Source organism: Geotrypetes seraphini, chromosome 1, assembly GCF_902459505.1.
Source record: "Geotrypetes seraphini chromosome 1, aGeoSer1.1, whole genome shotgun sequence".
Classification (NCBI taxonomy): domain Eukaryota; kingdom Metazoa; phylum Chordata; class Amphibia; order Gymnophiona; family Dermophiidae; genus Geotrypetes; species Geotrypetes seraphini.
This window is the reverse complement of record NC_047084.1, coordinates 235,088,323-235,232,501: the sequence shown is the minus strand read 5'-3', so window position 1 is coordinate 235,232,501 and position 144,179 is coordinate 235,088,323.

Below are 144,179 nucleotides of genomic sequence, written 5' to 3'. Positions count from 1 at the left end.
ATGGCTGTAATCTGCTTAGTTTTTAGGCAGACTATAAGTATTTTAAATAAATAAATAACATACAGTAAATTTAATACCAATCATTGGCTATAACTGATATAACTGGTGGCAACAATTAAAAGTTATGCACTCAACAGCCCATAATCAGTATTGCATGTACACAAATTCCAGATTGTGCAACTGCAAGAGTGTGTGGACCTAAGGGGGGGGGGGGCATAGCTAGGTCTAGCTGTTGTGCATGTGGGTTATAGAATACCTGCATTTACATGACTAATTACCTACAATTAGATGTGAGCATTTATACCAGCCATTTGTTGTAAGGTTAGGTACGTAAATATAGACTTACACTTATATTCTGTAATATTTATTTATTTATTCATTTTTATAGTCCATCCTCCCCAGGAGCCCAGAACGGGTTACAAGGATACATACACAGAGTTTTCATGAACAGAGATACGTATGCTACAGAGTCAATAACATGCTACAGGATCAAGACACAAAGCTATAGAATCAATACTTACAACTTATAGAGAATGTGCCTAAGAAACACATGCTTTGCAGAGTCTAAGAAATGAAACCATAGAGTCATGAATGGGTATTAACATATCTGCAGTGAACGGTAGAAGAACTGGTTGGCAGGCAGGCTCAGGTGTTCTGAGGTAAGGTAAGTTGAAGCAAGGCCTGTTAAAGTTTGAGACCAGAATTGATTCAGTCCATGAAAAGAAGCATCTTTACTGCTTTCCGGAAGGGCAATAGGTTATCAATTGCTCTAATGGCAGAAGGGAGTTGATTCCATAATTTAGGTATGCTATAGGAATATGATCGCTTTCAGGCTGTCTCATGGTGGAGGTTGTTTGCTGGAGGGTTGGAAAGTCTGAATTCCTGTTTAATAGTGATTCTGTGTGCAATTGCTATTACAGAATCTACACTCAGCGTACAGCATCCCAGTGCTTAACTGTAGACAGCCTTTTGAGAATCAGCCCCATAGTTTATACACTTATCGGTGAATCATGTTTCAAATGACAGCTCATCTTTATTAATTAGTGCTGTTGAGAATGAATCTGGAAGAAAGGAAGCAAGTTACTAGAATAAGTTAGCAGAGTGTTATTGAGCGAGATGGTTATTGTGAGCATCGGTGGTAGAAATAAAAATTGCCAGTTTTACTAAATGCTTCTAGTCTCCACTCTGAAGCTTAATCTCAATTGTTTCTACAAAAATCATTATTCCTGCGGTAACTATTTGATCACTAGTTTGCAGCTCAACCTGGCAGCATCCTCAGGGTTTATTGTCATACTGAGATCCCAGCACATAGATCCCTAAGAGAGCAAAATTAAAATCATAGAGTGAATGTGTAGTACTTCACAGTGCAAATGTGTTCTGTTGTAATGCTCTCCATTTATTTCCTCATAAAATAAGAAATGCACTGAAAACAATTTGTAAAAGTTATCCTCAGTCATAATTTCAAGTTGTGCAATATTGTTCATGCTCATTGTCAAAAATACAGTCAATACGCTGCCGTAAAGTAGAGGAAAATTAATTGCATACCATACAGTCACACATTTGAAACCTGTTATTTCAATAATAACATGCTGGGACGCTTCATCACAGAACAGAAATAACTCATTTTGACAATTTCTTATAGTAGGGGTTCTTGCTGAGTGCTAAGATGCTGACAACAAACAGAAAAAAGAGTAAACAAAACTGGATATTTTCCAACAGAAGACATCCATCAAAACAGTGTATTACCAGGGCAGTTTATTATATCTTCCTCATCAGCAAGTTCAAGGTAGCATCTCAGTGCCAGAAAGAGTTTCAGAGCAATTTCTCCCAATTGGCAGCACGGCTCCTCTCCTGGACTTGCAATAAATCTACTCTATTTTAAGAACATTTCTTTCCAACACTGCAGGGCAGCCTTAGTATTCTAGGAGTTGCTAGAACTCTGTCAAACTACCCAACTGCTACAGTCCTGATGAAAGAAGTAATTCTTTATTAGATATGCTCTCGTTGCTGTATCTGGTAAAATATATCAGTTCTGTTCAAAGGATGGGGCATTAATCCCTCACCAGCAGCTTGAGAAAATGCATCTTTTTTTTTTTCCTTTGAGTAGTAGCAATCTTGAATAACAAGGCGATTGCAAATATGGTAGATTCCACTTTTACTGAACCCTATATTTTATCATCAGTCCTACTAGAAGATAAAATGAAGAGTTTTTTTTCAAATTTGTTCAGACTGTCGCTCATTTTGTTGCTTAAAAATCCATAAAGTGTAATGTTTTATGACCTAAAGTTATGGAATTGGTCAATTTATTGACTATTGTTTATAAATTCGGCAGAATTACATAGTCATAATTATCATCTATAGAAATGTCCTCCTAAAAGAACAACAAATAATAAACAAGTGCCCTGCAATTGTGTCAGAACCTATTACACCAGTCCATTCCACCCCATCTATCCTTCTAAGGGCAGTAAATTCCACTGAATATTTTAACATTATATAACACCCTCCCCCTATCACAATAGACAACCTTTCAGTCATCCAAACCACTCCTGACTAATCTTCATCCATCAGGCAAGCTATTTATTCCTCCTCCTCAGTTTCACCCAGGTTAGGGGCAAATCTATGTAAGCCTGCATGCCAAATATGTCAACTATGGAAAGATAAGTGAATAAATGTCTATAAATTTATAAGATGCATTAAATTTATAATACAATGAATGGAAATTTGAACAGACCAGATTGATGAAGAAACAGGCTGTATTTGTGCATGAATTATTAACTCATCAAAGCCATTTGCTGGGAAGTACAGCATTGAACTTCATAACAGCTTTTGTCGTTTTTATAAATTCAAGCGAGCTGTTTATGAAAGTGTCTCAATATCCCAGGTAACGCTCTAAATTCAGGTTCTGGAAGGTTAAGAATTTAAGAATAGCCTTACTGGATCAGAAATATGGTCCATCTAGTCCAGTAACGGAGGCCAATCCAAGACACAAGTACCTGGCAAAATCTGAATAGTTATCTACTTTGATGCTGACTCTAGCTAAGAAGAATGAGGAATCATTAGAGACTCACAATACAAAAAAAAAAAAAAAAATAGAAACACGAGAGAAAATAGTGAGAGAAGTGAAGGAATGCAGACATACTTATTAAAGATAAAAAATACAAGCCCAGTATATTCAGTGCTATTTAACTGTCCAGGAACAGCTCCTGACTGGTTAAATTGTGCTAAGCCAGCTAAACGCTAATGTTCAGCATGTGATGACTGCTCAATATTAGCACTTAGACCCTGATTCTAATAATGGCGCCACAAGTTAGACGGCCATACGCTCCCCTACCACCGCCAACTTAATTTTTTTAATTGGTTCAATCAGCGCAGTAATTGACTGCTCCAATTAAAATGCCATTTAAAAAATGGAGGCACCCAAAGGGTATATTTAATCTTAGCATATCACAGTGTACCTTTTATATACGATGCTGTCAGAGGCGGCCGCCTTAAAAGCAGCTGCCAATCAAGTGTCAATCATGTGATGGTGCCATTTATAGAAAGCCTTTGAGAAAGGTAGGTGCTGGAAATGGAGGCCAGGGTTTTCAAGGCCTACATTTCCAACACTTACAATTCCCGTGAATTATACCTAAGGAGGTGCTTTATGATGCCTAATGCCAATTCTGGGGTTAGCCACAGTGACATTAGGCATCATAAAGCACCTCTGTAGGCATGATTCTTCTGCCCTTTTGTGCCTACATTTCTTTTAACCACTTTTAATCAGTTTTCAATTGCATTTTCAACTTCTGTTAGGCACCGGCATGGGCATATAACGGCACCTAACTTAAGGCGTCATTTATAGAATCCGGGCCACACTGTTCACATGAGGGGACACCATAGTTGAGGCCCCTAATAAGCCCACACGTACCTTCTCTACTTAGGGCTCCTTTTATTAAGGTGCGCTATGCTTTTTAGCCAGTGCTAAATATTAGTGTGTGCTAACCACGCGCTAAACGCTAACGCATGCATGTTAGTCTATGGATACGTTAGCGGTGAGCGCGTGCATAGATTTGGCGTGTGCTAAAATGCTTAGCACAACTTAGTAAAACAGGGGATTGGTCTTTGACCTACATAGTTTCTGTTACGGCCCCTGCCATCTGGAATTCAGCCCCAAATTACATAAGAGAAATTACATCCCTGGATAAATTTAAAAGTAACTTGAAGGCCTTTCTTTTTAAAGATGCTTTCGGTGTATAATGGTCCTTCTAAGGACGGTAATGGAAATCTATTCCTTGCCATATTTTAATCATGTTAGCTTATCTTACATTATTCTAGACTATTTATATTTTTGTTCCCCTTCTTTTTGTTTTGGTCCTTTTCCCCTCTTTTTCTTTATTAAAATTGTATTTCTGCCCTTCTCCATCCTGTATCGGTAAATTTCAAACCGTTCTTTAGATATGTTAAAGGGAAACAGCCGGCTAGGGAGGAGGTGGGACCGCTGGATGAAGGAGACAGGAAGGGAGCGGTGAAGGGAGAGAAAGAGGTCACAGAAAGGCTTAACATGTTCTTTTCGTCTGTATTTACAAGCGAAGACACAACCAACATACCGGAACCTGAGCAAATCTTCAATGGAAATCAAACACAAAAGTTAACATCCATGGAAGTGAGCCTTGATGATGTGCGCAGGCACATAGAAAAACTAAAAACTGACAAATCAACGGGTCCGGATGGAATCCATCCAAGGGTTCTGAAGGAACTAAAGGAGGAAATAGCGGAACTACTACAGCAAATTTGCAACCTATCTCTGAAAACAGGTGTTATCCCGGAGGATTGGAAGATAGCCAACGTTACGCCCATCTTTAAAAAGGGATCAAGAGGTGACACGGGAAACTACAGACTGGTGAGTCAGACCTCGGTTCCCGGGAAAATGGTGGAAGCACTGATAAAAGAAAACATCGATGAACATTTTGAAAAAAACAAACTTCTGATAACCAGCCAACATGGTTTCTGCAGGGGGAGATTGTGCCTGACTAACTTATTGCACTTCTTCGAGGGAATTAACAAACAGATGGACAGAGGAGACCCCATAGACATCATATACCTAGATTTCCAGAAAGCCTTTGACAAGGTGCCTCGTGAACGTCTACTCCGGAAACTGAAGAACCATGGGGTGGACGGAGACGTGCATAGATGGATTAGAAACTAGTTAGAGGGTAGGAAACAGAGGATAGGGGTGAAGGGCCACTACTCAGACTGGAGGAAGGTCACAAGTGGTGTTCCACAGGGCTTGGTGCTTGGGCCATTGCTTTTTAATATATTCATAAATGATCTAGAAACAGGAACGAAGTGTGAGATAATAAAATTTGAGGACGACACCAAACTATTTAGTGGGGCGAGGACAAAGGAGGACTGCGAAAAATTGCAAAGGGACTTGGACAAACTAGGGGAATGGGCAGAGAGATGGCAGATGAAGTTCAATGTTGAGAAGTGTAAAGTATTGCATGTGGGAAGCAGAAACCCGAGGTACAATTATAAGATGGGAGGGATGTTATTAAATGAGAGTACCCAAGAAAGGGACTTGGGGGTAATGGTGGACATGACAATGAAGCCAACGGCACAGTGCGCAGCGGTCGCTAAGAGAGCGAATAGAATGCTAGGTATAATCAAGAAGGGTATTACAACCAGAACGAAATAAGTTATCCTGCCGCTGTATCGGACAATGGTGCGTCCGCATCTAGAGTACTGCATCCAATATTGGTCACCGTACCTTAAGAAGGATATGGCGTTACTCGAGAGGGTTCAGAGGAGAGCGACACATCTGATTAAGGGGATGGAAAACCTTTCATATGCTGAGAGATTGGAAAAACTGGGTCTCTTTTCCCTGGAGAAGAGGAGACTTGGAGGGGATATGATAGAGACTTATAAGATCATGAAGGGCATAGAGAGAGTAGAGAAGGATAGATTCTTCAAACTTTCAGAAAATAAAAAAACAAGAGGGCATTCGGAAAAGTTGAAAGGGGACAGATTTAAAACGAATGCTAGGAAGTTCTTCTTTACCCAACGTGTGGTGGACACCTGGAATGCACTTCCAGAGGACGTTATAGGGCAGAGTACGGTACTGGGGTTTAAGAAAGGATTGGACAATTTCCTGCTGGAAAAGGGGATAGAGGGGTATAGATAGAGGATTACTGCACAGGTCCTGGACCTGTTGGGCCGCCGCGTGAGCGGGCTGCTGGGTGTGATGGACCTCAGGTCTGACCCAGCGGAGGCATTTCTTATGTTCTTAAGTTAATGTTTGTTAGTGCGTTTGATTGTTTGTAGCATTATTTGTAATTTGTTTTTAACGTAAGTTCTTTTTATACTTTGGTTTTATATTATGTAAAACCACTTTGAATTTTAATAAGGCGGTATATCAAATTTTTAAACAAACCTGAAACCTTGTGGTTTCTACTTTGCTAAGCAATGACAAGTAATTCACATTTTTCATATTTTTAGTTTACTTATGAGATCTTGACAGAACATAAGAGTTGCCATACTGGGACAGACTGAAGGTTGATCAAGCCCAGTATCCTGTTTCCAATGGTGGCTAATCCAAGTTAGTGAGCATTGTTGTACTGTTTAAAAATATTAAGCCATGACGTAAGCAGCTTCTAACTGGGGAACTTTAGGCGAGATTCTTTTTTTTTTTTTTTCTAACTGCTGACTTGAAATAAGGTGTGCTGCCTCATTAGCGTGGCACTTTCAAGGCTTCAGTGTGGTGCAGCACATTGTAAAGTTTATGAGTCGTTCCAAACAGACATATGCATTTTGTAACCTATACAGAAGTTGTTATGTTTAAAGCCAGCTTTTGGCATTTTACAGGAGGTATGCTTTACATTGAGTTGTTTGACGTTTTAATTTGCAAGGGTTCTTTTTTTTTTCTGTGCTTAGAATTATGCCACTGGTTCCTTGCTGAAAGCCAAAATATGCAATTTATTTACTTTTTAATGGGTAGCAATGGTAACAGGTACTACAACCGTTCACCAAGCTGAGAGGGAGGATGAATGAATATTGCTATCTTTTGGATTTCAGCCAGGTACTTGTGACCTGGTTTGAGCACTGTGGAAACAGGATTGCTGACCTATAAGTGTGTTCATTCTGCTGCTCCTCAATATCTCTCCTTGCTTCTCTCTCCTTATACACCTCCCAGAGAACTCCGTTCCTCAGATAAGTCACTCTTAGCATTACCTTTCTCCTCCACTGCCAACTCCAGTCTTTGTTCCTTTCATCTAGCTGCCCCTATGCCTGAAATAAATTACCTGAGTTTGTCCACCAAACCCCTTCCCTTGTTTAAAAGCAGACTGAAAACCCACCTTTTTAATATAGCTTTCAATCCTTAACACACTCCTCTGCCCTCCAACTCAGCCTGCTCATTAACTGTTCTCCGTAACGGTATCCATGACATCCTGTTTGTCTTTGGGAGGCAGAGCTGAGATTGTGATGTCATAATGCCTTATTCCACCAATGAGAGCAAATCTCATCAGTGATATCACAATGGCTTCATTGTCCTGTACTCCCCTCTGCTCTCCAACCCAGCCTGCTGATTCACCATTCCCCTTAACTGTATCCATGACATCTTGTTTGTCTATCTTGTATGTTTAGATTGTAAGCTCTTTCGAGCAGGGACTGTTTTCTTACTCTTTGTGACTCTGTGCAGCACTGCGTGCGTCTGGTAGCGCTACAGAAATATTTAATAGTAGTAGTAGTAGTATACTGGGCTAGATTGACTATTGGTCTGACTTGGTTACAATCAATGTGTTTATGTATTATTACAGGACAAATGGGGCAACAGAGGCTTAAATGACTTACACAGATTCACAAAGAGCTTCAGTGGAAATTGTACCTAACTCTCCTGGTTCTCAGGCTACTGTACTAACCGTTAGGCTCCACTCCCAAAACTTTTTAAGTTACAAAAAAACATATAACACAAGAAACCTTGAATTCTTTATATTCCTTTTCATGTCTTTTATATGTCTCCACTAAATCCTTCCATTAATGCAGTCAGCAAGGTATGTGGCTGATTCTGATTCACAGGGAGGATGTAGGGAACTACTTGTTAACCTACAATCTGAATTTTAATTTGGATATTTTCCAACTCAATTTCTTCCAGTAGCTCAAAGCTATTTTTACATAACAGCATTGTGTCAACATGTTTTCAGGGGGGAAAAAAATTAATAACTTATATGGCACATGATAGCTAGCCTTGCAGAGTCTAAATAGGATTTGCCTCTAGGTCTCCACAACAACAATCAGCGAGAGTGCCACTGTATGATAAAACTAGTTCCCAAAACAAATTCGGTTTTGACGTGTTTAGTTTTGTGTCTAGATCTAGCACTTTTCCAGATTACTTTTGAATAACTTGAAACACATCTTTACAAGCATCCATTTGCTAACCTTCACTAGATACTTCTGTTTCTGTAAGCATATTTTATTGTATTTAATTGGAAGAAATGTTGTAAACTAAGGGCCTCTTCTATCAAACCGCATTGAATGGCCTGCGCCTCTCCCGACTCTCATAGAGTTCCTATAAGCGTCGGGAGCAGTGCGGTGAATGGCCATGTCCCTGCAGTTAAGGGAGGGAACACGCGCGGTCACCTATCACGCTCCCCTCCCTACTGCCGCCGCTGAGTTGAAACAGCTCCCTTTCTCCCTCCCTGCCCCTTACCTTCGTGGCCGTGAGTCTAAATTGCCTTCTTACAGCAGCCGGAGCGTTGAAGCTGCGTGTGGCTGCCGTAAAGGTAATCTCTGATGCAACCAGAAGTTGCATCAGAGACGACCTTTACGGCAGCCATATGCAACTACAACACTCCAGCTACTGTAAGAAGGAAGTTTAGACATCGCCAGCCACAGGTCAGGGACAGGGAGGTTTGTTGCACCGGGCCTGTTGACCGGGGGAGTGGCGCGGGGGGGGGGAGGGAGGGGTGTGACAGCGCCACGAAGGTAAGGGGCAGGGAGGAGGAAATGTGGGGTGGAGAAGAAAAGACCCTGAAGGGAAATGGGTAAAACAGAGTGGGGATAAGGACACTGAAAGCACTTGGGGAAGACAAAGGGGGGAGAAGGACGTTGAAAGCACATGAGGATGACGGGGGAGAAAGATGCTGAAAGGATATGGGGAAAACAGGGGGGGGAGAAGGACGCTGATAGGACATAGGGAAGATAGAGGGAGGAGAAGGACATTAAAAGCACATGAGGATGACAGGGGAGGGAGAAGGATGCTGAAAGGACATGGGGAAGACAGAGTGGGGAGAAGATGCTGAATGGAAATGGGGAACAGAGAGTGGGGAGAAGATGCTGGCAGGGAAGAAGACAGAGATGCCAGACTATGGGGGGAGTGGAGGGAAGAAGGGTGCCAGACCAATTTGAAATGGGGGGAGAAAGGGAGAGGCACAGTAACAGAAATGGAAGACGCAGAGAGAAGAGAGACAGTGGATGGAAGGAACTGAATGAGAAGATGAGGAAAGCAGAAACCAGACAACAAAGGTAGAAAAAAAAAATTATATTTCTTTTTTTGCTTCAGGATAAAGTAGTATATTAGTTGTGTTGATAAAAATTTATAAACAAAGCCCTGTCAGCTGAACATCTCTTTCTGCAGTTCTGCAGCCAAAACTTTGATTTATAAGGAAGGAATAAGCTAAATATTGCAGTACTGAGGCTTGTATGGATGCTGCAGGGACGGTGACAGGGCGGTGAATGGGATGGCAGTGATGGTGACGGGGCAGTGAAGGGGATGGTGGGCCAGGGATGGTGCAATGACGGGGACAGATTTTTTCCCCGTGTCATTCTCTATCCGGAACCTCCCGTGCTGCTCCAGACAGCACCTCAGCACGGCTGCCGTACTTAAAACAGAGCAGAGTCGGCAGCCACGCTGAAGTGAACGAAGGTCCCACGATGACTGCGCCATCTACCGCCTTTTTTCCGGAAGAGGTAAGTGATGTCGGGTCAGGGTGTTATGGAAGGGTGTGGAGGGTGAGAAAAGGGAGTCGGGGTGGTATGGAATCATGGTGAAGTGTGAGAAAGGGGGTCAGGGTGGTAGGGAAACATGGTGAAGGGTGATAAAGGGGGTCAGGGTGTTATGGAAGGGTGTGGAGGGTGAGAAAGGGGGGGTCAGGGTGGTATGGAATCATGGTGAAGGGTGAGAAAGGGGATCAGGGTGGTATGGAAGGGTGTATAGGGTGAGAAAGGGAGTCAGGGTGGTATGGAATCATGGTGAAGGGTGAGAAAGGGGGTCAGGGTGGTATGGAAACATGGCAAAGGGTGAGAAAGGGGGTCAGAGTGTTATGGAAGGGTGTGGAGGGTGAGAAAAGGGAGTCGGGGTGGTATGGAATCATGGTGAAGCGTGAGAAAGGGGGTCAGGGTGGTAGGGAAACATGGTGAAGGGTGATAAAGGGGGTCAGGGTGTTATGGAAGGGTGTGGAGGGTGAGAAAGGGGGGGTCAGGGTGGTATGGAATCATGGTGAAGGGTGAGAAAGGGGATCAGGGTGGTATGGAAGGGTGTATAGGGTGAGAAAGGGAGTCAGGGTGGTAGGGAATCATGGTGAAGGGTAAGAAAGGGGGTCAGGGTGGTATGGAAGGGTGTGGAGGGTGAGAAAAGGGGTAGGGTGGTATGGAAGCATGGTGGAGGGAGAGAGGGTTAGATGCTGATGGAAATGGGGGGATGGGAGAGGAGAGAGTGAAATGCCAGACCATGGGGGTGTGGGAGAGGGAAGAAGAGGAGAGGAGAGAGATGCCAGACCACTGGAAGAGGGAAGGGAAGAAGATGGATGCCAGGTCAATGGGGGTGAAGGGAGAAATGGAAGGGGGAGGCATAAAATTTCTGGAAGGGGAATAGAAAGAGAGAAGATGCCATATAGAAGGGGCAGTTGATGAAAGGAAGAGAGTGACAAAAAGATGAGGAAAGCAGAAACCAGAGAAGATAAGGTAGAAAAAAATTATATTTATTTATTTTTTGCTTTAGGTGAGGTGCATCGCTGTTTCTGTGATGTTGCATTGTATGCAGAGTCCAGCTTCTTGGTGCTTCAATTTAACCTTTGTCTACGTATTTTTATTCTATCTCCCCATTTACAAAACTGTAGAGCGTCTTTTAGCATTGGCATCTGACCTGTTACCACCGTGGCTAAAAACCATACTACAGTTTTGTAAAAGGGGGAGGGGTTATTTTGTGATTACATACTAGGCGAAGGTGTTTTCTGTTTTCTGTGTGTTCAAAAAGACATGGTTTTCTGTTAGGATTGACTGTGTAGGATTGATCTGTACTAGTCTGGCTTGTTTAGTTTTACAATGGGTTTATTGATGTACTGCTCACTGCAGTATGTAAGATGCTGCCTTTTCCTAGGTATTCATGTATGACGTGTGGATTGTTACTAAAAATCATGTTTTTCATACAGATGGGGGTGTCAAAAAATGATAGTTGTCATATATGCTAGGTACGCTACTGGTGTACCTTTGGTTATTTCTGATCTGAAGAAGAAGGGTTACATTTGAAAGCTCATCATACAATGCATTTAGTCCAATAAAAAGCACTGAAGACATATTTATTTCAGAAATTTACTAATGATCTTTCTTTTTCAAATAATCAATCATAAAAGAAAATTTTGGCCTAAAAGATATAGGGCTCCTTTTACTAAGGTGCGCTAGTGGTTTTAGCGCACACTTAGCACGCACTACAATGCCATGCACGCTAAACGCTAACGCCTCCATAGAGCTTGCATTAGTATTTTCCATTTAGAGAAGGGTTTGCGTGTGCTAATCTTCAGTGTGCGCTATAAACGCTAGCGTAACTTAGTAAAAGAAGCCCATAGTTTCTGCTCTAATCTCCTGCATAATTTTATTAATATTTTGTTAACTGCGTCGAGCCCTCCTGTTGGGATGAATCGATACATAAAATCTAAGATTAGATTAGATTAGATTTCCTTTGGGTTTTATTTTTGTTTATTTTTATATATTACCTTGAAAAGTAGACTAATAGGGCTTCAACACCATTTTACTCAATTTGAATTGAAAGCAGTGATACTAGCTAATTTTTCCAAAATATAAGTTAATAGGTTTACCAGATGTTTTGCTTCTACTAGCATTCAAATTGCTGGGTTTTTTATGTTCTCTGTTTTAGAATCTTCCCGAGGATAAACTCCCTTGAACTTCATCTGTATGCAACACTCTACAGCAGTGTTCTTCTTCAATACAAGGCCCAGGAGCCAATGGCAGCATTCGGGATGGCCCCCATTGTCTTTCTTTTCCCTCTGTCACTCTGCCTCTCTATCCAGGCTTTGAATAGAAGGGGAAAAGTGGATTGAGGAAGAGCTGCATGCTTGAAAACAAGGCATTTCTCAGTAGACAAAAGAAGATGCATTTGGAAATACTCACAACATTGAGAATATTCCCCCCCCCCCCATGAAGTTTGAAGGTGGGTTGGTGGGGCCAATGTCATTGGCACACACTGGTCAGGAGTATTATGGCCCCATATGGGAGTGGAGTAAGAGGTTAGGTTAGTTGAGGAGGGATATAGATAGAGGAATTATATTTGATATGCTGGAGATTTGGTATCTCTTCTTGGTTAAAGCTTATGAGATTGATATGTTGTACTTTGAATGATATATAAGCTCAATAAAGAGATGCAAGTTTTAAAAAACAATATAAGAGAATGTATACAATGAAGCAAAACTTTGATGATTGAGAACCATCTGTAAGACTTTTCTCCCATTCTCTGCCTGTGAGAAAATCAGTTTAATGATTCTCAGCTTAAATAAAAACCTTAGGGGTCCTTTTGTAGGGTGTGCTAATGGACTTAACACATGCTAAATACTAAGAAGCTCATTATATAACTATGGATTGCTTAGCATTTAATCAATGCTAATCATTACCTCGTTCTAAATCCATTGGTGCATCTTAGTGAAAGGACCCCACAGTGATTCAGGTCCTAGTACTTAGGTAATTATATACATCTCATTATGGTAAACTAGGAAGACACCAGATAAGGTCAATTTTGGTTGGTTATTTTCAATTCTTATATGCAAAGTATGCTGCAACCACACTGCTATGGACCTGCTCTCTCTCCAGATGAAGATCCCAAAGTGCACACCTTCAGAAACATACTGGAACAATTAAACTTCATCACTTACCCACAGGTTCCAACTCATAAAGGCACACAAAGTCTAGATTTCATTTCTCACTCAGTGAGTTGATCTAATTTCCCTGGTCAGATCACTATCTTTAGAATTTCTACTTAAAACTACCTAAGATAATTGTACTTGTACCTAAAGAATAGGCAAATATTAAAAAATGCTGTAAAATCCGAAAAATAATTTTAGAAAGAGATTATGGACCATCTAGAGTCAATGAGCAATAATATAGAAGAGGTCTTTACCACCTGGCAGGATCTTACAAGTTCAGTCCTAGACAAAATTGCCTCAGTAAAGGCTCAAAAACTGAAGCTGAAACATAACCCATAGTTCTTTGCTTGTCTTGAGAGCAGAGTTAAGAAAGTTAGAAAAGGACTTGAGGAAAGATCAGAAGCTAGAACATTATATCAACTGGAGGAGGAAAACAAAATGTTATAGAAAGGTAGTAGCAGAAACAAAGAAACTATACTATGACTACCTAATCAGTCAATCCAGAAATTTCTCCAAGTGTCTTTTTACCATCTTCAACTCCTTAGTAGCCACCAGAGAAATAATAGGGGACTCTGCTTTGCAACAGCCTAATGTAGATAGTCTGGCACAATACATGACCTAGAAGATAGTGCTGAATTAACCAAGATCAAGGATAATGAGAAGGGAAGAATACCAGCTGACCAGTTGGTCAAAATTCTTTCCACATACCATAACATAACAACTCACTTGTATACTGCAAATACCATTAAGTTCTAAGCAGTTCACAGAGATTAGCAATACAAATGAATAAACATCCTGAGAAGCGGTCTCAGGTTGGCTGAGTTTTTCAAAAAAAGTTATGTTATGTAAATATACTGTATGCCCAGCTAACATGTTGACCCATATCCCTTCTGAATTCCTGCAGTGGTTGACAATGGTTGGAATATCATGGTAAGCAAAACTAGTGGAATTCTGTATTTAGTACACAATTATCTCAATATCTATACCTAGTAGACAGATTCCATAGTACACAACACAACTTAGGGAAATGCATATTATAGAATCCCTCTTACTGAAATTAAAATCTAAGGTACAATTTTATCTAAGTAAAAGCAAAAAAGTCAGTTCTACTACAATTTGACATTTTCGCAGCATTTGATGCTGTGGACCACTCATTTCTACTTTTGATGTTAAGTGAACTGAGCTTCCATGGAGTGGTTCTACATTGGTTCAAACAATTCTTGAAGAATAGAACATATGAGGTGTGGAAAGATGGCAGGAAATCTAAACATTGGAAGGTCTTTTTTCAGTGTTTCATAAGGCTCCCTACTGTCTCCCACCTTATTCAATGTCTAGCTGAGCATCTTGGGTAAGAGTATGAGCTTCCCACAGATTCATATCCTCTCCTATGCAGACAATATCATGTTTATTGTTTATTTAAAGCTTCTATTTTGATAATTAATGACTATAAGTCAATTCAGAGCGGTTTACATGAACAGTTTTGATAGAAATATGAACATTTTTCTGATTTTTTTATGTTACTACTCCATTGTACTTTATTATATTTTTTTTAACTATTACCCTTGTGTTTTTTCCCTGAATGTCTCTTATTTACTTTAATGAATTGTATTTCACCCCTCCTTACCTAATGTCAAGAGTATGTTAAACAGTGTAATTTATTTATTTATTTATTTTTTTTAAATATTCGTATGTATTGTACTGTTACCTAACAAATGTAAATTTTAATGTGTACATCGCTTTGAAGTTTGATTAAGCGATTCATCAAGATACCTAATAAACTTGAAACTTGAAACATTAAGTTCAGCAATGATGGTACAATACACAAGCTACAATATATGAACTATAGTCAAGGAGTAAAGCAACCCTGCAAAAAGCATTATTGAAGATATGAGTGTATGGACATGGAGGAACTTTCTCAAACTAAACAAATCTAAGACTAGGTTACTATGGTTTGGCGACTAGGAACAAGGAACTGGAGCTGTCAACTGATAAGAAACTCAAGCTAGAGAAATCCTACAAAGTACTAGGTGTCATGCTAGACTCCAATCTAACCTTTAACGGCTAAATCACTTCCTTAGTCAGATTTTTTTTTTTTTTAAAGACTGAGACAATTAAGAACAACAACCCAGTTCTAACCCAGGCGAGTCTTAGTTTCAAGTTTCAAGTTTATAAGGTTTTGATAAACTGCTTATCTAAGAAAATCTAGGTGGTATACAATAAATATAAAGGGAAAGAAAATAAAACATAAACAAACATAATTACATAAGAAATAAAACATTTGGTGGTGCACAGCATCAGGCAAGAGGAGTAGAAGCAGCAAGGGAGAAAAGCAGTTTTAGAAGCAAAAACGAGCAGAGGAGGGAGACAGAGGAGAGCAGGAGGCTAGGGGCAGGGCGAGAGTTAGCTCCGCCCACCCCCACCACGTCGGAAGAGTCAGCACCCGAACCCCCCATAAAAGGGGGTGGAGCCAACGACGAACGTGGTGCACAGCATCAGGCAAGAGGAGTAGAAGCAGCAAGGGAGAAAAGCAGTTTTAGAAGCAAAAACGAGCAGAGGAGGGAGACAGAGGAGAGCAGGAGGCTAGGGGCAGGGTGAGAGTTAGCTCCGCCCACCCCCACCGCGTCAGAAGAGTCAGCACCCGAACCCCCCATAAAAGGGGGCGGAACCAACGACGAACGTGGTGCACAGCATCAGGCAAGAGGAATAGAAGCAGCAAGGGAGAAAAACAGTTTTAGAAGCAAAAACGAGCAGAGGAGGGAGACAGAGGAAAGCAGGAGGCTAGGGGCAGGGCGAGAGTTAGCTCCGCCCACCCCCACCGTGTCGGAAGAGTCAGCACCCAAACCCCCCATAAAAGGGGGCGGAGCCAACGGCGCACAGCCGTTAGGCGCGCGGCGAAGGCGAGCAGCAAAGGCGCTCGCCTTAGCGAGAGCGCCTTTTGCGAAGGGCCAAGTCACTACACCCAAGAGCACAGGGAAGGACTGAAAGGTAAGGAAGCGGCAAGCAGCGCAGAAGAGACGAACACACAAGCAGCAGTAAGGTAAGGAAGAGAAAAGACAGCACACACAAGAAAGCAGCAAGGCAAGAAGCAGATACAGAAGGAACAACCACACACAAGCAAAAGTTAGGCAAGGTTGTGCAAAGGCACCAGGCACAGAAAGAACAATCACACAAACAAAAGTAAGGAAAGGTAGAGCGTAGGCAGTCCATACAAAGGCAGAAGGCAGTAAGGCAAGAAGCAGGTGCAGAAGGAAGCAGGCACCGAAGGAACACGTAAACTTATCTGTTTTCTTAAAGTAGTAATCCCGATGGAAGCAGAAGGTAACCAGAAGATGAGCTTTCCAGTGTTCTGCGCGGACTGTCATATGTATGACTACCTCCCCTCGGGGAGACAGTCATATGTATGCAGTCGGTGTCAGGAGCTGAAAAGCTTGAGGAAAGAAGATACAGCGACTTGAGGACAAGATACAGGAGCTAGAAGGACTTTACACCACGGAGCACCCTACCAGGGCATTTGAAGACTTCAGGAGTGAGAAACATCAAGAAGGAAGTCAGGGAACTCGAGGAATTCATTGAGGAAGCATACAGGAGGAGGGTGGAAGAGAACGAACTCCAGATGAGAGATGATGCAACACCAACATGGAAGGGGGAGCAAGAAGCAGATGACCTCAAAGAAGACACCCACAGAAGAATACCACATGAGGGGGAAGAATTGGCTAGTCGATGCCCAGAAGAAGAGAGAGCGAAGCACACCGAGGACATTGACCTGAGACCGATAGGAAAATTGAAGAAGGGAAAGTCAGCGATCCTGGTGGGAGACTCGATATTGAGGCATGTGGACAGCCACATAGCAGGAGGAAGAGAGGATCGACTGGTGACCTGCCTCCCAGGAGCGAGAACCAAGGACATCGTGGACAAAATTGGGAAGGTCCTGGAAGGAGCGGAGACGGAAGAGACCGCAGTAATGATCCACATCGGGACGAATGATGTCAGCAGGAGAGACTACAGAAGAGGCACGCTGATAGAACAGTTCAAGATTCTGGGAAGGAAACTGAAGATGAGGATCCAGAAGATAGCATTCTCAGAGATCCTACCGGTACCAAGGGCAGATGTGAAAAGGCAGGAAGAACTACAATCAATAAATGCGTGGATGAGGAGATGGTGTGAGGAAGAAGGGTTCCACTTCGTGAGGAAATGGACAATGTTCTGGGGCAAGAGCAAGCTCTACAGGAGAGATGGACTGCACCTGAGCGCGGCGGGAACAAGACTTCTAGCAAACAACGTCAAGAGAGGAATAGAACAGGCTTTAAACTAAGAGGAAGGGGAAAGCTGACAGTCGACCTAGGGTCGACGATTCGGAAGACGGTATCCCATGAAGATACTAAGGGGAAAAAAGGCTGGGAAGAAACAAGGGACAAATTACAGGAGTCGACTAACCCAGAAGTGGAGGTTAGAAAGATTGTAGCAAAAGAGAGGACACCAAAGACCGAAGCACAGGGAAAGGAAATGAGAAGGACGAAATGCCAGGATCTAATTTGCATATATGCTAATGCAAGGAGCCTAAGAAACAAAATGGAGGAACTAGAAGCCATGGCCAATGCAGAGGACATAGACATCATTGGAATCTCTGAAACGTGGTGGAATGAGGAAAACAAATGGGATACAGCACTGCCGGGATACAAGCTCTATCGCCAGGACAGGTCAGGACAGAAAGGAGGAGGAATAGCCCTATACGTAAAAGAAAGCATACAATCGACAAGAATGGACACAGCGGAGACGACCAACAAACTGGAATCGCTATGGGTTAAAATACCGGGTAGGAAAGGGCATGAAATAAAGATGGGCTTATACTATCGTCCACCCAGGCAAACCAGAGATATTGATAAAGAAATGGATGCCGAGATGAAGCGAGAATGCAAAAGAGGTTACACGGTTGTTATGGGAGACTTCAACTACCCAGGGATAGACTGGAGTCTTGGAAGCTCAAGATGCGCCAGGGAGACAGAATTCCTGGAGGCTATACAAGATTGCTTCATGGAGCAGCTTGTTAGAGAACCGACGAGAGGAAATGCAACTTTGGATCTAATCCTAAATGGGCTAATGGGACCTGCAAAGGAAGTGGAAGTAGTGGGACCATTGGGAAATAGCGATCATAATATGATCAAGTTCAAGGTTGAAGTAGGAATACCGAACGGAAAGAGAACCATAGCGACAACTTTCAACTTCAGGAAAGGAAACTATGAAACAATGAGGGAAATGGTAAGGAAGAAAATTAGGAACACTTCCAAGAAATGGCAAACGGTAGAACATGCCTGGTCTTTTTTCAAGGACACGGTGAGCGAGGCGCAAAATCTGTACATCCCCAGATTCAGAAAGGGGTGCAAAAAGAGTCGAACAAAAGTCCCGGTATGGATGACTAAAATAGTGAAGGAAGCGATAGCCAATAAGAAAAATTCATTCAGGAAATGGAAGAAGGACAAAACTGAGGAGAACTGGAAAGAGTATAGGAAGTATCAAAAAGAATGTCACAGTGTGGTTCGAAAAGCCAAAAGAGAGTACGAAGAGAGGCTAGCCAGGGAGGCACAAAATTTCAAACCGTTCTTCAGATATGTTAAAGGGAAACAGCCAGCTAGGGAGGAGGTGGGACCGCTGGACGAAGGAGACAGGAAGGGAGCGGTGAAGGAGGAGAAAGAAGTCGCGGAAAGACTTAACATGTTCTTTTCGTCTGTATTTACAAACGAAGACACAACCAACATACCGGAACCTGAGCAAATCTTCAATGGAAATCAAGCAGAAAAATTAACATCCATGGAAGTGAGCCTTGATGATGTACACAGGCAGATAGAAAAACTTAAAACTGACAAATCCCCTGGTCCGGATGGAATCCATCCAAGGGTTTTGAAAGAATAAAAGGAGGAGATAGCTGAACTACTGCAGCAAATTTGCAACCTATCCTTGAAAACAGGCATGATCCTGGAGGATTGGAAGATAGCCAACGTCACGCCCATACTTAAAAAGGGATCAAGAGGTGACCCGGGAAACTACAGACTGGTGAGTCTGATCTCGGTTCCGGGGAAAATGGCGGAAGCACTGATAAAAGAAAACATCGATGAACATTTGGATAGAAACAAACTTCTGAAAACAAGCCAACATGGTTTCTGCAGGGGAAGATCGTGCCTAACTAACTTATTGCACTTCTTCGAAGGAATTAACAAAAGGATGAACAGGGGAGACCCCATAGACATCATATACCTTGATTTCCAAAAAGCCTTTGACAAGGTGCCTCACGAACGTCTACTCCGGAAACTGAAGAATCATGGGGTGGATGGAGACGTACATAGATGGATCAGAAACTGGTTGGCAGGTAGGAAACAGAGGGTAGGAGTGAAGGGCCACTACTCGGACTGGATGAGGGTCACGAGTGGTGTTCCGCAGGGCTCGGTGCTTGGGCCGCTGCTATTTAATATATTCATAAATGATCTAGAAACAGGGACGAAGTGTGAGATAATAAAATTTGCGGACGATATAAAAATATTTAGTGGAGCTGGAACTAAAGAGGAATGCGAAGAATTGCAAAGGGACTTGAACAAACTGGGGGAATGGGTGGCGAGATGGCAGATGAAGTTCAACGTTGAGAAATGTAAAGTATTGCATGTGGGAAGCAGAAACCCAAGGTACAACTATACGATGGGAGGGATGTTATTGAATGAGAGTACCCAAGAAAGGGACTTGGGGGTAATGGTGGACATGACAATGAAGCCGACGGCACAGTGCGCAGCAGCCGCTAAGAAAGCAAATAGAATGCTAGGTATAATCAAGAAGGGTATTACAACCAGGACAAAAGAAGTTATCCTGCCATTGTATCGGGCGATGGTGCGCCCGCATCTGGAATACTGCGTCCAATATTGGTCGCCGTACCTTAAGAAGGATATGGCGTTACTCGAGAGGGTTCAGAGGAGAGCGACACATCTGATAAAAGGGATGGAAAACCTTTCATGCGCTGAGAGATTGGAGAAACTGGGTCTCTTTTCCCTGGAGAAGAGGAGACTTAGAGGGGTTATGATAGAGACTTATAAGATCATGAAGGGCATAGACAGAGTAGAGAGGGACAGATTCTTCAAACTTTCTAAAAATAAAAGAACAAGAGGGCACTCGGAAAAGTTGAAAGGGGACAGATTCAAAATGAATGCTAGGAAGTTCTTCTTTACCCAACGAGTGGTGGACAACTGGAATGCGCTTCCAGAGGGCGTAATAGGGCAGAGTACAGTACTGGAGTTTAAGAAAGGATTGGACAATTTCCTGCTGGAAAAGGGGATAGAAGGGTATAAATAGAGGATTACTGCACAGGTCCTGGACCTGTTGGGCCGCCGCGTGAGCGGACTTCTGGGTATGATGGATCTCAGGTCTGACCCAGGAGAGGCATTGCTTATGTTCTTATGTTCTTATTGCATGTAAGACAAGAAGGAAAGAAGGGGAGGAAATGCAATGTATGTACAGTATATAAAAAAGAAGGGGATAGGAAAACACAAAAGGAGGGGAAGATGTAATATGCCATATAAAGTAGTTCATCATAGGATAGTTGCACAGGCTGTTCTGCTACCATATTTTGACTACTGCAACTGCCTGTCTTGCGGCATTGCAGAGAAAGAGATCAAGAGACCGCAATTACTCCAAAATAAAGCAGCAAGACTAATTTTTCACTCCAGTTAAGAGACTTAGCCCCCTATTGGCAGAACTGCGCTGGCTCCTGATGAAAAAAATTATTCAATTCAAAACTCCGATGGACAAGTTGCCAATATTAAAGTCTCAAATTCCTTCTTAATTCAAGAACAATGTAACATTTTAAATTACCTTTCCCATCTCCTCAACAGGTTCGCTGGAAGAAGATTTAGAAACCTTCAAATTCCTCAGATCTTATACTTGGAACAGACTACCAACAAATTTCAGACAGACAGCTACCTACTACCACTTCAGGAAGATGCTAAAAGACATATTTATTTTCCTCATAACCTCTGACTAATGTCTTGTCAGTTGTGTCACTGGCTCTCTCAATCCCTCTAAACATTTAAAATATCTAGAGACACGTACTGTAACTGCATGACCTGGTTTAACTCTTATTGTAAATTACATAGATTCCTTCTAGAAATTTGTGAGATATAAGAAACTATATGGTATGGTATGATATTTTCCTGCTTATTATTATCAGGAGTTCAAAATATTCAATACCAGTGTATGAGTGAGTTGGGAGATCTTTCTTATGTTTGCCTCCTCACTGAACACATTCCTGTTACCGCCTTACAATATGTATATTCCAATACACACATTCGTATTATTCAGCTATGAAGGTTGTCATTATTTATTTGCTTAAATAATAGTGGTATATGATTTTTTTTTTTCTCACAGCAGTGACACCTTGTAATTTGCATATTCTACACCTGCTGTCCCTCTAATCTGAGTTCAACAATTACCTGCCCACCGATGTCTCATGATAGCTTGTATTTTCTGTTCTCCTGTGCTGACAGTGTATTCCATCTTCAAGTAGTAGCCCTTTCCTTTGCCTCCTCAAAACAGATTACTCCAGCAAAATAATTATGGGCCTGTTTTACGAAGCCATGCTAGTGGCTGTGCTGTGGTAATGGCCCCGAAGCTCTTAGAGATTTAAAAGGCTTCGGGGCCGTTGTTGTGTGGCTTCGTAAAACAGGAGTTATAACTCCAAACCAACTATTGAGGAGGAAGGTGGTGGTGGTGGTGGGGGGGGGGGGGTTTAAAGGTATTTCTGGTTCGAAAACATGATTTTTGAAAAATAAAAAAAGATGTTTGACTGGGCAATACAATTTTGGATCGGTTTGATCTAAACAGGAGTTCTTTAACAAAGGCTAAACACTCTTTTAAACATGATAATAAAAACCACTCAGACAATAACTTTAATTATAAATGTTACTGAGTCACCTTGAAATGCACATATTTAGAAACAGAAAAAGAGTAAGGGTTCAATGGACTGGTAGCATTCCGCAGTCAAAGAACTAAATGCTTGACTTCATCTGCCATCACTGCAGTAAAACTATCCCAATTAACTTCTAAAACCCCAGAGTACCTAATAGCCTCAGCAGCAGGAAACGAGACATTAATGCTGTTAATTTCTTCAGAAAAAAGTGTTCACAAAATGTTGACACTTGATAGGTGCAGTCAGTGCCATTAGAATAATTGGAGCAAGTCAGTTTTCTAACAGCTGTAAAAAGATCATTAGAATGATGTGCAGCCACCTGAATTTGTGAATTAAAATAGCTCTGTTTTGCAGATGTTAAAGAATTATAATGAACTAGACATCAAAATATTCAGACATGGTAAAGACATCTGGACAATTCTGCAAGGTTTTTTTTTTTTCTTTCTGTTGCAATTCCTTCACTTTCTTTAATTTCAAGGTAATGAAACAGCGTGACAAGGCAATAGCTAGAACCCATAAGAATGTTAAAATATATAGGGGGAAGCACAAGAAATAGGAAAACAAAGTGATGATTGCATTTTTTTCAGCAAAACAATAAAATGATTGTGGAACAGAAGATCAGATGTGCCAGTTTGTGGTTTAATAAGCGTCCAAATAGCTTGAAAACAATAATCATAAAAACAATCCACAAAGGATGTGTATAGTGTCAAAGGGACATGATCGAAACATTCAAGGTAATGATGGGAATAGGCTTAGTAGATAAAGACAGGTTGTTCACCCTCTCCAAGGTAGAGAGAATGAGAGGGAACTCTCTAAAGTTAAAAGGGATAGATTCCATACAAACGTAAAGAAGTTCTTCTTCACCCAGAGAGTGGTAGAAATCTGGAATGCTCTTCTGGAGGCTGTTATAGGGGAAAACACCCTTCAGGGATTCAAGACAAAGTTAGACAAGTTCCTGCTGAACCAGAACATACTAGTCTCAGTTAGGACAACGGTCTTTGACCTAAGGGCTGCCAGTGAGCGGACTGATGGGCATGATGGGCCACTGGTCTGACCCAGCAGTGGCAATTCTTATGTTCTTATGAATCAAACAGGTTTACTCCTCCACAGAAGAGCTAGCCAATCAGGAGGCAGAGCACACCTGCAGATAGCCTTATGAATTCCATGTTACAGAGGCAAAAGGGGTATGGTGGAGAACAGAGCAAACACAGGCAGCAGAAGCTAAGCCAAGAAAGCAAGTCACCCTGGCTTATGAGGCAGAATCCAGCCAGCAAAAGGGAGTCATACAGACCTGATATAGAGCCTAAGGTAAAGTACTCTGGCTTAGAGTTTATAGAAGAGGCTATGTCAGTAGGTTCTGAGGAGGCATTAATGCTAGAATCTGAAGAAGCAATGGACATTGGGGAAAGCCCTTGTGAATATAATGATGTTGAAAATACGCTGGTAGATTAAAAAAGGTTTTTGAAAATACTTCAGAGTCTAACTCTATGAAGTGCTGCCTTGCCAGTGTGTCTTTAATGACAAAGCTGGGTATTTGAAGATACAAACTTTGAGCTAATGATATTTGAAGAATACTGCTCAGATGAATAGCACTGTCAAGCTCAGACTGTGTTTGTAAGGAGAAGAAATATGGACTGTGAATCAAGGTTTCTGAAAGGACATATTTTTTTTTTCTTAGCAATGAAGCAATATTGGTTTTGAAAGCTTTGAAAGTCTGGGATTAAGTTGGATGGGATTTAACAGCATATCTATAGGACGACTTGATCCCAAGGTCACTGAGTACTGTTTAATCCAGGCTCTGTGATGTTTAGGCCTTTCTGCAAAGCTCTAGAGAAACCGATTAAAGCATACAAATAATTTGGCTGAATTTGCAATAAAATAAAGCCTTGATTAAAGAAGGGGATAGTTTAGGTCTAAGTGTACTGAGCCAGAAATCATATTCCCAGAGGCTGTAGAGTGCTTGCAGCAATAAGAAAGACTTCTGTTTTTAGGAGGATTTTTTTCTTTCTTATTCTTCTTTCATGCACTGCATTATTATGTGAGCTGTGAAAGCAAAACAGTGGTGCCTATCTAGGAGGTTTTGAACTCAAACCTTAAGGTAGTACATTGGAACTGCTTGATGAACACTCTCTGATAAAATAAAAGTTTTTCCTATTTCTGATGAACTGTTTGGTAAACTTTATTTTTAGCATCTTGTGCTCCTCTAACTATAATTAATCGCTCAGTCAGGTGTGTGCTGGGCACACGGGCTTGTCCACACTCTCAGGCCTACGCCCAACCACAACAGTCACAAGTAACCCACAGGATATTAAAAAAACCCCAAATACAAGATACTGTATTTGATGGACCATCGGTCTATCCCAGTATGGCAATTCTTATGTTCTTATTTTCTCTTATAATGGTAGCTTGGCCCCGAAGAAGACAGCTGAAACGTGAATTTATGTCAGGAGAAGTGGCCCTCACAGTGATTTCATTTTGAAAGATAAATCTATAAATTTGTAAGATGTATTACATTTATAATACAATGAATGGAAACTTGAACAAACCAGATTGATGAAGAAACTGACTGTATTTGTGAATTATTAACTCATTGAAGCCATTTGCTGGGAAGTGCAGCATTGAACTTGATAACAGCTTTTGCCATTTTTATAAATACAAGCGAGCTGTTTATGAAAGTATCTGAATATCCCAGGTAACGCTCCAGATTCAGGTGCTGGAAGGTTAAGAACATAAGAGTAATAATAATAATAATAACTTTATTTTTGTATACCGCAATACCATAAAATAGTAGCCTTACTGGATCAGACCAATGGTCCATCTAGCCCAGTATCCCATCTTCATGGAGGCCAATCCAAGTCACAAGTACCTGGCAAAAAACCAAATAGTAGCAGCATTCCATCCAGGTCAAGCAGTAGCTTCCCCCTTGCCTGTCTCTCAACAGCAGACTATGGGCTTTTCCTCCAGGTTGTTCTTTGCAGTGGACAGAAAATCAATGTCACCTTCAATAGTAATCTTTTCCTTGGAAGCTGACTGTAACTCCTGTGCAAATGAAAGTGGAACTACACCATTGGATCTAACTTCAGTCTCTACAGCAGCTGGAGCATGAATGAGCAGTGGTGTTTTCTCATACTGTTGTGTTCTATAAGATATATCAACTTGAACTGTGGAACAAGCGTTGTTGCAATATAGTAGTCATCTTCATATACAGCAGGGGTAGGGAACTCCAGTCCTCGAGAGCCGTATTCCAGTCGGGTTTTCAGGATTTCCCCAATGAATATGCATGAGATCTATTTGTATGCACTGCTTTCAATGCATATTCATTGGGGAAATCCTGAAAACCCGACTGGACTACGGCTCTCGAGGACCGGAGTTCCCTACCCCTGATATACAGGATCAAACCTTGAAGCAATTTCTTTTGTCAGAGCTGTAATTCATGACTGTATGTCTTATCCAAGTTGACATCACCATCAGTACCTGTAATTTTGACTGAATTCCCTCTGTCATGAGGATTACATATCCAATAAATAGTTATGCGCAGTTTGCAGAATATAATTTGCAGCCGACAATGGCTTCAAGACACTGACACACTTCCTCAGGAAAACATTTCAATACCAGTCATCATTTCTAGTCCCACTTTTCTTTTAGCATTCTCATATCTTCTCCACTCCAATTGTAACCAGACGACTGATAGCTAAGTAGTCTGAAACCCACCTTATGCAAGTGGGTTTGAGGAATGTGTAATCAGCCACCTCTTTGACAACATCTGCATGTTTGGTATTCCAATCAACTGCATTGCTAAGAAGCTGTACTTTAACCATGGTCCTTTCAAACATTCATTTGTAGCACTTTTTTTTTCTTTTATTTATGAAAGTCATATATTTCTTACAAGATTTATCTTGAGCAAGTAACATAGGGGGGAAAAAAAAATTTAAACAGAACATTATCCTCAATCTTTCTTAGACTACAAATAAATGTGAGGGGAAGAACCAGAATAATAAAGGAGATAATCAGGCAAAATTACAAATTAAAAGGCATTATTAATAAGCTGTACCACTCAGTATTAATTAAATAGCAGATAGACAAGAGATTCAATCATATTATCTTCAGGTGCAAAAATGCCCACAATTGCTCTGGTGAAAAAAACCAACAACATATTTAGTCTGTCCATGTCTAATTCTATATTTGCAAGGATAGGTGAGAAGAAAAGAAGCACCTAGATTCATGGAGGGGCATAATCGAAAGGAACGTCTAAGTTTGTTTTCGTCCAAGTCGTAAGTCGTCCAAAGTAAAAAATAGCTTAAGACACATTTTCGAAAAATAAGTCCAAATTTTTTTTCATTTCAAAAATTGTCTAACTATACGTCCTGCTGATCTGATCGTCCAAGCCACTAAATCATCTATCTTTATACCACATTTCGGTCCAACATTCCGTCCAAGTCCAAAATGCCTAGAACAAGCCCTGTTGGACGTGGGAGTGGCCTGCAAAGTGATGGACTGAACACCCAGACATGCCGCCTAAATAGTGGGGTACCTTACAGGGCACTGCTGTGAACTTCACAAAAAGGGTGCCATGTCTTCATCTCACTACAGCTCCCTTATAGGGCATGGTGAACCCCCCAAACCACCTCCAGAATCCCCTAGACCTACTTATCTACCACCCCAATAGCCCTCATGGCTGCAGGAGTCACTTATATGCTAGTAAAAAAGGGTATTGGGGATGTATAGGGGAGTGCACGTTTCAATATCAATGCAGTGATTACAGGGGCTTATGGGCATGGGTCCACCTCTTTTTGGGTCCCTAACCCACCCCCAAGACGGTTTAAGATGCCTCTGTGCAGCACGACTAGGCTTTCCTATGCCAGGCTGCCAGGTGATGATGTTCTGGAGGCACAATTTTCAAGTTGTGATTAATATTTTTATGGGCTAGGGGGTCGGGGTAGTGTGTGGAGGTCTGTATTATGTGTTTGCTGTGCTTATTTGGTCACTTTAGGTGTTTTTTTGTGACTTAGACCATGTTTTAAATGGTCTAAATCACAAAATCCAAGTTCTGTCAATCCTGTGCTGTTTTACTTTCGGTTATACATGCAGTACGACTAAGTCTAAGCCTGCCCACGTCCCACCCAAATCCCGCCCTCGACACTCCTCCTGAATCGCCCCATTTAGCTATGGTCATTCAGTGGCACTATGAAGGCTTAGGTCGTTTAGAAATACGTCCAAAACCCGGTTGATTATCAGCACTTGGGCGTCTTTTGTTTATGATCGTCCAAATGCCGACTTAGGCCAGTTTTTGGACGTTTTTCTCTTTCGATTATGAGCCCCTTAACCTCTTCATGCATAGCTAAAAAGTTCTTATTCTTTCCTGTGTGACTTTCGAAACGTGGCTAAATCCACTTTTGTCAGTAAAATAAATTCTGAGAATGTATAAAATATTGTCTTATTATTAAATTCAAATCATGTTCAAAAGCTAAACAAGAATTGTAGATCTTTCAGATAAATTGGTTACTGATTCTTCCAATATAGCAGAAACATTATCTACATCTAGAAATTGTCCTTGACCTTGACCCAAATCTCAAAACTCCTCCTGGTCATTTTTTAAAGAGACTGGCAGATAAGAAATCTTATTTATTGAAGGTCAACCTCCAGGGGAAATCTTTAATAATTCTACAATATATATATATATTTCTTTCTTTGTATTATACTTGTTTTTGTTATCATTTATTGAATGATTGATCTGTCCAGTTTATGAGAACATCTAATTAATATTTTATTTATCTATTATTTTTCCCTATGCTCTGATTCTCTTTCTGCACGTATTCTCCTTTCTTTCAATTTGAACTCAAGATTGTCTGCTCTTTTTTCTCTTATTTGTACAAAGTTCTCATTGTTATTATTATTATTTAATATAATTCAGAATATAAACCGCAGAGGTCGGTATTTGGTATAATTTAGAATATAAACTGCTGAAGTCTGTAATATGGTGATGTGGTATAACAAATGATAATAAACATATATATATTTTTAAAGATATCAACAGGTGGCGTATCAAGAGATTTAGAAAAAATTAAAATCCTAAGGTTCAGTTTCCTGTTATAATTTTCAAGTTGCTCAACTTGCCTATAAAGCACCAATCTACAGTATCTGTTTCAGTAGCATTCTTAAACTCCTGCAGTGTTTTAACCTCAGCCTATGCTTGTTCCACATGAGCAGTAAAATCAGATACGTTAAGAGCCTATTTGGAAAGCATTGCATTAAGTTCTTGTAGAATTTTCCAAATTAAATTCAGCATAGCTGGACAAGGTGATATGTTTGCTGCTGGGTTTAACAAAGATGTATTCAGCTCTAAAGGAATGGCCACTCCTTTATCCAGTGCCAATGCAGAACTCACCTCCCCAGAAGTTCCCAAATGTTTGACAACAAACTGTTTCATCCTCTGCGGACCCTGAGATACCACCAAGGCTGTGGAAGGAACAGCCTTAATGATCCCCTTCCTCTTCATACAGGGCATAACTTAAACAAGAAAAAGAACTACATCTTGGTCATTCTACTTCACCTTCTGTAGCACAAATCTTTCTATGCTTCATGACTGTGAACAGCTAATACAAGATTGAGTGAGTATATGCTTGTGAAACCAACTGGAGTCAATGTTTTCAGCACATGATTCATTTTTGACTACATCAAATACAGATCTGACATCAGCAACTTTGACCACCTCTGACTTGGAAAGTGATGACTGTTGGACACGGTTGAGCTTGAACTGCCATTCCCTTCATTGCCACCAGCACAAATGTCATTCAGAAGATGCAAGGCTGTTCTAATATTTGCTGCATTGTTACATAGTAACGCAGCAGATGATCTTCCATGAACAGTTCAGTCATTATTAGAGCAATCTTCTCTTCAGTGTGGAAATGTTTAAACCTTTGATTAGCCAAAGCATGGGAATGGTGTAATAGTGTCGCCTTGTTTATGTAATGAACAGTCATTCCAAAAAAATTTATTTTGTGGCTGCTCCAAAGATCTGCTGTTAAAGAAACAAATTCCACCTGTTATAATTCTATAATATACACGTTCTTGTGAATGTCATGTAGTTCATTTAAGTTTTATGTTAGACTAGCTGATGCCCCGGCGTTGCACGGGTATTTAATTATAGCAATAACACTGTAAATGGATTCAAATAAAGATACTTTATAGTGGTGAATGAAATTATTTTTTTACAGCTTAATAAAAAGTACAATATTCAAATTATAATGTGAAATATTTGACAAAATGAATACAATACAACTAACGCAAAACGTGATTATAAACAACAATTTTATTTTCACCTCCTGGAGCAAGAACATATAAATTTTTGGGTTAACCCACCCTTGAGCAAGCAACATAGAGTTGTGGGCCGCGAGATTCCCAGAACATATCACCCCAGGTAGTGAGGGATCTGCATACCAAGTTTCGTTCAAATCGGTCAAGCCGTTTTTGCGTGATCGCGGCACATACACACACACATACATACACACATACATACCTCCAATTTTATATATATAGATTGTGTCTCCTTGGAAGTTGGGCAGCAGGCATCCACTGTTGCAAGCTGCATCAACAAGACTTCATGACCAAACTGTTTCTGTGAAATATTTTCTTGTCTTGGAAGAAATTTGTTTGAGTGGAAATTAGATATATATATATTTTCATTGGTGACTCTTGTTACTTGGAAAGATCACCTCCTTCAGCATTCTGCTTCTTGCCGTTCTTTGTTGCCATTGTTGACTGCATGGCGTTGAACCTTGTATGATGATCAGCATGTTGTTCCTGTTTTAATGCAATGTTTTACACATAAGTTAGGTTATGGAAGTTTGACTCACACATCCTTAGTCTCAATGAAGAGGCACGCTAACCGATTTAGCGCTTGCTAAAGATTAGTGCATGTGAAATGCTAAGGCATCCATTATATTCTATAGCTGCCTTAGCATTTAGTGGGTGCTAATCTTTAGCGCAAGCTAAATTGGTTAGCACACCTTAATAAAAGGACCCCATAATGCATAAATGATGGAATGTAATTAAGTGAGAGATTAAGGGGGGAAGGCACTAAGTGAGTTAGCATGCATAATCGTGTTATTGAGCACTAACTGCTAAATATTCTCATAAGAATATAATGGACAACTTTAGTGGTTAGCATCCACCACCCTTTCCATAAAAAAATATTCCTTAGATTACTTCTGAGACTATAACCTCCTAATTTAATTTTATGCCCTCTCATTCTGGATTTTTTCTTCATTTGAAAAAGTCTCTCCTCCTATACATTAATGCCATGGTGATATTTAAATGTCTCTATCACATACCCTCTCTCCCACCTTTTTTTTTCCAGAGTATGCATATTGAGGTCTCTAAGTCTGTCCACATCAAGTCCTCTAAATCAGTGTTTCTCAACTCAGTCCTGGAGTACCCTCTTGCCAGGATGTCAGGATATCTACTTGCCAAAAATCTGTAAGATGCACCCTAAAGTGTTGAAAAAGCAAAATCTTTGTTGTCCAGTGTATATGAACCTAGTGCAAAACCACCCCCGAGGTTTATAAACTGTACAGTTACAGCAAGTGTATGACAATTTTGAAACAATCCTGAGCATTGGGATCTAATTGATGTGTATTTAAATAATCACCACTTCTCAAGGCTCATTCTTTTTTTTTATTACTATTCTCACAGCAAGAACAAGAAGTGATATATTCTACCCAGTTGCAACCTCCTCTTCCTAGAGGGATCACAAAGACTTATAAAATAACTAGCGTGAGCCATAACACTTAGAACATAAGAACTTAAGAATAGCCTTACTGGGTCAGACCAATGGTCCATCAAGCCCAGTAGTCCGTTCTCACGGTGATCAATCCAGGTCACTAGTACCTGGCCAAAACCCAAGGTATAGCAATATTCCATGCTACCGATACAGGGCAAGCAGTGGCTTCCCCTGTGTCTTTCTCAATAACAGACTATGGACTTTTCCTCCAGGAACTTGTCTTTCTTAACCTTTCTTAAAACCAGCTATGCTATCCGCTATCCTGAAATTACCCTCATCTAGTAGCATAGTAGCATGTAGAACTGCCTAAATGCAATAGGGCTAGTAAGAAATTTACTAATTGCCATTGTTTTGATGCCAGTGTTCAATCATAAAAGAGTTCAATACTCACAGTGAGGTCACTGTGGGTTTGGCCGCCTTGTTGGGCAGAATGGATAGACCATGTAGGTCTTTACCTGCCATTATTTATCGTGTTACTGTGTAAAGAAAGGCTTTCATCAGGCCTGGTAGCCTATGTAGGTAGGAGGATGGGCCTCAAGGGGAGAACAGAAAATTAGAAGACCTCTGGTAGAACAGGATAGGGAGGCTCCGAGGCAAGAGGATTCCAAGAAGGAGGTTCTGAAGGAAGAAGCCTGCAACTGGAGGCTGAACTATAGTTTCAGAGAAGAGGATCAGGGAAGCAATGTGGCTCAAGCATCTTTGTGTGAGAATAATAAAGTTAGAAGGTAACCTTGTACTGTATCTAGAAGATACTTGCTTTTGGTGTATTTGGGGAGGGAATCCAGGAGGGTATTAAGAGCAGAGCTGGGAGCCAGCCCTAGAGAAAGAGAGTGCTAAGAATGATATGAAGAGAGCCAGAGAGAAACAAAGAGACTACACTAGTGTTGGACTGAAGCCTGTAAAGTAATATGTTGACTTAGTACAATAAAATACTTTCCTTTTGTTTGCATGTACGGCTGTGTTTCTGACAGATTCAAGGCACACCCCTGAGTCACATTACTACAGTGGACTTTAACAGTCTGTGTTTTCCTCTTTCTGTTTTCCATACAAGGCAGTAGAAGGGAATCAAAAATACATTACTTATATCCAGATTCTTACAGCTGCTTCTAAGGGCTGTACTTACTTCCACCAATGGCTTCTCTGTTGGCTCTAAAGGGGCATGACCATGGGGGCTTCAGGTGTGCGTTTGCGGACATGCACCTGCAGGATGTGTTCTGTGGTAAGAAGGACTTTTATCCTCCTGTTCCTATCAATGAGGTCACACTGGCATTGGGACTCCACCAAAACCAGATCCATGAATTGAATTGTTTGCTCAGAATGGGGAGGCTTCCTCTAATTCTATAGCTCAGACAGTAGGCACACATGTTTTCCTTTCCTAGTTATGTTTTCTATCCTTTCCTGATATTCTCTGTAGGGGAATTAATAAAAGGAAGGAATGCACTGTGTTAAATTAATTTTTAGTCCACACACACATACAAAAATAAAATAAAATTCCTTCAACCTGCTATACATGCTAGTGATAAGTCTTTATCTCTACATTGTGTTTTTTGGTTTTTTTTAAAAAAATCTAAATGTCAAGTCTGACATCTACATTCTACAGGAACATAATTGGATTTAAAACACATACCATTTGCATTGGAAGTTTGTGCTGAGGGGATCTATTTTATCTTTTGCTTAGAAGCTTATGCTAAGGGATGTTCTTTGTATTTGGAATATGTGCCATGACACCATTTCATAATAGAACCAATTATCAGGTACATAGCTCTACATAGCCTTCCAGACCCCAATTTAAAAAGAAACTGATGACAAGTCTTTCTGGCAAAATAGCCTCCACAGCATTTAAAATCAGTTCCCTGTTTAGCAAGGAGAATACCAGAGAACAAGGCTTCTCAATAGAAATAAAGAAAAATTTAGGAGGCAGGGAGAATGATTTCTGATGTAAGTAAAAAGAAAAAAAAAATCATATATGCTTTGACATGCAGCTCCTGAGTGGTAAGGCACGACTTTAGTACAGGAAGAGGCGGTCAGAGCATACAGCGAGTGATTTCCTTCACTCACTGGTGCTCCGGCTGTCCTCTCCTGCCTCCTCTACCTGGTCATTCACGGTCAGAAAATACCACGAATGACCGGGACCACGAACCGCCGACTGCGAATTCGCGGGGGAGCACTGGAGTAGAATTAGAAAAAAAGAAGGGTGACAAAAATGATAAAGGGAAAGGGATGGCTGACCTGTGAGGAAAGGCTAAAGTGGCTAGGGCTCTTCAGCATGGAGAAGAAACAGCTCAGGAGAGATATGATAGAAGTCTATAAAATACTGAGTGGAGTAGAATGAGTAGATGTGCATCACTTGTTTACTCTTTCCAAAAATACTAGGACTAGGGGACATGCTAAGTAATATCTACATTACCTTTTATCTAGTAGTATCTACAGTTTGTTTTAAATCTACTAAGTAGAAGAGTTAAAACAAACTGGAGAAAATATTTGTTCATGCAACATGTAATTAAACTCTTGAATTCATTGCCAGAGAATGTGGTGAAATCAGTTTGCTTAGCAAAGTTTAAAAAAAAAGTTGGGATAATTTCCTAAAAGTCTATAAGAAAAGGCCAGGGGGATGTCTTTTCAACCAATGAAATCTTTATTGAAAAAAAAGTCCCAACAAGGATCTCTGTTTCGGCATATTAATAGACACATTCTTCAGGGGACACTATCGGAAAATAATAACATATTAAAACCATGAAATGTAACATAAAAGCCAAATACATGTACATAGTACTAAACTATATAAAAAAATACGTAGTTTAATACTATGTACATGTATTCTGCTTTTATGTTATATTTCATGGTTTTAATATGTTTAATATAATTCTCCAATTGTGTCCCCTGAAGAAAGCGTCTATTAATATCTAAAACAGAGATCCTTGTTGGGACTTGTTTATTTTGAATAAATATTTCATTAGTTGAAAAGATATCCCCCTTGCCTTTTCATGTTGCATTGTCTGTACTGCAAAGCGAGGGGCTCTTCAGTTTGTCTGCCCTTAAAAGTCTATAAGCCATTATTAAGATGGACTGGGAAAATGCATTGCCTGCCAGGTACTTGTGACCTAGGTTGTTCACTGTTGGAAGCAGAATAATGGGCTTCATGGACATTCAGTCTGTCCCAGTATGGCAACTTTTATATTCTTATGTGATACACAGAATCTGTAAAGTAATATAGAAACATAGAAACATAGAAATAGACGGCAGATAAGGGCCCACGGCCCATCTAGACTGCCCACCTTAATGTCCCTCCCCTACCTTTGCCCTGTGAATAGATCCCATGTGCCGATCCCATTTGGCCTTAAAATCAGGCACGCTGCTGGCCTCAATCACCTGTAGTGGAAGACTATTCCAGCGATCAACCACTCTTTCAGTGAAAAAGAATTTCCTGGTGTCACCTCGTAGTTTCCCGCCCCTGATTTTCAACAGATGCCCTCTTGTTATCGTGGGACCCTTGAAAAAGAAGATATCTTCCTCCGCCTCGATGCGGCCCGTAAGATACTTGAACGTCTCGATCATGTCCCCCCTCTCTCTGAGCTCCTCGAGCGAGTATAGCTGTAATTTGTCAAGCCGTTTTTCGTATGGTAGATCCTTGAGTCCCGAGACCATCCGGGTGGCCATTCTTTGCACCGACTCCAGTCTCAGCACATCCTTGCGATAATGCGGCCTCCAGAATTGCACACAGTATTCCAGGTGGAGCCTCACCATGGATCTATACAATGGCATAATGACTTCTGCCTTACGACTGACGAAACCCCTTCGTATGCAGCCCATGATTTGTCTTGCCTTGGACGAAGCCTGCTCCACTTGAATGGCAGACTTCATGTCCTCACTGACGATTACCCCCAAGTCTCGTTCTGCTACCGTTTTTGCTAGGATCTCGCCATTAAGGGTATAAGACTTGCATGGATTCTGGCTGCCCAGGTGCATAACTTTGCATTTTTTGGCATTGAAGTTGAGTTGCCATGTCCTAGACCATCGCTCCAGTAGGAGTAGGTCGTGCATCATGTTGTCGGGCACTGAATCTTCGTCTGTTGTGCATTTGCCCACTACATTACTCAGTTTGGCGTCATCGGCGAATAATGTTATTTTACCTCGAAGCCCTTCTGCCAAGTCTCTTATAAAGATGTTGAATAGGATTGGGCCCAAGACTGAGCCCTGTGGTACTCCACTAATCACCTCCGTCATTTCGGAGGGGGTGCCGTTCACCACCACCCTTTGGAGGCTACCTCCAAGCCAGCTCCCAACCCATTTCGTCAATGTGTCACCTAATCCTATAGAACTCATCTTGCTCAGTAACCTGCGGTGTGGTACGCTATCGAATGCTTTGCTAAAGTCCAGGTACACGATGTCCAGGGACTCCCCAATATCCAGCTTCCCCGTTACCCAGTCAAAGAAGCTGATCAGGTTGGATTGGCAGGATCTCCCCTTAGTAAATCCATGTTGTCGGGGATCCCGTAGATTCTCCTCATCCAGGATCTTATCTAATTGGTGTTTGATTAGAGTTTCCATTAGTTTGCTCACTATCGATGTTAGACTCACTGGTCTGTAGTTTGCTGTCTCCATCTTTGAGCCTTTCTTGTGGAGTGGAATGACGTTAGCCGTCCTCCAGTCCAACGGGACGCTGCCTGCACTAAGGGAGAGGTTGAAGAGCACGGACAGTGGCTCCGCCAAGACATCACTCAGCTCCCTAAGCACCCTTGGGTGCAGGTTGTCCGGCCCCATTGCCTTGCTAACCTTGAGCCTTGACAGCTCACCGTAGACACTGCTGGGCATAAACTCAAAGTTACTAAACGGGTCAACTGAGCCAACCCTTGTCTGTAGCTGAGGGCCGAGCCCTGGCGCTTCTCGGGTTAAGACTGAGCAGAAGTATTCATTTAATAGTTGGGCTTTTTCCGAATCCTTTTCCACATAGTCTCCGTCTGGTTTCCTAAGACGTACAATCCCGCCTGAGTTTTTTCTTCTATCACTGATATACCTGAAGAAGGATTTATCTCCCTTCTGGATGTTCTTTGCTAGAGACTCCTCCATGAGGAATTTAGCCTCCCTGACTGCTGTTTTGACGGCTTTTGATTTGGCCAGGTAGTCTGCTCTAGAGTCCTGCTTCCCTGATTGTTTGTAAGAGATGAATGCTTTTTTCTTCTCCTTGATCAGGTCTGAGATCTCCGCAGTAAACCACTGTGGCTTATTGTTCCTTCGCCGTTTACTTACTGATTTTACATAGCGGTTTGTTGCTTCTTGTATGGTTGCTTTCAAAGTCGACCACATGTCTTCCACGTTATCGGTTTCTTCTTGGCTTTGTAGCGCCTGGTGAACGAAGTCTCCCATTTCTTTGAAATTTGTGTCCTTGAATTTGAGGACTTTGGTTAGTGTAGTAGATTTAGTGAAACCTTTCCTGATATTGAACCATACCATGTTGTGGTCACTGGAGGCCAATGTGTCGCCCACCGAGACCTCTGTGACACTTTCTCCATTGGTAACCCTTATAACCCTTGCTTTCCCATTCCCATCTCCACCTATGTTTTTTGGCAGCTCTTCCTACTGTTATTGCTGTGCCTCTTCCTTGGGCTTACATAGCCTAGTGGCCAGGCTCGGCCAACCACTTCTACTGAAAGCAGATCTATACAAGATATCTATCACTAAAAAGCAGCAGGGCTTAGAAAATTGCTCAACACCAGAAATATTAATTCACCACATACGTATAAATGCATTAAAAGCCCAACACATATTTTGTTCACTGATGGGCAGAGTCGGGGCTAATTGTTAAATACATAAAACACAAATTAGTAAAATGATAAAATCATCCAAATAATAAATATGACAGGGACAACAGAGTCTTTTTTTAAATATAATCTTTATTAAATTTTCCAACTACAATTGTGCATACAAATAATTCATGTACATATAGGGCTCCTTTTACGAAGCTGCGTTAGCGGCTTTATCGCACGCAACTTTTTAACGTGCGCTAACCCCCATGCTAGCTGATAAACTACTGCCTGCTCAAGAGGAGGTGGTAGCGGCTAGCGCGGCTGGCAAATTAGTGCGTGCCATTACGCACGTTAAACTGCTAACGCGGCTTCGTAAAAGGAGCCCATAATATTACAAGAAAAGCACAATAAACTTACGTATAGTAATAAGCAATTATTTCCCCCCCCACCCTTCCACCTATTAATCAAGAAAATAAATACCCACAAGAAACTATCTAAAAATTTCTCAAAACAATTCCAGTATAAACCCTTCTCGCCTCCCTCCCACCCTGGATGTGTATGTTTAAAGGTCAGTAAAATAAAGTTGGGGACAACAGAGTCTTAATGCATTTTTTATGTTTCCTGCTGCTTGTTGGTGACAGATATCTTATATCGATCTGCTTTCTTCTACTTTCCTTCTGGAGCTTGTGGATCATCCACCTTGCTGGTTCTTGGGACTACCAATTCTACCTCCTATAGAATGTAATGTAGGAATGATATTTTTTTATTTTTGTGAAAAAAGGGAAGAATGTTACTCTTATAGGCACTCTGGGCCAGATTCTCTAAAGGGCGCCTAAAGTTAGGTGCCTAACTTAATTGGCAAAATCCCCTTAATAGCTTCAGTAATTGCGTTTTATGCAGTATTTTATGTTCAATTAATTGTATTGCACTGTCAAAGTTTAAAAATCAATAAAGAGTAAAAAAAAATAAAAAAATTGGGTGATAGGCACATACCTATTCTATAAAAGGTAGGCATCATTGTATGGTTCTTAGTGGCACCTAACACCTATTTGGGTATTTTTATGGGTGGAGCATGACTTAGGCACCCCAAAACTTAGGCGCCTGAAATATAGGTCTTTAAAATCCCGGCCTACATTTCCTGTGCCTAAGTTTTTACATAGGTGCCATTAGGTGTGATTATATAAATGGTGCTTAAGCATGGTTGACAAGTGGCTGGCACAATTTTTCTAGCGCCATTTTGCTTTATAACTGAAGCTAAGCTGCATATTAAAGTTGATTTTGACCCCTGAAGAAGCATTTAAAATGGTGAAATGGGTCCCGTAGGGCGTTAAGCCATAAGAAGCTACCGATATCTAGCTGAAGTACCAGCAATGAACAACAAGATAAGTGCTGGGTTTTCAGTTTTAAGGCTATATTATTAGATTAGCACCTTATATTGAATTTTTTGCACAAAGCACTTTTAATAATTTTGCAAATAACTCAGAGCTCGATGAACGATACCATATACCTGCACATACTGTTTCATAACATCTGTGATTTGGACAGAGCAGGTCTCTGAGAGCTCATGAGGATATACATTTAGACATTTTGATAACAATTATTCTTATAAGTCCTATTTTTACAGTTGTCTTGGAATACAGAGGACTTAGTCCATTGTGATACAATTTTTCTAGGTGCCAGCCAATTTAGGTGCTGTATACAGAATCTGGGCCTTAAGAGGTTTGGGGATGGTAAGCCTTCCCAGTCCAAACTGTGATCTTCCCTTCCAAGATATGCAACACACCTTTTTACTCTGCCTTTCAGTTTGACTCAGTGTCAGGAGAAAAAAAATATTTAGTCCCCTCCCCCTTTACCCCTTGCAGGTCCCATCCCCTCTGACATGGGCTCCTGGTTTCTGAGGAACAGGAGCAGGAGCAGCAAAGGCCTAAGTGGTTCATACTTGAGAGTGGTCCCACACCTTTATGCTGGTTTTGTTCACCACTGCCGGTCTCAGAAAGTGGAATGGCTTGCAAATGGGAGGAGAGGGAAGTATGTAAGTAGAGAGGCTTGCAAATAGGAGTATGGAGTGTATGTATGTAAGAGACCAAGGAAAGGAGTATCACATTTAGGGCATCTAATGGGCAGGTCTAAGAAGGGTTCTGCCTGTGGTGTTGATAGGAAGGAAGGTATCTGCAAATTGTCTATGTGGATGAGGGTGCAGAAGAGAGGCAGATACCCAAGGTCTGCAGGGACGGTAACGGGATATACAGTGAAGAAGAATTGTAGGTTTGCAGTAGTGCTGCCCGATTCACGATTCGAATCGGTTCACCGATTCGAATCAGGTGAATCGATTCGAATCGGTTCGTTTTTATAAAAAAACGGACTTACCGATTCATCCCGATTAAAGTTCATTCTTTTTTCACTGTTGGCCGCCGGACTCTTTCCCATCTAATGTAACTTCTGGTTTTGCAAAACCGGAAGTTACATCAGAAGAAACTAAAGGATATGGGATCGTTGAGGGGGAGCGAGCAGACCTCGTGCAGCAGACCAATCGGCATTTTTTGGCTGTCTCCACATTTCTCCTCTCTTCCCCACGATTCCATATCCAGTCGAGTAAGTAACTGAACCGGTAGGGAGGGCTGAGAATCAGCAGGGGGTGCTCAGAATCGGAAGGGGGTGCTCAGAATCGGCGGGGGGGCAGAGAATCAGCAGGGGGTGCTCAGAATTGGCAGGGGGTGCTCAGTATCGGCAGGGGGGGCTGAGAAATGGCAGGGGGGCTCAGAATTGGCAGGGGGCTCAGAATCGGCAGGGGTGCTCAGAATCGGCAGGGGGGCTGAGAATCGGCAGGGGGGCTCAGAATCAGCAGGGGGTGCTCAGAATCAGCAGGGGGGCTGAGAATCGGCAGGGGGGCTGAGAATCGGCAGTGAGTGCTCAGAATCGGCAGGGGGGCTGGTGAGTCTTGGGGGCTGGGGATGGAAGCTCAGAATCGGCAGGGGGCTGGGGATGGAAGCTGAAATCGGCAGGGGGTTGGGGATGGAAGCTGAGAATCGGCAGGGGGGCTGGGGATGGAAGCTGGGAATCAGCAGGGGGGCTGGGGATGGAAGCTGGGAATTTTTTATATGATATTGTCTTGGTTAAATAAAATGTTTAAACTTAAAAAGCTGTGTCATTAACAGTGAATTGAATCGAAAAATCGATTCAGCAGGGTGAATCAAATCGAATCGAATTGAAATATTTTCTCTGAATCGGGCAGCACTAGTTTGCAGGGAAGGCATGGATGTGCAGTAGAAGAAAGTATCTGAGGACTGTGGGAAAGGCAAGGGGGTACAGAGATGTGGGGAGCTGCAAAGAGAATATGGGGAAGGGGGTTGCAGAAAAGTTAAAATAGTTTTTTTTTGCTGGCTGAAAATCTAGTTTCAAAATCAAAAATATAACAGAGAATATTCAGTAGATGGCAAAAAAAGTTAGAAGAGCAGGCAAATGTTGCAATGTACAGAAAACGAACTCAGACAGCGCATGAAAATATATATGTGCAATTATGTACAAACCACCAAGAATTAAATACAAGGCTTGACATTAAAAAAACAAAGCAAAAAAACCCCAAAGCTAATAGCAACTGCATACCACATCTCTCCTTTTGAAGCATTGTATCCCCTAGTTCCTCCTCCAATCACTGCAGTGGCTTCATTTCAGTAAATTCTTCCTTCAAATTGCATATAGAGACAGTGACCCGTGCCTCACTCCAACTCTGAACCAGAAAAAGGCATTACGTAGTCTTCCAATTTGAAATGTACAAAAACAGAAGCACATTTGAAATGATAGACTAGAAAAAGTCACAGAAAACTTAAATCCTCCTATTATACTCTTCTTCAGCCAGTGACAATCTGTGAGATACATGACTCCTGCTTTTTTGTAGTATGTAGTACATCCACAAGGGCAGAGCAATTTAAAGAGAATGCATCCATCCTAACTAAACTGACACAGCTGAAACACATTCTCTGATATAATCTTAAAATTAAAGAGTTGTCTTTGCAACAGATGAAGAAAGAGGAATGCATTTTCTAGTTCTCTTGTCCTTTTCAGATGGATATATCTTTGAGTTAATCATCTACAGTTCTGCAAGTGTATCAATTCATTTATACACACTATAGGATATGTGAGTCTCATCCAGGAAAATATTTCATTCCAGGAGCTGATAGAGGAGAAATAAATGACTTCATTCTGCACAATCAGATATAGCTCATCTCCCAGCAGTGAGAGATGCGAGACAAGTTGCAAAGAAGTCTGCTTTTCTGTAAAAAGCATTCTTATAGTGATGGCTACGCTTTCTTTCTGGCTATTGGTTCCATTCAGAGGTTGACTGGAGGTACAATTTCATCACCACTAGTGTAAATCCTTGTGCCTAAATTAGATGTTTATCTATGCAAATCCTTGGAATGCCCATGGCCCGCCTAAGCCCCTCCACATCCCTTTTTCAGATCCACACCCCAATATTTTTGTGCTCATCTTTATATAATAGCTCCTAGCAAAGATACGTGTGTGAATTCTAACTATTGTTAATTAGCACAGACAATTGATTATTAGTTTCCAATACAAATGCTAATTGATTTGTTACTCAATTAAATTATGCATGCAATTTGATTGATTGCAATATTATTTGAGTCACTAATGTTTATAGAAAATACTGGTAGTCCAACAATAAATCTGGTGCTGAAAAAAAGGAACACCCTGGTAGATTTTCAACTTTTTATAAATTTTAAGTAAACAATAAAAAAAATAAGTACTCGAGGTATTGGATGATTCAAAAATGTGTACTCTGCAACAGGTTAGAAAACCCACATTAAAATCGCTTTGAGTTAAGATCTACGTTTTTGAATCATCTGATATCTTTCACTACCTATTTTTTGTTGTTTACCTAAAATTCATTTAAAAAGTTGGATAATATGCCTGGGTGACCCATTGTTTAAGTGCAAGATTCATTGTTGTAAAGACTGAGCATCTTTGTGGACTACATGTTACAAACATTAGTGACCTAAACACCATCATATTTAAAAGATATGAGCGCACATCAGATTTTTCTGAGGCTAGCATAAACAGCCAAACTTCAGTTTAATTCTATATTGGTGGTCACATTAGATGTTCAATCATTGTGCCCATGTATTCCCCAATCTAGAACTACTGAAATAATGCAGAAAGCATTGGAAACGTGCTCTCATCCCCATTTGATCTCTTCTACCTTTTTAGCACAACCTGTGAAGATAGCAACTCAATATAATTACATCATTTTCAAAAATAAATTTTGACAGCAGATGTCAAGAGAGGAGATGGTGGCAGCCTTTGCACCTTCCATCAATAATTCGTATATGATGGTTTTTCAAGAACAGTGGATGGGAATACACACCTGAGTTTATTTTCTTTTGTGTTATGTAAGTGCTGGTTTATTGAGGACATTTTCCTTGCCACACTGATTTGAGGGGTTTTTTTTTGTTTTTTTTTAATAAATCTTTATTGATTTTCAAACTTTGACAGTGCAATACATTTAATTGAACATACACACTATATAAAATGTGTGATTCACTGATTTGAGTTTTGATTATACATATGCTGTTCAAGCACCAAGCCCTGAGACCCACATCTAATGTATGAGACTGCAAAGCACCAGAGGCTCCTGTTTGAATACATTCATTTCTTCTCTCTTATAATCCTGTGACATCACAATAAAAGACTGCACAGTGCAATATATTTGTTTTAAAGTTTACCTAAGGTCTGACACCAGCACATTGGCTATATTATGATTTAGAAATCTTCACTGGAGTTTTACTTACTCACAAGAGACTGTTCACAGAGTGGGATTCAGTAATCCGACATGTCTATAAGGGAAGATGTCTTTACACAAAAGTTTTCCCAGTAGTTGGGCAGTCACAGAGCCTCCAAGGAGGACTAGCAAAGGTTTTCCCATGGTTCTAAACAGTGCTTTATATATCCCACTGCTTTCAGGCAGAAAATAAAGAAATACTAAAGCAATATTGAATACATGAAAATATACAGTTTACAAAACTAAAACCCACAGACTGTGCTGTTAGAACAAGTGTCAGCTTAAGACTAGCAAAGCCACAAAACATGCAATCAGATGTCAATATGATTAAAATCTGCTGAAAGCAAAATGTATGCCAGCAAGGTATTGAGAGATTCTGTACTTGAATTTGGGAGGCTGTCAAAAATGTGCTTGCAAAGGCTACTCTCTCTCTCTCTCCAATGCTGTTTGCCAAGACTCCAAGTTCTCCTCCACCTGTCCGATGTCTGATCACTCTCTCATTGACAATTATCCTAATTACTACTACTCTTAATTATTTCTATAGCACTACCAGACGTATCCAGCGCTATACAGAGTCACAAAGAAGACAGTCCCTGCTCGAAAGAACTTACAATCTAAACAGGCAAGACAGACAAACAGGAAGGTGGAATAGTTACAGTTGGGTAATTGGAGATGTTTATTGATTGAATGACTTTAAGTAGATCAGGTAGAGAGGGTAGATTCAAGTTGGAAAGAGAGCTAAAAGATTGATCGTTATTTTGACTTATAAGGTCTGAAGACATTGCAGTTGTTGGCTGTCCTAAATTGGATCAGATATTTTTTATTTTTTGGTCAAAATAGTTTGCCAGTTCTGTGGCGGATGGGTGGTTGAGAGGTGGTGGAGGGTTCTTCGAGTTTGGGGATAGGGAACATATGATGCTATATAATGCGGAAGAATTGCAAATGGTGGTTATATATTTAGAATTGTAATCTTTTTTTACTTTTTGTATTGAAGCTTTATAGTGTGTTGTGAGTTCTTTATAGTGGAGAAGGAAAGTGATAGAATGGGATTGCTACCATTTGTGCTCTGAGGATCGGAGTTGGTGACAAAGAAGGATAAGGTTTTCTGTGAACCAAGGTTTCTTTTTTGAGTGTTGATGTGAAGATTTTTCTTGGATTGGGGCTATGGAGTCGACGAGAGATTGCATTGAGTCTTTTCAGAGATTTGATTGTTCTTCCATTTTAAGATTGGTGAAATCTTGTAAGTCTAGGTTAAGGGAGGTTTGTATTGAAGAGGCGGTGATTTTGTTAAGATCTCAAAATGTATATGAATGTTGTAGGGCTGAAGAAGGATCTGTAGGTGAATGAAGTTGGAAATTAATTAAAACATGATCTGGCCATGTCTATACTTGAAAGTATTTTGAAAAATCCTGTTTCAGCGTTTTCTAGTAGATACGTTTCCATGAGGTCAGTTCTCTCTATTAATTACAACTACTGTTAACCGAGTCAAGCCTTATTTCTCAGGGACGACTTGGTATATAAGTCCAAGATTTAGGGCTCCTTTTACTAAACTACGATAGCGTTTTTAGCACATGCAGAATTTTAGTGCGCGCTAAACCTGCGTTATGTGGCTAGAACTAATGCCAGCTCAACGCTGGCGTTAGCGTGTAGCGCACGTGGCAATTCTGCGCATGTTAAGCACACACTAAAAACGCTATCGCAGCTTAGTAAAAGGAGCCCTTAGTTTAGTCAAGCTCATAGCCATTTAACGGCAAAAATCAACAGACAAGTTCTTCACTGAGAAAACTATTACCGGTATATATACTTTTGTTTTCTCTGGCATCTTTTCACATCTTTGATCCAGTTAGAACATTTCAGATTATTAAACTCTTTTAAGCTTTGTGGCATTCATTTCTATGCAATAGTTCTGAAAATTCGTGCAGATGAGGAATCATAAAAGCGATGACATTGCACTTCTGGAACTGAATGGAGAATAATTTCTTGGGCAGCAAACCAAACAATGCATAGGCATATCATTATTATCAATTTATACTGAATGTTTGGGTTGTTTTGGGGTTTTTTTTCTGAAAGCTGCATTGCCAGCAATGTTATACATGAAAAAGGCAAGGCAAATTTGTAAAATATTCATTGTAGAAAGATCATTTTAAGTATGTCAGAAAATTATTCAGTTCTTTTGTAGTTCTGTTTCCCATATTAAAATGTATTTTGGCAGTCTTTTTACTAAGGCACACTAGCCGATTTAGTGTGCGTTAAATATTAGTGCGTGCTAAATGCTAATGCATCCATTATATTCTAATCAATACTGCCTATGGACGTGTTCAAATACAAATCTTCCCCTATTTTTTTGTTTAACCACATAACATACATTTAGAAGAGAAGCACTAATACATATATGCACACATTATATTCTATGGACGTGTTAGCATTTAGCGCATGCTAAATCAGCTAGTGTGCCTTATTAAAAGATCCCCTTTGTTAGGAGTTTTTAAAAAATCCCATGGGACAGTTCACGTTCCCTTGAATTATACAGGCCAACAACAACAAAAAAAAATTGTGTAGCCCTGAGGGCTTTTTTTACCTGTTCCTGGGGTTATTTGGGACACTAATTCAGAAAATTGCATTAGATAGACCACATCAGCTCTAGTTTCTTAGATATGGTTGACTTTATTAATTATTTTACCGCTATCTAAAAGATTTCTTCTGCAGAATCAGAATGTTATAACAAGCTTTCTTTTTTGAATGGGAAATTTATGTACAGTATTTAAAAGAGCGACCATGTTAGCCCCTGCTACAGACTGCTTCACTGGCTGCCAATGGAGGTGCGAATAATATTCAAGTTCTCTTGCATATGTTTCAAGCTAGTTTGAGGACTAGCTCCTATCTACTTGTTACCTCACTTCATAGTATACAACCCTACAAGACAAACCAGAAACTGCAATCTATTTGCATACCCAAGCATTACTGGCTGCAAATACAAAACCTTTCTGAATAGAACTTTTATGTATCAAGCAAACAAACAACAACAATGGTTAGACAACTACATCAATGGAACAAGACTGACCTATGACACCTTTAGAAAAGCCATAAAAACTGCCTTATTCGACAGAAATATCACCTAAAAAGTACCTACACCAAACACTAAATATGTCCTCTCCTGCATATGAATCTGAAACATCTGAAACTTCTAAAATTTGCTAACAATCTATATATTGTATTTCGCTGCCTTTTAAGCTTTTGTATGCTGTATATATTGTATTTCAATTGTCTTTTTTAAGATTCTGTATGCTGTAATTCTATGACTTCTGCATATTGTAACTCGCTGACTGTCCAGCTCTCTTCAATGTGAACTGCCTAGAAGTCTCACGACTATGGCGATATAGAAGAATAAAGTTATTATTATTATTATTAAATTACCCACATTTTTTTGTGTAAAATCTAATCTAATCTAATCCTTAGGTTTGTATACCACATCATCTCCACGTTTGTAGAGCTTGACGCGGTTTACAGTAGGAGAAATAGGAAGGAACTACAACAGAGGGTTAGAGGGAGAAGTGTGAAGAAAATTTAGAGGACTTGGGATGCCAAGATATAAGAGTTTCTTTGATTCCTAAGTTGGAGGGAGACTTACATTTTTTGAGAAAAGCCAGGTTTTCAGATGTTTGCGGAAAACTTGGAGAGAGCTCAAGTTCCGAAGAGGGGAGGTAAGGTTGTTCCAGAGCTCAGTGATTTTGAAGTGAAGGGAGGTCCCTAGCTTTCCTGTGTGAGAAATGCCTTTTAGCGAGGGGAAGGATAGTTTTAATTTGTGGGAGGATCTGGTGGTATTAGGGTTTGAGGAATTCCAAGAAAGAGGGATAAAGGGAGGGAGGATACCATATAGGATTTTGAAAGTTAAACAGGCGCATTTATAGTGGACCCTGGCGATTATCGGAAGCCAGTGGAGCTTGGCCAGGAGCGGAGAGACATGGTCAAATTTACTTTTAGCGAAGATGAGCTTGGCCGCGGCATTCTGAATCCGTTGGAGTCTGTGGAGGTTTTTCTTAGTTAGGCTTAAGTAGATAGAGTTGCAATAGTCCAATCTGGAGAGGACGATGGATTGGACAAGGAGGGTAAAATGTTTTTGATGGAAGCAGGATCTAACTTTCCTCAGCATGTGAAGGCTGAAAAAGCATTTTTTTTACCAAGGATTGGAGGTGGTCATTGAAGGACAATGTGGAATCAATGATGATGCCCAAGACCTTGCTCGAGAACTCAAGCTGCAGAGAGGAGCCAGAGGGTAGTGTATAATGACCTTTGTTTTACAACTAGTCGTCTACTTACTTTCCTGTAATGCACACTGGCATAAAAAGCTCAGATGACAAAATCACCTTTGTTCTGTTATATTATATAATTATGTGCAAAAAAATTTAGCTGATAATCATGGTTTCCTTAGACTACATAAATTTGTATTTCAAAGGTTTTCAGCTTGATCTGTTTAAAACAGTTGCACATAGTTTTATATTCTAATGGGTTTTTCAACTTTGTCTTCTGTTACCTGGTTTGTGTTTTTGCGTACAAGTTAGCAGATATAGTGAGAATGTTTATTTATTTCCAACTGTAGTTTTACATCCAAAATAACTGTATAATAGTGCTGCAGTGCACAAAGCCGTGGGAAAAGGCTCCTACCTGTGACCTGCGCCTGACCCAGAAGCCTTCTCTCTGATGTCGCAACATCAGAAGGAAGGATTCCAGATGAGGCGCGGGACGGGCGTGTGGAGCCGCTTACCACAGCTTTGTGCAATGCAGGACTCAGGGAGCCGGCTCTAAGATCCTGCGTTGATCGCTCCGTGGACCGGGGGAGGGGGGAGGGCAGGCCAGAAGGCAAGGCACATGAAGGGAGAGAGACAACAATGGTAAGGGAAATGCTTTTATTTTTTTTATTTAGTGATTTTACATTTGCTGTATTTTCAGGAAGAAATGCATTTCTTTGTTTTTCTCTGGGGGTTGTACTGTTTGCAGAGTCTTGCATCTTAGGGTTTGTTTGTGAATATTAGTCCTTTTAGTTTTTGGTCCTGCATTTGCATGGGGTTATCTGTTTTCTGGTAGGAATGAATGTTGAAAAGCATACAGTGTGCTTTGTGTATTTTAATTTTGTGGTTAACCATTATGTGTTGTTAATACGATTATATTGTATGTGTGTATATATGAAAAATGGATGGAAAACATGGTGTTATAAGTACTATTAAGGGGGCGGGGTCTGAGGAGGAGATTGGGTGGAGATGGGCATGACTTAGCCCAGTGCTCTTCAACTGCCGGTCCGCGGACCGGTGCTGGTCCACAAAATAATTATTTTATTTCCACCAGTCCATAGGTGTCAAAAGGTTGAAGAACACTGAGCTAGAGCAGAGGTGTCCAACCTGCTTCCCTTCCCCATAAAGAGGATGCTGAATCACCGGGCCGACCAACATTCGCCAACCGACATCAATTCTGACCTTGGAAAGGAAGTTTTGAGCCAGCCAATCGCTGCCTGGCTGGCCTGGAACTTTCTTTCCGACGTTAGAATTGACGTCGGGTGGGGAAGGTTGGTCAGCCCGGCGCTTCAGCGTCCTCTATACGGAGAAGGGAAGCAGAGAGAGCTCAGGACTCAGCGGCGGCCTGTTCCCCAATGGCGGTGGCTTGGGGGAGGCAGGGAGAAAGAAAGAAAGAAAGAAGGGAGATGGGAGACAAAGACAGGGAGACAGACAGAAAGGGGGCATGGAGAAAGAAAGAAAGAAAGGGGGCATGGAGAGAGAAAGAAAGAAGGGGCAGGGTGAAAGAAAGAAGAAGTTGGGGAGGGAGTGAGGTCTAGAGGAGAGGAAGCATACATGAGGCTGAAAGAATGGAAGAAATATTGGATGCACAGTGATGAAAAATAAAGTGCAACCAGAGACTGATAAAATTATCAGAGAACAAAGGTAGGAAAAATGATTTTATTTTCAATTTAGTGATCAAAATGTGTCCATTTTGAGAATTTATATCTGCTGTCTATATTTTGCGCTATGGCCCCCTTTTACTAAACCGCAATAGCATTTTTTAGCGCAGGGAACCTATGAGCATCAAGAGCAGCGCAGGGCATTCAGCGCATCTCCCTGCACTAAAAACCACTATTGCGGTTTAGTAAAAAGGGAGGGGCTACATTTGTTTATTTTTGTATGGTTGTTACTGAGGTGACATTGCATAAAACCCGCGGAATATAAATGATAATTAACATTTTCTTTGCGTACAGTGTGCTTTGTGTTTTTTAAAATTTTATTTTTGGTAGATCATTTTGACTTGGCCACGAAGGTAATGGGGAGGGAGGAAGAGGAGCTGCTGAAAGACATCTAGCAATCCTTGCTGACTTGACTGTGCAGGGAATTATTTTTGTAAAATCATGTTTTGTTATGTGACTGGCATTATTTAGACTTTAATTTTTATGAATGAATAGAATGAAAATGATATAAAATTGCTTGCTTGTTTTTATGTGTATTCACTGAAGTGAAGTGGAGAGAGAGTGGGCTGAGGATGCTGAAGGGAAATGGGGAGGAGAGAGTGGGGAAAAGACGCTGATTTATAAATTGACAATTGTACAGAATATTGTTTCTTTTTATACTTTAATATAAGTTAAGTTTAAAACTATTTGAGGCTTATATGGGTGGGATCAGATGGTTTGCGGGGACGGGGACTGAGCTCACGGGGACGGGGTAAGGACGGAGACTAATTTTTTCCCCATGTCATTCTCTAGGCTCTGCCATGAATTGATTTTGACTATGTGCGGGCAAGCAGGGTGTCAGTCGGGTTGACGTAGCCGTCTTAGCGCAAGCGTGCGTGGGGTATGGCTCTCAAAAGAAATCTTAATTGTACTGCTGATCTTTGGCTCTTTTGACTAATGAGTTTGCCTACCACTGGTATATGAAATGTGTGTATATTCCCACTGATATCATTTCACTTTAGCAGATCAAACATAATAGAGAATGGGTGCCCAAAAGGTTGATCACGATCAACCAGTCAATCGCAAAAGCAATGCGAGTCGATCGTGGAGCCCATCTTGGGCTTCACGATAGACTCACATTGTCTTTGCATTCTTCCTGTTCCACGATGCCACAACAGGCTAGCAATGCCTACAGAAGTGCTGGGCAAGCCAGCCTCCCCCCACCATGTTAATTCTGACGTCGGAGAGGAAATTCCGGGCCAGCCAATCGCTGCCTGGCTGGCACAGAACTTCCTCTCAGATTTCAGAATTGACGTTGGGGGGAAGGCTGCTGGCCTGTTGCAGGAAGAACTCAGCGGCAATGGCGGTGGTGATTTGGGGGCCTGTTCCCAGACGTTGGCGGTGGCATGTTTCCAGACATCGGCGGTGGTTTGGGGACCTGTTTCCAGATGCCAGCCCCGATAGTGGCTTGGGGAGAAAGAAAGTAGAGACAGACAGACAGGGAGGCAGAACAGGGAGACAGAAAGACAGACAGGGAAACAGAAAGAAAGACAGGAGGTTTGGGAGATAGAAAGAATTAAAGATGGGGCATGAAGACAGAAAGAAAGAAAGAGGGGTATGGAGACAGAAAGAAAGACAGCAGAGAGGAAGAAAGTAAGAAAGGGGGGCAGGGAGACAGAACGAAAGAAAGAAAGGAGAGGGGCAGGGAGAGAGGAAAGAAAAGGGGGAGGGAATGGAATGTGTTGGGTGGCAAGGGGCAGGCAGGGAGAGAGGAAGAAAAAGTTGGACTCATGGAAGGACAGAGATGCTGGTTGGGGAATGGAATGAGGTCTGAAAGAGACGAAGCATGCAGGAGGCAGAAAGGAGGGAATAAATATTGCATGCACAGTCAGAAGAAGAAAGAGCAACCAGAGACTCATGAAATCACCAGACAACAAAGGTAGGAAAAATTATTTTGTGGAGGATTAGCTATTATTTTTCGCTCATCTTTACTAATAGGTATCGATTACTCCTCTTCCAGCTCTCCCATTGAATTCTTGCAATTTTCTTTTCACACTAAACCTAAGCTTGATGCTTTACTATTGTATCTGCCTCCCCCAATCACCAGTGAAAATATAATTCAATTACAATCCCTTTTATTTGATTTTTGTTCTTCCACTCTGAACCCTTTAATTTTAGGGGACTTTAATATTCACTTCGACGATGCCTATAATACTCAAACTAAAAATATCCTTTCACACATTGATCTTTTAGAAATGCTCCCTTTAATATCAGACCAAACTCATTACTTAGGACACACCATTGACATGGTACTCATTCCAAATTCCCAAACAAACAACTACTTTTTTAATTTCAGTAAACCAGTTCCTTGGTCGGATCATTATTTAATTTCAACATCTTACTTTCTTACTTCAATAAAATCTCAAACTTCTAAGAAAATAGTTAAATTCAGAGACTTTAACAACCTCTCCTCTGAGACTATTTCCACTACATATTCTCCACACTTGTTTGATTTTACCTCTATTTCACTAGATGACTCTCTCCACCTTTGGACTACAAATATCTGTTGCTTATTAGATACAGTCGCTCCTCTTCAATTTAAAACTATTCCTGAAAGGAAATCTACCAATCCTTGGTACACATCAGAGCTTAAACTTATAAAACAACAATTAAGATCACTAGAACGAAAATGGAGAAAAGATAAATCATTAACTAACTTGGAACTATTTAAGGAACACTCAGAATTTTACAAATCTAAAATAAATCATGCAAAAACAAAACATTATTCAGGTATGATTCAAAAAGCTTCTAATTCCTCTTCTCTCTATCGCATATTAAATTCTATTACATACTCAAACAAACGGAAAAGCCAAGAAAACGAACTTAACCTCTCTGCCCAGGATCTAGCGAATTACTTTACCGAGAAAATTAATAAGATCAGATCTACTTTTATCTCAAATATATCCGGTCAGGAGCCAATCGAGTTTAGCACATTATCTTCAAAATGTTCCAACTTTAAAATTCCAAATCTGACAGAGATAGAATCCACTCTTAAAGCAATCAATTCAAAAGGTTCTCCAATCGACTCAATTCCCCCATTTTTTTTAAAGCGCTTTATTAGGATCTTTGGCTCAGCAATTCTTACTCTAGTAAGTGAAAGTTTAAAACAAGGCACTGTTCCCAAAGCCTGGAAAAGTTCTATCATTCATCCTTTAATCAAAATCATAAAATCAGCGCCGAAGACAAATCAAACTACAGACCTATTGCCAACTTACCATTTCTGTCTAAACTTACAGAGAAAATAGTTTTCAGTCAAATCTCTGAATTCATTGAAAAAACAAATATTCTTCACCCCAATCAAACCGGCTTCCGACAACATCATTCCACCGAACACTCACTAATAGGTATGTCCACTACAATTCATTACTTCTTAGACCACCATCAATCCGTTCTATTAATCTCCTTAGATCTTTCATCCGCCTTCGATACAATTGATCACGAACTCCTACTTCACAGACTTCATTCAATAGGAATTACAGATCAAGTTTTCTCCTGGTTTCAATCATATTTTTCTGATCGCGTCTCTTCAGTTTCTTTTAACAACTCTACTTCTAATAATTTTACTTCAACTAGTGGCGTCCCCCAAGGCTCCATACTGTCTCCACTATTATTTAATATATTTCTTGCCCCCCTTCTAACCTTATGTCAATCAATAGGTTTTAATGTCTTCGCTTACGCCGACGACGTACAACTTTTACACCCTATTGATATTGATAATCCTTCAGACACTTCAGAGATCAATGCAAAACTAGAAAAAATACATTTTTGGCTAAATAACAATAGACTTGCACTAAACATCAACAAGACTAATATATTACTCTTTCCTTGGAAAGATAACCCAAAGCTCAAATTTCCTATCACCATCAAGGATCATCCTATTCAAGAGGTAGATAATATTAAAATATTAGGCGTCATTTTTGACCGTAAACTTTCCTTTCATAACCACATCAGCTATATCATTAAGTCATCATTCTTTAGACTTCGACAAATTCGTTCTGTTTCTCAATTCCTTAATAATAATGCACTTAACATTCTCATCCATTCTTTCATTATATCCAGGATAGATTACTGTAACGCACTTTTCAAAGGCATAGCTCAAAAAGAAATCAAACGCTTACAGATTATACAGAATACCTCGGTCAAGCTTATCTTTAAAGCCAAAAAATTCGACCATGTCACTCCACTGCTTAAAGAAGCCCACTGGCTTCCTGTTACTCACAGAATCATTTACAAACTCAGCTTGCTTACTTTCAAATCTTTATCTCTCAAAACTCCGTCTTTTATATATAAATCACTAATTCCTTACACTGCGATTAGAACATTAAGATCTACTGATCAACATCTACTTTCAATTCCATCTCTTAAAATTATAAATACAAGACGCCAATTTATCTTTTCCGTCACTGCTCCCCAAACTTGGAATTCTTTACCTTATCACTTGAGACAAGAAGTCAATTTAGAGAAATTCAAAAGTAACCTGAAAACCTTTCTATTCAATGATGCCTTCTTAAATTAACTATTAATTTCATCATAAATCAATTTCAGGACCAAGCTTCACCCATTCCTCATGTTCCTTCCCTAAATGTGATTCCCTTCTTTATTTTATATTGTAACTTCTTGCCTGCCCTTTCCCTTATGCTTCCAGTATTGTTATTTTTTGTCTTAAGTCTAGTCTACTTTTCTTAACGTATTATCATGTTTTAATGTAATTTTAATGTACATCGCTTTGAATTAAGAAATAGCGATTAATCAAAATTGAATTAAACTTGAAACTTGAATTTAGTGATCAAAATGTGTCCATTTTGAGAATTTATATATGCTGTCTATATTTTGCACTAAGGCCCCCTTTTACTAAACTGCAGTAGCGGATTTTAGCGCAGGGAGCCTATGAGTGTTGAGAGCAGCGTGGGGCATTCAGCTCAGTTCCCTGCACTAAAAACTGCTATTGTGGTTTAGTAAAAAGGGAGGGGGTATATCTGTCTATTTTTGTATAGTTGTTACTAAGGTGACATTGCATATTTTAAAGTCATCTGCCTTGCCCGCTTTGAAAAAAAAACCCAAATATAAATGATAATTAACATTTTCTCTACATACAGTGTGTTTTTAAAAATTTTATTGTTGGTGGATCATTTTGATTTGGTCATTTTAAAAGTGGCTCGCAAGCCAAAAAAGTGTGGGCACCCCTGCCGTAGAGGTTATGACTACTTCAAGATGGAGCTGCTTCAGTCATCCTAACGTATTTTGCTATATTTGTGGGGAGTACACACTGAAAGCAAGTAAGAAAACTATTTCTAAGTTTGTAAAAAGAGCATATGTAGGTTATTTTGGTGTCAAGCTTGGAGATCAAGATAAGCCATGGGATCCTCATATTGTATGCAAAACTTGCATTGAGCATTTGTGCCATTGGAAAAATGGAAAGAGAAACTGCCTGAAATTTGGAGTATCAATGGTTTGGAGGGGAAAAAAACACTATCATTACTGTTATTTTTGTATTGCTAATATCATAGGCATCAATCAAAATAATCGTGACAAGTGGTCTTACCGTTATCTACCTTCAGCCAGGAGACCTGTTCCACATTCTTGTACCGGTTCTACCTTTCCGTGAACTACTACAGCTCTCAGAGGATGAGTCTTGCATGTCTGAAAACACACAAGGTAAATAAAGTGAGGACAGTGATTCCCAAACAACTTCACATAGTGAACATTTTGACCAGAATGAATTGAGTAATCTGATCAGGGACTTAAATCTTTCCAAAGAGTCTTCTGAATTGCTTGCCTCCAGACTAAAGGAAAAGAATGTACTTCAGCCTGGAATGAAAATTACATTTTATTGAAGGAGAGAAAAGGACTTGCTGCCATTCTTTATCAAAGACGACAAATTAGTATTCTGCAATGACATCAGAAACCTTCTGAAGAAATTGGGGCTTTCAGAATATAACTCGTCGACAGTTCAAAACATAGGGATCTTTTTATTAAGGTGCACTAACTGATTTAGTGTGTGCTAAATGCTAAGGTGCCCATAGAATATAATGGATGCCTTAGCATTTAGCACGCACTCTTTATTGCGCGCTAAATCAGTTAGCACACCTTAATAAAAGGACCCCATAGTTTGAAATGTGTTCCTTTAAATAATGGCAAAACAAAGGAAAACTGCAGAAACCCGTACAATGATGTAGGCTAAGTTTATTGTATCAAAAGCGGTTAAAAACAACACCTTAAAACCAGGCGTCCCCTGGTTTTAAGGTGTTGTTTTTAACCGCTTTTGATACAATAAACTTAGCCTACATCATTATACGGGTTTCTGCAGTTTTCCTTTGTTTTGCTGTTGTACCCTTCACTGCAGAATTGGTTGGTTCTTCTCCTTTGCGCTTCCTTTAAATAATGGCAACAAATATTGTTCTATTCCAATTGGTTACTCTACCAGGATGAAAGAAGAATACAAGGCCGTATCTTTAGTCTTAGAAAAGATAAATTATCAAGATCATCAATGAGTGATTAGTATAGACTTGAAGAAGGTTAATTTTCTTCTTGCTCAACAAAGTGGCTACACAAAGGCCCTCTTTTACTAAGGTGCACTAACCGATTAGCACAAGCTAATCGATTTAGCATGCGCTAGACACTAACACGTGCATGTTAGTCTTTGGATGCGTTAGCATTTAGCGCACACTAATTGGTTAGCGCACCTTAGTAAAAGAGGGGGAAAGTACCCTTGCTTTTTATGCCTTTGGGATAGTAGAGCTAAACATGAACATTGGGCAAAAAAAGATTGGCCTCTGAGGAAATATATGGGGGTTGGATGGCAAAATGTAATCAATGAACCGTTGGTAAGACGAGACAGAATCATACTGCTACCTCTACATATAAAGTTAGGCCTGATAAAACAATTTGTAAAGGCTTTGATTATCTTATCCTTCAAACAGTATGTCTAAGACCAATCTCTTCAAGAAATGATGATCTGATAATGGAGAATCTCTTCCCTCTGAAAGTCAATCAATATTTTTCTTTTTTCTCTTTCCTCTTTTTTTCTATTTTTCTTCACAATTGATGATTAAAATTCTTAAAGATGTTCAAATTATTCAAATTATTTTGGGGACAGATAACCTCAAGTGCTCGTGGTTGTCTGATTTTAGAATTGGTATTATCTAGACCAGTGTTCTTCAACCACCGGTCTGTGGACCGCTGCCGGTCCACAGAAATTTCCTGCCGGTCCACAGGGCCAGCACATGCATCAGGCCCAAAACAGTGTTCTTCAACCGCTGGTCCACAGTGCGATCGATGCGGCATTATCTTCGAGCCAGCTCCCTCTTCCTCACTGATTCAGTGCACAAAGCCATGGGCAGTGGCTCCTACGGGCATCCTGCACCTGAACCGGAAGCCTTCTCTCTGATGTTGCAACGTCAGAGGGAAGGCTTCCAGATGAGGAACGGGATACGCAAGGAGCTGCTGCCCGTAGTCTTGTGCACTGCATCAGTGAGGAAGAGGGAGCCGGTCTGAAGATAATACCGGGAGTGTCATAAAATTGCAAGGCGGGAGCAGGCCAGAAGGTACGGCATAGCATGGAGGGAAGGAGACAACAAAGGTAGGAGGGAATGATTTTATTTTTGAATTTAGTGATTGAATTATGTCAGCGGTGAGACTTTACATCTGCTGTCAGTGTGCTTTGTGTAGTTTAATTTTGTGGTTAACCATTATGTGTTGTTAATAAGATTATATTGTGTATCTGTGAAAAATGAATGGAAAAAATAGTGTTACAATTAATACTATTATGGGGGCGTGGTCTGGGGTGGAGATTAGGTAGAGATGGGCGGGATCTGGACCACAACTTAGCACAGTGTTCTTCAACCGCCGGTCCACGGACCGATGCCGGCCCACAGAATAATTATTTTATTTCTGCCGGTCCATAGGTGTAAAATGGTTGAAAAATACTCATCTAGACAACCCTTGGTGAGCTATCATTGGTTTCTTAAATCCCCCTACACTTTCAATATTTTTATCTTCTTTTAAAATTCAGTCTTAATTATTTAAAAAATATTGATAGTATTAATCATGATCATAATCATCATAATAATAATCATTCCATCGTTCTAATCACTTAAACCAGCTTTCAATGTACTTAGCTTTGTATCTAGATGTACTGCTGGTGCTTTTTATTCTTTACTTCAATGACTGGAACAATATTCAGCTGGCTGTATTCAATGATAAGCTGCTCAATGGAGTGTCCCCGTTTCACTCATTTAAGAGTTTCGTCAGGAGATATTCACTAATCATTTTTTATCAACTGGCATTAGCCTTTTCCAATGTCTCATTTTCACAAAACCTTGCTGTGTGATGTTAGTTATCTTCCCCTGCATAAGGCTCTGTTAAAGCAATCTAACCCCCTTTTTTACTAATGTGTGTTAACTGATTAGCGCGCGCTAATCAATTAGTGTGCGCTAAATGCTAATGCTTCCATAGACTAACATGCACATGTTAGCGTTTAGTGCGCGCTAAATCAATTAGCGCACACTAATTGGTAGCGCACCTTAGTAAAAGAGGGCCTAAGTATCCTGGAGATTTCTGTCCATAACATTGCAGTCTTTCATATTTGTTTCTTAGAAATGCACACATCTCCCTGGCTAGGCTACTTCCAACTTTAAAACAACCCTAAAATGGTGAGACAGTGATATTATTTCTCACAAGATTCATGGATCTAACCGCCTTTTTATCTTTGCTGTTCTTTCAGATGTCAGCATGCTGATGATTCTGTACTGGTATGTAGGTCATTCAGGACCCATAAGCCTATCACAAAACTTGTTTATGATGAATCGGATACCCATTTTAATCAGTCTCTAAAAATTTCCGAAGACTGTCATTGCTGATTGATTGACAACTCTTGAATGCCTGAATAAGTATGTTCAACAAGCTAGTCAGGACAACTCTGCTGTATTAGGTAACAATTGTGCTTACCACACTTGTCTTACAGGTAGACATGGGGACCTGTCCAATTGTGGCAGGGAGAGAGTGTCAGGAGGGAGGAATTCCTCTGTTCACCAAACCTTTCAGAGGTTTCAAGGTTCAGGAAACTGCTTTGCTTATGCTGTCCTGACAATGGAGAGGCTATCATGCACACTGTGTGGACTCCTCCCACTGATAATATCAGAGAGCTAATATTGATTCTTTTGAAAGATTCAGAATTTTTTTTCAACCTGAGAGCAGTATAGAGGGAGAGAGAACACAGTTGGTATGAGAACGGGGAAGTGAGCAGTATGGATTAGAGAGAAACAGTTTGTTTCTCTCTGGTTAATAGTTTTGTGGGATCTGGCAGAGAATTTCTCTAAGAATCTGGTTACCTCTATACAGAGAGCTCTGGTGATCAGCGTCCCAGAACCCTGAATATACTGGTACACCCTGAATATACTGGACTTCATAATATAACAATATCATACTGATATCATGTGCTCACTATCACCATCACTTCAAGTTTGTCTTTGGTTTTTTTTTGTTCTAAAGAAAGGCCTTCTCTAAAAAAAAAGTTTTTAAAAGAAAGCAGAATTTAGTATAAGATTCCAAGTATAAATTTGAAGGTAGTGAATTCCACAGTAATGGTGCTGTCGAAAAAAATGCTGTATTTCTAGTCCTTTCCAATTTCACTTTTGAATGGTGAGGAATAACTAATCTATTGTCTGTCAAAGATTGAAGAGTCCGAGTTGGGAAATAAGGAATAACCAGACTTGCCAGATGAGTCAAAGTAAAAATTTTAAATTGTATACGATAGTAAATCGGTAGCCAATGTAATTGTTTACTTGCGTTATTCAAAATCCTAACTGCCGTATTTTGCAAAGTTTGAAGATGCTTTAATTGAAATTTGGGTAAACCCACATAGACCACATTATAGTAATCCAATTTTGAGTTTATAAAGCATAGAACAGTTTAAATAACAAATCTTTATCTACCAGATTCCGTATTGCTCGAAGTCTTTGAATGGCATAAAAGTCAGATTTTACTACATTTGAGATCTGCTTTTTAAATGAAAGCACTGAATCAATTATAATTCCTAAATAGTAAAACAAATCCACGGCTTGAATTTGTTTATTAAAAAGAATACGAGGCAAAGATGGAACAGAGTCTGTACCTGCTATCGAACAAGCAATAGTTTTGTCTGGATTCAAAACCATATGACAGTCTTCTAACCAGTCGGATATTCCTAATAGGCAGGTCTGTAAAAAAGAAAGATCCGGTGAAGTCGGTGAGGTATAATAAACTAATAAAATATAATCTGCATTGAAAAAATCTTATGCTACAAGATTGTATAAAAAGCACCAAGACAGACCATAGATTATGTGGACATTCCAAAATGTCAGCAATTTCCCTGCTCCTAAGAATGATAAGGGAAACTAAGCCCCCTCTTCTACAAAGGTACGCTATGCTTTTTAGTGTGCACTAAATATTAACATGCATTTTATCCTATGGAGGTGTTAGCGTTTAGTTCATGCGTTGATTTAGCGCGCACCAAACGCGTGCTAAAACGCTTTGCACACCTTTTTAAAAGAGGGCCCAAGTAGAGGGAACCCTAGAATAGAAAATGGAATAGTCTATGGGGTGAGATAGTAGCATTGCATGGTTCTATGTTTTCAAATGGCATATACTGGATGTGGCCTCTCATTTTGTTAGTCACTGGTCAATGTAACTATAACATATGATGCTAGGGCTGGGTCATCTGTGGTGACAGCAGTCATGTGTGGATGCCCTCATTGTAGAAGCACATCTGAGTGCTTGGTACTGACTTATTCTCTCCATCATCAGGACACAGACTCCCTGAAACCATCCTGGTCTCTTGTGGTACAGTTACCTGGGACTCTTTGGGGTTTCATTCTGTGTACAAAAAGAGAGCATAGATAGGCTGAGTCATTCTCTACACCAGAAGTTCCTTTCTTCTACCTAGCTAGGCACACCCTGAACTCTTGTATTGATATGGAGTGTTTCCCACATCAATTTCGGGCTTAGCCTTCTAGTAATAATAATAATAACTTTATTTTTGTATACCGCAATACCACGAACAGTTCAGAGCGGTTTACAGAGGAAGAGACTGTACAAAGACAGCGATGTTACAGAGCAAAATTTCTAGTTACATTGGCAAGCCGGGAGCAGCTAGGTCTGTCCGGAAGTGTTTCAGGGAAGTTACAAGGCAGGAAGGAGTCAGAGGAATTTGTCAGAGATAGCAGAATTTTGGTGTATATGTAGCAAATAAATAGTGCATTGACATGCAAACTGTCTTACTACATTCCTCAATATCACATACAGTCCAGTCACACGGGACAACATTTAAAGTGCCAGAGGGATATCAGATTACCCTCCAAGCAACATAGCTCTAAAGCAGTGATCTCAAACTCACGGCCCGGGGGCCACATGCAGCCCGCCAGGTTCTATTTTGAGGCCCTCGGTATGTTTATCATAATCACAAAAGTAAAATAAAACAGTTTCTTCATCATATGTCTCTTTAGCTATAAATGACAATATTATTCTTAAGACTTAGCCAAAAGGAAATATTTATAAACTATAGAGTTTTACCTCAAGCAAAATTGTCATTTCTTTAATAAGACATTCATTATTTTTTTTCTGAGGCCCTCCAACTACCTACCAATCCAAAATGTGGCCCTGCAAAGGGTTTGAGTTTGAGACCACTGTTCTAAAGGGTTACTTCCTCATATTTCCCGAAGGCACATCTATTTTATTATATTCCTTTTCTTCAATTTTTTTGTTAATCTTTCATTCTTATATAAATATTTTTTTCAATAAATATTTTTTTCAATAAATAATTCATTTAGCTTAGCTTTCAGCCATTACTGGGAATCCCCTCAGGGTAATCTGATTTCCCTCTGGCACTTTAAATGTCCTGTGTGATTGGACTGTATGTGATATTGAGTGAAGAGGAAAGACAACAGAAATAGTATAAAGGATTACTACATTCCTCCCACTTGCACCTCTTAATCCATCTCCTTCAGTATACTAGGCTCTATGTACACAGCTTATATGATAGTGGGAACAGAGGGTGTTGTGTTACATGAAGAGGGGTTACAGACAAGCCCTACATGGAACATGTGCTGTGTGGCCCTATTCATATTTGTTTTCACTGCGTGCATATGTGCTTCCCCTTCATACACACCCTTCATGCATATACACACACTTCATCTTGAGGGTACTGTCAGTTCTTCCTCCTCAGTTCATAATGGTATGATTTGCACTTTAAATGGGACATTCCTTGATACAGTTCATTAAATGAGTTTCTGTCAGATACAAGTCTCCATGCAGAATTATATTTAATAGATGAGTACATAGTTTTCTAGTTCTGAAGTGAGAAAAATTAAGAATAAAAAAAGAATTATAATTGAAAACTAAAAATTAAAAAATGTTTATATTTGGACTTTTGATAATTATGTTGAATTTATCTTGGTGAAAGCTGATTAGCTCACATGTGACACCTCTGATGGTCTAATATATATGTCTTTATAATGTAAATTCTAGTGAGATTGGTTTATTTTATGATAAGAACATAAGCATTGCTATACTGAAACCAAAGGTCTATAAAATCCAGTATCCTGTGTCCAACTGTGTCCTAATATTAAGTAGTAGATTTGCCCTAATATTAAGCAGCAGATTTTCCCACGTCCATCATAATAATGTCTTATGGACTTTTTTTTTTTTTTTAAATAAGGAAATTAACATTTTTTAAACCCTGCTCAGCTAACTGCTTTTACCACATTCACTGAAAACAATAAATCCCAGAGTTAATTACACATTGAGTGAAGAAATATTTTCTCTGGTTTGTTTTATATTTACTACTTAGTAGTTTCATTCTAGTATTTTTGGATATTTCTTGATATCTTATAGATTAATCAGTGTGCCTTAATCCTTAACCTTAGCCTTCAATCCATAACCCTACTTCTCTGGCCACCAACCCAGCCAGCTGATTAACCATTCCCTTTAACTGTATCCATGACATCTTGTCTGTTTGTCTGGATTGTCTGTTTAGATTGTAAGCTCTTTTAAGCAGGGACTGTCTTTTTCTTTGTGACTCTGTATAGCGCTGCATACATCTGTTAGCGCTATAGTAGTAGTAGTAGTAGTACCCACACATTGATAATCATAACAAATGTCTGCTGTAAATATAAAGCACATCTGATGGCTTAAGAGAAATATATAATAGAAATACAGGAAGCATGTGGGAAATGTGGCAACATATGATATGCATGGAACAACAACATGCTGTCTTCTTGTAGTGTCAAGCTGAGAATTTGCATGCAATAAGCATCAATAGAGTCATAATATTGTATATTTCATCTTGTCTCCTAGGAGACAAGATATTACTTAATCAGGAAAAAGGTTTTCTGATTTAAAAAAAAATAAATCTGTTTTTCAGATCCCCAATTGAAGGTACACTCTTTCTCTAGCTCATTTTGGTTATTTCAAACTTTTGAATGCATTAAATAGACAAAATGCCATCATAAAAACTGAAGTATATGAAAAGATAAAATGATGCTTGGTAAATGCTAAACAGTCCATGTTGTTTGCCTATACCTAATACAATAACTCAGTACCTATCCAGTCTCAGGCTTTATCATTACATTATCTATGGATGTTTTGTGTACATGCCATGCTTTGTTGATTCTGTTCTAATTTGGGTTCCCTCCACCTACAATGGTTTGAGCATATCCTCTGCTTACTTCTTCATTATTAATGCCTCTCAGTTAATTTAATATCTCTAACATATCTCATTTTCCATTCTTCCTTCCTTCCATATGTGATATATATTTACATTCTGAGGACTCATTCATCTGCTATAATAAAACCCTAAGCACGCATGCACACTCTTACCGGCGTGTTCCGTGATCCCTGATCTGTAGGTCCGTGGCCGGAAAGAGTGCGTATGCATGCTAGAAGACACTAGGACTCCTCCTCCCAAGCACCAGCCATGCTGACCGGCTTCGGCCCCGCGGGCCTCTCATAGAGCCCACCTTCCCACCCAGCATGGATGGCGGCGGTGGCAGCGATGCCGGGAACAGGCCAGTACCAGGCTGACTTGAGGCGGCTGTCGGATTGAGGCGCGCATGGCGGCTGTCGGCACGTGCAGGCCGCGGCGTCTTGAGGCGGCTGTCGGCTCATGCAGTCAGTTGAGCTGTGGCAAAGTCGGATGCTGGACAGGGGATGCAGGTTACGGGTGCTGCTGGACAGGGGGGGTAAAAGAAAGGGAGAAGGCCTACTGCTGAACAGTGGGAGCAGGGAAGAGGTGCTGCTGGACAGGGGGAGCAGTGAAGGGGTGGTGGTGGACACAGGAGAGGTAAAAAGAAGGAAGAAGGGCTACTGATGGACAGGGGGAGCAGGCAAGGGGTGGTGGTGGACAGCCAAGGAAAGAGAGAGACAGAAAGAAAGACAGACAGCAGGAGGGAGTGAGACAGAAAGAAAGACAGACAGACATATATTCTAGCACCCGTTAATGTAACGGGCTATAAGACTAGTTGTACAATATTTTTAGTCACAGTCAATATACATTGTTAGTCTTATAGAAAAGTATCACCTAGAAATTGTTTATTCAACTTTATTTATATATTTCATAGGGCATATGGTATGAACTATACATAATTTTATGTCCCTGTTCCCTCTAAGCTGAGCAGGTGTCCTCCAGCTGCATTGCTACCACTAGGGGGTGGAATATTTTCAGTCGCTAAGGACAGGTATGTTCCCTGGAGTCCTGCAGAACTTGCCTGTCCCTCACAATTGAAAAATGTGACAGTAAAACAGCACCCTCTATTGGTGAGACTGTGGGTGGAGGACTCCTGCTCAGCTTAGAGGGAACACAGCGTCATGTTTAAAATCTTCTAGTGATATGGCTTCCAGAATCAGGCACAACACCTCCAACAAGATCTAACTAAGGTTCTGGTCAAAAGCATTACTGTTTTTCAACTAGTTATAAATATCCTCATAGAAATACAGAAAATGGCAGTAAATAAAGACCATATGGACTTTCAAATCTGGCCAACTATACCAACTGCTCAGCTGTATATCATTCCTCTCCCTCAGAGATCTTGTGTGCTAGCTTGAGACAGTACTGAATTTAGATACTGTACTTATCTCCATCACTTCCACTGGAAGGCTATTCCATATATCTAACACCCTTTTCTGTAAAGAAATGTTCCCTTAAAGTGTGGATCATGAAATACTATGGAGAACTCTACCACAAATGGGAATACCCAAACACATAACTCAGCTGATAAAGAGCCTCTACGAAAATCAAAAAGCTGCAGTGAGAACAAAATATGGCAACACTGATTGGTTTCCAATAAAACATGATGTCAGGCAAGGATGCATCTTATCACCTTACCTGTTCATCCTTTATGGCAAAAGCCATCTTCAGAAAAGCTCCAAAATAACAGTAAAAATTATATGCTTGCTATTCAGCGGAACAGCCCAGATAAAAGGGGGAAGAACTGTGCCTGGTGCTTGCTTAGAAGAGCAATCACTAGGCACAATTCTTCCCCACCCATCTGTCCTGTCAAAATATTTTCTTCTGCCCTGCTGCCTCCCTGCTGACTAAGCTGATTGCGGCAGGGGAATCCCCCAATCATCTGATCCAGCAGGACTCTCCAAAGCCATCAATTGGCGGCTCCAGGGCTTTCTCTGCTGCTTAGCTGTCTGGGGTTTCCCCTATTAATTTGCATGCTAACATTTAATCCTGCTCCTGAGCAGGCATAAATAATCCACAAACTCAGTCTAGGTCAGTGGTTCCCAACCCAGTCCTGGAGGACCACCAGGCCAGTCGGGTTTTGGGGATAGCCTTAATGAATATGCATGCCTGTTACCTCCACTATATGCAAATCTCTCTCGTGCATATTTATTAGGTCTATCCCCAAAACCCAACTGGCTTAGTGGTCCTCCAGGACAAGGCTGGGAACCACTGGTCTAGGTAAAGTAGGCATTAGTTCTGCAAGGATTATGCTAATATTTTATAAAGGTACATAAATGCTATTGTACCTTTATAAAATAGGCTGCAAGGTTGTTGTTGTTTTGTCTTTCATATATAGGGGACTTTGCATAAAATTACCCTCTATGAGGGCAATATTAGTCTGCAAAATCAGCATTTTTGTATGCTTTAACTGCTGTGGGTTGAATTAGACAATGATATTCAGTGCTGAGCCTGATCCAGGTAGTAGTGTATTAAGGGAGGGCAATGGATGCGGACTGCCCCAGTCTCTGTCTTGCTGGGGGAACTGGCATCTCTCTTCCTCTCCCCCCCCTCCATACCTCTTTGGTTCTTTACTGACGCAAGCAGCATCTCCAACATCTCATGCCGAGGAAGAGCTGAGGCTGGGGTGCAGCAGCAGGTTGGAGATGCTGCTCATGCCAGCAAAGAGTTAAAGAGGTACAGGGGAAAGGGAAGTCATACATGTTGTGGGGGTGGGGGCAGAGAAGAGTGCAAGGGGGCACCACTGCCCTGGGCACTTCCTACCCTCACTACACTACTGGGTCCAGGTACCGACACTAACCCCCTCTTTTACTAAGGTGCACGCGCTAAACACTAATGCATGCGTCCATAGACTAACATGCACGTGTGAGCGTTTAGCGTGCACTAACTTAATTAGTGCATGCTAATCGGTTAGCGCATCTTAGTAAAACAGGGCCTAAATATCTGGGTCTTTGGTAATCCCAACAATATTCATGGCCATACCCGGATAATTATCCCAACATACTTAGGACAGTATTTTATGCAATTTGCTTGGTTAGCTGTCCACGGACATTGAATTTCTGTGGTGCCCAGATAACTCCAGGTTTGTCCCAACTCTGCCCCTAAACCACCCCGGCAAAGAGCACTACCTATTTGTTAAATACTTATCTGTTCAGTAATTCCAACTAGTGGTTCAATCACTAATACTAGGCCTAATAGACTACTGCAATATACTATATCTCCCCTGCCCAGCAACCACGATAAAACAACTTTAAACAATACAAAATATAGCCCTAAGACTTATCTACTCACTGAAGAAACATGACCACATCACATTGGCTCCCAATACATGCCAGAGTACACTTCAAATTCCACTGCCTTCTTTTCAAAGCTATAAACGGAGACAGCCCTACCTACTGGAACAATTGACTAACCTAAACTACCTCAACCAGACACAGGAGAACCCACACAATTTTCATACACCCACCAACCAAAAATGTCAAAAGAAGAAAAATGTATGATAACCTACTGGCCACCAGAGCAGCGAAATTGGACCGACAGCTCACCAATATGCTGACTTCGACCACAGACTACAAAACCTTCAAAAAAGAAACAAAAACCCTACTCTTCAAAAAATACATAAAACTAATATAACGCAACCAAACAGGCTCGGAACTCCTCCTGAAATTACCAACTACTCCTTAACAAATTAGAAAATGCTCAATCTCTTCCTAAGTACTTCTTAATATCTTAACAATATGTTTCTTCCTATTATCATAACAACTCTTATGTAATCCGCCTTGAACCGCAAGGTAAAAGCGGAATAGAAATCACTAATGTAATGTAATGTAACTGTTTCATAGAGTTTTTTTCTCCTAGTAGTAGATGATGACGGCAGATAAAGACCCGAATGATCCATCCAGTCTGCCCAACTTGATTCAATTAAAAAATTTTTTTTTTTAATTTTTTCTTCTTAGCTATTTCTGGGCAAGAATCCAAAGCTTTACCCGGTACTGTGCTTGGGTTCCAACTGCCGAAATCTCTGTTAAGACTTACTCCAGTCCATCTACACCCTCCCAGCCATTGAAGCCCTCCCCTGCCCATCCTCCACCAAACGGCCATACACAGTTATGTTTCTTTATTGAATTATTGTATTATTAGCTCTTTGGTAAAAATGGGATAGAAAATGAATTAAATAAATAAGTATTATTCCCTCTTCCTTCCTTCATCTATGTCTGTTATGTATGGCGATGATTGTTTGTTCATTCCTTTTCATAAGTACTGCAGTTAGATTGTGAGCCCATTGGGACAGAGAGGGAAATTACTTAAAGCACCTGATTAGATTTTTGGCTATCTAGTTTTTATTTGTTTTCTTGTAAACTTATTTGAAGTCAGTGTGATGATTTAGCGGTATATAAACTCTGCATTAAATTAAATTAATCAGAGAATGTTACTGAACATCCTTTCTAATCCTCAAATTCTGTATATGGCACCTTATGTTGTGTGTGCAAATCAGTGCACACGGCGAATTTGTGCACACAGCTTAATTTACAAGCCCAATTGGAACTGATAATTGGCAATTAATGCCTCATAACTGACGCTAATAAGCACTAATAAAAAAGTTACATGTACAAATTGGTAGGCATACCCCTTCTTATACAAAGCGCGCGGTAACGGCCCCGAAGCCAATAGAGATTTAAAAGGCTTTGGGGCTGTTGACGCATGGCAGATGCTAGCGCAGCTTTGTAGAAAAGGGGGATAGTCTATAAAGTGCTGCATTCCACTTCTAGTGTGTGAATCCAAAAAGGGTGCGTAGGAGCAAAGGTGGATTGTAGACGATCCTAGAATTTATGCACCCTATTATAGAATACGCCTAATACATGTACAAATTAGGCACAAGTTTTCCCTATCCTAAATAGGTGCACCTAAAATTTGTGACACACTGGGGCTTAGTGTGATTCTACAAGTTGTCAATTTTTTGGGGTGCCATATACAGTATAGGATCCTAAAGCCGTGATTCTATAAAAGGCGCCAACAGTTAGGTACCTAGATCAGTGCACCTTGCCAATCTAGGCACCTAACTTAATATTTTTAATTGGCTTAATCAGCACTGACATTGATTGAAAGTGCCATTAAAAAGCATAACATGATTTTTAAAAATCAATTTGTTGGTAGGAGTCTAACTCAGTAAGCATCTACCAGTTCAAGGTAGGCATCTATACTAAAGCACCTACCGGTGCCTACTGGAAAGTAGGCATGGTTAGGAATGGATTCAAGCCAGATGTGATACGGAGTTTGGATGTGGATTGACTGGCACTGGTAGGTGCCTACATTAAACAAACTCATTTAGGCAAAGAAAACCCTGGCCTTAATGACAAAGGATTTAATGCCGACTAGGCATAATTCTATAAACGGCACCTAGAGGTTGATTGACAACCACGCCACATGGCGCCTAGAGGTTAGATACTGTTTCTAGTATCAGGGCCTAAGTGCTTGTGAGTATCTGCTCCTGATCTGGGCAGCTTGGTTTAACTGGGTAAGAGCCTTTCCTGGATATTGGCTCGTATGTGTTGAGCATAAAGGTTGCATCCCAATAAGATAAAAAATAAACTGGATCTCTATCCCCCCCCCTCTTTTCTGCAGATTTCTCAGTTGCAAACATAAAACATCAGGCAAGTATCTTTTAGTATTAACTTTTCCATTTTAATTTGGAATTATAAGTGAATTAAGATTCTTTTCTTAAATCTATTTCTTTCTAACCCCCTACTCAGTAAAGGAAAAACACCATATCAGGTAAAAACGTGTGCATTACATTACTGTGATTTCAGATCAGTAAACACTATGATTAGATATATTTTTTGAAGGGAAGACTTAATGCCTGTTCCCATCCACCTTCTACTTTTCTTTTGCAGTGGCTTAATGGTTCATGACAAGTATTGGCTGCTTTGTTTTGCATGGTTTTACTTCTAATTGATTTCTTGATCTTTAATTTCTTAACGTTCTCCTTTTCTTCCCCCTGTAATTGAGCTAATGTATTTTTGTCTTTGATGCTTCTTTTGCAATGATTCTTTGGTAATGTGTTGGTTTCTTTGTGTTTCCTTTTTGATTTGTAATTGATTTAAAAGATCTTTTTATATATTTTCTTTATTCACGATCTAGGATGACGTTTACAAATTCATCAAACTACATTAATGAGCGTAGAGTACAAAGGTATCCATTGAGCAGGGATTGTCTGTTGCATGTTTAATGTACTACGCTGTGTATGTCCAACAGTGCTATAGAAATAAGTAGTGGTAGTAGGTATAAGAAATCTATAATCTAGTTACGTTTTAACATTAAACTATCACACCCTTATACCTATGTACAAATCCCCTCATGCTGTCCTTGATTCTTTGCCAGTTTATAACCTTTCAATGCTTACTGGTCAAGCTGTTTGCAATTCTTAGCAACTTCACCATGCTTTTTGGGCATTTTTGTACCCCACTCGAAATGCGTTTTCTTTTTTAACAAAGACTATACAGCAAGCAATAGTCCATTAGTGTCATGTTTTTCAGGAGGTCCTTTATTCCAGAGCATTTCTTGCATCGTACCACTATTTGGTTGTAAAGGGTCTTCGGGTTTTTGTTGATAGGCATTGAATGTGCTCTAATCAGTCTGAATTTGGAAACAGTCAGTTACTTTCTTCTCAATGGACTCACGTTTGTCTTGAAGATCATTCAGATCGGTATCACTAGTATGATTAGAATTCAGGTTTGCCTTAATCCATTTAGCTTCATCAGAGAGTTTTTTTTCCTGCTTGGTCTCAGGGAAAAGTGCTCACACAAAGCAGTTAACATCTGCATAGTTGGTTTTGCAGGAGTCAAACACACTTCACCATTTGTTCTGCCACTTCTCGTAGAGGATCTTCTTCAATATTTGGGAATTCTTTGATAATAGCCCCAGTGGCGTACCTAGGGAGGGGGGCGGGGGGGGCGGGCCGCCCCGGGTGCCAGCCCTAAGGGGGGTGTTCCCGGCCTTGCCGTTCAGTCCCCCGCCACCCCCGAAGGACCGCTCGCCCCACTGACCTTCCTGCACCACCTGTGAAGCAGCCCGCAGCAGGATCGCGAAGTCAGCGTCAGCATCCCTACGCTGCTTCCTGCGCCGCGATCCCGCCCCTCCTCTGATGTCAGAGGAGGGGCGGGACCGTGGCGCAGGAAGCAGCGCAGGGATCGCTGACGCTGACTTCGCGATCCTGCTGCGGCTGCTTCATAGGTGGTGCGGGGAGGCCAGGGGGGCGAGCGGTCCTTCGGGGTAGGTCGGGGCATCAGGCCTTCAGGGTGGGGCGGGCGGGCAGGCAAGCGATGCCTCTGACGTCGGAGAGGAAGTTGGTGCAGTACTAGAGGAGCGTACGGGAGGAGGAAATCTGGTTTTCTGATCTTCCCGTCTGCTGCACATAGAGGAACAGAGAAAGTCAGCTATGCAAGGTCTGCCCTGGAGAAGCCATCTTAGTGCCTCTGTATTTCACAGATTTAAAAAAGCAAAAACCCAGAAACTAAAGAGTTTCCTTATTTATATTCTTAGAAAACCAAGGGGCCTAAAGTTCACACACAAAAATCTATGCTGTACATGTAAATTTTCAAGGGGGAGGGGGTGACAGGCAGGCAGGCCTTCAAGGGGGGACAGGCCTTCGGGGGGGGGGGTGCAGACCTTCAAGGGGTGCAGGCCTTCAAGGGGGGCAGGCAGGCCTTCAGGGGGGTGCAGGCCTTCGGGGGGGTGTAGGCCTTTGGGGGGGTGCAGACCTTCAAGGGGGTGCAGGCCTTCAAGGGGGGGAACAGGCCTTCAAGGGGGGAAAGGCAGGCAGGCCTTCAAGGGGGGGACAGGCCTACAAGGGGGGGGACAGGCCTACAAGGGGGGGGGACAGGCCTTCAAGGGGGGGTGCAGGCCTTCAAGGGGGGTGCAGGCCTTCAAGGGGGAGACAGGCCTTCAAGGGGGGGAAAGGCAGGCAGGCAGGCCTTAAAGGGGGGACAGGCCTACAAGGGGGTGGGACAGGCCTTCAAGGGGGGGACAGGCCTTCGGGGGGGTGCGGACCTTCAAGGGAGTGCAGGCCTTCGGGGGGGGGGGGGTGCAGTCCTTCAAGGTGGTGCAGGCCTTCAAGGGGAGGAAAGGCAGGCAGGCAGGCCTTCAAGGGGGGGACAGGCCTACAAGGGGGGGAGAAGCTACAAGGGGGTGGTACAAGCCTTCAAGTGGGGGACAGGCCTTCGGGGGGGGGTGCAGACCTTCAAGGGAGTGCAGGCCTTCGAGGGGGGTGGTGCAGGCCTTCAAGGGGGTGCAGGCCTTCAAGGGGGGACAGGCCTTCAAGGGGGGAAAGGCAGGCAGGCAGGCCTTCAAGGGGGGACAGGCCTACAAGGGGGGGGAGAAGCTATAAGGGGGTGGGACAGGCCTTCAAGTGGGGGACAGGCCTTCGGGGGGGGTGCAGGCCTTCGGGGGGTGCAGACCTTCAAGGGGGGGACAGGCAGGCAGGCCTTCAAGGGGGGGGACAGGCCTACAAGGGGAAGGGACAGGCCTTCAAGGGGGGTGCAGGCCTTCAAGGTGGGACAGGCAGACCTTTAAGGGGGGACAGGCCTTTGGGGGGGGACCATGATTTAGAAGTACACGGAGGGAAGGGGGTGTTCAAAGAGACATGCATATGCCAAACTTTGGGGGGGGGAAGAAATAATGGGTCTGAAAATAGAGGAGATGGAGAGAGATGATGGACCATGGGATTTAGGGAGGGAAGGAACAGAAAGGGAGAGAAATTGGTCACAAGGGATGGTGTGGAGGAGGGATAGAGATACTGGATAGGAGGGTAATTAGGAAAAGAAAGGGAGAGATGGTGGACTCTGGGATGGTGGGGAAGGAGGGAGAGATGCCGGATGAAAGGGTATTTAAGAAAAGGTGGATCTGTGGAGGGAGATGAAAAAAAGGAAAGATACCAGACTTCCTGGGAAGGGAAGGGAAATGGAAAGGGAGGACAGAGTTGGCAGATGGATGGTTAGCATGCAGAAAGAAGGAGACCCTGGCAAGCAAGTTATCAGAAGAAAACCAGAGCCTTGGACCAACAAGATTTCAAATATAACCAGACAACAAAAGGTAGAAAAATTAATTTTATTTTCTGTTTTGTGATTATAACATGTCAGATTTGAAATGTGTATCCTGCCAGAGCTGGTGTTGGACTGCAAACGTGAGCTAGGATTTAACAGAAAGAGGAAAAGTCCTTTTTGTTTCTTTATTTTATTTACACCACAGCGCCAGTGTGGTTAGGAGAAGCCAAAGGGGGTGAAAAAGCTATAAAACCCACCAGGAGTTTTGAAAAAAATCACCCAACTGGGCAGGAAAATCGAATTGAAAAACCAATTCAATAGGGCTGAATCGAATCAAAATTTTTTTTTCCTGTATCTGGCAGCATTAGTTTGCGCTACTGTCTTAGACTTTAGGACCTGGGATTGGGGACAGATGGCATCCTCAGTACTTTATAATGCAAGTGAAACGAGGATTTGGTCAGACTTTTGAAGGGTCTGCAGAAAAAAAATATTGTATAGGCCGGGGACATGAGACAGCAGGAAATGGGAACTTTTCTTCCTTCTATTTTTGTGAATGGAAAGGCTGAGGATGTCAGAGAGGTCAGTTAAAATATGTGCTTTATAAGAAAATATAATAATGTGTTTTATAAAGTTTATAGCATAGCTGGCCTACCCAGTGAGGTGTTCCTAGTGGTGATGGTGGCAGCGTGTCAATGTGTTGAGAGGAAGAGGTGGTCTGGGAAATTTTGCTGAGCAAACTCCGGGCCCATTTCCACCCCCCAGTTAGTCCACTCCACTCAACTGATTCACACACTGAGTGGGTCTTTGAGTGTTGTTTTGGGATCTCTTCCAGTGGTTTATCTCCTTCTGGTCCAAGGAAGGAAACTTTGTTATCCTTAGCATTGACCTACAGAATATGTTTGTAACAGCGCTGCTTGTGTGGCATTAGGCTATGTAGTGATTGAAAGAAAAAAACAGACCTTTGCACATTTTTGCACTATATGGTGGGTGTATGAGGAGATTCACATTTCCTGCACAGCTAAGTCCATGTGAAGTTACCTTGTGCTGTATTTGACATCTAGCAAGGTCTCTGTTTGAAAGGAAAGATCTAAACTTAAAAATGAAGTGGCCAGAAGTTATGGTAAAAGCAGATAGTGTAGCTGGTTTTAAGAAAGATTTGGACAAATTCCTGGAGGAAAAGTCCATAATCTGTTATTAAGACATGGGGGAAGTGTCTGCTTGCCCTGGATCGGTAGCATGGAATGTTGCTACTCTTTGGGTTTTGACCAGGTATTAGTGTCCTGGATTGGCTACCATGAGAATGGGCTACTGGGCATGATGGACCATTGGTCTGACCCAGTTAGGCTATTCTTATGTTATGTTCTCATCTGTAGGGGCCTTTGTTTTCACTTCTTATTTTAATGTATTTTTTTTTCTGGGAACTTATCAGTGTTTTTTATAATGGGAACAAAAATGGAAGAGAATTAATGTGTGTGGAATGGGGGGGTAACTAATTTCTTCAGCTAAATAATTCAATCCACTTCAAACAGACATAGGAGAACTTGTGCACCATTCACACACCCTCCAACCAAAAACGTCAAAAGAAAAAAACTGTTCGACAACCTCCTAGCCATTCGAGCTGCAACACTCGACCCCCAACTCTACAACCAATTGATATCAACCACAGACTGCAAAACCTTCAAAAAGAAATAAAAACCCTTCTATTCAAAAAACACATAAAACCGAACTAACACAATCAGAACTGTCCCAAGCATCACCTGCAACTACTCCATATGTACTTCTAATGTCATGACAATTTAGACATAATTTATGTTATGTTATGTTTGGAATAATGGTTACATATATGAGGTTCAATAAAAGAAAATTTTCACTGCCTGTTTCTATTCTGACCATTTATTCCATTTCATGGTTATTGCAAAAAAAAAAAAAAATTTTTACATGGGGGGGGGGGGGGGTGTCAAAAAATGATGGGCCCCGGGTGCCACATACCCTAGGTACGCCACTGAATAGCCCTCATTTCAGAGACATTTTGTTGCACTGGGGCATGAACTAAGTGATCTTTCTCTCCCAGAAACAGCTGCAATGAGAACAATGTGCTTATTTCAGAAGTTTTTGTCAGCTCAGTTGTATCTTCCTTTCAGCCAGCTTGGCTTGGCTCTTTTAGCTAACAATGAACTACCCGGTACTCATTTTTATGGGTAAATCTTTAGCCTACACAATCAAATCATATAATATTGTTATATATTTTTGCTCCTTCATAAATATCAGGTTTCTTATTTGGTTTCTATTTCTTTGAGCTCCTTTTACTAAACTGCGATAGCGTTTTTAGCACGCGCAGGGTTTTAGTGTGTGTTAAACCCGCACTACGCAGCTAGAACTAACGCCAGCTCAATGCTGGCGCTAAGGTCTAGCATGCACGGCAATTCAGCATGTGCTAAAACCACTATCGCAGCTCAGTAAAAGGAGCCCTTTGTTTATTAAAGAGCATCTCTAGATTTGATAGTCTTCTATTCATCGTAAGATAAGCTCTGATAAAGACTTTCTACTGCAGAGAGCTGTCACTGACTTAACTTTCATTCACTCCAATACACCTTTGACCATACGCTTTGTTTTTTAACTCTATTTTCTCTGGAGTTAAACTTAAATCTAGTTCTTGGAGGGGAATTCTAAGAAAAAAGTAGCACCAAAGGCTAAAAAAACTGCCTTAAATTTGAGAAACTGCTTAAACTTTGCTTGCATGTCCCAAAAGGAAGAGGGGTCCAACCTTGTCTGCAGTGAAAAAAACAACCAGGAATAAACAAACCAAAACTGCAGATATGTACAACGATGTAGGCAAAATTTATTGTAAAACCTGTAAAAATAGCGCAATTTTTACAGTTTTTAATGATTCTCGGCGCGACACATCATCGGTTTGTTTCTATTGTATTTTTCAACATTTTTTGTGACATATGGTTTTTTTCTCCTTTTTCCACCAAGGACCCCTGATGAAGGTTGTCCGAAACACGGACTGTGTTGGGTCCCTTGTTTGGTAAAAAGGTTTTAATATACTTTGGTTGTCACAATAAATTTTGCCTACATCGTTGTACATATCTGCAGTTTTGGTTTGTTTGTTTCATGGCCCAAGACATACCAGGAAATATTTGAAGCATCCCTCCACAAAATTGAGTCAGATTTATACATTCATTTGCTTAAGATATTTCCTCGGCAATATCTCAGCAGATAATAATGGGCATACAGGAAAATTCAGAAATCTTTAATCTGATTTCCAACTGTCTATGTAAAGTTAGCCTATCCTTAATTCCAAACCACCCCACCTTTTGTAAAGTCCAAATCTGAGATTTTGTCTTCTTCCAGCAACTATCCAATTGACTCAGTCTATAGTCTATCTCATCTATTTCAGAGGCTACTACTACTAATCATTTCTATAGTGCTTCCTGGGAATTCTATCAGCTGGTTCAACACAGCAGCATGGAGGGACTGCTTGAAGACCCACCCACTGGTGCATGGTCATTTGTGACAAGTAGAATAGTCATTCATTCATCTCTCCTAACTGCTGCTCTTCCTGGGGATTCTATCAGCTGGTTCAACACAGCAGCATGGAGGGACTGCTTGAAGACCCACCCACTGGTGCAGGGTCACTTGTGACAAGTAGAATAGTGCACCAGGTTCTGAAGGAACTGTGTTTTCATTCATATCTCCTAACTGCTGCTCTTCCTGGGGATTCTTTCAGCTGGTTTAATACAGTAGCACTGAAGGACTCAGATGTGTGATCTACAATCCAAAAAGGGGCAATCTAACAAACCATGTGCCTAAATGCTAGTCAAATGGACAGGCACTACAAGTAAGACATTTTATGGAATCACGCTAAGCACTGTCCTTTACAGCATCATATATAGAAACAAAGAGAGGGATTTACATAAAAGACTGAGAATTGCTTTGAAAGACTCTTTGTAAATAGTTTGGGAAGTTTGAAACTGCAATCCAAATTTCGAGTAAAGTTAAAGTTATCAATTTTTCATCAGTCTTGACTTGATTTCTTTCAGCTGAGTAAAAGACTGGGTGAAGTGGATTAATACCAGAAAAAATTATCCTTTGGCCTACTGGAGAAAGTCTGGCCCCCAGCCTATACCCAGCTCAAAAATCAGACTTTGTTCAAAGAAGCATGGGATGAACACAGAGGATCTAGAATCAGAAACTAATATTAAATATTGAACTAAAGCCAGTACTGGGCAGACTTGCATGGTCTGTATCTGTATATGGCCGTTTGGGGAAGGATGGGCTGGAGAGGGCTTCAATGGCTGGGAGGGTTTAGATGGGCTAGAGTAGGTTTTAACGGAGATTTTGGCAGTTGGAACCCAAACACAGTATCGGGTAGAGCTTTGGATTCTTGCCCAGAAATAGCTACGAAGAAAATATTTTAAAAATTTAAATTGAATCGGGTTGGGGAGACTGGATGGACCATTCGGGTCGTTATCTGCCGTCATCTACTATGTTACTGTGTTACTATGTTAGATCCTGGCAAGTGTACCCTATCCAAAAAACTTAGTTAGTATCCAGAACATTGTGAGTGAGACCAGGGTTACCACTGTACTCACATGTTATAGCATACATAGAGCAGCTTTTCTAATCTATGAGTAATAAATAAGTCAGAATCAAGCTTACCACCTAGAAGGCAGTATTAAAGGTAGATTATACTCAAGATATAAATATTCTTCTTACAAAGCAACTTCCCAGTTCTAACTTGGAGCCTCTCATTATAGTTTGCCTGCAATTGAAGAGGGACAAGGACGAAAGAGACAGAAAATGGAGGAAAGAGACAAATATAAGGAAGAGAAAGATAGAAGATAATGTAGAAGAATAGCAAGGGAGACAGGAGGAATAGCCAGAGCAAACACCAATGAAGAAGATTTCCTACTACCGTGCAGATACTACAGTAATATTTACAGGATGTATTATAAAAGGCTGAAGAAAGATATCTGGTGAGGTTCGGGCCCCCTAGTCCTGCAAATTCCATATCCATATACCTATTTTTCTGTCCTAACTTTATGCAGTTCCTTAGCTAGTTTGCAAACTGAAAATTGGCTGTTTCCATTTTGCCGTAACTCCACCCCTAGACCACTCACAAACTAGCCAGTTTCCAGCTTAGGTAGTTAGAGAGGATATTCAATGGCTCTGTCTAGTTAAGTGGGATTGCTAAAAGTAGACATAAAGGCCTGGATTATGTAACCGTTGCCATTGTCGACAGCCAGCTTAAAAGCGGCTTCTGATCACATGCCAATCAGGCGCCGGGTACAGAAGCACGCCTCTGGTAAAGTATGCGTTGGCAATGTAGGCCAGGGCTTTCCTGGCTTATATTTCTGGCGTCTAGCTATGATGAGAATTATGCCTCCACAAGCACTGTAGGCCACCTAATGCCTCTTTTGGCGTAAGCCACACCCACAGGGGAATTAGGCAGCCTAAAATGCCTATGGAGGTGCGATTCCAGCACCAATTTTTTAGGCATGGTAAGTGTCTTGAAACTTGGGGCTCCTTTTACTAAGCTGCGGTAGCGTTTTTAGCATGTGCTGCCCCTTGCGCTACATGGAAAAACCAATGCCAGCTCAATGGAGGCATTAGCGTTTAGCGCGTGCGGCATTGCAGCTAAGCGTGCGCTAAAACTGCTAGTGCAGCTTAGTAAAATGAGCCCTTGGTTAAAAATGTTGTTTCAACAGCATTTTTTTTTTTTTTTTTAACTGAGTTTGGGCACCTAATGTGCCTAAAATAATTGGCGCCGGTTAGCGAATCCAGGCCCAAACTAATAATCTAATACACTATTCCAAGCAGGTTCTGGTCTAAAAAAAAATCTCATAAAAAGAAACCTTCTCAAGACACACAGTATCTGTGAATCTCATTTAATACAGAAAACAGGAAAAAGGCATTTTTATGGCTACGGTAGAAATGGCCTTAGCATGCAGGAAAATCCTGCGCAAGAATGCACTTTTAACTGCAGCTTAGCAAGAGGACCCTAGAATCAGTAAAATAAATAAAAATAAAATATAATCATTTGGTTGTAAATTTTCTACTGAACCAAATGTTTGCTGCTTTAATGTTTGGATGTAATGTCCTGGTTTTCTGCTGCCTGTCAAAACCGTATGTCCTCAAGTACGAACTTTCTGGTTGTTATGCTGTGGCATTTTCCATAGCAACATAGTGGAGTTCAGAAAATGCACTTCTTGACATTAATTACAAGACAACAATAATTTCTAGGTCATAGATTTCAGATAGAAAAATAAAGGACTAGTATGAAAATAAAGTAATGTTAAAACCATCCTGCAAATGTGTTTATAAAATACTTTAAAGCTGGTGAATTTGCTTATATAAGTTCAATTTAAATCATAGGTGAATGCTTAAATCATGTATGAAGAGACTTCTATGCATACAGAAAGCTACTTATCAATTTTCTTGATAATGAACAATTAGAATGCTTTGGAATATATGTGGCTATATTAGTCAGATATCCCACTGAGATCTGATATTCAGATCAGTGTGAAGGGAATAATATCTTGTTTCTAGCCTACCATTTAAATTAATATGTAAATCTTCACAAGAAAAGCCCACTGGAATTGTACATGTTTTATTTCACCATTAAATTTCTACTAAATGCTTTTAGAAAACACATCTAAATTTCAAGCTGTAGTACAGATGAAGAACAAAGCAGTAGAAGGGTGAAAGTGAATTGTATAGTTTGTCCTAGACAATATACAGGCAGACAGGCAGATAGTCATACAAACACATTCTCTAATTTTCAAACCATTACTCTGCAAATATATTCTTAGAATACACCAGTATCTCATAGAACAATGGTCTCATACGCATGACCTCACAGAATTCCTAAAAGCATCGGAGCTGTTACTGCCACAGCTGGCACTAAAAAACGCACTATGGTTTTATAAAAGGGGGGCAGTGGCGTACCAAGGAGGGGGCGGGGGGGGGGCGTCCGCCCGGGGTGCAGCCTTAGGGGAGTGCACAGCCAGCCCGGTCCATATCACGCTCCCACCCTCCCACCCAACCAGCGAGAGCAGCAAACCTAACCTCCAGTAGCGCTGGATTCTTCGCGGCTTTCTCCTCCTTCTGCTGCGTCACTGATGACATCATCAGTGACACTGCACTGGCAGGAGAAAGCCGCGAAGCAGCCGATGCTACTAGAGGGAGGTTTGCTGCTCTCGCTGGGAGGGTCGGAAAGGTTCACTTGGGGGGGGGGGAGAGATAGGAGGTTCAGCGGGGGTTCGGCTGGGAGGGGAGAGAAGCGGTCTGCCTCGGGTGCTCCAAGGCCTGGTGCCATTATCTTCTTTGGGCAGCAGCAGCAGCAGCTTTTACAATTTTCTGCTGTTGCCGGCTTCAGGCCTTCCTCTCTGCTGGGTCCTGCCTACTTCCTGTTTTCATGAAGACAGGACCCGACAGAGAGGAAGGTCTGAAGCCGGCAACAGCAGTGAATTGTGAATGCTGCTGCTGCCTGAAGAAGTTCAGGACACCTGGCCTTGGGTGATAGAAGGAGGAAAGGGAGCAGAGGGGGAGAGAATTGGGGAGAGTGTTGCTCTACTCAACTGGAGGGAATGAAAGGAGATGCCAGGGATTAAAGGGAAGAAGAGACGCCAGGGCATGGAGGGAAGGAGGAAGGTATGCCAGATCAAGGGAAAAGGAAGGGGGGAAGGAAGGAGGAGATATCAGAGCATGGAGGGGGAGGGAGAGATGGTAGAAAAGGAAAGCAGAGAGATGCCGGGAATCAGGGAAGGGATGATGCCAGACTGTGAGGTGGGAAGGAAAGAAAGGAGAAGAGAGAGATGCCAGAGCATAGGGGAGGGGGTGGTGACAGAGAGAGAAAAATGGAGAGGTGACAGAGTTGAAATCAATCATGTACAAAGGAGAGAAGAGGCACAGGATAGATAGTTTATGGAAGGAGCATAGAAAGAGGGAAGATGCTATATGGAAGAGAGAGAGAGAGAGAGAGGGTGCACACTGGATAGAAGGAGCACAGAGGGCAGTGAATGGAAGGGGTGAGATAGAGGGTGAACAGTAGATGGAAGGGTAGAGAGAGGGAAACAGACACTGAATGGAAGTGTGGGGGGAGAGGAAGGACAGCTGCTGAATGGAAGTGTGAGGGAAAGGGGGAGCAGATGCTGGAAGGAAGTGGGGAGGAGAAAGAAAAAAAGGGTACATGCAGGATTGAGGGAATAGGATAGAGTTAGTTACTGGAAGGAGTGAGGGAAAGAGGTGGCAAGCTATAGGTAGACACAGTGAAAGAGGGAAATTGAAGACTGAATAGTAAAAAAGAATTTAGACAAAGGCAGAAAATAAATTGAGAAGGAAGAACAGGGAAGAACAGGAGGAAGGGAGTGAAGAGAGAGATGCCAGAGCAGGGGGGGAAGGAGAGGAGACAGATACCAGACCAATGGGGTGAAAGGAGAGATGGAAGGGGGAGGCATACAGTTTCTGGAAGGGGCATAGAAGGAGAGAAGATGCCATATAGGGGCAGAGAGATGGCAGACAGTGGATGGAAGGAAGAGAGTAACAAGAAAATGAGGAAAGCAGAAACCAGAGAAGACAAAGGTAGAACAAAAATTTTCTATTTATTTATTGCTTTAGGAGACATGTGTCACTGTTTCTGTGGTATTACATTGTATGCAGAGTCCAGCTTCTTGCTGGTTCAATTTAACCTTTGTCTATGTATTTCTATTTTATCCCCCCTTTTACAAAACTGTGGAGCGTTTTTTAGTGCCAGCCGTGGTGGTAGCAGCTCTGATGCTCAGAATTCTATGAGCGTCAGAGCTGTTACCACCGTGGCTAAAATCCACACTATAGTTTTGTAAAAGGGGGAGGGGTAAGTTTGTGCTTACTTATTCCATACTAGGTGAAGGTGTTTTCTGTGTTCTGTGTATTCGAAAGGCATGGTTTTCTGTTAGGATTGACTGCAGGATTGATCTGTATTAGTCTGGCTTGTTTAGTTTTACAATGGGTGTATTGCTGTTGTACTTCTCACTGCAGTATGTAAGATGCTGCCTTTTCCTAGGTACTCATATGTGACGTGTGGCTTGTTACTAAAAATCATGTTTTTTGTACAGATGGGGGGAGGGTGCCAAAAAATGATGGGCCCTGGGTGTCACACATGCTAGGTACACCACTGGGGGGGGGAGGGGGAGGGTAAATGTTTGAAAAAAAAAAAAAAAGATTGCTGAAGACCAGGCATGGATGGAGGTCTGTGTAGGGCAGCTGTAGGTCAAATATCAGGTGTCATATTTAGATGCACTTGTACTAAAGTGATATGACAAAGCTTAAGAAACCTCTGTTTGAGAGAGTTGTGGAAACCATATCAACATTTTGCTAAAACAGAGAAGAGTGCATTAACTAGTATAGGCTTCCATGTATAAGCTTGAAATATTTTGGTGGCTCTCAGAGCTTTTTCGTATTCACCCTCTGGCCCTTTACATGAAAAAGGTCAGAGTGTGTTCACGTAGTTTGTGCAGTTGCATTCCTATCTAACTTCTAGTTTCCATTTCCTGTGCGTAGAAACACAGGGTAATTATGAAGTATGAGCAATGGAATTGTCCAGAAAAACCTAAAGTTGAAAAAACTGTGCAAATTGAAGATTTTCCCACAAATTTGATTGTGCTTGATCAGAAGTTAATTTGTTAAATTTTTTTTAAAGCCCATCCTGGGTTCACTCAATGGCATGCCAAACACTCAAGCATTCAATGCCTTCTTCAAATAGTCAGGATAAAGCCTGCAATGCTGTTCAAGTCCTTGCATCAAGGCCTCATACCATTAGTAGATGACTACACCAAAGTGTACTTGTTTAGCTATTAGCAAATATACATTTCTCTTAATATAAATTAGCAAATATAAATTTGTTATATTCCACAATAAAGTGATATTTTATTAAATAAAGGTTCATTTAATAAAATACTGTTAGATTTTTTGCACAAAATGTTTTTTAATCAATGTATTATTGCTGAATGTGAAAACATATGTTATAGCTATAAACCCAAGAAATGTGCTCCATTAAGCAAAAATAATAGCAAATTTTAAGAAAAATGAGGCATTATGTGGTTTTGAATGATCTCAGGACAGGCTTTAAAAAATTGATAAAAATTATTTTCTGATCAAGCACAATCAAATTCATGGGAAAACTTCAATTTTGCATAGCTTTTCCAACTTTAGCCCCCTCTTCTATGAAACTGCGCTAACAGTTTCTAGCGTGGGGAGCCATGCTGAATGTCCCACGTTGCTCCCACGCTCATAGGAACTCTGAGCATCGGGAGCAGTATGGGCCATTCAGTGCAGCCCTCTGCATGCTCTCTGCGCTCAAAAACGCTAGTGTGGTTTTGTAGAAGAAGGGGTAGGCTTTTCTGGACAACCCAAATGAACAAGCAAGGTGCCTGGTCAAGGCATCAAACCAAGGGGCGTATCTTCCTGCCCTTCTGAATCAGTATATGAGTCTAGAAATGTGCATACTAAAATTAGAAGGAGTGCCAAAAATAGCCTATGGTTATCGTTCCTGATTGGGGGGGATGGGTCTTGTATACTACTTTTTTTCTGCATGGTTTACACAATCAAACTGGTTTACATATTTTAGACAGGAATTTCTTTTGCACCTGGGAGCAATGAAGTGTTAAGTAAGTTGTCCAGGGTCACAAGGAGCTGCAGTGGGAATTGAACTCATAACCTCAGGGGAGAAGAGGATGGAATTAATAGACATATAATAAAATATGTCTATTTTGTGTTTTAATTGAGGTACTTTTATAATAACTTTTTGATATTAGCTTTTATTGTATCTATGTACTATATTTATATCTACAAGTTATGCTGGATCTTGAAAGACAGACACAGAATAAGAACAATATAGTAATTTATGGAGGTTAAAACTATTTTAATCCATAACCTTGACAGAAAACACTTTAGCAAATGATCAGCCAAGTTGAAGCCAAGGCTTCTTTCTAGATGAGTGGAATATATAATTTCCAAAATCAAAATGATAATCCAAAACCACACCTGGCCTTAAATTTGAGGCTTATCAGAAAAGATTACTCTATGTAACCTAATTGGAAAATCTGACACATGTATCTCTGTGTTGCTGATTCATGGCAATTCAGTTAAAGAAGTATTGAGTGGTATCTTATTGAATCTCATTTAGCAGGAAATGATAGCCAGACACACATTGATTATCCTAACTGAAACTGTCAAATCTGAATCAAGAGGACAATTGTTTTACTATTTATCTGTATAGTATGTTAAAACAAAACCAAATAAATTTAAAGGCAAAGTTCCATTGCCTGTTACCTTCTAAACACTGATCAACCTCCTCCCCTGCACCCCCACACACCATCATTCCCTTTCAGACTTTTATTGGAGTGGATTTTCTGATTTACTTGTATTTTATAGTAAAGCCTTATTTTGCTCATTCTGTTCTGACATGATAAAGGGAAATTTATCTCCTAAAATGAAAGGTTTCCCCTTATTATTTTCTTCTACATGTGTTTCTCTTAAGATATATCCCTATTTAGAAGATTACATTCATCTACCTGCTCATCCATCCATCCACATAAGCTTGTGAATACAAATACATAGAAACATGATAGCAGATAAAGGTAAAATGGCCCATCTAGTCTGCCCATCCGCAGTGACCATTATCTCTTCCTGTCTCTAATAGATCTCACGTGCCTATTCTACGCTTTCTTGAATTCAGTCACAGTCTCTGTCTCTACCATTTCTTCCAGGAGATTGTCCCACGCATCTACCACCCTTTCTGTAAAAAAGTATTTCCTTAGATTACTTCTGAGCCTATCACCTCTTAACTTCATCCTACGCCCTCTCATTCCAGAGCTTCTTTCAAATGAAAGAGACTCGACTCATGTGCATTTATATCACATGGGTATTTAAATGTCTCTATCATATCTCCCCTCTCCTGCTTTTCTTCTACATAGTGAGATTTTTAAGTCTGTCCCCATATGCCTTATGGTGGAAACACATGTACTTGTAGCACAGCAAATTTCTAAAAGCTAAGTAATCCTGACTAGCATTTCTCTGATTTTGCTTTTAGCACAACAGAGCTCTAAGAGCTAAGTAATCATTGTATATCTCTGATTTTGCTTTTAGCATAGCATCTTATAATTTCCCTTTTCTACTTCAGTCTTCTATACTGCTTTCAGCTAGTAAAAAAAACAACAAGAAAAATCCTCTGTTCCTTTACTATTTTAGGAAGTTCAGTTCTCATCTGCTTGGTTCTCTACTGAATTAAGGACTTATAGTCTAACACACTCATCCCTGGGTTTGTTACTGATATATAGATAACCTAATAATCAAGAATACTTTTCAGTCTTAACAAATCACAAAATTATAGATGGTTGCAGTTGAAGCAGGTCATTCAGGAGGGGTTCCCTGAATGGATAAATCTAACTGATAAGCATAGTTTGCCGGTCTTATGTTTTCAGGTGGACTTCCTGGGATACCAGGCTGCTCAGTGATATAAATTAATATCTGGATTTTTGAATAAGAAACCAAAGACTGGTCTGCGTGACATTTGGAGCATTGAGATAAAGCATTATATTACTGCATCTCAATGGCCACAAATTTGGGCTTGGAGGATGAGATGTACGGCATCGGCATCTATGAGACAAACTTGTTTTTTTTTTGTTGTTACATAGAGCATTTTGGACCCCAGTTCGTTTACAAAAGTTAGACAGCTCTAAGTCTAATAGATGCTGGCACTGTCATCTCAAAGCTGGGACATTAGATCATTTAATATTCTATTGTCCATTGATACTTAGTTTTTGGAAATCCATTTGGGGCCAAGTGAATAATCTACTGGAAAATCTGGTGGCATTATCATATGACACTGTTATTTGTTACTTCCATGAAAGCTAAAAGTCAAATCTCTTCTAATAATAATAAACTTTTGCTCATCATGACAGGGGTTGTCATGCAGCAAATTATGAAAAACAAGAAAAAACTGGGTTCGGATAAATTATAATTTTTGGTGGAATTTGTTATGCCAAATCTTTAAAATGGAGCGAGTAATAGCCATACAGCAGGGGTATTTTAAGAAATTTAACAAAATACTGTACATAATGAATATTATATTTTTTCCCTTTATTCATACACATCTAGGGTGGGGAGGGGGAGGCAATACTTTATGATTTCTTATGCTTAAGTATAATTGTTGGGTATAAGGGGGGAGGGATATTTGATGTGAGTTAAACTTTGATGGTATATTAAGTGATGTTAAAGTATAAAATGATTGTATCTTATGTTACACTTATTGAAAGTTTTAAAAAATGAATAAAGACTTATATATATATATAAAAAAGAATATTTTTCATCATTTCCCATACCAGTCAATCAGGATGAATTTTATTCAGTGCAATCATGATGGTGCTTTAGTTCCAAATAAAACCACTTAGACATTTGAGACACTCTCCCCATTTGTGAGCACCAAATCCAGTAATGCTTTTCCCCTTGTCGGTTCCATCACCATTTGTCTGAGCAGAGCCCCATCAAGGGCATCCACCTCTCTACTTCTTTCTGATTGGGGAAGCCACTGCTTGCCCTGGATCAGTAGCATGGAATGTTGCTACTCCTTGGGTTTTGGCCAGGTACCAGGGACCTGGATTGGCCACCATGAGAACAAGCTACTGGGCTTGATGGACCATTGGTCTGACCCAGTAAGGCTATTTTTATGTTCTTATGCAGTGAATAGGAAAAATAGCATCAAACTGACTTGTTAACTAATACTATCATCCTTGTTTACAAAGCCACGCTAGCGACTGTGCTGCGTTAACGGCCCCGAAGTCCATAGAGATTTAAAGAGCTTCAGGGCTGTTGCCGTGTGGCTTTGTAAAAGAGGCCGTATGGTTGTGCTTTAAGATCATATGCTAATTCACACTTTAAGTACTTACTGTACTTTATTAACAAATCTGTCTGGCCCTAATACATATTTAGCTTTCTTATTTGTTTGATGTAGCAATAAATATCACGTTCCTATTTTCTCATATTCTGTTACCTGTTCAACTCTCTTACACTAATTATACAAAAAACCCTCTTCCTAGAAAATAAAGGTAATAATGACATGAGATTCTATTTCTCTTTTTTTTTTTTTTAATAAACTTCAAACAATCCCCCCCCCCCAAACAGTTCCACCAAGGTAGTTTTGCAATTAGAATGTAGAATGGAATGAAAGAGAAGACAAGTGTCTATGGATCTTTCATCCCTTGGTAGTTTAATATTCAGATATATGCTAGTTAGTTCATTTCTTCCTATGAACATTGTTACTAGGCAACAAGAATCAGTTTAGCTCTGACATATATAGCTAATTGAAAACAAAACAAAGGGTAATTCTAAAATCTGAAAAAGAAAGTCTACTTAATTTTATTATGTATTGTCTTTCTAGATATGTAATTATTAGGAGTCTTTTTTAAAACCACTTTTATGATGAGATTCACCTAAGGTGGTGCTTGCATGTATACGGTAGACATCAATGTTCAAAGTGATTTCCATTACCTCAAAACTCCTCTCAAGGAGCATCTCCGGCTGTCTCAGTCAAAGGAAATCAAGTGATCTGTTACCTACCAGGTGTAGCTGACATACTCCATAATTCTCCTTTAGAATATATGATGTGGCATGCTCATGGTTCTATTCCTAGCTTTAGGATTACATTTTATTTCCTGTTGTTATGGTTAAAAAATTGACATTTTGTATGTTGTTTCAAATAAATGCACATCCCAAGAGACCACTTCCAAATGTCATATTTAACTGAACATAACATTTGCCCTCATTCTAGCCACCTATTTATTTATCCCGATGCTTTTGTCTTACCCAGCTGGTCTGTCTATAAGTCACAACTGCACTTGTCTCCTCTGTTTCCCACTGAGATATTTCATTGTGTTGTCCTGCTATTGTAAGCATCATATCTGTTATATGACCATTCTACTGTTCTGCCTACTAACATTCCTCTTCAAAGACACCTTTAATCCCTAAAATCCCTCTTGCTTATTCTTAAATTTTTTTTCATTTACCGTATTTTCACGCATATAACGCGCGCGTTATACGCGTTTTTACCTACCGCGCATACCCCTCGCGCGTTATATGCGTGAGCGCGGTATACCAAAGTTTTAAAACATAGTTCCCACCCCGCCCGACGCCCGATTCACCCCCCCAGCAGGACTGCTCGCACCCCCACCCCGAACGACCGCTCGCACGCGCTCCAATCCGCACCCGCATCCACGATCGGAGCAAGAGGGAGCCCAAGCCCTCTTGCCCGGCCGACTCCCCGACGTCCGATACATCCCCCCCCCCGGCAGGACCACTCGCACCCCCACCCCGAACGACCGCTCGCACGCGCTCCCACCCACACCCGCATCCACGATCGGAGCAAGAGGGAGCCCAAGCCCTCTTGCCCGGCCGACTCCCCGACGTCCGATACATCCCCCCCCCCGGCAGGACCACTCGCACCCCCACCCCGAACGACCGCCGACTTCCCGACAATATCGGGCCAGAAGGGAGCCCAAACCCTCCTGGCCACGGCGACCCCCTAACCCCACCCCGCACTACATTACGGGCAGGAGGGATCCCAGGCCCTCCTGCCCTCGACGCAAACCCCCCTCCCCCCCCAAGAACCTCCGACCGCCTCCCAGCCGACCCGCGATCCCCCTGGCGACCCCCACGACCCCCCCACCCCCCTTCCCCGTACCTTTGGTAGTTGGGCCAGAAGGGAGCCCAAACCCTCCTGGCCACGGCGACCCCCTACCCCCACCCCGCACTACATTACGGGCAGGAGGGATCCCAGGCCCTCCTGCCCTCGACGCAAACCCCCCCCCCCCCCAAGAACCTCCGACCGCCCCCCAGCCGACCCGCGATCCCCCTGGCGACCCCCACGACCCCCCCACCCCCCTTCCCCGTACCTTTAGTAGTTGGCCGGACAGACGGGAGCCAAACCCGCCTGTCCGGCAGGCAGCCAACGAAGGAATGAGGCCGGATTGGCCCATCCATCCTAAAGCTCCGCCTACTGGTGGGGCCTAAGGCGCGTGGGCCAATCAGAATAGGCCCTGGAGCCTTAGGTCCCACCTGGGGGCGCGGCCTGAGGCACATGGGCCCAACCCGACCATGTGCCTCAGGCCGCGCCCCCAGGTGGGACCTAAGGCTCCAGGGCCTATTCTGATTGGCCCACGCGCCTTAGGTCCCACCAGTAGGCGGAGCTTTAGGATGGATGGGCCAATCCGGCCTCATTCCTTCGTTGGCTGCCTGCCGGACAGGCGGGTTTGGCTCCCGTCTGTCCGGCCAACTACTAAAGGTACGGGGAAGGGGGGTGGGGGGGTCGTGGGGGTCGCCAGGGGGATCGCGGGTCGGCTGGGGGGCGGTCGGAGGTTCTTGGGGGGGAGGGGGGTTTGCGTCGAGGGCAGGAGGGCCTGGGATCCCTCCTGCCCGTAATGTAGTGCGGGGTGGGGTTAGGGGGTCGCCGTGGCCAGGAGGGTTTGGGCTCCCTTCTGGCCCAACTACCAAAGGTACGGGGAAGGGGGGTGGGGGGGGTCGTGGGGGTCGCCAGGGGGATCGCGGGTCGGCTGGGGGGCGGTCGGAGGTTCTTGGGGGGGAGGGGGGTTTGCGTCGAGGGCAGGAGGGCCTGGGATCCCTCCTGCCCGTAATGTAGTGCGGGGTGGGGTTAGGGGGTCGCCGTGGCCAGGAGGATTTGGGCTCCCTCCTGGCCCGATATTGTTGGGGAGTCGGCGGTCCTTCGGGGGGGGGGAGGGATGTATCGGACGTCGGGGGGGGGGCATCAGGCTTTCAGGATGGGGACAGACCTTCAAGGGGGGACAGTGCACGGAAGTCAGGGGGGGTGAACGGAGAGTCGGGACAGCGCACGGAAAGTCAGGGCGGGCGAAAGGAGCGTCGGGCAGCATGCGCGGTATACCCGTGAGCGCGGTATATCAAAGTTTTTGTGCAAATCATCGTGATTTCTGCGCGCTATATCCGTGTGCGCGTTTTATACGGGTGCGTGTTATTTGCGTGAAAATACGGTAATCATTAAGAGACCTTTTCGCTGTGGTTCTCCGATGAGATTACCCATCCATTTGTACTTCCCCTTCTTGGCTTGCTTTACTATTTTAAAGATGGATTTCCTACCTTTAACCCTGTTGTTCCAGTTAATCTTGTCTGTCTCATGTTTGTCACTCTCATTAATTATTTTATTATGTAAAACCGCTTAGAAGTACGATAGGTGGTATATAAAATTTTTAATAAAACTTAAACTTGGTTGTTGTATTATGCTTCCATAGTGAACACCATATCTATGCCATATGAATATTCTACTGCAGGGGTGTCCAACCTTTTGGCTTCCATGGGCTGCATTGGCCGAAAATTTTTTTTCTGGGGCCGCACAAACGCGCAAACATTGCAACAAGACAGAGGAGGGAGCCAGCAAGATGGTAAATACCCGGGGGCAGCAGAGGAAAACACTGCATCGCCCCCGACTGGGTCCACACAAAATACTTCAAGGGGCCACAGGTTGGACACCCCTGTTCACTGTGTTGTCTCTGAAATCTGTACTGTCTATATTTATTTATATTGATCCCAGGCAGTTTAAGCAAACACACGAATTACAGATTTGCAGCTGTCACATTTGGGCTGTATCAAATAATTCCAGTGATGTATTCTGAGAAATGCCTTGTATTTAAGGCTTTTCCTTCCATCTAATTTCCTCTTTCTGTCTAGAACTAGGATAAAAGTGAGAAAAATCCTGGTGTGCAATGTTAATGGACTAATGGTGCATTCTGACGACAACAACAACAGTAATAATAATAAGAACTCTGACTTGCCTCTACTCGAGTTTGTGGAAAATACTGTGGCCTGCTAGTGAGAATCCATGAGGACACATTGGCAGTAACTTCAGGGGCCCACTGGGAAGTAGAAATTTGAAGGGCCTGGGGAGGTTGTTGACTTAGGATAGAATGCCAATGCTGAGGCTCTCGCCCACATGTGGGGGCCTCCCCCATCAGAGAGGCTACATCAGGGATCTCAAAGTCCCTCCTTGAGGGCCACAATCCAGTTGGGTTTTCAGGATTTCCCCAAAGATTATGCATTGAAAGCAGAGCATGCACATAGATCTCATGCATATTCATTGGGGAAATCCTGAAAACCCGACTGGATTGCGGCCCTCAAGGAGGGACTGGGAGACCCCTGGGCTACATGCAGGGATATAATGCTGTGAAGAGATCTGTGTTCAAGAGGCTACATTTTGGGGGCTTCACATGCTATCAGGAGTGTCTGGATTGTCATGGGAGGCAGTTGCTGGGGGAAAGGTTCAAATGGTGTTGGGAAAAGTTATTTGGAAGATTGGGTAGTGCTGGGAGGAGGAGCCGGCATCAAGGTGGGGGCTTGATCAGGGAAAAAGGCTGACATAATGTGGAATGTAGACATCAGTCCTTACAGCTACACCAACAGTAGGCACTTAAATGTTCCTCAGGGTAGGTGTAAGAACCAGTGTCGAATGTTTCCCTACACAGACATTTAATTCCCAAGTTGAAATAGGGAATCCATGTCTGTATTCTAAGCTAGCTCAGACCATGCCCTTTCCCTATCTCCCCCAACCCTCCCCACTTGCTATCTAGACATAGCAAGCTTCCTTGTGTGTGAATAGCTCCTGTTTTGAAATGGCATTTAATTGTCTGGGCCTCTTTAGATTTTAAAAGCTGCCATTTACATGTGGGGATGCTTCTAAAATAATCATCAAAATGTACTAAACATCAATAATTAAACAGGACAAATGAACCTATGAATACAATGAATTGGAAAAACAAATGATCCTCAATAATGGCATTTCTGATTATTTGGAACAAATTAAGCACAGAATAAAAGCTGCAAAGTAACTGTGATCACTGGATTTACCAATACAAAAGTAATTATGGGTCAATATTCAGCCGTCAGCAGTGAATGTTTTGCTCAAAGCCGATGGCATTATTCCAAGATATTTAAAGCCAGGACCTGTGTGGGCTTTGGCTTTGAATATATGGTTATTTTTAAGCTGGCAAACACATAGTACTACTACTACTATTAGTTATTTCTATAGCACTACCAGATGTACACAGTGCTGTACAGAGTCGCAAAGAAGACAGTCTCTGCTCGAAAGTGCTTGCAATCTAAACAGATAAGACATACAAACTGGATGTCTTGGATACAGTTAAGGGGAATGGTTAATCTGCTGGCTAGGTTGGTGGGCAGTGGGAAGTAGGTGTTATGGATGGAAGGCTATATCAAAAAGGTGGGTTTTCAGTCTGCTTTTAAATAAGGTAAGAGAAGGGGTTTGGCGGACAAACTCAGGCTGTACCCTTCTCTTCCACTTCTAATTCCAGCCTTCATTCCTTTCATCTAAGAGCCATTTCAATGGCTACTTATCATTTAAGTAGTCAAGTCTTACAGCATAAACACTGGCTTTTACAAAGTTGCGGTAGCGGTTTCTACTATGGGCCATCGAGATTAACGCTCCAATGTTCAAAAAATTCCTTTGAGTGGTGTTTCATTTACCTCGTCGGCGTGCAGTAGAAACCTTTACAAACAAAGAATCCAACAGAACTGCAGTGAAAAATCGAGTCAAAGAACAAAAACAAAAACTTCAGTGATGGTGTACAGGACGCCAAGTCTTTAATAAATAATCATAAAAATAATAACAGTTTATATCCAAAAGGATTGATAAACCCGGACCTGAAAGGTGTCCTATAGTGTGTCAATACAAAAAAACCTGATGGATAACAACTGGATAAAAATGGGAATCAGCAGTGAACAGCTGAGCAAACGTAGGAGGTTTTTTTTTGTATTGACACACTCTAGGACCCCTGAGGAAGGAGTGTTTCTTCGAAACATGGACCGTGTCAGGTCTGGGTTTATCAATCCTTTTGGATATAAACTGTTTTATGATCTTATTTATTATTTTTATGATTGTTTATTAAAGACTTGGCATCCTGGACACCATCACTGCAGTTTTTGTTCTTAGAAACCTCTACAACAGACATTTATGCTGCCCCATTTATACAGTACTAGACTAGTCTTTAAGCCCGTTACATTAATGGGTGCTAGAATATATGTCTGTCTGTCTTTCTTTCTTTCTGTCTCTCTCCATGCCCCTGTCGTTCTTTCTGTCTCCCTCCCTCCCGCTTTCTGTCTTTCTTTTTGTCTCTCTCTCCCTGGCCCCCTTTGTCTGTCTGTCTTTTTGCTCTCTTCCTGCCCCTGTGTCTTTTTTTCCTTTCTTTCTGTCTCCCTCCCACTGTTTATCTTTCTTTCTTTCTTCCTCCCTCCCGCTGTCTGTCTCCCTTTCTATCTGTCTGTCTCCCTGCCCCCTATGTAGCAGCAGCATTTCCCTCCCCCCACTTCCCGGTGCAGCAGTCGCAGCAGCATTTCCCTCCCCCCACCCCACTTCTCTGAGCTGCAGCCTCAACAGCATTCCCTCCCCCTCCATTTCCCTGTGCAGCAGCAGTATTTACATCCCCCTCCACGTCCCTGTGCAGCAGCATTCCCTCTCTCCCCGTCCCTTCCCCGCAGCTGGTTGTTTATGGCCAGCTCCCTTAGTCTCTTGCCGGAATTATTTTAAAGTTTAAAGCTGCTGCCGCGGCTCCTCTCACAAACTCCGCCTGCGTCGGAAGCCTTTTCCAACGCAGGTGCGGCTCGTGAGAGGAGCCGCAGCAGCTTTGAACTTAAAAATAACTTCAGCCAGGGAGTGTAAGGGAGCCGGCACAAACTGTGGGCAGCAGAACATTACTTGGGGGCCGCAAGTGTGGGGGCCGTTTGGTAGTTAGATAGAGTGAGATCGGGAGGGGGGAGTTGCATCCGTGCGTCCCTGCTTAAAGTGCCTCACATGCGCAGAAGAAAACACTGCTGAGTCCTTCTACTACGCATGCGGGGCCACGGACCTATGGATCATGGAACGCGCAGGTAGGAGTGCACATGCACACTTGGGGTATTATTATTAATGATACTCACTCTGGCTGATTAAGTGCTGTATATCAGTACTTGTGTCTGAGAACTGACTCTGCCCCTGGAATGCCCCAAAGATAGCCAGTTTTGTGTTTGTTGCTAACTGCAATGCTTGGTAGCACTTAGCTGGTTATGAACACACATACATTCCACTTTAATATCATTTATAGTTTATTTATTTGTATCCCGCTTTACACAAAGGGGGTCACAATAAGTACATACATAATCATAAAATCAAGAATATATACATAACAGGATAATGAAAAAGAATGAAAAAGCAAATAAGCGACCAGTACTCAATCTTACAACCTAAAATTCAGTTCCCATACTTCATCTTGCAGAAAAGATATATTTTTAATAATCTTTTGATATTTTTCAAATTTTACTGCTGTCATATGTACATGTATAAGTAGCGCTTTATAAAAATTATCTTCTAAAAGTGGACCAACAAATTCTCTAACAATACCATATTGTATGCACAGAGAGGAAAAGGACATTCTCTGTCTGGACATTAAGGGCTGTTTTTACTAAGCTGCGTTAGGGCATTGAGCTGGCGTTAGTTGTAGCCATATCTCGCACCTTAGTAAAAGGAGCCCCAACACATTTGCACCAACATTGATAACTTGTACTACAGGTGTAACACAGTTCAGTTTGAATTCTAAACCTGACCCTTTGGGCATTCATATCAAATGCATGCTCAGCATTTCTTTGCCTTAGTAATTGTTGGTGAAGGACAATAATTCATGTGCACTTGATTTTCTTGATTTCAATTCTACAACATCAGAAAACTTTTAACTATATTAAGACACCATTCCTGAAACTCCTGGCCTACTGAGGATTTGTTAGATCAACGATTATATCTTCATGCATGCATAAATAAAAGCTCTGCCTCGGGGTTCAGCTTCAAGTGGACCATAAATCCAGTAGATACAAGGTAAAATGATCTTAAAATTCTCAACATAGCTTGCCCTTAGCTGAAGGTTAGAGTCTGCCAAAAGCAAAATAAGTAAGACAATTATAGATTATAGTTAAAGAAGAGAATAACAATCTTGGCATAAAAGCATGAATACAAGCTATTATGCCGTGTAGTTAAAGAGGCATTTGTAATAATAGCTGCAAAGCTTTCAAAACCATGAAAAGCTATCTTTTGGAATAATACCAAGAAATGTGTATTTTCACCTTGAAAAGACACACACACACACACACACACACACACACATATATATATATATATATATACATATATATATATATATATATACACACATATATATATATATATATATATATATATAGTGATAGGGACCCCGGACAGCCATGACCTTGAGTCCTGTAATAGTCAAGTCCCTAGTCCTACCCCAGAGTCCAGGATAAGACAACCCAGAACCTATAGTTTTAACATTGCCTTTAAGAAGTAACAGATTAGAACCCAGGCTAGAAAGTAAAGGCCCCTTTAAGAATCTGCCTGAGACTACCAGGGAAATGGGGCGAGGTAAGGCAGAACCCTTTTCTTGAGGAAGCTTCACAGGTGTAGGGTGGAGGAATAGGGAGAAGTTGGCAGAGGTCCAGCCCCATGAGGTGAGCTGGGTGAATATCCAGCACTGTGTGAGGACTGGGAAATGTTTGATGAATTAAAGCAAGAGAAAGAGATCCAGGTGGAAAGCAACCAGCAAGACCCTGAAATGGAGTTGGAGAATTTCTCTTGCCAAGACTACAATGCTGAGGAAAGTATAGATCTGTGCTAACAGCCAAATGGCAAGTTAGAATATTTTTCTGTTTTTCTCTTTTGGACATTATTCTGTGCTGCATTTTTTTTTTTCTGAACCACCTAGGCGTGGTACTGAAGATTGAGAATTTAACTATTTGAGCTACAGAGTTGCTGCTAACCAGGACAAGAAAAGTTTGTTTGTTTGTTTTCCTTATGCAAACCGAACCCTAATGTTAGGGCTGTGACTATTCATACAGTTCTAACCAGGCCTTTGTAGACTACAAAAGTAAAACTCATTTTTGTGGAGATATTTTGTTTTTTGGTTTTTGCCATATGACTTAATTGAGGAAAAGTACTGTGAAACTTTATGATCCTGAAGTGTTTGGTGTTTGTTTTTTTTTCGCAAGAGCTGTGATCCTGCTAGCAATGAAGCTTCTGAGTATTCCACAACAGTGGGCATGGGATACACTATGGGGCTCATAATCAAAAGAGAAAAATGTCCCAAAACTGGCCTAAGTCGGCACTTGGACGAACATTGTCCAAATATGTCCAAGTGCCGATAATAAAACGGGTTTTGGACGTATTTCTAAATGACCTAGGCCTTCATGACCAAAGCTAAATGGGGCGTTTCAGGAGGAGTGTCAAGGGCGGGACATGGGCCAGCTTAGACTTAGTTGTACAGGATGTATAACCGAAAGTTATACAGCCCAAGATCAACGGAACTTGGACATTGTGACTTAGACCATGTAAAGCACAGTCTAAGTCACAAAAAACCACCTAAAGTCACCAGATAAGCACTGCAAATACATAAAATAGACCCCCACACACTACCCCAGTGATCACTCACCTCCCCACCCCATAAAAATATTAATCACACCTTTATAATTCAGCCTCCAGACCATCATCACCTGGCAGCCTGGCATAGGAAAACCTAGTCATCCAGCACAGAGGCAGCTTAAGCCATTTTGAGGGTGGGTTAGGGACTCATGGAGAGGAGGATCCATGCCCATAATCCCCTGTAATCACTGCATTGATACTTAAATATGTGCACTCCCCTATACACCCTCAAATCCCTTTTTTACTGGCATATAAGTGGCTCCTGCATCCATAAGGGCTATTAGGGTGGTAGATAAGTGGGTCTAGGGGATTCTGGAGGTGGTTTGGGGGGCTCAACATGACCTATAAGGGAGCTGTAGTGAGGAGAAGACATGGTACCCTTTTTGTGAAGTTCACAGCAGTGCCCTGTAAAGTACCCCACTATTTAAGTGCCATGTCTGGGTGTTCAGTTCATCACTTTGCATACCCCTCCCATGTCCAACAGGGCTTGTTCTAGGCGTTTTTGACTTGGACGACAAGTCTGACAAAAATGTGGTATAAAGATGGACGATTTAGCGACTTGGACGATCTGATCGGCTGGACGTATAGTTAGACGATTTTCAAAACCAAAAAAATTTTGGACGTTTTTTCGAAAAATGTGTCCTAGGCTGTTTTTTACTTTGGATGACTTGTGACTTAGATGAAAACGGACTTAAACGTTCCTTTCGATTATGCCCCTCCACATATTCTTTTAACTATTGTTTTTCTTTGGGCCACACACCTGCATATTACAACAGGGCACCTTGGCCAGTTGTTACGTGACCAACTGAGCATCCCTGCCACAATATATATACAGTATATATATAATTGTCCTATGTGTGTGAAGGGGACAATTCTATAATTGGGCAATTGTGCGCCACCATTTACGGTGGCCCAGTACTATACAGTTAAAGTCTATCCTATAATAGCATCTGGGTACCCAAAATTCATTATAAAATAATAGTGTAACCTGGTATCAGCACACCATACATTCAAATACCATAGTTAAACTAGCCATAGACCCAGTGTAAATATGGGCATCTGAATGCAGCAAGGGTGCACATAACTTACTGTATTCTGTAAGTTGCATGCATAATGGATTATCCTGCCCATGCCACTCCTATGCTCTGCCCATATGAATATTCCCCACCTTGCATTTATGAGCTAAGAGATACCACTTAGCATTGCATGTCTATACAAAATAGTGCTTAGGTGTACAGTATACTTGCCTACAACCGTGAGAGTATCTTCTATATTTATGAAAGTAAGTGGAAGATAAATGAGGGCATCTTGTTATACAATTGCCATTAGACAGGGAACCTTTCAAAGATTTTCTTGATTAAACAGCTGTTCACCACCACCCCCAACATAAAAAGCTCCACTGAAAACTTCTCCAATTCGTAGTGTGTAAAAGTATCTACATTGTTCACTGTAAGGGATATATTCAGTAAGTGGCACCCAAAGTCAGGCACCGGGAAGATCCAGAATAAGCCAATATTCTTCAAAGGATGCTCTGACCATTACTAGCTTAGGCCCGGATTCTATAACCCGGATTCTAGACCCGGATTCTATAATTCTATAATTGGCGGCCTCCTTAAAAGTTATCACCATTCACATGTCACTCGTGCAACGGCACTGGGTACAGAATAATGTCTCTAGCAGAGGTAGGTACTAGAAATGTAGGCCAGGGTTATCCAGGCTTACATTTCCGGTGCCTGCCTTTGATGTAAATCATGCCTTTGTAGGTGCCTCTGTAAGGCCACCTAATGCCACTTCTTGCATTAGCCAAACCTACAGTGGTATTAAGCGGCATAAAACGCCTATGGAGGTGTGATTCTGGTAACAATTTTTTAGGTGCCTTGAAACTCAGTTAAAATCGTCTTTTAAATAGCATTTCTTATTGAGCTTGGATGCCAACCAGTGCCTAAAAAATCAGCATCAGTTAGAGAATGCAGGCCTTAGTGTGCATCTTGGGAAAATTCTGTATAGAACACCTCTTTCTGCAGCTGCCTAAGAAGCAGCTAAGAATCACATACCAACGTTCTATACAGAATCAAGTCTGCCATAAGGAACAGATGCCTATGGGAGTAGCCTTTGGTATCTGGTCAACTGGGGTCTTAGGCCACTCCCAGTGCATCCCAGAATGCACCGGTAAGGGCAAGGCCCGCCATTTTGGAAGAGGTGGGCCTGTCAGCAGGAGGTAATGGGCATCCCTCTTGACGGCCATCTCCTAAAGGTACGAGGGGGTCGTGAGGTGTCAGGGGAATGTTGGGGTATGAGAAAGTGCTGGTATATGTTGGGGAGGTGTTGAAGAATATTGGGTGGATATTGTGGTGTCAGGTGAGTGTTGGGAAATGTCAGGGAGGTGCTGGGGAATGTTGGGTGGGTGTTGTGGAGTGTCAGGTAGGTGTTGGGGAATGTTGGGTAAGTGTTGGGGGTGTCGGCGGGCTTGAGGAATGCTGGGTAAGTGTCAGGTGGGTGTTGTGGAGTGTCGGGTGGGTGTTGAGAAATGTAGGAGAATGTTGGGTTAGTGTTGGGGAATGTCCGGTGTTTGAGGGATTGACGGGGCCAGCGGCAGCAGGGAGTGAACATCCCTCATGCTAATTGGATGTGGGGGTATCAGGAGTTTCAGGGGTTTGGGGGATCGATGGGACAAGCAGCAGGAGGGAGTGGACATCCCTCTTGCTGTGGACAGTGTCAGATGGTTTGGGGGTAATGGCCGGAGGGAGTGGCATCCCTCCTGCCATTGACAGTGTTGGAGGGTTCAGGGGCATCCCTCCTGCTGCAGATATTGTCAGGTGGGGGTTCGGGTGGTGGTGGTGGGAGGCGAGTTCCCTGCAGTGAGATTTCTTTGCCGCATTCAACATAGCGCCATGTCTATTTGAAATGTAATAAAATATAGAAGCTGCTGTTGCTGGTTAGGCATTGGCAGCTGATGGGGCATGAGTGGTCTGACATTAAATGGAGAATTGTTGATTCTGTTACAGAAGGGTGGGAGGGAGGAAATATTCAAAAGGCTTTGGCAGTGAAAGAGCATAAATGGATATACAAACTCAAATCCCTGGCTCCCATAGGATTAAATGAGGAGATTGAGTGGTTATCGATCCTATGAGGGCCTTTAGGCCTTTAGACCTGGGGCTGAGCCTCGCACTAGTATGATGATGATGTCATATGTATGCGGTGTGAGTCAGGCTAGCTGTAAAAAATTATCTTAATTACAAACCACGGCCATGTTAGAATCCCTAGTTAGCTCCCTCAAATGGTAAACGGTCGTTTCCTTTCTTCTTTGGAGTATTTCATTATATAGTAAAGGCCTTTTCTGTTGCTAATTTGTCTTTTAATTATGAGAGAGTAAGGCATAGGTATTGATTACTTTCTTACAGTTTCCCTCGATCCTGAAGAAAAGTTTCACTATGTAACATGCATGTCGAGAGAAGTGAAAAGAGGACGTGATCACTATAAGCTAAGTGACGTTCCTTTAATTTTATTATATAGAAAATGTCAACAAAAATAATATATTAAAAATTATAAAATGAGTCCTATATGAATGATTAATAAAGGCTGGACCAACGAAGTGTATTTAGCACCGGGAGCGTTGTGCACGGTGGCGATCTGAAGGTCCATACAATAAGAGAACAATATCTATGGGTTGTCCTTGATGTGATTCAATAAGACTAAACAATACATGTATTTGAAATGTAGATCAGCTTTTTGTTGGTCTACTTTTCAAGTGCCTATTGTAGCCCTAGGGAGACTCCTAGGGCTGCTTAAGCTCACCCAGAGCTACTTTTGGGTAACATAGTAACATAGTAGATGATGGCAGATAAAGACCTGAATGGTCCATCCAGTCTGCCCAACCTGATTCAATTTAATTTTAATTTTTAATTTTTTTCTTCTTAGCTATTTCTGGGCAAGAATCCAAAGCTCTACCCATGCCCAGCCTAGGGTGAGCTTAAAAGTCCCTTGGTGTCTCCCTGTACCTGCGACAGACATCTATAGTGTAGGTGGCCTGCCTCCGGTTTTTTTTTTTTTTTCTTAGAAAACATGCATTCTGATTGGCTGGTAGACAGCATTAGGATGCTTATTGCTGCCTACAATCAGAATTGCTCCCATTGCTGCCATTTACAGAATTTGCCTCCTTGTGCCTAACTAGGTGCAAGCACTTATACCTGCCAAAAGCTGACAGAAGAACTCCTAAACTTTCTATTTCTGCACTACTGGAACAGTAAAATCCTTCAAAGATATCTGAGGAAAATCCACAATTGTCTACTGCATAAGGGGAATACTGCATAAGAGGCAGGCATTGTATATATTAGTGAATCACTTGTTCACTCTTTCCAAAAATACTAGGATTAGGGGACATGCAATGAAGATACTAAGTAGTAAATTTAAAATAAACTGGAGAAAATATTTCTTTACACAACGTGTAATTAAACTCGGCCACGGATCACGGACGCACAGAGTTTGAAGTGCACATGTGCACTAAGGGGTTTTATTATAGCGAATAGTTTGTGTATATAAAGGTTGATATTCAGCCCATGGTGGTAAGTGACTGGCAAGCTGCTTTTGGCCACGGACTAAACTAATCCAGTTTTATCTCACGTGCAGGGAGTAAATCTGAGGAATTACAGGACAGCCTGGAGTGATGGGAGGCGGAGCAGAGGAAAGTGGTTGAGGCTCTCTACACAGGATCTCTCGATCAGAGGTTCACAATCCACAGATTCAAGAATGATGTGTCCATTGCACTAGACAAGAACACTAGAACATGATATAGGTATTATGTGTGCACAGAGTACACAATACTAGTATTATATGTACATATACGTAGGCTGATTCACTATGGTATAAATGTGTCTATTGAAAACCATTTTGTAACACCTCTACATAAGCTCATGTAAACCACTTTGAATTGACTCCCCAGTCAATAGCAGTGGTATAGAAGCTTTCAAAAAACATATGCATAAATGAACATATTCAATGTCGGAGCATGTGTGGCTTCTGGCAATTTTGGAATAGAATTCTGGATTATCAGTCATCCCTTTGGGGTAAGAAGTTTAGTAAATTATTAAAAACATATCTTTTTGAGAACATTTCTAAATAACTGAATTGTAAGTCCTCGTGAATGTGCAGTTTTTCTTTCAAACACTGTAAACCACACTGAACTGTGAGGTAGTTGTGGTATATAAGTGTATTGTTATATTATGCTATTGGAATGCTGTTATGATTCATTTATATATTCCAGTATTGTCATAATTTTTTTCTTCCCTCTATCCCAGGGGTGTCCAACCTTTTGGCTTTCCTGGGCTGCATGGGCCGAAAAAAATGTTTCTGGGGCTGCGCAAATGCTGCAGCAAGACAGAGGATGGAGCCGGCAAGATAATAAACACCTGGGGGCAGCAGAGGAAAACACTGCATCGCCATCGACCGGGGCCGCACAAAATACTTCATGGGGCCACATGCGGCCCTTGGGCCGCAGGTTGGACACCCCTGCTCTATCCTAATCTGTGGAAGACAGTTTAGCTCCCAAAACTTTGTAAAATATGTTACTTTTTGTTTTTTTACTGAATTATCACCTTATATTCATTGCTTTGTTTGTTTTTAGCAATTAACCTTTATTTTTATATAGACACAGAGAAACTGGCAGGGGATAAAGACTTGAGAAACAAAGATAATAAGGACCCATTTGAGCAAATCTCTTCTCTAATAGTACCTGGGAGATAAGTTAAATCTTTTCCTGCTGTGAACCAGATTTCAACCCTTAGATAGACTGTTAGTTTCATCAGACCTGGTAATTTTAACTGTATTCTAACATACTGTACACTATTTGATTCTCCATTTTATCCCTGCATCATTACTTCGTTGATTCCCAATAGCTAAAGATTGTGTCTCTCTGGATCTATTAATTTTCAGTGTCGTTCTTATCCCTCCACCTTTGCTAGGAGATTGTTACATGAATCTACCATTCCTTCTATGATGAAATGCTTTACAGAAAATATTGCTGTAAATATAATTTTCTTCACCTTCCCTCAGGCACCTCTTACTTTCCTTCGCCTTTCTGGCAAAGTTCTGGATTCACTGGATTCAATCAGTAGAAAATAGACTGAAAGGTTTCCAAAAATTGTTACTTTGGAATGCAAGTCACAGTAAAAATAGAGTCATTCAATGTTTGCTGTAATCTGTTATCATCACCTGCCATGACCTCAGCTGAAAGAATATGCTCAGCTTGCAAAATAGATGCAGCAAATACAATAATTCCCACGTGTCAGTGGGGAAAAAGATCTCACGACTTTCAATTGAAAATCCAGTAGCACAGAACAGTAAGTAATCACATGCAGTAGCTGGAAGAGTGTCGGTATGCATCAGACCAAACCGCTCAATGCATAGCATGAAGAAGTGTTTCAGTGATTCATTGGCACAGCTGACATAAGTGAATAAACACTTGAGAAGTATGAAGAACTCAGACAGAGAAATAAAGAGAAAACAACTTCATATACAGTACTTAAATCTCTCCCCTTTGTTTCTGTGATCCCAAAGTCATGGAAACCATCGTAGCATTTGACCTATGCCATCACATCTAACCTTCATCCCATTTCTGCTTTGCAGGCTTAATCTTTACCACATCTCTTTTTCAGACTACCAGAGACATTTCCCAGGGCATTCTGTCATTCACTGGCTCCCTATCTGCCATCGAATACAGTTCAATATCTTATTGCTGACCTACAAGTGTGTTCATTCTGCTGCCCCTCAATATCTCTCCTTGCTTCTCTCTCCTTATACATCTCCCAAAGAACTCCATTCCTCAGATGTCACTCTTAACGCTACCCTTCTCCTCCACTGCCAGTTCCAGACTTCGTTCCTTTCATCTAGTTGCCCCCTATGCCTGGAATAAATTACCTGAGTTTGTCCATCAAGCCCCTTCCCTTCCCTTGTTTAAAAGCAGACTGAAAACCCACCTTTTTGATATAGCTTTCAATCCTTAACCCTACTCCTCTGCCCTCCAACCCAGACTGCTGATTAACCGGTCCCCTTAACTGTATCCATCTTGTTTGTCTGTATCCATCTTGTTTGTCTGTCTTGCATGTTTAGATTGTAAGCTCTTTCAAGCAGGGACTCTTTTCTTACTCTTTGTGACTCTGTACAGCACTGTGTGCATCTGGTAGCGCTATAGAAATAATAATTATTATTAGTAGTACAACATTCCGACTTTCATCACATAGAAAGCTCCGGGCGGTAACAGAACAACACACACAGATTCTGAGAACGAACTTACAGAAAAACTGTGATGGTAATAGAATAATAGGATATACAATATTAAAGGCTAACAATTTATCATCAGGGAAGAATGTACAGATTCTGTAGGCATAGGATCTAGGTACAAGGCGAGGCTAACATGTTACATGTTACTACTTAATGCTCAGCCAAAGTCATTACTGTTACTGTATCACAGAACCAAAAAAGAAGAGACATGGCCTCAAAATACTATGGAACAGTAGCAAGAAGAGGCACTGGAAACATCACAACCAGCATGCGAGCTCAAGTCTTTTATTGAAGTAAAATCCTAAAAAATGCGAAATCTCAACTAGCATCCAGTTTCGGCGAGAGAGTCACCTTCCTCAGGGGTCAGTGTTTATCGTGTCGGCGTCTCAGTGGCACATTGGTAACATTGGGTAACAAATCGGTTAAACAGATTCTATACCGCAAATATAAAACCAAGAGGCAAATCTAAGTGATTTACTAAAACCAGTGGCGTACCTAGCATATGTGACACCCAGGCCCATCATTTTTTTACCCCCCCTCCATCTGTATGAAAAACATGTTTTTTAGTAACAATCCACACGTCACACAAGAGTATACCTAGGAAAAGCAGCATCTTACATACTGCAGTGAGCAATACAACATCAATACACCCATTGTAAAACTAAACAAGCCAGACTAGTACAGATCAATCCTAACAGAAAACCATGTCTTTTCGAACATACAGAACACAGAAAACACCTTCGCCTAGTATGGAATATGTAATCACAAACGAATCCCTCCCCCTTTTACAAAATTGTAGTATGGTTTTTAGCCACGGTGGTAACAGCTCATACACTCATAGAATTCTGAGCATCAGAGCTGTTACCACTACTGCCAACACTAAAAAATGTTCTACAGTTTAGTAAAAGGGGAGATAAAATAGAAATACGTAGACAAAGGTTAAACTGAAGCACCAAGAAGCTGGACTCTGCATACAATGCAACACCACAGAAACAGCGATGCATCTCCCATAAAGCAAAAAAATAAATAATTATATTTTTTCTACCATGTCTTCTCTGGTTTCTGCTTTCCTCATCTTCTTGTCACTCCCTTTCATCCACTGTCTACCCTCTCTCTGCCCCTTCTATATGGCATCTTCTATCCTTCTATTCCCATTCCAGAAACTTTATGCCTCCTCCTTCCATCTCTCCCTTCACCCCCATTGGGCTGGCATCCATCTTCTTCCCTTCCCTCTTCCAATTATCTGGCATCTCTCTCCTCTCCTTCCCTCTCCCACACCCCCATGATCTGGCATTTCACTCTCTCCTCTTCCTTTCCACCACTTCCATCTGCATCTGCCCCCTTTCTTTCCCTCCAACCCAATTCCATGCAGTATCCTTCCCCTTATGTCTCTCTCCCCTTTCCTTGAACACCCTCTACCATACCACCCTGACCCCCTTTCTCACCCATCACCACCCTTCCATACCACCCTGATACCCTTTCTCTCCCTCTACCACCTTGACCCCCTTTCTTATTCTTCACCATGCTTCCATACCACCCTGACTCCCTTTTTCTAATTCCACCACCTTGCTATATTCCTTTCTCTCTCCATCCAAATCAGCAAGGTCCCACGATGATTGCTTCTGCCGACTCTGCTCTGGAAGAGGTAAGTGACGTTGGAGGGGGGGGGCAGCAAACACAGGGAGTTGCAGAAAGGTCCCGTGATGATTGCGGCTGCCAGTCCACCCCCTCTGACGTCACTTACCTCTTCCGGAGCAGAAGCGGTAGAAGCAGGCATCGCGGGACCTTCCTGCACTTCAGTACAGCTGCCGACTCTGCTCCGGAGTAAGTTCGGCAGCCGTGCTGAGATGCCGTTTAGGGCAGTGCGGGAGGTTTCAGATCCAGCCGGCTATGCACCCCCCTTGGGCTGGCATCCGGGGCAGTCCGCACCCCCCTGCCACGCCCTTGGTATGCCGCTGACTAATACACCTTCTCCTTGCTCCTGTCCAGTTTTCTTTTTATATTGTAATCTGCCTAGAACTGTGAAGTTAAGGCAGACTATAAATCCATAAATGCAATATAATAATTAGACAGAATAAACATACATAAAACCCTGAACTAGGCCCTGAAGTTATGTCTACTAGTATTACCCTTTAGCTGACATACATCCTGATGATGATGGTGTCTTCTTCTGGACAGATGAGGCAAGCAGGAACTCTGAGGGGTTCAAAAGATTCCCAGCAGATCACAGTGCATAGAAAGTCATGAGATAGGAGGTAACGTCCTATTATGGATTAAGAACTGGTTGAAAGACTGAAAACAGAGAGTAGGTTAAAATGGTCAATATTCTCAATGGAGAAGGGTTATTATAAGTAGGGCCTTAGTGCCTCCTAAATAAGAACTTAACATACTAGCCTTACTGGGTCAGACCAAAGGTCCATCAAGCCCAGTAGCCCATTCTCACGGTGGCCAATCTAGGTCACTAGTACCTGGCCAAATCCCAAAGAGTAGCAACATTCTATGCTACCGATCCAGGGCAAGGAGACTGTAGGAATTAAGGCTCAGCCTAGATAGCAAATTGCAGGGTATGGCTACAATCTCCTATAATACAGTACTAATGGCTATGTAGCTAAGGACCTTTCATATACCCTTCCTTCCACAGATCAGCCTAATATTTTATAATAATCTTTTCTTTTGGTACTAAGGTGTTTAAAATCCTAAGCACATCAGACACTGGCAAATTTTCACTTGAATTTGTTCATTAGCTGGAACTGGACTACTTAGCTGATGTCATTTGCATAAACTGTGCCATGTACCTTTGTATAGATGTCAGCTTAGCCTCACCACTCTGGTGCCTGAATTCATGAACTTCTTGAATTTCAAGAACTGCATCTTCAGAAAAATCAATTTTATTTATTTCTATACCGTTCTCCCAAGTGAGCTCAGAACTGTTTACATGAATTTATTCAGATACTCAAACATTTTTTCCTGTCTGTCCCAGTAGGCTCACAATCTGATTAATGTACCTAGGGCAATACGGGGATTAAGAAACTCACCCAGGGTCACAAGGAGCAGCGTGGGTTTGAACCCACAACCTCAGGGTGCTGAGGCTGTAGCTTTAACCACTGTGCCACACTCTCAGATAACTTAAGGTTCAAAACATAGGGATGGGCTTGCTGATCTTCAGGGACAATATCTCCACTGAACCATATAAGAAGAAGTTGTTGAAAAGTAAGACAAGAACATAAGAACATACCAAAGGTCCATCAAGCCCAATATCCTGTTTCCAAAAGTGGCCAATCCAAGTCACAAGTACCTGCAAGACCCCAAAAGAATAAAACTGATTTTATGCTGCTTATCCTAGAAAAAAGCAATGTATTTTTCCCAAGTCCATCTTAATAATGGCTTAACTGAATTGGATATATCTGTCACAACAAATTATTTTGCAAATGACTATTAAAGTATAATCATTTCAACAGCTTACCCACACAACAGCTTGAAATGAAGGCAAACAAGGTGAGGTTAATCACGACCATCTCTATGCAAACTATGAAATCTTACAGAATAGGAAAGTAGGATCACAAGATAATGTCAGACTAGAAGCACTGGTAAACTCATGTAAGATCAAAACATATATTTGAAAATTCAAGAAATTAAGAGGCCCTTTTACTAAAGTGTGGTAAGTTATGCTGTTACTGCATGTTTAATGCAAAAATTAACATGAGGTAGCTGCAATGAGATTTAGGTGCACAGGAATTCTATAGGCATCACTAAGCACCCTAATCACGGATGCCTAGCGATGCCTAACTCCCCCCCTAACAAAACAGCGGAAACATTCAGGGAAGAAATTCATGGGCGCTATGGTACATGAAGGGACAGGATAATGCCTGGTAGCTCAGGGACACTGTGTAACTTGGTATAGGACCAGGAAAAAAAGCCATTACCAAAACACTCCCCTTCCTGCATAGGAACCTTTCTTATACCCTTCCTTCCACAGATCAGCCTAACATCTCATAATAATCTCTTCTTTTGGTGCTAAGGATGGATATAGTTAGGCTGGTAGAAGTCTCTTTGACTTCTTATTCCCCCCTCCCCCCTTTGGTTTATGTGATTTGCCTAACCACTCCATAGCACTCAGTTTTATTGTGGTCTTAAACTGTTCACTGCATTGTAGGGTAGAATGCCCATTTTCTGTTAATGCTCATCTAATCTAATCTAATCTAAATCTTGGGTTTATATACCGCATCATCTCCACAGGTGGAGCTCGACACGGTTAACATGGTTAGGGAAGGAACGGAACTCCAGTGGATTTATAGAAGTAAGTAAGAGAGAGGTTAGGTGTGATAGTACATCCCAGCACTATCCAGAAAGTGTCACTGAAAATTCACAGATAGGGGCTTTCTCCCAGATTCTATGTTTTTCACCCTGATTTAGACAGGTTCTTGAGATGTGCATACTAACTTAATTAACGTTTAAGCTGATAACCATCAGTGGATGCTAATAACCAGTTATTGCTATTAATTGGCACTGGTTAGGATGTGTGCATATATCTGACTGCATTCTATTCTGTTGCAGTTTGAGCCAGATTCTATAAACGGAGCTGCTCTGCATGGTTGTCAATCAACTGCACAGCACTATTTATAGAATCACTGTGCTGTTTGGTATGGTAATGAGAGCAAAAAGTCAGATTTCTTCAAATAATAACAAATTATTACTTACAATGACTGGGGTTGCCATTCTGCAAATTATGTATAATTAGAAAAACTGGAGTAGATTAAATTATAATTTCTGGTGGAATTCCTTATGTCATATTTATAAAATGGAAAGATTTATTGCAATACAGAGAGGATGTTTCAGGGGGCCATTAACAAAATATTGTAATAATAATAATAATAACAACAGTTTATATACCGCAGTACCGTGAAGTTCTATGCAGTTTACAATGTTTAAAAGGTATTACAGATCAAGTGGAATAAACAAAGTTCAGAGTTGGTGAATAGCAGCTCTAAAGATCATTTGTTGAGGACTAAGATTGTATAGGTCAGTTGCCTAAGTATTTCAGGAACAGATGTGTTTTTAGGCGTTTCCTGAATTCCCTATAGGTAGTAGGCACGAGCAGTTGTTCCAGGTCTTTACCCCATAGTGCTGATTGATGTGAGAAAAGATGTTGGTGATAGCTTTTAAATTTACAACCTCTAACCGGTGGAGAGACAAAGTTTGGATGTGAAGTTCTCCTGAATCTGTTGGTTGTGAAGGAGAAAAGGTCTGTTATATATTTAGGGGCTAAGCCGTAAAGTATCTTCAAGCAAAAACAGCCAAACTTGAATTTCACACATGCCTCCATCGGCAGCCAGTGCAGAAGTCGATAGGAAGGTGTCACGTGATCAAACTTCTTCAGTCCACAAAGTAACCTAACCGATGCATTTTGTACCAGTTGCAATCACCGCATGTTTTTCTGGGAGAGTGCCAGGTAGGCGATGTTACAATAATCGAGTTGACTCAGTATGAGAGATTGTACCAGAATTCTAAATGATGGGACATCGAAGTAAGCTCTGATGGATCGAAGCTTCCAGAGGGTGAGAAAGATCTTTCTAATCAGGGAATCTACCTGGTCTTTCATGGGCAGGCTCTGGTCCAGTGTTATTCCCAATATCTTCAAAGTGGGTTGAATGGGATAAGTAAGGTTATTGATGCACAATGATGCTTTACGGTCAATTGGGCATGGCGATGCTATAAAAAATTTTGTTTTCTCAGAATTTAGCTTTCGTCTGAATTCAGTCATTCATTGCTCCATCCGATTTAGTGCTGCTGTTGCTTTGGGGGTGACTTCTGAGACAGAGATAGTAAATGGGATAATTATCGTTATTATGTACTGATTAGATGACATTTTTTCCCTTAAATTTACAGATTCAATTATGAGGGGGGAGGGGGGTAATTTTATTATTCCATATTGTACAAGGTATTTGATTATATGATAGGGAAGGGTGGGAGATAAGAGCATATCATTTGTACCATTGATGATTTTTAGGTGATATATTTATTGTTAATCTGTTTTAACTTAATGACACACTCATTCTAAGTTTGAAAATGAATACAGATTAAAAAAAAAAAAAAAAATCACATCTAGCGGTACCTAAGCACTTAGGCATCGCTAGGCATCCTAAAGGTAGGTGCTAATATATTAGGCCAGGTTTTACTTGGTCTAATTTACTGGCGCCGACCTCAAATGCCTAGTGACACCTAAGTTTACCATGCCTATTCTCCACCTCTAACCATGCCTACTTTTCAAATAGATGTCGTTAGGTATCAGAGGGCACCTTGATATAGGTGTTGCTAGGTACCACCCAGATATCAGCATGCAACCCTAATTGGTAATTCAAATAATTTTTTAATGGGTTTTTAATGGTGTGGTCAATTACCACACCATTTAACCCCTTAAAAAACAATTACATTTGTCAAGAATTTTACTCCCCTCTTTTACAAAAACATGGAAGTGGTTTTTAGCGCAGGCTGGTGCTGAATGCTCTGTGCTGCTCCCGACTCATTCAGTGCACCAGTCTATGCTAAAAACTACTTCCGTGGTTTTGTGTGTGTGTGTGTGTGTGGGGGGGTGTTAGTTAGGCATCACTAGGCATCCGTGATTAGGGTGCTTAGTGATGCCTATCGAAGGCACAGTTTATAGAATCCCTGTGCACTTAAATCTCAGAGTATATAACCAAAAAGGGGGTGTGGCCATTGAAGGGTATGGAAGTGTCAGGGACATTCCAAAAAGTTGCACATTGTGTTAAAGAATAATAGGTCAGTGCGCTCAACTTGGGCATCATGATTTACAACCAGTTTCCGCAGGCATAAATGTGGAGCCCAGAGAATTGGTACTAATAGACATATTCTATAAACTAGGCGAACTAATCACAGATGCCTAGCAATACCTAAGTTCATGATTATGGGCAAGGTTGACTTAGGCGTCATGAGGCTTCTGACATAGGTGCTACCAAATTAGGCTAGTGAAAAGCTGGCCTAATGGAGTGGCACCTATGTCTAGGATGCCTAGTGACACCTAAATCCACTTAGGTGCCATGAGGTGTGATTCTATAAATGACACCAATTTTTTGATTGACATGTGCTATCCTTCTGAATAAAGGGTATACTCTTTATTGAATGGTGTTTAGAATTAATCTTTTCTGGCACCTATTTTTAATGTCTTTTATAAAATGCACCTCTGAATGTGTTTAGTGGATAGAAACATAATGGCAGATAAAGGGAAAATGGCCCACCTAGTCTGCCCATCCACAGTAACCATTATTTCTTTCTCTTTCTAAGAGATCCCATGTGCCTATCCCATGTGCTACTACTATTACTCATCATTTCTATAGCATTATTAGACATACACAGTGCTGTTCATCAAAACATAGAAAAGATAGTACTTTCTCAAAAGAGCTTACAATCCAGTCAAGACAGACAAACTGGACAAGAAGGTACATCAATACAATAGTTCAGGTGGGGGAACTACAGAGGGAATGACAAGACAGACACTAGTGCTTAGCAGGTAGGGGAATTACAGAGGAAGGATAAGACAGACACTGGTGTGCTTTGAAGGTGGGTCAGAGTTTGGAATTGAAAGAAGTGGGCTTTCAGTCTGAACTTGAACACTGCCAGAAATGGAGTTTGTCATACCAAGTCAGGTAGTTTATTCCAGGCATATGGTGCAGCAAAAGTAAAAGAGAAGGGTACAGATAAGAGAGATTTATCTGATGAGTGGAATGCCTGGGGGGGGGGGGGAGAAGAGATAGTAAGGAGCTGTGTAGCAAATACACTTGTAGGTCAGTAAGAGGAGCTTGAACTATATGTGGAAACAAATATGGAGCCAATGAAGTAACTTGAGAAGAGTAGTAATGTGGGCCTAGTGACATTGGTGAAATATGAGGTGTGCAGCAGAGTTCTGAAAAGATTGAAGGGGAGAGAGATGATTAAGTGGAAGGGCAGAGAGAAGCAGGTTGCAGTAGTCTAGGCAAGAGGTGTTAAGGGTCTTGGTAGTGCATTCAAAAAGGAAGGGTCTGATTTTAGTGATATTGTAGAGAAAGAAACAACAGGTTTTGGTAGTCTGTTGGATATGTGAAGAGAAGTAGAGAGATGAGTCAAAGATTACCCAAGGTTGTGAGTCATTGAGACAGGGAGTATGAAAGTATTCACAGAAATAGAGAATGGGGGAGCGATGGGTTTCAGTGGAAAGACTGGTCATGTTTAATTTTAGGTGGCAGTGAGATATACAGGTAACAATGTCAGACAAGCAGATTGAAACCCAGAACTGAATGTCTGGCTTGATTTCAGGTGTAGAGATTTGTGAGCTAAATATATAACCCTTTTGCATATGTCTCTTAATTTAAGTCAAGAATTCAATATTTTGATGAATACAAGATGGAATATTTCAGTATTCATTCTGAAATTTTTTTTTTTTTTTTTAAATAAGTAATACTTGAATCTATGACTTACAAATATTTATTTATTCAATTCTCTATACTGTTCTCCCAAGTGGAGCTCAGAATAGTATATATGAATTTATTCAGGTACTCAAACATTTTTCCATATCTGTCTCAGTGGGCTCATGATCTATCTAGTGTACCTGGGCCAATGGGGAGATTAGGTGACTCGCCCAGGGTCACAAGAAACAGTATGGGTTTGAACCTCAGGGTGCTGAGGCTGTAGCTTTAACCATTGTGCTACGCTCTCCCCCTACTGAGCGCCTACTTTTGATCACAAGCTTCTTTTTTTTTTCAGAAAGAAATTGCATTTAAGATGTACTCTTATGGTCAGGTTCTGTTAATAACGTCTACATTTGCAGGTGACTGGATGTGTTAATCATGCGTTAGGTGTTTATAGAATTGCACCTAGTGATGCTAAACTATGCTTAGGCTTTAATTTTAGGTATCCCTTTTTAGACCAGGATTTTCTTGGCCTAAATAGAGGCTCCTAATGTAAGCACCTACTGGCACCTAAGTATGCCTAACTTTCAAAAATGAACCCGATCTGCCCATATCCACTTCTACTTGCTGGTAGGCATCTAGGGACAGGCAACTACTGTTTAGAGAATCACTTCTATCAACTTAAGTGCCCACCACCCAATTAATTTTTGTTTTCAATTATGAGCGGCATTTATAAAACAGCATTCAACGTGGATTTTTTTCGGCACTGTTTTTTGAGTGTCATTTACTGAATCTAGTCTATAAGTATACAGCTGCATATATTTTACAAAAACCATTCAAGTACTATTAAACATGTTTATGTCACTTAAAAAACACATTGATTATGTTGTACCAAGCTTTAGAGTGCATGCCAGAATGCATAGCTGATAAGTTTTATGTGCGGTGGTGTGAGATTGATTCAATAGAGATAAGAATCTGTGTTCACCTAGAAAATGACCACAGCACAGAACACTCAGTGCTGTGCTCCATTCATTTATCATTTCAAGCTGTGTTATTTGGATGACTTTCTGTAGCAGAGCTGCTATTGTTGATGCAGAGATAATGAAATAACTGAAAAGATCAAACAACAGGAATGCCTGTAACTGGTAATAGGTGTCCTTCTACAGTTTATTAATTCCAGCTGCGCCAGTTGACAGCTTTTTTTCTTTGCTGCAAGGTAATGAACAATAGGAAAATAGCAAGTATCAAGTATCTAGTTTCTATGATCCACCACTCATGAATCATATCAGGAAGCAAGCTATACAATACAGATTACACAGTTTCAAATCTACAACATGTGGAAATCACCAGGTGTTTTTTAATTGGGTAGATAATTGGCTATTTGTAAAGAATCAAAAGAAGCCTATTGTTTCACAGAATTTTATTCACCACATAAGACAATAGTGTACATACAATAATACATACACAAATTGTTAAAAGTGTGATATGGCCATTTTCCACCCTTAAAAGGGCTACATAAGAGGCTGTAACAACTGTAGCAAAAAAGACATTAGTATGGGTCGAGTTAGGATAAAAACTTGCACTCTAACTATGGTAAATTGTACCCGTGTATTGTGTATGTTAACCTTTAACCCATTCTGAGCTCTTTGGGGAGAATGGGATATGAAATAAATAAATAAAATGACTATAACACTGGCCAACATTCATTTTGGTGCCTCAAATGTTAGACCTGTTTCTGGGCATATTTGACCACTGATTCCAAAAATGGCACCAGTTTCCTCCTATCAACTCTAGTTTTTGAGACACAGAACGTGTGCCATATACTACTCTTCACTATGCTTTCTCATTAAAACATCAGGATATTTTAATGTAGTATTTAAATTCATATCTTTTAAGCAAGAAACATAGAAACGTGATGGCCCATCTAGTCTGCCCATCCACAGTAACCATTATCTCTTTCTCTGAGAGATTCTACACGCTTATCCCATGCCTTCTTGAATTCACACAAAGTCTCTGTCTCCACCACTTCTTCTGGGAGACTGTTCCACTCATCTAACACCCTTTCTGTAAAAAAAAGTATTTCCTTTGATTACTCCAGAGCCTATCACCTCTTAACTTCATCCTATGCCCTCTCATTCCAGAGCTTCCTTTTAATTGAAAGAGACTCGACTCATGCACATCTATGCCATGTAGGTATTTAAACATCTTTATCATATCTCCCTTCTCCCGCCTTTCCTCTAAAGTATACATATTGAGATCTTTAAATCTTTCCCTATATACCTTATGATGAAGGTACCATTTTAGAAGCCTTTCTCTGGACCGACTCCATCCTTTTCATATCTTTTTGAAGATGTGGTCTCCAGAATTGTACACAATATTCTAAATGAGGTCTCACCAGAGTCTTATACAGGGGCATAAATACCTCCTCTTTCCTACTGGCCATACCTGTTTCTATGCACCCTAGCATCCTTCTAATGTACAACATGAAAATCTACTTATTTCATAACAAAAACTTATTTCATACCAAAAACACAAGTTTATGATACCAACTTTCCAGTCATTCAACACAAAGAAGCTCATTTTGTAAGACTTCCGAGAATGGGATCTGTCAGGACATGCTTGTATAAGATTCCAACAATAGTCTGCCATTATGTGTGCATCCCATCTTCCTTGGCATCTGGCTTTCATTGTTTTTAATTCTTGGTGAGATCTTTCACCTTGCTTTTCACTTAAGTCACCAAGGTTCTTTGGAAAGCAATCTAAGGCCTAGATGCACTAAAATCAGTCAGCAATACCAACTGGATCGCTGTTAGCTAATTCTCTGGCCGATTCTGGCCGAGCAATTGCTGCACAACCGAATTGACATGCTAATTATTTGAGCAGAGGCTCACCCTAATCTCATCCAATCAATAATTGTGAGAGTGATTTAAATGCATGTGCAGAGTATTCCTGTTGGTTCTTGATTCAATGTACGCATGCGCCTGTTGTGCAATACTCATAGGCATGGTTTATTTACGTGCGTCATCAGCATGCATCGAAGGCATCGGTTGCAAAGCATTGTCATAAAATGTAATATAAGGAATGCCAGAATAGATTTCCCTTGTCTTGGGAGTTGTTGAAGGTAGCTGTTGTAGCTGATAGACAGAGCTGTTGAAAGGAGTCCATTGTTGAAGGTAGCCATTGGACGGAGCTGTAGAAAGGAGTTTATAGGTGGTGTTGGAAGGAGCAATCAAAACTGTTGGACAACGCTGTTGTAAAAGCAAGCAGTGAGGCAGCATAATACATGCATAAGTTCCACTGCATATCTATATTTGTTTTTATAGTTCTATTGTTTTTGTAGTTTTATAGTGTAACTTCGATACTGATTCTATTTCTTTCAGGGCAGAAGAGCCGGCAAGGATAGTGAACGACTGATCTTCAACAATCACTCATTTTTGGATCGGCAAACCCGATTGGTATTTCTTCTTCTGATGGAAGCATTTTGTGCATCGATCGATCGCCTACTTTGCATGGCATTTCAGTACTAATACCCTCATTTGCATGCTCGGATTGGAGAATGAGTGATCGCTCGAAGAAACAAATTGTCAGCAGTTTTGTGCATTGGGAGGGGGAATCTGATCTATCACAAAAACGGTCAAACTGGTAAGTCCAGGGGCTCATAAAACTTTCAAACATCTAAAAACATGCCTTAGTCAGCACTTTGATGTCCTAATAGACAGGACATCCAAGTGCCAATAATCAAATCAACTTTCTGGATGTGTAGCGGGACTTCTTATGTCTCTGAATGCCGCTGTGCGCTCAGAGCTGAAAGGGGCGTATCTGAAGAAGTAGTCAGGGCAGTTTTTGGGCGGGATATGGGCCAACTTAGACATCCTGCAGAGATAATCAAATGTTTTACCGTACTAGACATCCTGGATAAAATTTAGATGTTGTGAGTTAGATGATGTGAAAACAGATATAAGTGCCAAAAAGGTATCTAAAGTGACCAGATAACCACTGCAGAGACAAAGTACAGACCCCCACATACTCCCCCAGTGTTCACTGACCCCCTCACACCCCCACAAAGATCAGAATAAAAAAGTGCATACCTGTTTCCAGAACATCAGCACCTGATATAGGAAAGCCTAGTAGAGCTGCACACAGGTTTCGTAAATAGTCGGGGGGTGGGGGTGGGCTAGTGAACCATAGAGAGTAGGACCCAGACCCATAAGCCACTCTAACCACTACATTTATGGTGAAACGTGTGAGTTCACCAACCCCTCCACCCCCCAAAAAAAAAAAAAAAACACCTACTGTACTGCCATATAGGTGCAATTGGGGTTGTAGACAGGTGGGTATAGTGGGTTCTGGTGAGATGTTTATATGGAACACTTTATGTGAAGTTCACAGCAGTGCCCTGTAAGGTGCCCCACTATCTGTTACCATGTCTGGGTGGCCAGTCCATTACAAGATTGGCCCCTCCCATGTCCAAATTTTGGTCCTGGCAGTCTGGGTGACCCAATGGTCTGGACGTCCAGATAGATTTTCAAAGAACAAAAAATATATATATATTCTAGACGTTGTGATTCACCTTTCGAATATGGGCATTTTCCCACTGCTAACTTTGGGTGTCTTGCATCATACATCCAAATCGGACTTAGCCATATGTTTTGATTATGCCCCTCTATGTATTTAATGCACAAACCGTCTTTATTCAAGACTTTACAAATTGTTTCATCAGGCCTAACTTTATATGTAGTGGTGGCAGTATGATTCTATCTTATGCTACCAAAGGTTCATTAATTACATTTTGTCCTCTAACCACCATATATTCCCTCGGAGGCAAATATTTTTTGCCCAATGTTTGTGTTTGGCTCTACTTTTCCAAAGGCATACATTTTTTTTTTTTGTTACCATATCTAAGAAACTAGAGCTGATGTGGTCTATCCAATGCAATTTTCTGAATCAGTGCACTAAATAATCCCAGGAACAATCAAAAAACCAAGGCACCAAGAAAAAAATGTTTTTTGTTTGTGTGTGTAATAACCAGAGACTGAAATAAGAACTAGAAAACCAACATTATAAAAGCCAAATATAACCAATGAAACCCAATGTGAAAGCATAGCACATGTGCCAGCCTATATGGACATTCAAAAATGTGTCGGACTTTTATCACAAGAAAGAAAAAAGTAAAGATTGAGGAGATGTTTCCACCTGGATCTTCATTTACAGTATATTCTAAATGATACAGCTGATTCATACCTAAATCAGCCATAAAACTGTAGTAGTCACTGTAGTAGGCACCGTGCTGGTTTGTGCTAAAATCCTCTAGTGCAGCTTGATAAAAGAGGCTCATAATTATTGAAAAACAGGTCATTATTGAAAAACATCTGCAGATGTTAAATGGGAACAGAAAGCATGAATATCTGAGACACTGTATATACTGAGAGGTACATAATCGAAACGGAAATACATCTAAAAACCCACATAAATCTGCACTTGGATGATCAAAAAGACAGGTTGTCGAAGTACCGATAATCAAAGAGGGTTTTAGGTGTATCTAAAACCAGCTTAGGTGTTTTCACTGCCTCTGTGCACCCAGAGCGAAAATGGGTGTTTTTGGAGGAGCAGGTAGGGCAGAGGTGGGCAGGATGTGGCCTGACCTAGACTTAGTCGTCCAGCAGCCATAATCGATAGTTCGATGCGGTTTACATTATGGAACTTATACGTTTTGACTTAGACCAAGTCAAAACAGGTATATGTTCTGGATTGGGCTGCTGAGCTGATCGTGGCTGCCGCGATCAGCTGATAGGCCCAATCAACCCATCCCCCCACCCCCATGATGATCGTAGCAGGAGAGATGCCCAATCTCTCCTGCCTGGCACTTGCAGTGACCCTCCTCCCAAATGATGGCAGCAAGAGAGATGCCCAATCTCTCCTGCCAACACCCACTGAAGCCCCCCTCAAATGATCATGGCAGGAGAGATCCTGTGGGTTGGGCAGGGGAGGAGCGGGCCCGCCTCATTTGGACAGAGGTGGGCCTGCTGGCCGGACAGTGCGAAGACCCATCTGGCCAACTTGGTGGTAAGCTTGAGGGGGGTTCCAGGGTGGGGGGGGGGGTTCGTTGGGGGGAGTCTGGCAGGAGGGGTTGGGCACCCTCCTGCTGGTGATCTTCGGGGAGGCCATTGGGGTTCAGGGGAGGGCAGTTAGGGCATTTTATTTGGGGGGTCATTGGGGGGTCCGGCAGGAGGAGTTGGGTACCCTCCTGCTGGCAATCTTTGGGGGGGGGTTCTTTCAGCAGGAGGGGTTGGGCACCCTCCTGCCGCGAACATCAGGTGGGGTTGGGGAGACTGGTGGCTGTAGCTGCGGCCGCTATACTAATCGTGGCAGGGAGATCCCTTGCCACGATAAAGTATAGCGGCCGCATCTACTTACCATGTAGGCCAGCATTTTGCTAGCCTATATTGTAAGCGTCTCCCGCTCTGCTAGGGAGATGCGCAGGGCCGCCTAGGTTCGCCTAAGGCTACCGCCTAGCCTTAGGCGAGCTTAGATGGGCGTGTGGGCCTCTCTAGGTTCCTGGAGGCGCCTTCAATATAGATAGCCTGTCTAAGGAGCATTTTTTTAGAAAACGTGCCTCCATATTGGCTGATTAGACAGCTGTAGGACGCCTATAGCTGCCTATAATCGGGACGCACTTTGCAGAATCAGGGCCTTAGTGCTCTGAGCAGTAGTAGAAACCTCTATCATGGCTTAGTAAAACCCAGTGAAAGTTCTTTAATCGCTGGGCTTACAGTCTAATCAGCTCTGTAGGAGTTGCTATAAACCTTTTCTGTTCAGCTGATATATAGAAGGCCATACCATGTTAAACCAATCTAGGATTTTCTAGTGCATCAGCATTATCTATAGGATTTACTGCGGTATCAGTAATCTTTCCTATACACTTCTCCCTCTGTATTCGCAGTGATAAGGGATTAACAGAACCGCAAATACATGTGTTATTCGCTGTTTTCTATTAAAAACCATCATGAATATGGTGAAACCGTGAATAACGGTGGGAGACCTGGCATGAAGGAGAGGCAAAACACGGTGAAGAAAGTGCTGGGAATCGGCGATTTTCTCTGTAAATGCTTGGAATTAGCGATTTCTCTATGTCAGCTGATGTAATTTGGGGGGAGGAGCCAGCAAGCCAAAAACCGTGAATAATCGAAACCTGCAATGCAAATACAGAGGGAGAAGTGTATAATAGATTCATTGGCAGGGGACTGAAATCATGTTGAGATATAAATCCCTTTCCATAGTAATATGGTTCCTTTCCTAGTAGTGATTTAATATAGCGCTAACCTCCATATTGAAGTAGTTTTCTTGATGGCTAAAGAGCTGTTTTTGTTCACCAGCGGTGCATTCCTTTCAGTAAGCACTGAATTGATGGGTACAACTGGCAAAGTGGAATTCCTTGAAGCAGCATTATGCAAAACATAGTTCTAAATTTTTATGGCAGACATCCAAATGTATCATGGCCATCACAGGGAGATGTGATCATTCTGAGGTTATCTTGACATGTTGCATTAGACATGTCCTCCAGAAACAAATTCCATAGATTAATTCAGCACTGAATCAAAAATGCTTTCTAGAATGTGTTTTAAATCTGTTGGTCATTATTTTATTGGATTGTCCTCTTGTTTTAATGTTACTTAAATGTTTAACTGTCCCTTATTAATATGTAGCTCCCCACTCTGGATTTTATAAACTCTTGTCATATCTTTTCTCTGACATCTCCTGTCTACCGTAAATGCACCAAAGCCTATTCAATTCCTATGGGCTTTGGTGCATTTACCGTACCAACACCGCTACACAACACCGCTGTGGCTTTTTGTAAAAGGGGCGCTTAGCCTTTTTTCAAACTCGTAAGAAAAACAAAGCATCTCCTTTATTATTTTTATTGCCCTTCTTTAAACCTTTTCCAGGGCTGTGTATCCTTTCTGGGATGGAGTGGCCAGAACTGCACACAACAGTCAGAGTGTGGTCTTATTATGCTCTTATACAGAAGTATAATGATATTCTCAGTCTTCTCAAGTTTTATTTTTGTTTGTTTTCTATTCCTTTTTTAATAATTCCCAAAGTTCTATTTCCTCTGGGCAGCCACAACATAGTGGGCAGAAAATTTCAGCTTAGTGATTCAAAGGCACTTTTCTGCTATGGTGACTCCTAACTCAGAATCCAGCATTGTCTACCAGTAGTTGGAATTCATTTTCTCTGTGAAAATCATTTGTTTACATTAAATTTCATCTGCCATATCAATGCCTGGTTTCCTAGTCTCATAAGATCCTTCTACAAACCTCACAATCCTAATGTTTAATGACTTTGAATAATTATGTGTCTTCAGCAAATTTGTTCACCTATTTTTGTTACCCCTTTTGCCAGATCATTTATGAATACATTAAACAGCCCAGCCCAGTACAGACCCCCCCACAGTATTGATTATTTAGTTCTATTTTCTGTTTCTTTTTATCAGTTTCCAGCCAACACTTTCCACCCTTATACCAATTCTAGCATGAGATAAATGATTTACTTTTACTTTGATGTATGTAAGTTAATTGAATTTTTAAATGCTTATGAGGACAATTATCAAATTAACTTAGGACTCCTTTTACAAAACTGTGTTAGGCTTTTTTTTTAATGCTGGCCGCAATAAAATTCCTATTAGCATCGGAGCTAATACCACTGCAACCAGCGATAAAAAAGCCTAATGTGGCTTTGCAAAAGGGGTAGGGGGTTAAATGGGTAAGCAATTTATTTTTAAACATTTTGCCCTTCTTCAATATGGCTAAAACTGGCTAAAGACATTGTGAAAAAAGAAGAACCAGAATTGAGAGAAAGGGAATTACAGGTACAGAAATGGGAACTGCAGAAGAGCAGTCTGCAAACATAGCAGCACCAGAAATCATGCAAGAAATACTGAATCAAGTTTGCTAGAACTGGGGCCATTGTGTTAGGCCTTTCATCTGTTCATATGAAAGCCTTAAAGCCTTTCCTTTGACACATATCCAGGTGGGCACGGTCTCATTCACTACAGTGTTGTATATAATCTTGTGGAATCCCTGAAATGGTTTGATGGGACTCATTCGGACAGGAAGCAATTGTTTCTTTCTCCTTCTATAGTATGTCCTTTATTTATGTACTAGTTTTTTAGCCCGTTACATTAACAGGTGCTAGAATAGATGTGTAGACCTAGGCCTTTCTTTCTTTCTTTTCTTTCTTTCTGTATGTCTGTCTTTCTTTCTCTCTCCTTTCTTTCTTTCTTTCTGTCTCTCTCCCTGCCCCCTGTCTATCTGTCTTTCTTTCTGTCTCTCTCCCTGCCCCCTGTCTTTCTGTCTTTCTTTCTTTCTGTCTCACCCCCTGCCCAGCAGCACCCCTTCCCTGCTCCCCTGTCCAGCAGTAGCCCTTCTCCCTTACTTTTACCTCCCCCCCTGTCTAACAGCACCCCTTCCCTGCTCCCCCTGTCTAGCATCTGCTAGGCCATGCAGCCTCAGGGCTTTTGCTAGGCTGGCCCACCTCGCATTATCAAAGTGGGCCAGCCTAGCAAATGCCCTGTGGCTGCTTGATGAAACCGCGGCAGCTGCTGCTGCTGCTGGTCCAGGGGTGAGAAGAAGAGGTATCCCGGCAGCAGCAGCGTAGTCAGAAGGCAGAAAGTCAGCCGGCATTGGAGATCGGGGCAGGAAATCAGCTGAGACAGGCACTGTGCATGCATGGCACAAAAGTACGGATCACAAACGTACGGAGTTTGAAGTGTGCATGCGCACTAAGGGTTTTATTATAGCAGATACCTCATGAAGGACTTTTCTCTAGGGTACAGTGAGAAGTATTTTAGGAACGGAGTTTTTAAACAAAAAACATTCATTTTCCTTAATCTTCAAAATTTTGCAGATCACAGGAATGGGTAGTGGTCTCCCTGCATTGCTCATTGCATGAAAACCGTTCTGAACTCTCCTGGGAGAATGGTATAGAAAATTGAATACATTGAAATTGAATAATGCAATTTGCATATCACATATTTCAAGATAAGGAGGCTTCTTCCCTTCTTTCATTTGTTTTCTTCTTTTAAGTTCCATTCCTTTCCTTCTTCTCTTTCTCTGCTTTTCTTCACTTTTATCTACAACCTCCACTTGTTTTTACCATCTCTAAACTATGGGGCTCATTGTCAACAAACATAGACATCTTTGACTATTACGGCAACTAAAACCTGTGCTCTCTCTAAATAATCTAACAAAAATAACTGATGCTTTCATTACTAGTCGCTTAGTTTACTGTAACATGTTATTTCTAGGGTCAAGCATAGCCAATCTATCATGTCTATAGCTAAATCAAAACACTGCAACTAGACTCCTAACAGGTGCACACAACTGCAACCATATTACTCTGATTTTGTTTAAGCTGCACTGGCTGCCTATAATTAAGTGGATTGAATTCAAGCTACTTTGCCTAGTTTTCAAAGCCTGGCATCTTTTACTTCCTTGTTATCTACATGAATAACTAATCAAAATCAGGGGTGGGAGATTTCATGGTGACATTAGGAAGTATTTCTTCACCAAAAGGGTGGTTGATCGTTGGAATGATCTTCCACTTCGGGTAGTAGAGGCTAACAACATGCTTGATTTTAAGAATAAATGGGATAAACATGTGGGTTCACTTCGAGGAAGTGCTTAGGGAGTGGGTTATTCGTGTGGGCAGACTTGTTGGGCCGACAGCCCTTTTCTGCCGTCATACTCTATGTTTCTATGTTTCTAATTAGCAACCCAATAGAACTCTAAGATCATTTTTCAATGACCAATTTGAAATCCCAGCTCCTAGAGTAATAAAACTTCAAGTAACAAGAAAAAGAGCCATCTCATATGTGGGTCCCTGCCTTTGGAATTCCATACTTCATGACTTCTTCGAGGGAATATCTTACTCCTCCTTCCAGAAACTATTGAAACTTATTCTCTTTCATCTTCATTATGGATCCATCCAAAGTACATACACAAATGTCTCTAGCTAAATATTGTATCTGGCGCTAGCCTTTCTTGGATAATAAATTGAGACGTTTGTTCTGTCTATTGGGCTGGAATGAAACTCAGAACTAGAAACTGTCTAGAGTTTTACTTTAGTTTAATTTTTAATTTTTCTCACTTTCCTGTTATTGATATTTGTAAATTTAGATTGTTAGTTTAACTATTCTAACTTTCCTTGTAATGTAACCATAATACTAATTTTCTTGGATTTAGAGGGTTTTTTTTTCCTTTGCCTTCAATGTTCTTTACTTTCCATGGGGTTCTTTCTTTTCCTCCCTCTTATTATATATCTCCATAATGTTAGCGATACCTTCTCTTGTATGCTTAATTAGATTGTGAGTCTATTTGGGACAGAGAGAATAGCTCAATGCCAATATTTGCTATTGTAAACCACTTAATACCTATGTTCAAGCGGTATATCGAATTAAAGAAATCCTATCCAATCCAAAAGACAGCATAAACTGACACTTGGATGTCTTACTAGTCAAAACATCCCTATGGGCATTTTAAAAACTGACTTTCTGGACATCTAGCAAGACTTATTACCTGCTGTGCATCTAGAGTAGAAATGGACATGTTGGACGACATGCTTTGGGCAGGGAATGGGAGGGCTTTAGGTGGGCTTAGACATGGACTTTGTCACCAACCGGCTCAGGACAATGGGCCTTGAGCGGCTGGGACAAGAAAATTGTGCTCTTGTGAGCCGCGATGAGCTGCACAAGGGAAAAGGGCGGAAGAGAAATACTGTCACACCAGGTAAGTACAGGTTTTAAACAAAAACTCAGGATTTATTCTTGCACTTGCAATAAACATTAAAGTTTTGTCAGGATGATTTCTGCGTTTGCAAATAGTTTCAAAACAACAGTATAAAAGAAAAAAAAAAAAAACCTAAAGCAGCAAACTGCTCCAAAGTGGAAATGTTCCAAAGTTCAAGTCTTTCTCCAAAACTTAGGCTATTGGTTTCAGCCCATACTTATTTTCATGCAATAAAAAAAAAAACATTCAAAACACAAAGTCTTTGAATTTGACTATTGCAGCATTAGTCAGAGCTACGGCTGTGACTATTCCAGCAGCTTGAATGCTGGTCAGGCAGTGCGCTTCACCTGGTGACAAACTGCCAAAAAGGCCCACTATCCCACCACTAAATTACGTGAGGCGAACCCCCCACTACCTAGGCTGGCTACAGTCCTTTTCTCTCAAAAGAGAAGCACAAAAAAACCACATTCAAATAAGTCCTTTAAATCTTCTGGAGCTCTTAGTTTCCTAAAGCTCCTACAGGGCTTAACATAAACTTGGAAGTCCTTCATACAGTAAGGTCACAGCTACTCACTCAGATTCCACGAGCGGCTTGCCTTCCATGAAGCAAACTTCCATGGAAAGAATCTCATTCATTGGTGCAGCAGTTGGATCCAGGTCAATTTCCATAGCCAGAGGTTCCTCATTCACACTGAAAGGTGCTTCCTCTCCAGCCTCCACCAGCTCCATACATTCCGGTGGTTGACCGCTATCAGGATCTCCCAGCCCTGGGCACTGCTGCCTGTTCTGTGCCTCTCCTCCTTTTAACTGACTCTTCAGGAGCTTTGTTCTCTGAGCAGACAGTTTGCAGCCCAGCCCCCAATCCTCAGGTGAGAAGGATTTCCTGTCAGCAACCCTGGAGATGAGAGTGGGATGGGCGTTCTGCACTTGTGCTCTCTGACTCCCTCTAGAGTTCAAGGAAGAAACAGCACCAGATGGATCAAAAAGAGGTTTACTTGAATCACTATGGGAAGGGTTTACCTTTAAACTAGGCTCTGTTCTGGGAACACGCCTAGCAGGCATAGGTTGCGTACCACAACATTCTTCAGTTATAATCAAACCTTTCCCAGGATGTCCTAGGCGGAACTTAGAAATTTCCAACTAGACCTGTTTGAGGAGCATCTAAGTGCCAAAAGGGTACCTAAACTGACCAAATGACTACTGGAGGGATTAAGAAATGAGCCCCACACACTCCCCCAGTGGTCACTGACCCCTTCCCACCCTCAGAAATTTGAATGAAATAGTACAAACCTGGCTCTAGGTATGGGAAAGCCTAGTAGAGCATCGCACAAGTGTCTTAAGTAGTCAGGTGGGTGGGCTAGTGAACCATAGAGAGGAGGATACAGGCCCATAAGCCACTCTAACCTCTACATTTATAGGGGCAAGTGTGAGCCCACCAAAACCCTACTATACTGCCATATATGTGCCACCTGCAGCCATAAGGGCTATTGGGACAGTGGACAAGTGGTTATAGTAGGTTTTTGGTGGAGGTTTGGAGGTTTCACCATACATTATAAGGGGGTTATGACCTGTCCATTAGAAATCTGGCCCCTCCCACATCCAAATGGGCTTCATTTGGACATTTTCAATTTGGATAGTATTGTGGTCAAAAATGGGGAATAAAGTTAGATGTCCTGCAGTTGGACATCAAGTTGGATATCCTGGTGGCTAGGGCATCCAACTAGATGATTTTCTCTAAAAATCTTTGGACGTCCAGCATTTTTGAAAATGAGCCCTTCTGAAATTTCAGTTTTGGATGTTTTGAGGGAAATTTCCAAAGTTGGACTTAGAGGTCCTATTGAAAATGCCCCTCCACAACTCTGCCTCTCATCTCTTTACCTTCTTTTCTTTTTTACCCTTTCTCAATCTTCTTCAAGCAATATTGACTACATTTGAATTAGATGACCATGCTTTGTAGTTCTCTTGACTTTCTTTCAGATTAGATTGATGGCTTATGCTTTGTAGTTTTCTCTGGTTAGGCTCTGACTATCACTTTGTACAGCTGATAAGCTTTTTATCAACTGTTATTGACTTTACACTAATTAAGTTCAATACTACCTATGCTGTACATTATCACAACAAATTACCATGTATTCTTTTTGTGTACCTATTAATTGTTGAAGCCTGTGGAGCATAGTGGGACTGGGAAAATTCCTGCTTCTTTCCTATAATTGTACTTTCTTTTCTTACTGTAAACAATATTTTAGCTGTATGCTATTTTGATGGCTTAGTCTTAATAAATCAAATCAAATAAATATAATTTTGATCCTTAAACTATAGTAACTGGTCATTTGTTTCTGTTTAGTACATGGAGCTCATTTTCAAAACAGAAAAACACCCAAAAAGTGGCATAAAGGGGCATATAGATGTTTTTTTCTTGTCAAACTCTTCTAATTTGCTATTTTTGGAACATATTTGGATATCTATGCTATCAATCAGTAGTTCATCTATATATCAAGGTGGCATGTTGGAGGTGGGACTAGGACAGGCTTATGACTTAGAAATTTTTCTGCCATAATCAAACATTTAAGAATGCGTCCAAGGCACAATTTAGACATTTGGGGCTAGACCTATTTTAACAATGACTAAGGGAATCATTCTATAAATGGTGCCTAAATCAGCCAACACCTAGAAAATTGATGCCAGCCGCATGCTAATCACACTTAGGCACCATTTACAGAATCGCAGTTAGCGGCACCTATGTAAAAACATAGACGCCTAAAATGTAGGTCAGGGTTTTAAAGTCCTATATTTCAGGCACCTAAGGGGTCCTTTTACAAAGGCGCGGTAGCGGTTTAATGCGCGAAATATCGCGCGTTAAACCACCTGCCGCACTAGTACCTAATGCCTCCATTGATGAGGCGTTAGGATTTTAGGCTGCCGCGGGGGTTAGCGCATGATGAAATGTCCGACGCGCTAACCCCTGTAGCGCGCCTTGATAAAAGGAGCCCTAAGTTTTGGGAGAATCACTAAGCAGTGTCTAAGTCACACTCTGCCCTTTTAAATTCCCATTTGTTAGGAGCCCTTAAGTGCTAAGCAATAGGTGCCTATTATTATACCCAATTATTATTATTATTATTTTTTTACCAATTATTGAGGCTATTAAGGGTATTTTGCCAATTAAGATAGGCACCTGACTCTAGGTGCCCTTTGTAGAATCAGCTCCTAAGTGCCAAAAAGTTGCCCAAACTGACCATATGACACTTCCTCAGTAGTTAGTGACCCCCTTCCCACCCCCCTTAAAATGTGAATGAAACAGTCCAAACATGCCTATATGATAGCTTTAGATATTATGGCCAGTCCTATTACAGTAGCAAGCAGGTCTCTGGAGTAGCTGGTGGTCAGTGCAATGGACTCAAGAGAAGTGAACCCAGATCCATATCCCACTCTACTGTAACTACTATACTTGTGGTAGAAAGTGTGAACCTACCAAAACCCACCCAAAATGTACTGTACTGCCATATAGCTTAGCAAATTCGACCACATCACAAATGCTTACTTAGACTCTCACTGGCTTCCAATAAAAGCAAGATCACAATTCAAATTCTACTGTCTTCTATTCAAAGTAACCCACGGAGCTGCACCAAGTTACCTAAACAACCGCCTATACCGCAACCTCACACACAGAACAAGGAAAGCTCAAAGCCTAGTCACATACCCCCCTTTCAATGGTACCAGACGAAAGAAACTCTACGATAACCTTCTAGCGACACAGGCAGCGAAAATTGACCCAACAGTCTCCAAACTGCTGACCAAAACATCAGACATCAAAGTTCTCCAAAAATAAATCAAAACGCTTCTATTTAAAAAACACCTACCATCACTCTAACCGCCTGCCTACACACACACAATTACTCCTTCATATTCATCATTCCTACAACATCCCTCAACGCCATGTAAGCAACCTCCATATGTAACCAATATTTCTTCCTCAGCGCTATGTAATAATCTCCTTAACTTGAATGTACTGCTATCATTACCTGTGATTTAAACCTGATATGTAAACATATTATATTCCTGATATGTAAACTTGTTATATTCCTGATATGTAAACTTCCTGGAAATGTCCAGTTCTCTTCCAATTTTGTAATCCGCTTAGAACCGAAAGGCATAGGCGGAATAAAAATCTCTAATGTAATGCAATGTAATATAGGTGACACCTGCAGGTATCAGAGCTATTGGTGCGATATACAGTTGGGTCCAGTAGGTTTTAGGTGGGTTTTGGAGGGCTCACCACACACTATAAGGGAGTTATGATGAGGTGTGTACATGGGACCCTTTATGTTAAATTCACTGCAGTGCTCCCTAAGGTGCCCCACTGCTCTGCTGGGATGCTTGTGTGGCCAGTCTACTGAAAATGCTGCTCCCTCATACATCCCAATGGCTCGATCTGTTCATTTTTTCATTTGGACTTGGGTTTCTTTATTACAAAAATGGTCAAGAAAAGATGGACACAGTAAAGGCATCTAGAAATGGTCATTTTTGGGAAAAAAATAGACATTTTGCTATTTTGAAAATGGCCATTTTCTCTTCCCAATTTTTGGGCACACTTCTGAAAATGTATAAACTCAGATTTAGATGCCATATCGAAAATGCCCCTCTATATGTCATTATATTATCCCCCCCCCCCTTTTACAAAACTGTAACGTGTTTTTTTGCGCCAGTCATGACGTTAACAGTTCTGAGGGTAATAGAAATTCTATGAGTGTCGGAGCTATTACCGCCGTGACTGGTGCTAAAAATGCTAGTGCAGTTTTGTCAAAGGGAGAAACTGAAATACTAATATTGTTTCATCATTTATTTTATTTTAACACTCTAAGCTATTCTAGGCAGCTTACAAAATAACAAACACTATCAGGTAGATGGAAATTGCCTGTATATCACTACTATTTTCGCCTGATCTAGCCCTTCTCCTAAATCAGCCAACAAAGATACAGATAATATCAGACTATTTAGCAGTTTAAAAGCCCAAATACTGTTCTTGTGTACATATAATTGCCTTTGAATTTTGTTCAGATAGACTATAATTATCCACTCATATAGAGCACTGTGTTGAATTGGGTTGGTGCAGGGCTTTGATTTTAGAGGGATTAGAACAGGGTTGTTGGTAAGACTCAACATCCCTGATTAGAGGGAGGGTCTGATTTCAGGGGAAATAATATCTGGGGGAGATCTGATTTGGGGAAATGCATATGGGGGTGCCACTGTGAGCAGGATTGTTTTATGCTGGCAGCCCATTACACGCTTTTCCAGATAGGGTGAGCACACTGTCTGTTACCACATGCAATAAATGGGTCCCCCTACTTCTTTGTTCACTCCTCTAGCTTCTCCATACCCCTTTCCCCTTCTACTTTCCCTTCTCTTTAATCTGTCGCCTTGAGCCTGTATAGGTATGTGCGACTCACAAATGGAAGATTAGATTAGATTAGTATCTGCCCTGGGTGGTTTCACCATAAAGATTTTGCACTGTGTTTCAGGAGGCCAAGATGGCATTAGGGACAGACGCATAAGCACTTCTCTCCCAGCTGGCTGTAAACGCAGTGCTTTTACCTCTTTTCTCCTCCTGGTTTTCTGACTTCTCAATGGGGAAGCAGAAAGGTATTCCACGGACTGGTCTTCCAGCATCTGTGGCTCCACAGAATGTTGTCCAAACCATCATATTGGGAGCAGTTATGCAGACCACGAAAGAGGTGCAGTCGGCTACAGGAGACATGCTGGATTTGATGGCGGATCTTAGCAGAGGTCAGGCTTTATTGAGCCCAGAACTTAGACAGGTATCACTCTAGCCCAGAAGCATGAGTCCAGCAGGAATGGTTTTGGTTTTGCTTTTCCAAAAGGAAGTGGCACTCCTTAGCCCTGGAGGAACAGCCCTGACAACGGCACCCTGCATGGAACCTAAAGAAAGAACTATATCTAGGAATGAGACCTTGCAATTTGGAGATGTGGTTAAGCCTGAAATAATAAATAAGGAGGCTCTGTGGAAGGCTATTGAAGTTATGGACTCCAATCTTAAGAAAGCAGTTTCCATATTAAGGAGTGATTGTGGTAATATCAATGCCTTGGTGATAACCCAAAATGAGATCTTAAAGGAATACAGTGAGAGTATCTAAAAGCAAGAAGAACAATTTAAGCAACTTAAGGAATTGGAAGTGGATAGAGAGGTCTTTTTTCCCCAAAAAAATTTGAGCATATGGAAAATTATCAATGGAAAAATTATTTGAGATTCTTGAACTTTCCTAGATTTGCTATTATGTCAGCAGTTGAGATGATACAAAAATATCTGCGTGAGATCTTATGGATACCATCTGTGAGTTTACCACCAATATTGAGAGCTCAATACCTCACAATTAGGAATAAACCAGGAAGCTCTACTCCTATTGATAACATTGAAGCTATGCATGGAGAGATGAATCTAACAAGTTTTTTGGAAACCTCTCTGGAAGTAGTTGTGGATAGGACAACTCTTATTGTGACATTCGCTTTGGAATATGATTGAGATTTGTTTCTTTGGACCTATTTCAGACATATAAATGAGCAATATTTTGGTCCACAGTTCATTTATTTCTTGATATATCTCAAGCTTCACAAAGAAGAAGGAAAGATTTCTTGGTTCATTATTCTAGAGTTTTGGCTTTGGGAGCTACCTTTATTTTGAAATTTCCAGCCAAATTCTGTATATTGTATGATAGGAAAATTTTTAGGTTTTTTTTTAACCAAAACAATTGCTGGACTTTATTGTGGCTAAAGAAGAGGTTGGCGTAATAATGGGATCAGTATGTCCTCTCACAGATTAATGCAAACTGGCTGCCGGTTTAACACCTCTTAAGCTGTCTCCTTTTGAAGATATAAGTTACTATTGATTAGTTTTTTTTTTCCTGTGGCCTCCTAAATTGTGAACTAAATAATAGATTATTTTTCTGAATAGGTGGAGGTTTTCACCATATATATATATATATATATTTTTTTTTCCTTTTTAGTTAAAATCTATGTACAAGTATATTATATGCTGGAATTATAAAAATTGATATGCATATACTCGAATATAAGTCGATCCGAATATAAGTCGAGACCCCCATCTTTTCCCCCAAAAGGATGAAAAATCACAATGGAATCCTTATCAAACACAAAAGAAATAAAGTTGATCTTTTAATAATCTGTTGTCCCAAAGATTTGAGAAACTGAGGTCGTATCCAAAGAGTCGCTTGTATTTTCACCAAAACTTTCATCATGTTTAAGTTTATGAAACTGTTAACATTTCCTTCAAATACCTATAGAACAGGCCTTCAGGAAATATACTTTAGGAAAATTTAATACACAAATATTTAAATGCCTTGCAGCATTTTCCATGTTTTCGATTTTCCTGGGGATAACAGTTTTGTCCAGAATTAACATAGTTTGTATAGCTTTCAAATTATTCCTACATAGAATATTTTCTCCAATTTATCTTTTGAGTGTCTAATCTGACAAAATTTGAAAATTAAGTACCGTATGCTTATTTCCTAAAAATAGGAAAGGCAGTTGCTTGAATTTAATTAGTAAAATGTCAAATCAGCTAACATAATTTTCCATTATTCCTGGTGATCCAGCGGTATATGGGCAGGACTGCGCTCCTGCCCTGCTCACCTCCTTCCGGGCTCGGGGTGCACAGGCACTCAGGGGCAGACTTCTTGAGCTCCTGCGCGGCCCTTCTCCTCTCGCTGAATGGCTGCCGGCAGCTCCCGTGAGTCCTGCGCAAACTGGCAGCAACCATTCAGTGAGAGGTGCAGAGCCGTGCGGGAGCTCGAGAAGCTCGCTCCTGCGTGCCCCAAGCCCCGATTGGCAAGCCCCGAGCCCAGAACCTGGACCACCAGGGATAAAGGAAAAGGTATGCAGAGTCGCGGGGAGAGGGGGGGGGGTAAAAAAATATTTGTATCGGCTGGGACAGGAGAGATCTCTCCTGTCCAGGCCTATCAGAGGCCTGCATCAAGTCGGAGAGGAGGGTCAGGTGATGACCCAAATATAGGATGAGACCCCCCATTTATGGGCCATTATTTGGCCCAAAAATCTCATCCTATATTTGAGTATATACAGTAAATAAATAATTTTTTTAAAAAAATTTTGTATTGCTTTGCACCTGAATATCTTACCGTACTATAATAAAGGGCCCTTAAGGTGTATAGCCTCCCCCAAAATTTGCAACAATTTGTACAATATCTGAACTTGCCTGTATCTATTCAGTAGCATTTGGAAAATGCAGGTAATTTGATTCTAACATTCTCTCTCTGAAGCCTGTAGTAAAAAGTCCACATAAATAACTCATTCCATTCAAAAAGGTTCAAAACATAATTAAAGCTGCATGTTTAGAAATACAAAGAGACAGCTCTACTTAAGTGATTGAAAGCTTGCACTATTCTTCACTCTTTTAACTCAATTTTACTTTAATCATTGGTTATACCGCTCAACAAGACATCCTGTTTTGGGACCCTTTTTTAGGAACAGCTCTTGCAAATTCAAAGCCGAAGCTGTCAGTGTTTCTGGCAGCTAAAGGTGTTGCAGACTTCCTGGAAACAAAATGCATTGCAGCAAGAAAAAGGATTTCACAGCAACTTTGTGAATAAAGTACAATTAACAAAAAACAGCTGTCAAATAATAGCATTCCATTCAATTTCATTAGTTTCCACTGCTGTTCTGACCTGAGTTCATAAATCCAGAATTGCTCCCATAGGGTTAATTTGAATATTCTATCACCTTGAAAGCTCTCTGGAATACTCTCAATCAAAACTATCATAATTGAAAAAAAAAGTGTGTCCTTCTTCTCTTAACCAGTGAGAAACCAGAGGGGCACACACTGATCGTGTTTCAGTAGGCTCCTGTGTTCAATGAGGTGTAGTTTATGAGATGAATTCTCTGTCTAACGTAGATTATATGCTATTATTTGGTCCATGCAATAAATGACAAATTTAGAATCATGAGATGTAATAAATTGCAGACAATATTTCTCTTATTTAAGAACATAACAACATAAGAATTGCTGGTCCATCATGCCCAGCAGTCCGCTCACGTGGCAGCCCTCTGATCAAAGACCAGCACCCTAACCGAGACTAGCCCTAATTGAGCACGTTCTTGTTCTAGTTCAGCAGGAACTTGTCTAACTTTGTCTTGAATCCCTGGAGGGTGTTTTCCCCTATAACAGCCTCCGGAAGAGTGTTCCAGTTTTCTACCACTCTCTGAGTAAAGAACTTCCTTACGTTTGTACGGAATCTATCCCCTTTTAACTTTAGAGAGTGCCCTCTTGTTCTCCCTACCTTGGAGAGGGTGAACAACCTGTCCTTATCTACTAAGTCTATCCCCTTCAGTACCTTGAATGTTTCGATCATGTCCCCTCTCAATCTCCTCTGTTCGAGAGAGAAGAGGCCCAGTTTCTCTAATCTTTCGCTGTACGGCAGCTCCTCCAACCCCTTAACCATTTTAGTCGCTCTTCTCTGGACCCTTTCGAGTAGTACAGTGTCCTTCTTCATGTACGGCGACCAGTGCTGGACACAGTACTCCAGGTGAGGGCGCACCATGGCCCGGTAGAGCGGCATGATAATCTTCTCTGATCTGTTCGTGATCCCCTTCTTTATCATTCCTAGCATTCTTTTTTTTTTTTTTTTTTTTTTTTTTTTTTTTAGTTCATTAATTTTATTGAATATTATAAGTAATATACAGAAAGCAGTTCAAATACATAAAAATTGAATAAGAAATAGTGATTTAGAAACAAAAGAAACCATAATTGCTGTTATTTGCATATAGTAGATTAGTAAGAAGAATTCAGAGTATTTGAAACTGCTAAGAAAAGAGATAGAAAGGATAGAAAAGCAGAGAAGATGAATTGAAATAAAAAAGAAAAAAGAGAGATAAAGAAAGAGAGAGAGAAAGAGAGAGAGGCAGAAGTGTCTACAAGGCAGAATGAACATATGAATCTAAGAATGACCAAGGTGATTTATTTCGCACCAAATTTGTAGATAAACGAGATATAGTGTTCTTTTCATATGCATATGATTCGAATTTGTGGTACATGCTTAAGGAGTTCCACCAAAAGGTGTAGTCTAGTAGTGTGGGTGACTTCCAATTTTTCAAAATGTGCATAAGAGCTGTCACAATCATGGTGTCAATAAGTTTAGGAGGACAGTTTGATAGTGCGAAACAAGGGTGTTGAGAACGAAGGATTATAATGTCTATGGAAATAGCTTCTGAACATTTGGTAATAGATTTTATGGTGTCCCAGATACGAGTCCAAAAGGAATGAACCATAGTGCAGTGAAGAAGCATGTGATCAAGAGTTCCAGGCTCTTTCAAACAGTTCCAACAGGTAGGGTCTTGTTTCAGTTTCGCTTTCCACATTCGAAATGGAGTCCATACTGCATTCCACATAACAAAGAACATTGATTGCGAAACTCTTGAGGATAATAGAGGGCGATTTGTAGATGACCAGAAGAGTTCCCAATCTATTTCAGAAAGCGTGGTCTTTAGGATAGAGCCCCAATGGTTCATGGATTGAGGTGTAAAGGTGAAGGTGTGATCTCTTAAGATGCTATAAAAAAGAGATATCGCCCTACCTTTCAGTAAAGCCAAAGTAGACCAGTGACGAATAGTTTGTTGAGAGGTCATAAAGTCAGGGCGCATTTGTACATTAGCTAGTATTTCAGTAAGCGTAAGCCATTGGGGATATATAGAGGATGGGAGTGAGTTTACAGAACAAAAAGTATCAAATGGGATAAATGAAGTGGAGGAGATCAATTGATGAACAAACCACACCCCTGCCCGTTGCCACCTCTTCCATGAAAGGGATCTACCCTTATTTTGAATTTTAGAATTATTCCAAAGGGACATAAGTGGGCCTTCAGCAACAGAGATCTCAGCCGCTGCATCTAATAGTTGAAAAGCATGTTGCGTTGCACTCAACAAAGAATATTTTCTCAAGTGTCTAGGTATCGACACTGTAAGGAAGCAAGAGATGTGTAGTGGTGCACATAAAAAGCATTCCATTTCAAACCATGCTGGTTTATCCTGTGGATATGAGTCAACAATTCCTAGCATTCTGTTTGCCCTTTTTGCTGCCGCCGCACATTGCATAAACGGCTTCATCGACTTGTCGATCAGAACTCCCAAGTCCCTTTCCTGGGAGGTCTCTCCAAGTACTGCCCTGGACATCCTGTATTCGTGCATGAGATTTTTGTTACCGACATGTATCACTTTACACTTATCCACGTTGAACCTCATCTGCCATATCAATGCTCATTCCTCGAACCTGATTATGTCAAGTTGAAGATCTTCACAATCTCCCTGTGTCTTCACTACTCTGAATAACTTCATATCGTCTGCAAATTTAATCACCTCGCTCATCATACCTATGTCCAGATCATTTATAAAGATGTTAAAGAGCACGGGTCCAAGTACCGAGCCCTGCGGCACCCCACTGGTGACGCTCTTCCAGTCCGAGTATTGTCCATTTATCCTTTATCAGTGACTCTACCATCTTTCCCGGTACCAAAGTCAGACTTACAGGTTTGTAGTTTCCCGTATCTCCCCTCGAACCTTTCTTGAAGATTGGTGTAACATTCACCACTTTCCAGTCTTCCGGAATATTTCCTGATTTGATCGACAGATTGGCTATTAGTTGAAGCAGTTCAGCTATGGTCCCTTTCAGTTCCTTGATGACCCTTGGATGGATGCCATCTGGTCCCGGGGATTTATCGCTCTTAAGCTTATCAATCTGCCTATATACCTCCTCTAGACTGACCGTCAATCCTGTCAGCTTTCCATCTTCGTTTTCAGCATATAGCCTGATGGGTTCCGGTATGCTGTGTAACATCTTCTTTGGTAAATACAGACGCAAAAAATGTGTTCAGTTTTTCAGCAATTGCTTTGTCCTCTTTTAGCTCTCCCTTTATTCCATGGTTATCCAACGGTCCCACCGCTTCCTTGGCGGGTTGAAAGAATGGCTTGAAGTTCTTTGCCTCCTTAGCTATTTTTTCCTCATAGTCTCTTTTGGCCCTTTTACCGCCTTTTGGCACCTGCGTTGATGTTGTTTGTGCTTGTTCCAGTTTTCATCCATTTTTGACCTTTTCCATTCCTTAAATGAAGTTTTCTTGTCTCTGATCGCTTCCTTCACCTCTACAGTGAGCCACACCGGTTCTTTGTTCTTTTTCCTCTTGGATCCCTTGTTGATACGCGGTATATATAGATTTTGCGCCTCGGTGACTGTGTCCTTAAAAAGAGACCAAGCTTGTTCTAGCGTTTTTACAGTGCTTATCCTCTTCTTAATCTTCTTCCCTACCATGAGTCTCATCCCTTCGTAATTCCCTTTTCGGAAGTTCAGTACTATGGCTGTCGTTTTGGACCGATGTTTCTCCCCTGCGTCCAGATCAAAGCGGATCATATTGTGATCGTTGTTTGTGAATAGTTAAAGATGATCCACAAAAATAGCAATGTCCACAAGATATTTACTGACCTGTATGTGAATGGCTACGTGGCCTACTATTAAATATTGAATGGGCCAACATTTGCACCAAAATAATTGCTAGATACGGTGAATTCCTTACTTGACTTACGCCCCCCTCTTTTACAATACTGCACGAGAGTGTTTTAGTTCCAGTTGGCACGCTGAATGCCTATCCAAACAATCTTCTTTGCTGGATTCAGACCATGAAAGTTAGCACATTCATATTCTAATTAGCGATCCTCTGTGTTTATCTCATGCTTTTTTTGAATTCCATCACAGTTTTCCTCTCCACCACCTCCCTTGGAAGGGCATTCCAGGTATTCATCACTCTCTCCATAAAAAATAATTTCCTAACATTACTCTTAAGTCTACCACCCCTCAACTTCAATTTATGTTCTCTAGCTTTACTAATTTCCTTTTTCTGGAAAAGATTTAGTCCTATATTAATACCTTTCAAATATTTAAATGTCTGTATCATATCACCCCTGTCCTTCCTCTCCTCCAGAGTATACATGTTGAGGTTTTCTAGTCTCCTCCCATACTTCTTTTGGTGCAACCCCCTATCATTTTTGTCACTTTCCTCTGGACTGTTTGAAGTCTTTTTATATCCTTGACCAGATAGGGCCTCCAGAACTGAACACAATACTTCAAGTGGGGGCCTCACCAATGACTTGTACAGTGGCATCAGTACCTCCTGGTTATACCTCTCTCTATACAGCCCAGCATTCTCCTAGTTAAAGCCACCGCCTTGTCACACAGCTTTATCACATTCAGATCCTCGGACACTATCACTCCAAGGTCCCTCTCCCAATTCTTAAATATTAGTCTCTTGCCTTCCAGCACATATATCTCCTTCGGATTTCTACTTCCCAAATGTATCACTTTGCACTGCTTTGCATTGAATATTAGTTGCCAAACTTCAGATCATTTTTCCAATTTTTGTAGAACCTTTTTTATGCTTTCTACTCCTTCCAAGGTGCCCACTCTGTTACCAATCTCGGTATCATCTGCAAAAAGGCAAACCTTTCCTTCTAACCCTTCAGCAATATTGCTCATGAACATATTGAACAGAATCGGCCCCAGCACCGATCCTTAAGGTACTCCACTACTCACCTTTCCTTCCAAGCAAATTCATTAACCACCACCCTCTGATGTCTGTTCATTAACCAGTTTCTAATCCAGTTCACCAATTTGGGTCCTAACTTCAGCCAATCAAGTTTGTTCAAGAGCCTCCTATGAGGAACTGTGTCAAAGGCTTTGCTGAAATCTAAGTAAATTATATAGCACAATTCCTCGATCTAATTCTCTGGTCACCCAGTCAAAGAATTCAATCAGATTCATTTAGCACGATTTACCTTTAGTAAATCCATGTTGTCTTGGATCTTGTAACCCATTAGATTCTAGGAATTTCACTATCCTCTATCCTTCAGCAACACTTCCATTATTTTTCCAATAACCAAATTGAAGCTTACCGGCCTGTAGATTCCTGTTTCATCTCTGTGACCATGTTTGTGAGGAGGAACCACATCCACTCTTCTCCAATCCCTAAGGAACCACTTCTATCTTCAGGGATTTATTGAACAAATTTTTAAGTGGAGCTGTAAGAACCTCTCTCAGCTACCTCAATATCCTGGGATGGATCCCGTCTGGTTCCATGGCTTTGTCCACTTTCAGTTTTTCAAGTTGTTCATAAACACTTTCTTCCGTGAACAGCACAGTATCCACTCCATTCTTACATGCAATTTTGTCTACCAGTCTTGGTCCTTCTCCAGTTCATCCTTTACTGTGGCAATCATGTTTTGGATTTCTGGTACACAGTAATTCGATTTGTGACTGGCACAATGAAAAGTCAGGCCTTTTTTATACTCATCTACAAGATTTTTTGAACACCACTAATATTTCCTGCCATGGTTGAACATTCATTATAACACTATCCGATGCACTTATTTGGATCAAAACCTTCTCTTTTCAGAAATTTGTCTATTTCGGTCACTATAGTTTGAGCATCCACTGCATTAAATTCGACAAACTTGAGAAAGTCCTCACAGATAGCCATCTTTTCTTCATCAAAAAATCAAACACCAAATAACAACTGCTCCTTTCCAGATATGTTATGTGTTTTGTCTGCCATTATGCTGTAGGGTAGACATACGCTATTTTTTGCTTCACTTATTATAGCAGTGTCTCTCAAACTTTTTTTTAGCTCCAGCACACTTTGGGAGGTCTTTTCCTAAGGCGTGCTAGCCGATTTAGCGCATGCTAACTGCTAACACACTCATTATATTCTATGTACGCATTAGCATTTAGCATGCGCTAAATCGGCTAGCGCGCCTTAGCAAAAGACCCCCAAAATGAAGTAAATGTTTTTTGCGGCACATTATAAGGTACGCTATGGGGTTCATAATCGAAAGAGAAAAACGTCCAAAAACTGGCCTAAGTCAGCACTTGGACAATCATAAATGAAAGACGTCCAAGTGCCGATAATCAAACCAGGTTTTGGATGTATTTCTAAATGACCTAGGCCTTCATAGTACCACTGTACAACCATAGCTGAATGGGGCATGTCAGGAGGAGTGTCGAGGGCGAGATTTGGGCAGGACGTGGGCAGGCTTAGACTTAGTCTTACTGCACGTATAACTGAAAGTTATACAGCACAGGATCGATGAAACTTGGACGTTGTGACTTAGACCATTTAAAACATGGTCTAAGTCACAGAAACCCACCTAAAGTCACCAGATAAGCACTACAAACACACAATACAGACCCCCACAAACTACCCCAGTGATCACTGACCCCCCCAACCCCGTAAAAATCGTAATCACACCTTTAAAATTCAGCCTCCAGAACATCATCACCTGGCAGCCTGGCATAGGAAAGCCTAGTCATCCTGCACAGAGGCAGCTTAAGTCGTCTTAGGGGTGGGTTAGGGACCCATGGAGAGGAGGCCCCATGCCCATAAGCCCCTGTAATTACTGCATTGATATTGAAACGTGCACTCCCCTATATACCTCCCAAACCCTTTTGTACTGGCATATAAGTGGCTCCTGCAGTCATAACGGCTATTAGGGTGGTAGATAAGTGGGTCTAGGGGATTATGGAGGTGGTTTGGGGGTCTCGCTATAGTGAGATGATGACATGGCACCCATTTTGTGAAGTTCACAGCAGTGCCCTGTAAAGTAACCCACTATTTAGGTGCCATGTCTGGGCGTTCAGTCCATCACTTTGCAGACCTCTCCCACGTCCAACAAGGCTTGTTCTAGGCGTTTTTGACTTGGACAAAAAGTTGGACGAAAATGTGGTATATAAAGATGGACGATTTAGCGACTTGTATGATCAGATCGACAGGACGAATACTTAGATGATTTTCGAAAGGGAAAAAAATTTGGTTGTATTTTTCGAAAATGTGTTCTAAGCTGTTTTTTACTTTGGACGACTTGCGACTTAGACGAAAATGGACTTAGACGTTCCTTTCGATTATGCCCCTCCATGCATTTTAGCGCACTCTAAATATTAGCGTGTGCTAACCATGCGCTAAACGCGAACGCATGCATGTTAGTCTATGGATGTGTTAGTGGTTAGCACACACGTACATTTAGCGCGCGCTAAAATGCATAGCGCACCTTAGTAAAACAGGGGGTTAGTAGCGCATGAATGGCTTAATGAGGAAGGAACCCAAGACACCTTGCACTGACACAGAAGCAGGAGGAAAAAGAACATAGTGGAAGCACAATATTTCTTTAAGACATTTTGAATATGCAAGCTAAGGAGCAATTTTCATTTCAACTGGATAGCATCTTCTGAAAAATCTTAGGGCTCCTTTTACTAAGGTGCGCTAAGCATTTTAGCGCATGCTAAATATTAGCGTGTGCTAACCACATGCTAAACGCTAATGCGTGCATGGATGAATTAGCGGTTGGTGCATACGTATATTTAGCGCATGCTAAACGCATGGTTAAATGCATGGAGGGGATTAATTTAAAAAACCATCTAAGTCCCCTTTTGGCCTAAGGCCCTAAACGTTGAAAGTAGAAGCAGGGGAAATGTCCATTATCAAAAAAAAAACATCCAAAAGGAGGTTTTTTTTGATAATGGCCTGCTACTACATTCAGCTGTTTAAATGCCCAGACCACCACTACGTCTACACTAACAACATATAATCAACCAAAAAAAGCCTTAGTCCCAAACACCCAATACAAGAGCTTTTAAGGAAGGAGGAGCCAGTCCTTCGCCTAAAAGCTGGATTCTGTAACCGGTGTCTGTCAAAAACAACACCGGTTACAGAATCCACACCCCCCCCCCCCGACAACAATCCGGGCAGGAGGGATCCCAAGCCTTCCTACCCCGGTGACCCCCCTCCCTTGACTATGATATGGCAGGAGAAAGCCCAAGCCCTCCTGCCCGGTGACATCCCCCCCTCAACTAAGATCGGGTAGGAGGGAGCCCAAGCCCTGCCCCGATGCTCATCCCGAAGTGCCACGGTTCGTAGAGGGGTGGGCAATCACCACTGCAACAGGAGAGCTGCAACGATAGTTGCAGTGGGTGGCAGGCAGGTTGCTGGGGCCACTGAGCTGCAGCAATCAGCTCAGTGGCCCCTTTTTCGGCATTTATACCTGTTTTGACTTGGTCTAAGTCAAAACTAAACTAAACTAAACTAAACCTTAGGTTTGTATACCGCACCATCTCCGCGTGCGCAGAGCTCGGCACGGTTTACAGAGGTTGAGAGGAAAGGAACTACAAGGAAAGGAAATAGGAGAGGGACTGAGGAGATAGAGGGGGACAGGATACTAGAGCACGGGAGGTGATTAGATTTTTGAAAAGAGCCAAGTTTTCAAGTGTTTGCGGAAGGATTGGAAGGAGCTAGAATTTCTGAGCGGGGAAGAAAGGTTGTTCCAGAGTTCTGTGGTTCTAAAGGGGAGGGATGTTCCAAGTTTTCCTGCGCGGGATATACCTTTTATAGGAGGGAAAGATAGTTTCAATTTTTGGGAGGATCTAGTCGAGAGCGGGTTTGAGGAATTCCAGAAGAGTGGGATAACAGGAGGAAGGACGCCATGTAGAATCTTGAAGGCTATGCAGGCACATTTATAGAGGACTCTGGAGTATACTGGGAGCCAGTGAAGCTTGGAGAGGAGTGGGGAAACGTGGTCGAACTTGCCTTTTGCGAAAATAAGCTTGGCCGCGGCGTTTTGAATTAGCTGAAGTCTATGGAGGTTTTTCTTTGTTAGGCTTATATAGATGGAGTTGCAGTAGTCTAGTCTAGAAAGGATGGTGGATTGAACGAGGATGGCGAAATGAGAATGATGAAAGCAGGATCTTACTTTCCTCAACATATGGAGGCTAAAGAAGCATTTTTTTACTAGGGAGTTGAGGTGATCGTTGAAGGAGGGAGAGGAATCTAAGATGATGCCAAGGACTTTGCTTGAAAACTCAAGCTGAAGAGTGGGGCCGGAAGATAGAGGGATGGAGGTGGGTAAATGGTCTAAGGTTGGGCCGAGCCAAAGTAGTTTGGTTTTGGACTCATTCAGTTTCATTTGTACAGATTGGGCCCAGGATTGGAGGTTCGTGATACATGTGGAAATGTTCTCAGCGAGGTTCGAGAGGTTCGAGTCGGTTTCGAGGAGGATGAGGATGTCATCGGCGTAGGAGTAGAGAGTTTCTAGTGGGGATAAATGAAGGAGTTTCAGAGAGGACATGTAGATGTTGAAAAGGATAGGGGAGAGGGGTGAGCCTTGAGGGACTCCACATTTTGGCTTCCAGGCGGGGGATGAGGAACCGTTTGTGTTAACGGTGTAGGAGCGGAAGCGTAGGAATTTCGAGAACCAATCCAGAACTGTGGAGCTTATGCCTATTTCGGAGAGTTGGAAGATTAGGATGTCGTGGTGAACGACATCAAAGGCTGCGGAGAGGTCGAATTGAAGAAGAACAGCAAATTTGTTGCGAGAATGGAGTTGTTGCACCTTAGAGATTAGTGAGGCCAAGAGGGATTCGGTGCTAAAGTTGGGTCTGAAGCCGAATTGGTGGGGTAGGAGGATAGAGAATCGTTCTAGGTAGGATGAGAGTTGGGTGGATATGATGGATTCTAATAGCTTGGTTAGGAGAGGGATAAGTGCTGACTAGGCACCCTGCCTAAACTTTTGGTTATACCTGCTAGACGCCTATGTCTAGGTCAGCTCACCTCCCACCCACCTCCCGCCCTTTCCCCTCCTCTAAAAACACCTCTTTTCGCTCTATGTGTTTAAAGGCAGGGGAAAGGCCTAAACATGAGATAACGATAACATCTAGTTACCAGGTTTAGACTTAACTATAAGAGATTCTAAGTGGTATAATATGTGAAGCTACTATACCTGATTATACTGTGCTTCCATAGTTTCTGAGCTTGCAGGTGGTATATAAGGAATTAAAATAAATAAAAAATATAAATAAATTCCTCGCACTGGCATTTTTTCCTAGCTCTTCCTCCAAGTACTGTTCTTGAGGTCTTTCATTTTTTTTCTTAATTGTTATTGGATCTATTAAGAATAGGTCCATGAATGATAACTGCTACCCAGAAAACTCTGTTTCTGGATATTTGCCTTCTAGAATTCCAAAATATTGTACCTAATATTCAAAGCTATTTGTCTAGGTTGAATCAACTGGAACCATGCCCAGATTTTCAGTGGCATTATCCAGATAGCACTAGGGTGATTGGGGGGAGAGGGGGAAGGGGGGCAGAGCCTAGATGGAAACAAACAGACACAATTGAGGACTTAAACGAATGAAAGTTCTTGCTTTTTGCTACACCGCTCTCAGAGACCTGTGTTATTCAAGCACATCAGTGTTTGAAACAACGTGTACAGGTAAATGGTATCTTTCATTGAGCGGTTGTTTTATGTGCAAGATTACAATAGTGCAACAAGTTCTTATAAAGTGCTGGATGTAATAAATAACTTTAAAATGTATCAAAAATTCCGCACTTATCTTATGTTAAAGCTGACTTGTGGCTAATCGTTGTTGTAGTTGAATGGCTAAACGCCCTACGGGACCCGTTTCATCACAATAAAGGGCTTCTTCAGGGGTCTTGGATTTATAAACTACAAATGAACAACAAATCATAAATAGGATTAATATGTGAATACAATAGTGCAAGATATCATTCTAAAAAGATAAAAAGGATGTACTCACTGTGCAACTTTGTTCACGTTCACACATAGGAAAAAATGGTGCTGGCAAACTTTAAACGCCTAGGTGGAGCCAGAATTTATCCAGGGACCTATCATATTCTGCACCAGTGACAATATAGGACAGCAATAAAAGCTTTTCAAAGTTGCTCAGATAGCTATCTGGGATACCAGTGTGGAAAATTCTCATTCAACAGCATCCACTATAGTTTCTCAATGTCAATATCTGGATATCTGCTGGTGTGAAATTTTCAAACATATTATTAAATGCCATGACTGGAATTTAAAAGGAATGCTGACTGGGAGTGAATTCACCCTAGTGTCAATATTTTCTTAACTGTAACAAGGAGATTGGTTTATTCATCTATCTTGGTGTACTTTAGCAACATTTTAATTTTAGTCAGTGTTTCAGCAATATAACCAAGATTGCTGGGCCACTGAAGCATTTTGATTTTACTTTTAGTTTAATCGATGCTATATTGCCTAATGTAAAACATCCTGGCATTTTGTGATTTTTTTTTTTTTTTAAGTCTGTCCACTTTTAATCATATTCTGACACATGGAACAGCCAAGACATCTAGTTATCAGGTTTCTTACCCAGTATGAAATATTTCTTTCTGTATTTGTCAAAAGGGTGGCCTATATCCAGTTTATTTTTTACATTATTATTGTTTGATATACAGTATATGTTTAATAAGGAATCAAGTTTAAATCTATATTGGTACTGAAGGAAGATGAGGTTTGCAGTTTTAAACACTGAACAGCAGTTTCAGGTAATTGTAAAGTGCCCATAGATTAACTTATCCCTTTGACACTGCAAACCATTCAAAATGTTCCCTTCATTTAAGCACAAATCCAAGTTCCTGGAGCTCCTCAAATGACTAACTAGAAAATGTAATCTGAATCATATTATATGTTCATGCAGTAGCTAAGATCACCAATGAACTATCTGACCTGGAAAGTAAATCTATTAAACTATGGCTCATCCCTTCTGTCATCAGTGATAAACTAATCATAACAGTCGGGTCACATTTAATAAAGTCACTGAAAGACTTTAATAAGGTGCAATAATGTCTGAGGGTACAAAGAAAAAGACTTGGATTACATGAAATAGCACAATTATCATTATAAATCATGACAGCAAAGTTAGCCTGGTGTGTAAGGTGGAAGTGACAAATATCATACATTGTCTTGAGGAGATTTCTGAATTTCACTTTGGCCCGATGCTCAAACGCTTTCCTTGAAAGTAAGACTCCTATGCTCAGACGGGTTCTCAGGTGACTTAATGATCCTGATCAAGGAGCTCATTAGTATTTAATTTAAATTAATACTCCTTATAATGCTCAAAAGCGAAGAGAAGGGAATACCCGCTTCATAATGGGGAATTTTATACAGCAGGTCTGGAGCTGCATGTTATATGTGGCACACACTCACACAACATACGCACATCAGCAGAGTTTTAAAATAACAAAAATAAAAAACTAGGCACTGTTGAACTGGCAGCCCTGCTCATTCTTCTGGTTCAGCTAACTTGGCTCCAGGGAAAGCCCCAATCAGCTGAGTGGCACCAGAGAGCAGCAGGCAGGAAGAAAAGGAGCGGCACCAGGAGAGCAGGGGAAGCCTGTTGTATCAGTAGGAATGAGGGGGAGGAGCTGTGCCTACCATTTTGCTCTTCTGAGCAGGCTCAAGGCACAGTTCCTCCCCTCTTTTACCAAGCTACCGATCACAATTAGCATGCTTATGATTTGCATGCTATCAGGGCAAGATTAATTCTTCAGTGGACCTAGGCACAAAAGTACACTGGGTACCCTGCCCTTGCTCCCTCCATGCCCCTAGCCCCACCCCCTCCATTTATTTACCTGCTTGCTTTCTTATTTGTTTATGTTCACATAATTAATTTTTTTCTCTTTATTTTATTTTTTTCACATAAAAGTTGGATTCTGATGTCGGAGAGGACATTCTGGGCCAGCCAATCGCTGCCTGGCTGGCCCGGAACTTCCTCTCCAACGTTAGAATTGACGTCAGGTGGCGAGAGTTGGTCGGCCCCGCGGGGAAGAAAAGCAGGGAGGGAGAACTCGGCGCCGGCCTGTTCCCAATGGCGGCAGTGGCAGCCTTTCCCCATGGCGGTGGCATTGGGGAGGGCATGGAGAAAGAAAGAAGGGGGAGGGGACAGGGAGCCAGAAAGAAAGAAAGAAAGGGGCAGGGTGAAACAAAGAAAGAAAGAAAAAAATGGGGCACGGAGAGAGAGAGAAAGACAGACATAGAGAAAGAAAGGAGGCATGGAGAGAGAAAGAAAGAAGGGGGCAAGGTGAAAGAAAGAAAGAAATGGGGTGCGGAGAGAGAGAGAGAAAGACAGACATACAGAAAGAAAGGGGGCATGGAGAGAGAAAGAAAGAAGGGGCAGGATGAAACA